Consider the following 144,179-nt stretch of genomic DNA (forward strand, 5'->3'; position numbering starts at 1 on the left):
AGATTGAAACCACACAAGATGGAGTTGTCACACACAGTAAAAATAAAATACAAGTAAAAGTAAAATAAAAGTAAAAATAAAGTGAACTTTATTTGCAGTAAATAAGGAGATCATGGGGAATAACTTCCAAAGCTGTGACTCCCTGAGCAGAGGTGGCTGGGTTCCTCTTATTTAGGGTTAAGATGGATATTTAGAGCGGGAGACTTGTCATCATAAGTAGAGGCTGGCATAAGGTCCCACATGTGCCTTAAGGAAACGTGCCTACACATACACTGTATATTATGTAAATGAGGCCTGTGCTCTTCCTTGGGCAGGGATTTAGTATTATAGTGAGGTAACTGTTGGTCACTCTGTGGGTCGTCTGTACAGGTGAGAGTCAGGAGTTAAGGTCAAGCTGGTCTGGGTGGTCTGGGCTCCCAGAGCTCTTCATCCAGGCTACTGTTACTGCTTGAGGAGTACTTTCAGTTCCCACCATGGACACTACACCCCTCATATCTTTTGCCTGAGTTAAGAGAGAAACTGGAAAGGAGTTTAAGCAAAAATGCTGGACCAAGGCTGTTGGGTACAAGCAGGTGAGCAGTAAAGTCTGGAGTCCAGCTGGGGACAAAAGTGGTGGTAAATGATAAAACCAAAATTCAAACATGCATGTTTTTCCTTCTAAACTCCGTGTGTGTGTGTGTGTTTTAAGTTTGTTTGTTTATAAAGTTTATGTATTTATACAGTTTTTTAAGTTTATTTCTTTATTTTTATTTATTTCGAGAGAGATGGAGACAGTACCGGGGCGGGGGGGGTGGGGGGGTGGAGGAGGACAGGGAGAGAGAGAGAGAATCCCAAGCAGGCTCCATGCTGCCAGGGCAGAGCCTGATGCAGGGTTTGAACCCACAAAACCAGGAGATCATGACCTGAGGTGAAACCAAGAAGTTGTATGCTTAACCAACTGAGACACCCAGGCCCCCCTAAACTCCATGTTTTTATTATCATGTCATATAAGTTACTGGTTGGAAAAAAAAACCCTAACTTAAAACAGTGAAGCCAGATTATGCCACTGTTAAAAGCACACAGGGTGGTCTTTCTGGGTTGATGGATTAGAAAAGTGTCCCCCGCTTCCTGGCTGATAATGGCTTGGTGCCAAGGCCCCGAGGCACTGTCTGCTGAGCTCCAATCAGTGGGCACCTCAACGGGGCTGTTTCTGTGGTCTGCACAAGCTGTAACACCATCAGTGGGATCAGGGACTACGAAAGACCTCAAGGTCATTCAAAGGGCACTGGATATAAGATTTACAGTCTTCAAATTACCCATTCCTTCAGAAAATAGTAGCAAAAAATAAGTCAGAATTTCACTGGCACCAAGTGAAACTCCCCTGAATTCTAGAAAGGAAAGTCATTATATAAAATACTAATTATGTACTGCCAGCCCCACTGAGAGAGAGAAGTAAATCACATGAACAGGCAGGAGAACAGATATTTATCAACCAAGGCAAAGATGATGGAGCATTACCTAATAAACAATAATAGACAGTTAATAAGACCCCAAAATCAATATTTTTCCACAACAATGCCAGAGCAATTCAGTTAAGATGAAAAAAATATATAAATACGAGCTATTTTGTCTAAAGACGTACAGCTGCATTCAAAGTGAGAAAAATTTATAAGAGAGATTCTGTGAAATAACCATAAATATAGTTTTAATAACACAATGTGATCAATACAAAATATAATTAATCTAAGGTGCTATGACTTACATAAGGCATACACTTGATATTTATTCTAGAAAATTTTCCCAATCTTAAATTGGTTTTGCAGTGTCTGTGCTCCAAATCATGACCCAATCATTTCATTTGTATGCTTCCAGGCTACTGTTTTAATAATATGGCCAGAATTATACTATGTGGTTTCATCCTCTATCCAAATACAGATATTCTAATACATTTAAGAAGCTTGGGTCGTATCAGGAAAAGGTATATCTTCTTACAGCTCCCTGGCCAGATTTCCACCAACTCTCTCAGTGACTTGCCTCCATTAATTCCTTGACAGTGTTGTTTGTGGTCTGATGTTTGGGTGTGCATGTCCCACACTCAACCTACTCTGCTCTGGGCTACAGAGTATCCAGATATTTGGTTAAACTTATTTCCGATTGTGCCTGTGAGTTACTGGATGAGATTAACATTTGAATTGACAGACTTAAGTAAAGCCAGATGTGCCCTCCCAGCCTCCTACCCTAGCTGGGCCTCATCCAATCCACTGAATAGAAAACTGAATAGAAAGGCCTGAATAGAAAACTGAGGAAGAACAAATTCTCTTTCTACCTACCTGTCTTTGAGCTCAGACATCTGTCCTTTTCTCCCTTTTCTCCCTGAGACTCATACTCAGATTGAAATTTATACCATAGTCTCTCCTGGCTCTCAGACCTCTGGACTAGGACTGGTACTATACCATCAGCTCTCCAGGGCTCAGCTTGGGATTCTCAGCCTCCATAATCATCAGGTAAGCCAATTATTTATAGTAAATCTCTCTTTCTCCTTCTCTGGATGGATGGATGGATGGATAGATGGATACACACATACATACATACATACACACATACATACATACATACATACATACATACATAAGTGGAGGTGAAAGTGGAGATACACATATTACAATACATATCTATTATTGCTTCTGTTTCTCTGGAGAACCCAGATTAACACAGATGATTACAAAGAAAATACACAGATACACACATACACACAGTGCAGATCATATGAGAAATTGTGCAACACCAAAAAGCAGGCATGATCTATATACTCAGCATGTAAAGGAAAAGCTGTTTCTGAAAAAAGGAGGTGCTATGCAGGAAAAGTTCTACATGTTGATCTAGGTGGTGTTTACATGGATGAATGGGTTTGTACAGATTCACCAAACTGTACTCTTAAGGTGCATGCACTTTACTGTATTATACTTCTGTGTAACAAGCAAAAGTACACTAGAGGAAAACATTCAGTAACAGAATGGGAAACCGTAACCAACAAAGTCTCTACATGTCAAAACTGAATTTAATGAAGAAAGACTGACCCAACAACCACCATTATCACTAATTAAGAAGATGGAAGAAAGATAAGCAATTTGAGGGCCTATCATCTAGACCCAAAGTGAAAATGCTAGTTGAGAATCAGAAGCAACTACCAAAGGAAAAAAGAACCTACTTATCGATGTGTTCATATTCTTTGCGAAGAAGACTGATCCTTTGCTTGTCATGTGCACCACAACTCTGTTGTGTCAGTTATCTGTAAGTAAATCATCCCCAACATTTAGGGACTGAAACAACATTATTTATTTCCTCCCAGCCCTATAGATTAGTAATTTGGGCATGGGTGTACCCAGGTAGGGCTGGGCTTACTCGTCCTTTGTAGTCAGTTGAGGGTCAGCTGGGAGCTGACTGGTCCCAGAAAACCTCACTCACAAAAGGGCCTCAGCAAAAATGGCAGAATGTCTGAGACAGTTGGACTTCTCTTTCTATGAGGTCTCTCAAGGAGCTGGACGGGGCTTGTGTATAAGGGAGAATGTTCCAGGTATTCCACTGCTGGAGTGGAAGTCGCACAGCCACTTGAGGGCCTGGTTCAGAAGTGACAAAACATAGTTCGCCACATTTCCTTGTTCAGATAGTCATAGAGCTGCCCAGATTCAAGGGGAGGAGAAATAGATTCCCCCTTTTGATAGGAGGTACAGCAAAGTCATGGAGGCATGAGTATAGCATGAGAGAAATTACTGTAACCATCTTTGCAAACATGTTTCTCAGTTTTTCCTTTGACTGAGACCATTGTTTATTTGTCAGATAAATTAATATTTCCAATATACACCACACTGCATTTTGTGGTGTCTTACTTAGCTGTTACACTAAGAAACTCCTATTCCAAATCAAATAAACGTTCCCCTACATTTTCTTTCAATTATTTTCATTGTTTCAGTTCAGGATTCAGCAAACCATTTTCCATAAGGGACTAGATAGTAACTATTTTAGTCTTTGTAAGCCACAGGGTGTCTGTGACAATTCTGACTGGAAAAGCAGCCATTGGCATTATATAAACAAATGGGCATGACCATGAACCAACAAAAGCTTACTTACAAAATCAGGAGATGGGCTAGATCTGGACTTTGGGTTTTCAGTTGTTTACATCTGCTTTAAGATACCTGGTTTTGTGTTTATGTATGTGGTGAGAAAAAAACATACTTTTTCAAACAATTATCATCAAATAATTACTCAATAAATAGTCCTTTTCTTAATATTTGTTATGCTATATTTGTCATCTAGTATTAGGATCAGTTTCCATGTCATACATGTAGTTCTACTAATCCTATTCATGCATTGTAAGTGTCTAGGAAACCACATCATGTTTAATTATGTTTACCCTTTATGTTTTTTGCCCCAAAGGTGAAATATGCTCTTATTCTTTCTTTTTAAAAATATCTCTGCTTATCTTTTTTTATAAGTGAACTTTATTTTTATACTTTATATTTTATATTTTTTATTATTTATATTATTTTATTTATGTATTATATATTTTATTATTTATATTGTTTTTATACTTTATATTTATTTTTATATTTCATTTTATAAGTGAACTTTAGGATAATTTATTTTTTTAATTTTCAGACAATTTTTCATTGATATTTTCAATGAAATTGAAAGTTTTATTAAAACTTTGTGTTAGTAAGGAAATGCAGTCTTTACAATATTAGGTCTTTTCCTTCAAAATAATGGCACTTCCCATTATTTAACCCTTCTTTAGTCTACGTATGTTCAGATTCTTAGTTTTCTTCTGAACTGGCCCACACATTTCTTAGATTCTTATTAGATATTTGTGGCAAAGAATACTGGTGCTCACTAATATCTATATTTTTCTTCTTCTTCCTGGTTACAGAGGAAGACTACATTTCCCAGCTTTCCTTGATGTAAGATGGGATGATGAGACTGGATTCTGATCAGCAGAATATGGATGAAAGTAATCTATAATCTTCCATTCTCTTTCTGTTGTCTCCTAGATGGATACTGAAGATCCTACAAAAAGCTCTAAGGCTCTAGAAGATGTCAAAACTATTAAAGGAAGGCATTTAGACCAATTTAAAGCTATTGAGGAAAACTGTCAGAATTCATTTGCATTATAATTGTTAGAGGTAAACTTTCAGTGGTCCAGCCAGAGGTACCATTTTTGTATAAGTTATTGTTCTCTGACTTATATTGTATTCTATGTTTTTATTCCCATTGTAAATGAGTTCTTGCTTTGTTTGGTATTTTCTAATTGATTATCTCCTACATAGGAAAACTATTGATGTTGCTAATTTTTAGATAGTTTACCCTTGTAAATTTACTAATTTCCCTGATTTGTATTGTTTTTCACTTGATTCTCTTTTGATTGCCAACTGGGTATGAACCAAATAATATTATTTATCTTTCTTTTTTGGAATAATTGTAACTCATATTTCTATTTTTTAATTTATTTAGTTCTAGAAATTCTGCAATAATTATAAAAGAATTAGGGAAATGAAGACTATTTTGACTTGACCTTGTTGAAAATGTCATAATGTTTTCCAGTATTAAAAAAATTCTTGGTGCACCTGGGTAGCTCTGTCAGGTAAGCGTCTGACTCTTGATCTCAGCTCAGGTCATGATCTCATGGGTTTGTGAGACTAAGCCCTGTGCTGACAGCATGGAGGCTGCTTGGGATTCTCTGTCTCCCTCTCTCTGCTTCTCCCCCACCCATGCTCTCTCTCTCTCTCTCTCTCTCAAAACAAATAAACTTTTAAAAAATATATTATTTCATGAGATATATAGTCTTTACTGTGATAATTTTGTACTTATTTTTTTTAAGAATGAGTACTGAATATGAAAAATTTATATACACTGTTCTCTTTTGACCTATTTAACAAACTATATTCATTGATTTTCTAACATTAAAACATTCTCCTATTCCCTAGTTGGTCATAGAAATTCAACTTTTGGAAAGCAATGTTGTCTTCAGCTTACTGGTAAAGGAATTTATGTATCCACATTTAAGGAATTTAAGCATCTATATTTCAGTTAAAAGTTGTAGCTTCAGTTTTGGGTTGCATATATTAAGTTTTACTGTTAATATTATTTTGAATTTCATTGAATTCTGGAGTTTTTAATCAATAATCTAGTTTTGAGTCAACCTTACTCCCTTCTTGTAGCGCAGGGATAGTGAATAGTTGAGTATTATGAGGTAACATAAAGTTTAATACGTACTTCCCCTTTCTGCATAAAAATCTGACCTTCAGTAAAATTTCTAGATCTGATTTCCTGGAGACATGATAAAAGTAGAATATCAACTCATTCCTAGGCAACACTGTTTATGGTAAAACTTAGTTGTAAAAATGCATCTGAACTAGGAGAATTATAAATACCTACGAAGCCATATATTTGGGCTTCCCTGAGTGTAATGACTCTTATAATTGGGTATCTCTCTAGCAAACACCATACAAGCATATCTTTGCAAACATTATGAGAGATTTTGATTCCTGTGCATCATGATGCTTTCAAGCTAGGGACTCACCCATCTCAACCATGAGTGTCTCATCCCTTTGCACCTGAAAACAAAAATATATTTGCCAGGTGATTTTTGGACTACTGCAAGGAATACCACAGAAGAAATATACCTGCTCCCACATTGCTGGCATGCTGTGTTTCTTGCTCTATATCTTCCCATGTGATTATCTTGCCAAGACTGGCCTATGGTATTCTTGTGAGTCTTGATGTTTAATTCCGTTTCAGAAGAAGACTCTTTGGTGGGTGTTGAAATGCCATCATGAGCGCTCTTCTTCACCACGATCTTCATGTAGCTCATTATTGGAATCATTATAGGCCATGTTGATGATTCCAGTTTGGTAAGTACAACACTTACGTGACTTAGTGCACACCACTTCACGCTGCCTCCTTCCACACTGTTGGTATGCAGTGGAGGCTGATCTTGGTGTTGGCTGATGGTCATTCCAACTCACATTTCTGCTTCTTGTACACGGGGTTTTCACTAACTCCTGTCTGGAGTACTTTTAGCTGTCCTGAAAAATGCCCATCACGCCACACTGACAGGAAGTTAACCATAGTTATTACAAAGTCTTTATTTGATAAGGTCAATGTCTGAATCACGTGTGGTTTTATTTTTACTGTCTCTCACTACTCTTGGTCATTGGTCATTTGATCCTGTTTGTAGACATGCCTGGTGATTTTGTTTGAATCTGAGTTTTCAATTTAAATAACTATATTTTTGCATTTTTAGAAATTCTATTTACCATTTTTCAAAATTTTTTGGTCTTTTTATTGATTATAATGTCTATTCCTTCTTTTGCATGTATGATTATTTAAAAATAATTTGTATTTATAATAAAATAATATCACAGTTAGTTGACTCAGTCAGATTCTTTTATTTGACCTTAAGTAACGTGTTTTGGATTGCTTATTAACACTCCTATACAATGGATAATTTCCTGTGTGGTTTATTATGATGTGCTAAGTTATGTCATGGAAACTAATAACTTCCAAATTTAAGTGTTTTAAAAACTCATATCTATTGTGCTGCTGGTTCAAATTACCCTCTAAAGCAGTGTCCCCTTTATGAGGGCTCATAATTGTATCTTCATTATCATGATATGCTACCACAATTAATCATCATGGCAGAAAAAGAAAATTATAAAGAATAGCACTCAAACACTTAAATGCTTCCAGTAAGAAATGACCATGTAATTTACACTCATATTCCATTGGCCAAAGCATGCCACATGACATTCTAAGGGAAAGGAAATGCATTAATACTGAATATCTAAATGTGGAAAACCCAGAAATTTTGGTGAGTAGCCTTAGGAACTACCATCTATGGCATCTAATTTTTTTTATTGTGATTTCAATTTGTTTGGAAACTGTTTCTTCTATAAGCACTCTTTGCCCTATATATTTAAGACGTTCTTACAGAGAAGATTTTGTATTAATTTCTGCCTGGTGCTCCAAGGATTTTACATATACAATCAGTTTTGTGTTAATCTTCCAGCTTTGGTTTTCTCTACTCAACAAATTATTGGCTCCATGCTCACAAGTTGCTCAGGTTCAGTTTCCATATTTCACTGGACTGTTCACCTAGAAATTTTGGACCTGTTACATGAAAGACCCATTTCTGGACCCATTACACAGTAATAAGGGTTCCCATTTTCTACATTTTCTATGTCTGTACATATCCAAACCCCAGTTGCTAGCATTTATAATGCATATCCTCTCTTGATGTCTTCATAAACACTGTACCATCACGTTTTACACTTAACATGCTTTAAATGAATGTCCTCTGTATGTCACTCGATATTTCCTAGTAATGCATTAAAAGTTATTAAAATTTATTCTGCATTTATATTTTGTCTGTGTTATTCAATCTGTCAAACTGCCAGAAACACAAGTGCTGTCCTGCGTGTTTGTTTAATTGCCAATCTTCTCTACGATACTGTAATTATCTCAAAGATAGGAATCATGTCAACTTATGGAATGTATCTCCATCTTGTTTCCCAGGATGCAATAAATGTTGGACAACTGAGAGATAATTAACTATTACTGCTAGAAGGTAAAGGATAGTGTTAATGAAAGCAGCCATCCATTCTTTCTGTTCCTGTACATGTATGCCTCTTATCCTATCAACAGATGGAAACTATTTTCCTTCCCTTGAATTTGGGCTGGTCCTTTGACTTGCCTTGTCCACTAGAAATCATTGGAAATGATGCTCCAGGACTTCCAATCCTATGCCTTCAAAGGATCACAACTTCTATTCTCTTATCTTGGAGCTCAGTCCTCTGGATGCTAGGAAGTCCGGACTAAAGTACTGAATGAGAATACATGAAGAGAAGCCCTGTAGAATGAGCTGTCACCTCGGATATTCCACCCCCCACCAAGCTTTCAGCTGAATAAATATGCATAAGAGACCTTAAATAATTCCATAGGAGAACTGTCCAAGTGAGCCCCAGCCAACCCATGAAACTGTGAAAAATAAGTTGCTGCTGTTTAGGCCACCAAATTTTGGAATGCTTTATCATATAACTGTCAAGGGCACTTATTGGGATGAGCACTGGGTGTTGTATGTAAGTGATGAATCATGGGAATCTATTCCCGAAGCCAAGAGCACATCGTATACTCTGTATGTTATAGCTAACTTGACAATAAATTATATATATTAAAAAAAAAAGTCAATAATTGAGATAGTTTGCTAATAACCAGTAATTAAACATTCTATTGAGATAATGAAAGAGAATTTGACACTTATTTTTAAATTACAGTTTTTAAGGGAAAGATTCTAGAAAGTAATACACTGCCTTTAAGGTGACATGACTAAGAGAAACCAATTTTAATTTAATCAAGCAATTTTGAAAATTTAAAAAACTGCTTCTAAAACTAAAAACATTGATATTTGGAGACAGGTCTTTTCTTGGGTTAAAAGGTAAGCAGTTAGCTATTTTGATTTTGCCAACTGGTTTCTGAAAGATTTGCAGAATTGGAGGTTAGCTTTACTATTTGTGTACCACCTCTGTTTTATACAGTGGAATTTTTAAGAAATAGAAAAATTATACTTACAGATTTCTGGCCCAGGAAACTACCCAGAGTTTTTCTCACATTCAAATGATTTCAATTCTTCAGTGAAATCTAGCATTTAAAAATAAAACAAATGATTCCACTCCAGAACTGATGCCAAACAAAGGCTTCAGCAATAATCACCATGAAGCCTGTAACTTTCATGCTTTTGACAATCCATAAATTCTGACTGTAAGTTTTAGAGAAATGAATTCTAAATTGTTAACCCATTTTATTACAAATGTGAAATGACACATTTAATATTATAGCATAATAATTTTGATATTATGGATGTCCATATCAGGGCAATAAAGTCATTCCCATGCATTTCAGCAGAACTGTCCAAAAGATGTCAGGATTTTGGGCGAGAACAACTTGGCAGAGGCTCATGCCCAATATAAAGCGTGTCTCAGCTTTATTCTTGGTGACTGATGTATTTTTGCAAAGTTTCTGAAAGAAAGAAAGAAAGAAAGAAAGAAAGAAAGAAAGAAAGCAAGCTTTCTCTAACCTGAACATTTTTTATTTGATCTTGCAGAAATAAAGTATATTTATCATCCATATCATTTATATTGATGATTGCTTAAGCATGAAATAAAAGAAAGAAGGAGAAAATAGGGTAGCTACTCATTGTTAAGCACGTTAATGACATCCCTACCTTCTGTATGAACTCTGAGTAAAACTTTTAGTCTTAATATAGATCTTCAAACACAGTTCTTCTGACATTATTTTTACTAAATCATCACCTAGGATACAATGGGATAATTGTATCCTATTGGTGAAAAAAAACTATTGACACTCGATTTCCTTTTTATCTAGGAAAAGCCACATCAAGTGAACCTGGTTGTTAAGTAAATAGCAAATAAATTGAATGCTGCAATAAATGTCTGCATCTGCAGAGTACCTTGGTGGCTCAGTCGGTTAAGCTGCCAACTCTTGATTTCAGCTCGGGCCATGATCTCACCATCACTTGTGAGATCGGGTCCCATGTTGGGCTCCAGGCTGGGTGTGGAGCCTGCTTAAGATTCTGTCTCCCCCTCTCTCTCTGCCTCTGCCCCTCTCCACGCTCTCTCTCTCTTTCAGAAATAAAAAAAAAAAAAATGTCTTCATCTACAAACATTATGGAGAGGAAGAAATGAAACTGCAAATACAGATTTAAAATGAATTTAAGATAAATATAAAAATATTGTATTGTGAGACATTAGGTGAAATTCAGACGGCTCTTAAGTGATGGGTTTCAAAGGATATACAATTTTCATTACTACGGAAAAATTTAACCATTAGTCCAATAGAACATCGACATTCTGCTGGTTTGAATAGTAGCTATATGAGCTATATCCATATTATACTAAATAACTAGAAAAAAATGAAATATTACCTAAATTTTCTTGCCTTTATCTATGTATTGTAATAGCACTGACGGATTTGACTTCGTAACACTGCAGCTCCCCAGGGCTCTATCATTGGACTTCTTTCTTCTCTGGCTACACACAACAAACTCCTTATCTTAATTATTAATCAAGAGTCTGGCAGCTATACAACGTGCTTGCACGCACACGCACACACACACACACACACACACACACGAATTCTTGAAGCTCAAACTCAATTAAATAAAATAATTCCACCTTCAACCAAATCATGAAAACATGAAATATATTTCCTTTAATAGAAAACTATATTTACTAAATGAAAGCATACAACCCACAGGAGGAGGCAAAGAGCTATGTAGCTTTTCTTCTAGAACAGTTTGTGCTGTTCCCTCCAAAGGCAATGATCTGCGGATATTGGCTAAGCTCTCCCTAGGTGGTCCCCAGATGTGAGCCAAGAAGTGGTGGCCTGTCTGATAGGGAGTCTTAGAATAAGACTTCCTCCTACCAGGTCCGATCTCCTCCTTCTCTGCTTCCAACACAACTCCTTGAGGACTCATCTCTTGCTTTCCAAACTCAAGCCCAGGTGCAGATGTATAGTAATTTCCTTCTTCCTCCACATTCTTACATTCTTTCTGGTTCTGTTTTTATGTCACAATTCTGTGCCTGCCTTTCCTCAAGATTTACCTTTGATTTTCAAAAAACCTATTCTTTGTTTATACGTATGTATATGTGTATATATATATATATATATATATATATGTATTTAAAATACGTATGTATCTCAAAAAGCCTGTTTTTAAAAATATAGAATATATATTATATATACATTTTTTTTTTAATTTTTAAATCTTGAACTTTGAGCTTGTATATCTCTGTGTATTCCCTTCCTGCTAATTGCTTCTAAGAGCAACGTATGGCCTCTGACTGACTAGGGGAAAAGTAACTGAAGTGAATAGATATAAAAAACATAGTAGTGAATGTTTCTATATATTATCCTGTTATAATACTTCCCTTGAAGCAATGTGTTAAATCCAGGAAACTTGGAGGATCAAGACATTTGTAAATCCTTTAAGAAGATACCTAGCATACCTGTAGTCTCAGCATTCCAAAATCCAATGCATCTTAAAAGGTTCACCTTCACACAACCTCAGTGAAATATTTCTCATCCTCCCCAAGATATACACAAATAACCATACATGTTTTATTATAAATACTCTGATGAATGCCTCCACTGCAGGAGTCAATGGGCTCCTGATAAGTCTGCTTCTTCTCCATCCTCTACCCTTGTTCCTCAAAGTAGCACCAGTGTCTGTGAAGGAACTTCTGAGAAATGCAAAACCCCAGTCCTCATCCCTCATTTCCTGAATCAGAATCTGCATTTTAGCAAGATCCTCAGGTGGTTCATTACACACTGAAGTTTGAGCAAATCTCTGCTCAGGCACCACTAGAAATGTAGGAAGAGGGTCTCCGAATTCCTCCCCCTTCCTATCTCCCGAGTCTAGAATTGCTTTGCTGTCGCTCTAAGAAATAAGGGCAAACAATCACTCTTCCCTTTATCCTTAGTTACTTCAGGGTAACTCCCAATCATTCCTTGAAAACTGCTGCCTAATTCCTGTAAGGTTCTGGATTTCCCGTTTTCTGATCCCATCCATCACTCAACCCTTCCTTAACTCTGAAATTCTTCCATTCTGCCATCTGGAATGCATGGCTAGTTACCAGTCAATTCCCAGTGATTTCCTGTATTAGAATCTTTCTTTTACTCCTTACGCTGTTCCAGAACTGCTTAGCCTGTAGCTCTGTCAAGGAGAATCTTTCCTTTCCCAGTCCCACTCCTAACATCAAGACTGGAGACGGGAGAGGTATCCTCCTTGCTCCTCAGTGCAGCTTTGAGATCGATCTGTCATCTTCTGTAAACTCCACTCTCCAGCTTTCAACCTCACAGCATCAATCAGTACCACCCACTCTCCTTAACTCTTGAGTCAGTCCTCCCTCCCACCCCATTCTGGGAAGACTCTCATTCCTAGCTTGCTGTCACCCTCTCCATCCCTACTTCTGTTTTAATTCTTGGTGATCTTAAAATCCACAAAGGTAATCTTCTCAATACTTTTACTTTCCAGTTTCTTGACGTCTTTACCTCCAAGGATCTGGATTTTCATTCTATCATAGTTGCTGATGATTCCCATGGTCCTTCCAAGTGTTATAAGTAGTCATTACCAGCAACTACAACTTCTCCGTCATTTGAATCTTAGAACTGTCCTTCAACCACAAAGTCCTGTCTTTCTAGCTCACTCCCTGTAGTACCTTCAGCCCATTGGAACACACAAGCCAGTATCACTCACGCAGCTCGTCTTCTAATTCTTACCCAGTTTAAATACCATGACACATCATTATATCACTCTCTGACATGTACCCTCAACCCACTTAACTATTTTTTTCCTTCATTTCTTCACTCGGAAAAATTTCTGTTCTATACCCATATACTTTTTCCTTTTATTAGCAAGAACAAGCCATTCCCACTGCTGGGGGAGTAGATCTGTCTCCTCTCACTCCTGCATTATAAATTTTTCCTTTCTCCCCTGGGCCATTCCTATCTCTATAAAAATACATTGCTATTTCTCTCATCTTAAAAAGAAACCGTCTTTTGACCCCACCACCCCTTTCAACTAGCACCCTTTACAGAAACCTCAAAAGAGTTGTCTGTAGTTCTTTGCTCATATCCCTAGCCCCTCATAGTCTTTGGAACCCACTCTAGTCGGACCTTTGCCCCAACATTCTACTACTCTCATCAAGGTCACAAATACTTTTTACGTTGCTCAGTAGTCTCTCTCTAGGTAAGCTCTCTCCATCAGTACAAATACTCTCTACATTAACTCTCAATCTTCAGCTTACATAAACTCTCAGCAGCATCTGACTCAGTGAGTCACTTACTCCTGGAAGCATTTCCTTACATAGCTTCCACAACACCACAATCCCCAGGTTTCTTCCTATCTCACTGGCTTCTCTTTTTCTGTCTTCTTAACATTGCACTTCCCAGGACTTCTATCACTGGATTTATTTTCTTTTCTTGCTACGCACACCCCTTAGATGGTCTAATCTCACCTCAAGGCTTAAAACATATCTCTACCCTGATGCTTCCCAAGTTTATATGTCTAGCCTGAGCATCTCCTGAAAACACCAGCTTGCCTTCTCAACATCTCCATTTGACTATTTAATAGGTTGCTCAAACTAACATGCCCCAAATCAAATTCCTGATTATCTAAAAATCCACTCCTATCCAAATCACCCCCATTTTATTAATTGCAACCTTATCAGGGCTGTATTTGTCTGTGATTCTTCAGTTTGTATGTAATTGTTCACAAGGGAGAAACATTTTTATGTGTATTCGCTCATCAGGTTTTTGGGGATTGAAATATAAAGTAAAATAGATTTCTTTTTTAAGTTAACAGGGCATGACTTTCACTTGGAATTAATTCCTGATACATAGAGGAAAGGTCTTGGGTAGATATTGCATTGGGGATTGCCATAAAAAAGGAGCTGGGTTTCAAAGATTTTTATTGACCTCCACTGCCCTGTGCATGGTTGCCTGGGCCGAGCATTTCATTGTCAGCATGATGACCACAGCTATAATTGCAGGAGAAATATTTATATTTAGGTGTGGCTGCCCATGTTACTGAATAGTTACATGAGAGTCATACCTACCGAGTCACACGTTTCATCCACTCCAGAGGTCATGATACAACAATCTGGTGATCTCCAAGTGGGAGCTCAGGCCTTCAGCTAGAAAGATGAGCTGTGTAGACTGAGCAGTGCTTCTCAATCTTTACCAAACTTAATACCATTTATGAGCATTGTTAAAAAGTGTAGAATCCCAGGCCCACCATCTATAGATTCTGATTTGGTAGGTAAAGTGGAGCCCCAGGACCCACATGGTTTACAAATACCTGGATGAGTCTTAGGTTCTACCAAGTTTGGAAAGCAATGGTATTTTTTTAATTTTTTTGTTTTAATCTTTCATTTTTCAGAGGGGGGAGGGGGAGGAACAGAGAGAGAGGGAGACACAGAATCAGAAGCAGGCTCCAGGCTCCAAACTGTCAGCACAGAGCCCAACGCGGGGCTCAAACTCATGGACCGCAAGATCATGACCTGAGCGGAGGCCGGACGCCTGACTGAGCCACCCAGGTGCCCCATGGAAAGCATAGGTATTTAAAGATGAGCCTGGGTAATCCTGTAAGAACCCAGCAGTATTAATAACAACAATAAACAAACACAAAAGGTACAAATGTTAAATGAATTGTTGAAGTACACGTTTTCCAACCCCCATCCAAAAGTTCACTTTATGACACTTTGCTTTTATGAAAGATGTACTTTAGTACTTTTTTTCACTAAAAAAAGAAAAAAAAAAGAAAAAGAAATCTGAATAGGATTTTAACTTTTATGAAATGATCCCTGCTATTTTGCTTTACTCTATTTCAACTTATGGAAGTAGACTATGCGTAAGAATCCAGGTAGTGGGGGAAACCTGTCCTCAGAGATGTTACTGTTATGAATGTCTTCACCCAAAGATACCATAAAATAAATGAAAATCCCCGCCACAGACAGAAGATATGCATGACAGAGCACCGGCGAACGCAGAGCAGGATGTCTCCTACCAGCACTGATGGGAGTAGGAGCGCGGACCATCACTCCACAGGTATTTGTGGAGCACAGACAGTACTTTTTACTCTAAGTATTCAACCAAAAGGAATGCTTGCACAAATACACCAGAAGACACGCATAAGCATGTTCTTAGCAGTGTGATTCATCACAGAAAAGAAAAACAAATGAGAAAACTAGAAACACTTCAAATGTCCGTCAACAGTAAAATGAGTACATACATTGTGGAATAATTTTACAATGGAATGGCACACACCAGTGAGAATAAACGGACTATGGCTATTAGAGCTTTGTATCAATATGCATGAATCTCAAAAACAGCATTCTGAGTGAAGAAGACAAGTCATAGAAGAATAAAGGCAGTATGGTTCCATTAATACGAAGCTCCCACACTGTCAAGCTGAAAATATATTGTTTATGTGCTCATACCTATAGTATACAACCCAAAAAATGAGAGAAAATTCAGGATAGTTATCTCTTCTATGTGGAATAAAAAGAGAGAAATACAATTGTGGAGGGCACAGGACACTTCTGGTTCGATTTAATTTTTTCAATTGGGTAGTGAATACACAAGTATTTGTTTTATTATTCTTTTACACTGTTTAGTCACATGGTGTATAATATTTGAATATAAAACTAACATCAATTTAAAATAGAATGGCTATTTATTGAACACTTTCTTCCAAACATGTAAAGTAGACTCAAAATAATAAACAATATTTATAACAACCTCATATGGCATTTCTTCCTTATTTTACTGATAAGGAAACAACCACAAATTTGCCTGAGTCCCTACGGTTACTAAAAACCAGAGCCTGGATTTGAACCAGTCTAACTCTGAAGTCTTCTGCTTTCCTGCATCTCATATTAATAATGTTAGTTACTGGGGCACCTGGGTGGCTCAGTTAAGCATCCAACTATTGATTTTGGCTCAGGTCATGATCTCATGGTTCATTGGGCTCTGTGCTTACAGCATGGAGCCTGCTTGGGATTCTCTCTCTTCCTCTCTCTCAGCCCCTCCCCCACTCATGCCCTCACTCTCTTAAAGTAAATAAACTTTAAAAAGAAAAAGAAAAGTAAATGTTAGTCACTATTGTGCCTGGAACTCTTCCAAGCACTTTACATGCAATATTCACAACTTCAGAGATGAGGGAATTGAGGCATGGTGAGAGGATTGATTTATCCAAAATAACACAACTGGTAAGTGGTGAGGCTGCCTCCCCTGTGCCCTACTGCCTGCCAATGCTAACCTCCTCAGCCCCTCCGTAATCCACTTCCTAGTCCTCTCCTTTCCTTCCACTAGTGTTCTTATTTCAGGATAATCTCATCACTTTTTAGAACACTAGACTGCAAACTCTTTTCCTTGCTTTCAGTTTTTCTCACGATTATTACTGCAATCAATACATCCTCTGGAGTGCTCTTACTACGGTCTTCCTAAAATAAAATTTGAACTAGTCCCAGCACCAGGTGCACTGACCTCATATGGATATTTTGTACTATAAATACAAAGAAATACTGAATAATATATAAGAAAACCAAATTTAATAAGCACACAAAATGAAGAATGGTGTTGGGAATTAAGAATCTTCGTCCCCTTTCTCACTATACGTAGAGAACATGGCAGACAAGCGTTTATTTCCCAGACAAAAGAACAATAAAATAATGTTACTCCAAATATTAATTAGCCCCAGAAAAACGTTTCCCACCTTGGTGCGTAGACGTCCCCAACCATAATAGTCAGCTACTTGCAAATCACTCTAAAGTAAATTTTGTTAGTTTACAAGCCCCAAAGATATGTGAGTAAGGGTCTAGTCAAGAAAAGAGAATATACTCCATGCAGCACAGAGAAAAAATTTAATATTGGGAGCTAGATTCACAGTCATTAAAAAAGTTAAAAAGCAAAGGTGGTGGTGGGAAAACCCCCAAATTAGCAAAATCATGAAACCATGACCATCCTTAGATCCAGAGGAATGATGGGAAAAGGTGGTGTTCCCTGAAGCTTGGTACCAAGCCCTTGGCATGAGAAGAGTTCAGGAGCCTAAAACAGAAGAGATATGCAACCACCAGAGGAAGTGTTACCCAGAAATTAGAGAAAAGGAGAAATATCTGGGTTCTTCCTCCTCTAGCCAGTGCCTCCCCAGAGCTGAAGCCAGTTTCTAAGAGTTTGGAAATCTAGTTTGAAGGGGTCAGCCACTAGAACAGAGAGGGGGAAAGATAAGGAATGAACCTAAGAGTAAACAGGTAACTGATTAGCCCATAGAACTTTCAATCCTATTTTTGTGCCTCATTCTTAACTATGAACAAAAAAAATTATCCAGAAGGAAAGATAATGTAAGAATGGGAAAAAAATGGGGCGCCTGGGTGGCGCAGTCGGTTAAGCGTCCGACTTCAGCCAGGTCACGATCTCGCGGTCCGTGAGTTCGAGCCCCGCGTCAGGCTCTGGGCTGATGGCTCAGAGCCTGGAGCCTGTTTCCGATTCTGTGTCTCCCTCTCTCTCTGCCCCTCCCCCGTTCATGCTCTGTCTCTCTCTGTCCCAAAAATAAATTAAAAACGTTGAAAAAAAAATTAAAAAAAAAAAAAAAAAAAAAACAAAAGAAAAAAAGAATGGGAAAAAAAAATGTTTTAAGCATGAAAGACAAAAAAGCCATTATCTTCTCAAAGAGATTTGAGATGTTACTGCATTCATGAATCAATAATATGAAACTATTAAAAAATCCAAACCAAAAACAGAGCTCATAGAAATTAAAAATCATTGTTAAAATAAAAAATTAAAGTTGGAAGATGAAACTCTCCCAGAAAATAGAACCCCAAGGTAAGAAATTGAAAAATACGTGGAGAATTGAGAAAGTACATTAGAGTAACTAGAGTTCTAGAAAAAGAAAGGAGAGAAAGGAAATAGAGGAAAGAATATTTGTAAAGATAATTTTCTAGAACTGAAGAATATAAGCCTCCAGATTTAAAAAGCCCAGTAAATGCTCAGCACAAGAAATAAATCACATCTAGGCAATTCTTCATGAAGTTTATCAAGGTAAAGAAAAGACCCTAAAAGCTTTAATAATAATAATAGTCATAGTAATTATAACAAAAGTCATTAACAAAGAATGAGAATCACACTGGAAATATATTTATCAGCAGCACTATGTTATCAAAGGCAATTAATTATAAAGATCTTCAAAGTTCTGAGGAAAAATGTTTAAGCTGTTTAGAACCAAGTTTTTCATATGCAATAAAACTATCAATGAAGTGTGAGATTAGACAAAAGATATCTGGATCTCGTACACATTTTACTTAGGAAGTTATTGATGATAAATTACAGCAAAACAAAAGAACAAATCAAGAAAGTGAAAGATTTAGAATCTGGGAAACATTATGCCAGGATGTTGCTGTGTATCAGGTCAAGAAAATAATTCCTCTGGACAGGAGAGGACAGAGGGCTCTAGAGGGAGGTGAAAGGCATGAGGAAAAGAGAAAATTCCATACGTTTGATACTCCTTGAGACACAGGGATTAAGGCAGGCAATGTTAAGGAAACTAGAAATAAAAACATAAACACACAAAATACATAAAGCTGATCGAAAAAGAAACGTAACCATAATACGTTACTTGGCTGGGAAGTTAGCAATATTTATTTTGTCATAACAATGTAAACATCATTTATTAATTTTTTAACTTTTAAAGTTTATTTATTGGGGGGGTGGGGAGTGAGAGCAGGGGAGGGGCAGGGAGAGAGGGAGAGAGAGAGAATCCCAAGCTGGCTCCACGTTGTCAGCACAGAGCCTGACATGGGGCTCAAACTCATGAATGCTTAACTGAAGGCACCACCCAGGTGCCTGTATTAATTTTTTAACTTTTAGAACCGACCTATTTGCCAAGCAAACAATGACAAGAGTAAAGGGTATCACGTCTGAAAACGTAAAAACTCAAATGGCAAGAGCCAAGAGGTGATGGAAAGAAGCAGCCAAATAAAGAGAAAAAACAAGCCCACAAATAACCTCATTGTCAAGGTAGGGAGTTAAAAAGAGACTGCCCGCAGTTGTCAGAACAAGAAATAGAGGTGGAAATATACTATTTAAAGACACAAAGGTAGTCAGGGCAATTAAAGATAGTAGTTTATACTCGGAAGATGGAGAAGAGAAAGCAGCAGGCATGTAATAAGCTAACACATCATCTGTCCTAACAGAAAATCAACAGTATATCTAAGTAGGTGAAGCTGGAAAGAATTCGTATGATTTTGAGATTAAGGTAATTCCCAGAAGAAACAGCTAAAATAAAAGTTAGGCTTCTAGACAGTGGGACTGGCAAGTCAAAGGGTTGAAGCCAAAGGTTGATGTTTTTACAAGCCTCTGTACCATTTGACTAAAAACCTTGCTCCCTATTAGTTTGATAAAATGTATGTGTGTGAGAGGTGCAAAGGTTTATAGCCACAGAATATAGCCGGTATGAGTTTTAGACCACAAGGCTGGGATAAGAGAAATTCACATTTTCTTCTTTGACTAATAAAAATTCAACTGTTCCGGGGCGCCTGGGTGGTTCAGTCGGTTAAGTGTCTGACTCTTGATTTCGGCTCAGATCATGATCTCATGGTTCATGGGACTGAGCCCCAAGCTGGGCTCCATGCTGACAGCATGGAGCCTGCTTGGGATTCTCTCTCTCTCTCCCTCTCTGTCCCTCCCCAACTCATGCAGACATGCTCGTGCCCATGCTCTCACTCAAAATAAACTTTAAAAAATAAAAAGTTAAACTGTTCCAAAGCCCCGTCCTGTAAGTTGTCAGAAATTTAACCTCAGCTGTTTTCAAAGATTCCCCCACCAGGCCCTGGGTCATGCAAAGGCCCTGAGGGTGTACACAGTCTTGAACATTCAAAGAACCTCAGGTCTCCAGTCCATGCTAGTTGTCAGTGATGTGTTCTTTAACCCCTCAGCCCTCTAGAGACAGGAAGCAGTAACCCTCTGTCCCCTCTGCCTCATAAGTACAAGTCGTTTTTAAAAAAATAAACAATTAATAGAAAATAAAAAATGCACAGGGTGAGTAAGGCTAAGTATTGTTACCTGAAACTTTTGTTTTACGCATACTGTACATGGACTCCAGTGTATTTTTTTTAACCCTAAACATTACCTCTGACTGACATTTTTTCTAAATATCTTCGCTATAGAACATTCAGATATTCAGTCTAGTTTGCAAGTATAGTTTTACAACTGCTGACTCTCACAATGGCTTAGTCTAGGTCAGGTCATGTCAACATTAAGACCCATAATGCTGGCAGACAGCATTTAGAATGGGTAGCAGAGCTTCATAGTCTTAATAGCCCTATTTGTGCAGCAACTAATTTGGACAATCCAGGTCAGGTAAAGGAAACAACTGAATAGAACGCTAAAAAAGAAATACTTAGCAAGTGATGAGTTTTTGGTATTAATTACTTTTGTCTTTAATATAATTTTAAAAGGACAAGTCTGACAGAAATGAATGATACACCAGTGGAAAACTGAATCAGTGGATGCATAGTGATAATAGATTGGTAAGTTAAATAAGTGAAAACTTACATATGTACACATATACGTAGAGAAAGAAAGCCTACAGTAGAATTCTGAAAGCTGATCACAAATATGATGAGAGAACTAGAGGGTCCTCATTTGTAAAAGGAGAATACATTTGAGGATCCTGCATGCTTCGTCAAATTCTAACATTGTTTTCCCAAGTTTAGGTGCTCAGGTTTGCCTCCAAACACTCTTATATTAAACACATTATTACATCATTACTGAACAATAATATAGTAGGCAAAGACTAATGTGTAATAAATACTAGGAAGAGTCAACATATATTTCTCTAAATATACAGTTTATAAATACACTTGTACATATACACACACACTCACACACTACACATTCATATACATACTCTTGAGTCTCCCCCACTTTTTTTTTCATTAAGGTCCCTGTGGTATTAAAAAAAAAAAAAAAAAAAAAAAAAAAAAAAATGTATGTTTAGTCTTTGTCCCTGGTTCCTGGCACAGAGCTCCTAACACTCTTGGAATTTCCTGTGATAGGGGTGTCGTTCTTATTCATAAGGAGGCTCTTTTGATCACACTTGAGTTTATGCGAATGCGGTGACTCTTGGCAAGCACCCAGGTGGCTTCAAGATGGAGGCTGGTGACTAAAACCCAAACAGAATTAGAGGGTTACTCTGGGACAGAAGAGAGGCTGGAAATTGAATCCAATCGCCACAGTTAATGATTTAATCAACAATACCTACATAATGAAGTCTCAGTAAAAACCCCTGCATGATGGGGTTCAGGGAGCATTCCTGTGGGTGACCACATCAATGTGTTAGAAGAGTGGCACACCCAGAGAGGACACAGAGGGTCTGCATCCGCCTCCCCACTCACACCTTGCCTTATACATCCCTTCCATACGGCTGTTTCTGCATTATATCTTTCATAATAAAGATGTTGGTAAACCACTCTCCAGAGTTGTGAGTCATTCTGGTGAATTATCACATCTGAGGGGGACACATCATGAGAACCCCCACATTTGTAGTCAGCTGGGCAGTAGTGTGGGTTTTCTGGGGACCTCACTCGCAACTTGCATCTGAAGTGAGGGCAGTCTTGTGGGACTGAGTCCTTTACTTGTGGGATCTGAGCCTAACCCCAGGTAGACAGTGTCAGAATTGAAATGCAGAGCTGGGACACTCAGTGTCATAGAATTGGAGAATTGGTGTCGAAAAATGACACATACTTGGTGATCAGAAAAAAAACCCCTGCAGACCCAATGAGTGCCCTTGAACTGAAGGCCAGCTTTGGTGGGGTATGGACATTTTTAGATACCTCAGAGTCCTCTCTGAGGAAACCAGATCACAGAAAAGCACTTTAGAAATTATCTTCCCCAGTTTCTTCAGAGACTAAACAGGTAAAGTGCACAATTTTTATTTTATTATTATTTTTAAGTAATGTCTACACCCAACAGGGAGCTCTAACTCACGACCCTGAGATCAAGGGTCTCATGCTCTGCTGAATGAGCCAGCCAGGCGCCCCAAAGTGCACCATTTTTAAATGTCTGGCGATAGCTCCTTCACAACTGACTACAGTGGCTGACCATGCCATTGTCTACTATCAGCACTGCTTGTACTTTTTCTACTCTAGGGTGCCTAGAGAAAGGGTCAGAACAAATCATTACCAATAGGACTTTTTGCACCCTATTTACACAGCCAGACTTGAGGTTAAACACTTTCTTCTTACTTAAGGAAGCACACTTTCTCACCAGTACCCAGCCAAGTTCTTAGCATACAGTAGGGAATCAGTTCAGTGAATTCAACTAAAGTTCCCCCCAAGCCTTTGTACTTTGGGTTAGGGAACAGAGGATGTGAGACATTCTTTTAACATGACTCTGAGCAAGCTGTTGGGACAAGAGACATGGCCATATGAAGAGGATCAGAACTCCAGCCTGTACCAACTGGAGGAAGGCCAGCTAAGTACAGCCCAGGGAACCCTGCCTCTGGGGAGATGGAAGGATCAGAGAAAAAACAAGATTTAACGTTAAAATACCTATGTTCTGGGCACCGTTCCCACTTCACTCACATGTAGTACTTTCTTCCTTAAAGTAACTCAACACTGAAAGCTGGGCATTAGCATCCCCATTTTTAAGATCAGGAGACTGCAGTTCAAAAGGGTTAAGGAAACTTTACCTAGGGTGACATGTTACATACAACTCTCCCTACATACTGCTGGTACAATGAACTACTCTTCTTCCCTGAGGGGACAATGATCTTGCTTTGTTACTGGTTCAGTTTATTGTGGCAAGTGTCTTGGTTCTACCCTCCTGACCTTCCCCAAACACACAGAAATGACACAATCTCTTTCACATCTATACAGTTTAACTTTCAAAGCCCTTTCACATCTATAAGGAGTTAACAGTCTTCTTACTATGGGGAGGGGAAGGGCCTTTTCTGGCCATTACACTTAGAATACCAGAAGAGCTGAAAGAACTGGCTGGTTTTTCTGGTCCTCCCATCTAGATTTTTGTTTGGTTTGGTTCACAAGGCCTCGAAAATATTCTAGAAAAGACAGTGCTACCCTGGTCAGTTTTACACCCATTTGCTTTCTTTCAAGGCTGGGTAGTCCTCTGTCAAGACTGCAGGTGGCCTCCAGTGTGTTATTGTGGCCTTTAAAGCAGCAGAAAGTGCCTTATAAATTGTACTGATGCTGACAAAATGTAATCACATCTGAAAAAAACCTAAATTGCATTGCCATATGGAGATACAAGAGAGATTCCTAAATCATTGATGGAGAAGGAAATGATTTTTTGTATAGGCCATTGGCAGAGAGGGGAAAGAAGGCATGGCAGGTTAAAAGCCCAGAATGACTACTGTTCCAAGTTGAAAAGCTAAGAAGTGCACAGATCAAGACCACGATGCAGGCATATAAAGAACACTAATGTGTGTGTGTATTCCAAAATCAAAAACCAATACACGCACATCCACATATGTGTGTATTAATTTTGATACTGGGTTACCCTGACCAGAGAAGTTGAGGATTTGCTTGTGTCCCCTACCAGGCCAGTGATGGAAATGATCCTGTTCTATGTTGCCCTTACAAACAAGAAATTATTAAACCGGCAATGTATACAACACTTCCGTTTCCTTCATGTAACGAGGAGAGTGGCTACTGTAGGCAGGTACTTGGGATTTGGTAATAAACTAGTCAGACAAAATGTCTCCTTCCTGGAACTTCTATTTTAGTGGGGCAGACAGTAAAGAAAAATAGCCAGGTGTGATGGTGTGGTGGCAGTGGAGGGGTGAGGAGTAAGCTGTGGATATGTTTTTGGAGAATACAATATCTACGTTACTTGCCACAGGGCTATTATGAAGATCAACTAAGAAGGAGTAGTTTGAAAACTGTAAAGCCTTATATAAGTATCATCAATCCTACAAAGCTATGTTCCAACCTCCACTAGTGAGTCAACATTTGTGATACTATTCCTTTAGAAATTCAACAAGGGTTTGGTAGGAGGAGAATGCAAATACATTTTTATTAATTTGTAATTAGCGAAGCGACCAATGTCCTGTGGCGATGAACTTTACTAAGTCACGGTATCAAGACATTCTCAGAACCTTCTCAAAAGCCCACAAACAATGCTATAATCAATGTTGACTAAGACAAACAAAAACAGCAAGGTCGATTAGGGGCTAGAAGATCATGTGGAAGACAAGCGAACACATGACTGTAAGCATGGCTATGGAATGCGAAAGGGTTGAGGTAGAATGAGCCTCAGAAAATGGGACAACTGCATCGGAAGCATCAGGAAATCTACCCAGAAGAGACTGTCTCTAGCACACAAAATTATGACCAGAGTGTACCATCAGAGGTAGAATTCAGCTCTAATGCTTTCTGGCATAAGGCGCTCCTTCAAACACAAAGTACAGTGATGCCTCCAGCACTCAGGCTAATTCAAATACCACTCTTTCCAAGTAGAACCTTCCTAACAAAATGAGACAAATGGCCCAAGAAGGACAGATTCTGCAGTAAAACACTCCTTTCCAGCAGTAACAAAGCAACTGGAAAAGGAACCATGCTTTATTTGCTACCCTTCCATCAAGGCTCTGCCATGCTGTCTGGACTATTTATTTCTGTCTCCTCCTTGATGTTTATTTTTCTGTTGACTTTTTGTGGTTAGTCTAGTGGACCAGGTGGCTGAGCACTTGCTTTAAGGCATAGGGGTTCATGAGAATTGCAGAACAACTACAAAAGGGACATTCTTATATTTTGCTGTAAGTATTTAAACAACACAAAACCATTAAAAATTTGGGGGGATGGCTGGCTGGCTGGCTGAGCCAGTAGAGCATGTGACTCGATCTCAGAGTCGTAAGCTCAAGCCCCACGTTGGTGTAAAGATTACTTAAAAATAAAATCTCTAGGGGCACCTGGGTGGCTCAGTTAGTCAGTTGAGCGCCCGACCTCGGCTCAGGTCATGATCTCATGGTTCGTGAGGCCGAGCCCTGCATCGTGCTGTGTGCTGACAGCTCAGAGCCTGTAACCTTCTTTGGATTCTGTGTCTCCCTCTCTCTCTGCCCCTCCCTCACACTTGCACTCGATCTCTATCTCTCTTAAAAATAAATAAATAAAAATAAAATCTTTAAAAAAAAGAAAAAATATATTAAGAATCTTATTTTTTTAAATGTTTATTTTTGAGAGAGAGAGTGCAAGTGGGGGAGGTGCAAAGGGGGGTAGACAGAGGATCTGAAGGGGGGCTTTGCACTGACAGCAGACAGCCCAATGAGGGGCTCAAACTCACAAACCATGAGATAACGACCTGAGCCAAAGTTGAATCCTCAAGTGACTGAGCCACCCAGGTGCCCCAAAACCACTAAGAACTGTAGAAAACTTGACACTCAAAGTGTGGTCCATGTACCAGTAGCCATCAGCAGGGAGACAGAAATGCAAATTCTCAGGCTGAGCCAGACGTACTGAATCAATCTCTAAGGGGAGGCCCCAAGGGAACATAATTTTTGTATTTTTTTTTTTTAATGTTTATTTAGTTTTGAAAGAGAGACAGAGTGTGAGCAGGGGAGGGGCAGAAAGAGAGGGAGCCACAGAACCCGAAACAGGCTCCAGGCTCTGAGCTGTCAGCACAGAGCCAAATGCAGGGCTAGAACTCACGAACCATGAGATCATGACCTGAGCAGAAGGTGGATGCTTAACCAACTGAGCCACCCTTCAAAACACAAATGCACCAGCTCTTAGATATACTTACATGGTGAATAAGAAAAATCTATTTATTTTTCCTATATAAGATTCATTGTTGAGTGTGGTTATTCTGTTCTTTCACATTATTGGTCAGCTTTCATTTTACATGTATAAACATATGTATGTAGTACATTACCTATCCATGTGTCAAGAACCAGCAAGTCAGCAAAAGAAAAAATAAACAGCCAAAATACACACTATAAATAGGGATTCATAATTATATCAAGAATGAAAATACTAAGGTCCAGAATTATCTTATCCTAGAAGAAAATATACACATTCGCCAGAAGCAAAGAAAGTCTACATTTTAGAATTTGTCCATACTTTATATGTATTATGCGCACATGTACATGTATGTGTACAAATATATGCAGGTTTATGTATACATGTATACACACATGCATGTGCACATATACATGTACACATGTGCATGTACACACACACACACACTTTTGGTCTTTAAGGAGTGAAGTATCTGTAAAATGTGGCTATATGGACTCCCTAAGATTATAGATGGCCAAGGCTGTATTTTTATTTCCTTGAGGACAATTCATTCAAAACTGAAATACTTATTGGCATTTCAAATACAGGCAGAAAATATGTTACCGTCACTATGAAAAACCTTACTCTCTGCACCATGGACTCCAAAAATGAGGAATATTGCCCAACCTTACCAGTTAGACCCCTGCCTACCTTATTCAAGAAGAATCAGAGGACATGGGATGCTTGGGCGGCTCAGTCGGTTAGGCGCCTGACTCTTGGTTTGGGCTCGGGTCATGATCTCATGGTTTCATGAGTTCAAGCCTTGCTTCAGGCTCTGTGCTGACAGCACTGAGCCTGCTTGGGATTCTCTCTCTCTCTCTCTCTCTCTCTGTCCTTCCCCCATTCATGCTATCTCTTGAAATAAACAAACTTAAAAAAAAAAGAAACAAAAGAAGAATCAGAGGACATTTATCAAATATGTGCTGCTAATCAATTAAAAATTTTTAGTTCAAGTATAATTAACACAGTTATGTTTCAGATATACGATATAATGATTCAACAATTCTATACATTTCTCAGTGCTACTAACCAATTTATTAAGAAAATATAGAACTTGGGAAATAAAATTCAGTAACTAAACACTGAATGAACAGATTAATAAAACTATTTTTAAAGCGGGCCCCACTTCAGGCTCCATGCTGACAGCACCGAACCGACTTGGGATTCTTCTCTCCCCTCTCTCTCAAAATAATCTTAAAAAGCAAATAAACATACAAACAAACCTTTTTGAAAAGGGGAATAAACTATCTCACTAGCTTATTACTATTGTGTTTTAAAGGGGAAAGAAAATAGGGCCACTTTTTATCTTACATTCAGTTATCAGTGAATTCTTCACAAAACTCAGAACTCCAATGTTTATGACAGTGTGACCAGTTTGTCTGAAGAGGGCCTCTCACACTGAAGTTTCCACCATTATTTTCAGGAAAACATTCCAAGTAGCACCTACACTTCTATTGCTCTACCTGCTTATATTTTGAGTGCTTAAGGACAAAACTCCGACCCTATCCTCGAATTTTCACTACCTTTACCATCCTTTATTTTGTTTCTTCTTCCATGGTAGGAAAATGTTTATCTGAGAGAGGTGCACTCAGAAATTATGGTACATCACTTTAATTTCTCCTATAAGTCAAAACATGAAGGATGGAAGGAAGGAAAGTAAGAAGGGAGGGAGGGAAAAGAATCCATTATTTCCGGGGCGCCTGGGTGGCTCAGTCAGTTGAGCGTCCGGCTCTTGATATCAGCTCAAGTCATGATCCCAGAGTTGTGGGATCAACCCTCGCCTCAGGCTCTGGGAGGACAATATGGAGCCTGATTGGGATTCTTTCTCTCCCTACCTCTCTGCCCCTCCACTGTTTGTGCTTTCTCCTAAAAATAAATAAACTTTAGGGAAAAAAAAAAAAAAAGAACCCATTATCTCCTATCAAATTTGATAAATATCTATGATGGAAAAAAGATAAGCCTGTTTTTATTTTGAAATTATTTTAATTTACAAATACAAAACATCTTGGAAGGCAAAAAAGGAAAGAAAAACACAAAACATATAGACAGATTTTTACTCCATGAGCTTCTCAAATCCTCACTTATTCACCAATCCCCAAGATGAAAAACTCTTCTAAAAAGGTATTCAGCCACCACTGTAAAAGAAAGAAAAATGGTCCATTTAAGTGTATAGAACATTTTAATAACAATAATTATTTGAAATGCAATGTGCTACAATTTTATGGAACTAAAACCAGTTATCTGAGAACCCAAAGATAGCACAAAGGAGAAGAAACTGTACTTTAAAATCTTGTAACTAAAAAAGGTCCTTAGAGATGATGTGGCGTTTGAACAGGTTTGTATTAAAAACTCAGAATCCTCTTTTGGGGACACGTGTTTAACAGTCTGGCATAAAGTCTTTCTGAACAAGATGAAAAATACGAATTACATAACAGGATGGTTAGCTGGTAAGTTTTTCAAGTTGATACACAATCAGTTGAAAATAAAGAATGCGAACTAGTTCAACAGTTTCCAACTACTGTATCTTCACACAATCACTAAAAAACAGGGGTTTAATCATAATGAAAACAAAAATCACCTTTTCTACAGAACTTCTAAGTTTCAAAAGCATAAACATTAAAACCGCATGCTAAGATGCACACTTTAGTATTGTTTACTAATTTTTTTTTTGTTTTTTTAAGTAGGCTCCACACTCTATGTGGGGCATGAATTCATGACCCTGAGATCATGAGTGGCATGCTCTACTGATAAGCCAGTCAGGCGTCCCTATTATTGTTCAGTAATGTTAAAAAAGGAAAAATAATTGCACTACTCGATGAAAGTAATATGCCTGAAAGAAATACTCTTCAATATTACTTTAATGCCAAGTATTTTTAGTGTTTGTTATTAAACTGTATTGCTGTAACTAAACTATCCATGACTACATAACTCCTTTAAATTATAATACTATGGCTATTACTTGTGACTGCTATAATTTTATAGAAGAGGACATACATTTATCATAAGGGAAAACAAGTGATAATTTAGCCTAATGAAAGAGGAGCTTGTGGTTGTATTTCACTTGCCATCACCCCAAAATAATTAAAACAGTGACTTATGTTCTTTTCGAGCAGGAAAAAAAGATCTTAGGGTTTTACAGATGTCGAAGAATGTCATGAGAAGAATAAGTTTTGATAGCATTTCTCACAGAATGCTTTATTTGGCCTTCATTTTAATGTAAAAACTCTCTAAAGGTAGATTTCTAACTCCTTTAACTTTGAAACAATTTTGTCACCAGATGACAAGTTTTCTAAGTAACCAGCTGCTGAACCATCTCTGATTGGTAAGATTGATAAAAGATACTGTGTGTTTGCCACGGAAAGAATTAAGTGAAAGCAAATTTTTAATACTTGTTTCAAAACCCTGTTAGAACAACCCGACTAAACTCAATCCAAAAAGGGTGCACTAAGGCTGCCCTGTCCTAAACAGAGTGCCCTGTCCTTAGGCTACAACTTAGACAAGGAAATAAAAGCTGTCGTAATACAAAACTAGGATAAATAGGGGCGCCTGGGTGGCTCAGTCGGTTGAGCGCCGACTTGGGCTCAGGTCACGATCTCGCGGTCCGTGAGTTCGAGCCCCGCATCGGGCCCCTGTGCTGACAGCTCAGAGCCCGGAGCCTGTTTCAGATTCTGTGTCTCCCTCTCTCTGACCCTCCCCCGTTCATGCTCTGTCTCTCTCTGTCTCAAAAATAAATAAACGTTAAAAAAAATTTAAAAAAAAAAAAAAAAACTAGGATAAATAACAATGTTGGACAGATTAAAGATTCAAAAGTCTTCCCTAAGGGCATCCAGGAAAAAGGAATTTAACAAGGAAAATGTTCCATTTTTAGGCTAAAAATAAACCACCCCAACTGTTTAAACCCAGGATAAAGGAAATTTATTGTAGCAGTTAATTGTGAGAAGCCTGTCTGAGGATTTTAGCCGTCAGCAAGAAGACATATGTAGAGGCATTTGATTCTAAACGCTGGATTTTAAGAGAATGGATGAAATGCAAACTGGAGCATAAAGTGAGGAACAGGACTCAAAATAGGGAACATTCAACAGAGCCAGCATGAGAGAGGGCTCTCAACAATTAGAAATAGAGGCTCCTGAGCCAGTCGGCCTGCGTATGGTACACTGCTCTACCGGTTACCGGCCAAGCAGCCTAAGGAAGTACCTACTCTCCGTGCCACAGTCTCTTCATCCATAAAATGAAAAGAACAGTACTAACCTCACAGAAGTGTCATGAGGATTAAAGGAGTTAACTAAAGCAGGAAGAGTCCCTGGCACACAGGAAGTGCCCAGTAAGTGTTAGAGATTGTTCATACCATCATGACCCTTAGAAAAAGATAAACCTTGAGTTGTTGACTTAATTCAACAGACACTTATTCAGTGCTTTTCATGGCAACAAGAGTACAGTGAACTAGGTTCTGCAGTGCTCACACACACCCCATAATATATGTATACGTACTTACATAGATTAACATTACGTGTGTGCATAGATAGATGTAAGTATCTATACCAGGAATGCCTCAGAACTCATAATTGAATGTGAAAGGCCCTATCAATCACTTAAGGCAGACAGTAACGCCTGGCAAGAGAGTTAAAAATATATTAAGTGAAGACTGGAGAAAAAATGTGAGAGGCACTCATATAACAATATACTGAAAGAGAGAAAGTTATATGTTGTCCCAAAGGGTAAAACTAAGAACAATGAGGGGTGTTTACAGGAAACAAATTCCCTATCAACTGAAAAAATTAACTGTATCAATTAAACCTATCTGGAATGGGAAGCAAGAGGCCCTGAGCTGTATGTATGGAAATGAAGTGACTTCCCAGAAACTCCATCCTACCCCTTCTGTTTACTGATGAGCTCAAGTGCAGCCCAGAGACACAGAGTCTCAGGTTTCCTAATTCTACTTGACCATTCTCTCCAGGATTCCACAATTCCGGAGCTGGTATTGCTTACTAGTAGTAGAATAGAGATTTCTCAAGTGATGGAGGAGATTCGAGAGACTTGATCCTTTTCAGGCCTAACTTTCTCTGATCTCACGGTATCTCTTCGTGGCACTTCTGCTTAATAACTATAATAACCTACTTAAGAACTCCATCTCACAATATATTCAGTCACTTATCATTTAGAAGACAACTTCCACCAGCATCTACATCAACAGTATCTAGTACTTAAAAGATGTATAGTTTACAAAACATGTCTAAATAATTGCTTCACACCTCCCCATCCCATAAAATAAGCCCAATAGGTATTACTACTTCTAAATGGCGCTGAAGTTCAGAGATTAAATAAATGCAAAAGCATCAAAGAGCAAATGAGTACTGCAACTCATACTAAGTCTTTACACCAAACTAAAACGCCTAAAACTGACTACTCTCATTGCTCACTGCCATTAGGTTTCTCCACAACTTATAATCAATCTGAAAAGAAAAGCATTTAGGAAAGAATAAAGTAATCCCAGTTTGTCAGTGCTTTCTTCTCCTCTCTAAGACACTAAAGGGTTAAGAAACCCTCCATTAGTACCAGTGACTCATGGCAGTCACAACTTCCATTTCATTGTCTTACCCCAACTGTTTTTTAGGGCTTTACATGACTTAAGCCATTAATCTTTACCATAACCCAGATAAAAGCTATTAGCCTTATGGAATAAAATGGGCACAGAGAAGCTGAGTAAACTGCCCAAGGTCATGACAGCTATTAAGTAACAAAAGAGAGGATTTGAACCTAAGAGATCGAGTCTAGAGTCTGAATTCTATCACTGTAGTGACTTTCACAGGGGGAGCATTTCCTCTGCACTTTAAAAACCAACAACTTAATATACAGCATAAAGAAGACTTAAATTTGAATACTGGTTCTGTCACTTGCTTGGTCAAACTGTTTTTAACTCACTTTCGTGACCCTTTAAAATTGTATTTATAAAAGAAAATTGTACCTATCTCAGAGTTGCTAATAAAGACTGTATAACATATAAAATCACTCTGAATTATCAGGTACTCAATAAATAGCAGCAGACTCTAGCAGCATTAAAAAGTCAAAGCACATATCTGTGTATTAATAACATCGCAGGCTGTCAACTCAAATGATTTCAGTTTTTATTCTATACTAGATACTGTCTATTTCAAAAAGTTTACTTACACAATGATGTTATTAATAGGGATATGGATCAATTTCACAAAAAAGCCAATGAATCCCATTATAGCAAATCCTATTGCTGTTGCCATGGCAATCTTCTGGAATTCTGGATTTAAAAACACAAAATTTAGATAATTTTTTACATTGACATTGCAAATATAGGAGAAAAAAATTAGCAGCAATATAAATAAACTTACTGGTGTACATTTCTCCTGAGAGTGAACATATCATTTTAAGTTAAACAAAACATGACATTATTAATAAATATTTGCTTGACAAATTTTTTTAATTTTCTTCTTTGATATTTAAGGACACATAGAAATAAAGTGTATGCCCATGCTAGTGATTCCATCAACAAGCAGCAAAATAGTCTAACTTCTTATCAAATGACCAGAATATCAAAAAAAAAAAAAAAAAAAGAAAGAAAGAAAGAAAAAGAAAAAAGAAACACGGATAACAGAAATATACAGCATCCATCTCAAAATTTGTTACACTGTTAAAAGGATTAATTATAGGGGTGCCTGGGTGGCTCGGTCGATTAAGCCTCCACCTTCAGCTCAGGTCACGATCTCACAGTTCATGGTTTTGAGCCCTGCATCAGGCTCTGTGCTTGACAGCTCAGAGCCTGGAGTCTGCTTCAGATTCTGTGTCTCCCCCTCTCTCTCTGCCCCTCCCCTGCGCACGCGCTCTCTCTCTAATTTAAAAAAAGTATTAATTATAAAAACATAAAACATGATTTTTAATGAACAATAGAGCTGTTGTTTTTGATTTCATAATGAAGCCAGGAATAAGGCTTGAGAAATCAAGCTGGGCTGGGCACAATCTGAAAACAGGTTTCAGACCATGGTAATGTTCCGTTTAATGTTATTTCCTCAGGGAAGCCCCCGTGCCCTCCTGACTTGGTTAGTCCTACTATTATGTGCTGTCCATACTTCTATTTGTCTTTCACGGTAATTACCGCAGAAGTAATTAGAGTTATAATTGCCATTACTGGTTCATGACTATATTCCCTGAAAAATTCTACACTACACAAAAACATGGACAGGTCTCTATTACATATGTGTATATATTTACTACACTACATATATATTATATTCTGTTATATTCCCAGGTGCTAACTCGGGAAACACTCAAATGAATAAAGGTACACCATTTCTGGTGCACCTTTTTACAGATGAATCATGAAAAACGAAGTTTAGCTTAGTAGATCGATAACAACTATACTGTTGATTTCATGTTAAGGTTTTGTTTTGGGGGGAGGAAATGGGGGCAGCAACAGAGAAGGGAGGACTCCAAAAGATCTTTCGGAGTGGAAATGTGGAAGACACTGACACCTAAAACTCTAAAGTCATTAAATACCACTAAGGCAAACCTAACATGAAACACAAGGCTGTGATAAATTATCTTTCACCATTTGAAAATACATAAAACGGAAAAATCTGTAAAGTATCTGTAAAAAAGCGTACAAAATTTAGAAAATGGCAGTATTAAAATACAATAAAGCAAAATGAATCGCTAAAAATGTTGACAAAATAATGCAACAGCTATTAAGCAGAAAGATACCAATCAAAGAAAAGATTTAGCAAATGTAAAGATTTAATCTTTTCTCCCATTTTAAAGCTATTACCTTTTCTATCAGGTTTAGTGCACCTTTTGACCAGCCGAATTGAGTCCTTCACAAACTGCCGACTCGGCTCAACGAACTGCATTACCTGATCCATGATGCCTATTTAAAAAAAACAAAAAAGTAAGAAGATGCTCACTGGTATTGATTATCATCAAATCAGCACTTCATCAGTTATATCAAAATATAAAGGAAACTAGTCATGAATTCATGTCTGATACGAGTCAATTCCATCTCATAAAACAAAACAAAACAATACAGACTCCAAGACAAAACAGACATTATATTTTCGTCAACTCCGCATCAGATCAAAGGCTATAAAACAAGCACAGGTCTCACCTCCAGGATTATCACTGACACAGGACACATGCTCCTAACATGACAAGTTAAGCACTTAACACATCCATTCCTTTCCCACTCTGCAGTCTTCTCATTGTTCCTGCTAGGGAACCAACAATTTGGGGATCCAACAAGTATTTTCCATATTTTATTTTAAACTCTCAGAAACCAGTGTCAAGTGTAGTGAAGGCCAACTGTGAGGCTGCAAGAATCTAGCCTAGGGGCAACGTGGACTTCAATCTGATTGTTGTAAACCACAGCCACATAACACTTTCGGAAAAGAGTATTTTTGTGTGGAACAGATCTATCAAATCTTCAAAACCACAAAGATTGACTAAACCAAGATCCAGACTCTCAGAAGCTATTACCTGAACTCCAGACCTTTAGGTAGGACACACCTTTTAAGAAAACAGCGCTATATACTTCATCAGCTAGATTCTTCTGAGGAATCTACTGCCCAATAGAAATGTCACCCAATCTTAGCTTTGAGAGCTTACTACTTGCATTTTACCCTACCTCCAGCCCTTTGAACAGTGGTCAGGCACATGATACTCAATAAATTTTTGTTACATCAAGGAATGAGTACCATTGGAAGAGCAGGTGGTGGTTCAAAGCCCTGTCTAGGAAATATAACCTTCCTAAGCTCCAATTTCCTCACCCGGCGCGGGCAGCTGGAATAAAATTCTATAAACATTCTAGGCCAAGTACATTGGGTCCCTCCAAAAACACAGCAATGCCTGTGTCCTTAGTACTTCACTTAACTTTGTTCTTCAAATCCAGCGGGCTTAAACTTTATAGATGTCGTGATGAAAGCTAAAAACTTTTCTCCATGAAAAAAAAAAAAAAAAAAGGCACAATGCGTAAAACACTGCGTTCACTTTCAGGGGAAGGGATCCAGCAACTTGGTATGATCTCTCGATCTAGAATCTAGACCAACCCTCTCACTTTACCCTATAGACGTGGTGGCAGGGCCAGGGCTAAACAGAACTCTTCCAAGGCAGGACACTACACACAAACTCCCAAAGCCTAAGGGAACTCCAGCGGCAGGCCATCATCTCTGACCAGAGCACAGAAGACACCGGCAGCCCCCTAACAGAGTAAAACCTGCACACCGAGGTGGCCCAGGACGAGCAGCCAGAAAGCCGAAGCCTGGGCCAGGACTTTAGGCGCTGAAGGAGCAAGGGCTGTCCAAAGCCACACTCCTTCGGGACCTCGGGAGGCCGCGGCCCCGGGCCTTTACTTCCACAGAGGCCGTGCGAGGAGGTTTGTGGGCAGCCGGGGGCGCCAGACCGCCCAGAACGGAGAGACTCCCGGAGAGGGCCGCCGGCTGGCCCACGCCCGTCGCCTCCGCTAGTCACAAAGGACTCATCCCCAAGCCCACCAAGAGACAGATGCTCACCTGCCCGGCAAACTCTCAGACGCCAGCGACACGTAGCACAAAAGCGGACTGACCTAGGACGGCCGGAACCGGAAACCGAGTCTCTGGCCTATGCCCCGCCCGCTCCCCCGTTCATTGGTCCTTTACGCAGAAACATCAGTGCGCAGGCGCAGCTCGCCGGGCAGTTTGGACACGCATCCCGGAAGAGGTGCGCTGCGGTGGTAGCTGACGTGAGCGGTTTGGGGGTTTGGCTTTCTTTTCTGCAGTTTGAGTGTGGTGTCTGCCGGGTTCTTCCCTGGCTAACTCCCCTGTTCCCCCAGCAGGCCTATCTCTCACCCTATTCGCGTTCACAGCAAGAGGCCCCTTCGGCCTTGCGCGGTACCTGTTCTATTACACACGAACTGGGTAAATCTCTGCTAAATGGATTCCATTTGAGGGGATGATTTCTGATAGAAGTTTCTGTTTTATGCAGTTCATCTTGGTCGTGTATCTCCTGACTGTCCATACTTTCTGGATGCATTTAATTTTATTGGTCAAAATGAAGCTTATAAACAAAACAATCATATGACCGACCTAGCTCGAAATGGTCTCCAACCCCCAAAGCTGGCTTTCCTCTGGTTATCAGTCTTGGGACTATATCTAGAATTGAATCCATCATTAGGTGTACTCTAGGTTTGATTTGGTTTGGAGAAGTGGTTATAATGTATGTATGGTATCTGACTAGGCTTTTCTGAAAATATTATGAACTCAGATATTTGGTGGTAACAGGTGAGCTTGTCAACTTGTGATTTTGTATTTAGAATGAATCATTATTTGGACAGTTATTTGAGCACCTATAAACAATTATTGAGTACTGTGTAATTACTGTGGTCTAGTTAAGGGAATTTACAGTGCAAGGAGAAAGACAAGGTATAAGTTAGTATAAATGCTATAGAACAAATAAAGACGGGGTGATGTTGTGAAGAGAAAAACAGAGAGAAAAGATGGTAAGATAAAGACAGAATTCCCTTAGATGGCCACTGTAAGGATACTGAGATGATACATGGGCTGAAATCTTAAGGATGAAGAATTATTCAGACACACCCAGGTCTGTTCAGAATTTAAAAATGACTGTTAGACTAAGGCAAAGTATCCATATGAACTTTGTCACATGTATGAACCACCTGTAATGCAGTGTATGGAGAAGGTTTTAAATACTTAGGCTTATGAGCTGTAACCTTTGAATCAGTATCTGGAGGTTTGGGGATTAAAAATCTGTATTTAAGGGGCATTGGGTGACTAGGTTGGTTAAGTGTCCGACTTCCACTCAGGTCATGATCTCAAGGTTCGTGAGTTCGAGCCATTCCTCAGGCTCTGTGCTGACAGCTCAGAGCCTGGAGCCTTCTTCGGATTCTGTGTCTCCCTCTTTCTCTGCCCTGCCCCCACTCATGCTCTTTCTCAAAAATAAATAAACATTAAAAAAATTTTTTAATCTATATTTAAAAGAAAAATTATTAGGAGATTTTAGGTATTGAAGTTTCTAGCACTGATAATTTTAGCACCCCTCTGAATTCAATATTCTGTCAGCTGCTCCTGAGTTATATTTATTTCTCAGGCACCAAGGTACCCTTACCCTGCTCCACTGTTAGGATAAGAGAGCTAAGAGGTGGCACAGACCTCGGGGCTCTGAAAACTGTCTTACTCTGCTTCACTTCCAACACATCCTGTAGTCAAATGTCCTATGAAACAAGTATCAACAGACTCCAGTATTTTGCTTTGACATGGGACAAAAATCATAATCATGTATCATCATATTTGGAAAACCTAGGATCTTAGCTAGAAGGAAAGTGCCGCCCATCACCCGAACAAATGTATATAACAGACCACTGAGCATTATGGACCACCACATTGAACCATTTGGTTTTTGATATCTACGTGAGTATTATATTTGTATAGCCACACATAAGCAATTAGAGTTTCTCCTTGAATCCAGAACTTATGGACATAGAGTTTGGAAGTGCCAAATGTCATACAGTGACAATAGAGCCATGGAAAGTGGTAAACAGAACTCTACTATTGCAATATTCTTAACATTTCTCATGAAGTGGTATAGTACTGTGTTAAGAATGAAACCACTAGGGGCGCCTGGGTGGCTCAGTCCATTAAAATGCCAGCTCTTGATTTTGGCTCAAGTCTTAATCTCACAGTTGTCAGATCCATCCCAGAGTCACACCCTGCCTCCACTGCGCTGGGCAGAGCCTGCCTAAGAATCTCTCCCTCTCTCTCTTCCCCTTCCCTGCCCTCTCTCTCTCTCAAAAAAAAAAAAAAAAAAAAAAAACAAAAAAACAAAAACAAAAACAAACAAAAAACTGCAACCACTTTAAATAACTGTAAAGTGAGAAAATTAGAGAAAGACAAATATCATGTGACTTGACTCGTGGAATTTAAGATACAAAACAGATGAACATAAGGGAAGGAAGCAAAAATAATATAAAAACAGGAAGGGGACAAAACGTAAGAGACTTAAGTATAGAGAATAAACAGGATTGCTGGAGGGGTTATGGGTGGGAGCATGGGCTAAATGGGTCAAGGGCATTAAGGAAGACGCTTGCTGGCATAAGCATTGGAGGTTATACATAGGGGATGAATCACTGGAATCTACTCTTGAAATCATTATTGCACTATCTGCTAACTAACTTGGATGTAAATTTAAAAAATTAAAAGAACACAATTTGCCCAAAAGGAGGCAGGAAAAGGTGAACAGGGAACAACAAAAAAGCAAAACAGTCAAAAAAAACAACAAAACAGAAGAACTAAATATAAGCACATTTATAATTGTATTACATCTAAATGTAATTTCTAGGTTTAAAAATTCCCCTTAAAAAAAAAGTCAAAGTGGGTTTAAAACCCAAAGATTTGGGGGCGCCTGGGTGGCGCAGTCGGTTAAGCGTCCGACTTCAGCCAGGTCACGATCTGGCGGTCCGTGAGTTCGAGCCCCGCGTCAGGCTCTGGGCTGATGGCTCGGAGCCTGGAGCCTGTTTCCGATTCTGTGTCTCCCTCTCTCTCTGCCCCTCCCACGTTCATGCTCTGTCTCTCTCTATCCCAAAAATAAATAAAAAACGTTGAAAAAAAAAAATTAAAAAAAAAAAAAAAAAACCCAAAGATTTGGCTATTACGCTGATTGCATGGATGCACTTTAAATATAAAGGCATAAGTTGCGAGTAAATAGATAGAAGTTGAAAACAATAAAACAATATCGGAATTTGTTACTGGGGCTTATTGAGAGCAGATAATATTAAATAATGTAGATTTTAACAACAGGAATTACTGGAGATAAAAAGTAACATTTTGTAATGATTAAAGGTCATTTCATCAGGAAGTTATATTCGTCATAAATTTGTGTGCCCTTAATAACTGAGCTTCAAATGTCATGAAACAAAAAGTAACAAAAAGACAAATCTACAAACAAGAGATTTTCACAATCTTCTTTCAGCACTTCATGGAATTAGGCAAAAAAGAACAATCAGTGAAGAAATTGAAGATCTGACATTATGAACCACCATGACCTAACTATGAATGGAGCAGTACCCCCCCCCCCAAAGCTGCAGGTACATTCTCTCCAAGTGCACACGGTACTTCCAGACAGAACATATGGAACCATAAAAGAAGTCTTAAATATAAAAAATATTCGAATCATACATGGGTTTTCTCTGACCACTGTGGAATTAAGTCTGTAACAACCAGATAGCCAGATAAGTCCAAGTACTGAGAAATAGCGTTCTTCTAAATAAATCATGGGTCAAAGAAGAAATCACAAGGGAAAGTTGAACATAGCTTGAACTGAATGTTAATGAGAATGTGGTATATGAAACCTCAAGATGCTACTACACACCCACAAGAATGGCTAAAAAGGTTGATAACATCAAATTTGGGCATAAACAGAAATCAATCAGAATTCTTATCTTTGTTGGTAGGAGCGTAAAATGATACAATCTTTTTGGAAAACTTTTGGCAGTTTGTTATATAACTAAGCATATGCCATCCTCTTATTTCATAATTCCAATTTTAGGTATTTACTGAAGATATATGAAAATATATTCACCTAAAGACTTGTATAAGAATATAGCAGGTTTATTTGTAATCAGAAGAACTAAAGTGATTCATGGGTCCATCAAAAGGAGAATAGATAGGATATATGGAAGTGTTGAATTACTATATTGTACACCTGAAACTAATATAACACTATGTTAACTAACTGGAATTAAAATAAAAACTTAAAAAGGGGGAGGAGTGGATAAACAAAATGGTGTAATTCCACAATTAAATACTACTACACAATTGAGAGAGAAAAAAATATATATGCAATAATATTGATGAATATTATGAACATTATGGTGAGTGAAAGAAATCTGTGAGAAAGTGCATATTTTGCAATTCTATTGTTAAGTTCTAGGGGGTAGAATTAGTGTATGGTGAAAACTGGGAGAAGGATGAGGAAACTCAGGTGAGAGTATGAAACTTAACCAAGCGTTAGAGTTACACGGGTGTGTTAGTTCAGACTGCATAACAAAATACCACAGACTGGATGGCTTAAACAATACACATCATTTTTCACAGTTCTAGAGGATAGAAACCCCAGATCAGGGCACCAGCACAGTCTCGCTCTTGGGCCTCTTCCTTGTTTGCAGAGGGCTGTCTTTTTCTATCCTCATTTGGCCGGAAGAATGATAGTCCTTGCCCTTATATGAATACTAATACCATCATTAGGCTCCACCCTCATTACCTTATTACCTCCCAAAGGCCCCACCTCCATCATAGTAGTATGTTTGGGGGTAACACAAACGTTCAGGCCAAGGTAACAGGTGTATGCACTTCTCACAGTTCATCAAATAGCACTCTTAAGGTCTGTGCATTCTACTTTATATAAAATTTGCCTCAAACAAATAAGGCCCTATAAACAAATATTAAACCCTAGTTAAATGATATAACCACTGACAAGAGTGAAGTATACAATTATCTGCAACTTAGGTAAATGGTGCATTTACAGTTTGATGGAATAATGGATAGGTAGGGTATAAAGCAAATACAGTAACATGTTAATTGTAGACTCTTAGTTGTAGTTGTGTGGGTATTCACTGAACAATTTTTACACAGGAAATTTTTTGTAACATGGGGGAAAGTATACACAGATCACTAAAGTTTTTGAATATTTGTTCTGACAAATAATGATAAATATAAATTGAATGTATATGTGGTAGAAATTTTAAATTGTCCTTTAATTTAAAGATACCAGTGAAATATTAATGGTGTTATTTGAGATAAGCTGAATTAATGCTCCATTTAGATTCCTGACTCTCTGCCTAAAGCAAGAAAAAGTTAAAAACCCTATAGAAAGGATTTTTTAAAACACCAAACTTAAGTAATAAAGCCTCTGGTTAGGTTAACGAATATTTTTTTACCCAGAGTTTTAGTCTTTTGTTCCTTAAAGTAGGAAAATATAACCTTTAATTGAAAATGGGATGTATGATATTTTTTTTACACGTATTTTACTCCCAAGCAAGATCTCTTTGTTTGAAGGAGAGTTTAAAAAAAAAATTTTTTTTTTATTTTTCATTTATTTTTTATTTATCATTTATTATTTTTATTTTTATTTTTCGTTTATTTATCATTGAGAGACAGAGAGAGACAGAGCATGAGCATGGGAGGGGCAGAGAGAGGGGGAGACACAGAATCTGAAACAGGCTCCAGGCTCTGAGCTGTCAGCACAGAGCCTGACTTGGTGGCTCGAACTAACAAACCCAGGAGGATCATGACCTGAACCAAAGTCAGACGCTTAACCAACTGAGCCACCCAAGCGCCCCTGTAGGAGAGTTTAAAATTACATCTCTACATCTTCCTTTTATAGACTTTCAAAATGGGTGTTGAAAACATATCACTAGAGTTCTCCTTGCAGTAATTTAAGAAGTTTTATTTTTTGTTACAAAATAATATTGTGTTATGTGATGCGATATATAAATTATCTCTATGTCTATGTTTAGGAAAAAGCTAATATAGATTTGCTAATGTTCAAATTGTACTACCGTTGACGGTTCTTACTAGTTTAAATAATCAAACTTTTAAGTTTTGTTTTTTTAAGGTACTAAGATATTTCATAAAGGGATAGTAAAATTCTACTGTATCCTGGGTTTTAGGGACCTTCCCACCTACCAGCAATTCTCTGGGAGGCTATGCTTCACTTTACAAGTAGCGGGAAGAAACCCCTGCTGGTTTGGCCCCGCCCACAGAAACAAGTGTAGTCAGAGCTCACCATCTAGTGCTGGTGTCACAGCAGCCATCCTTGACTTGTGGCGGCTCTGGCATTCTCTTCCTTGTCCCCTTGCTTCAGCTAGGGTTATGTATTTTTGTTCCCTTACCTGTAATTCCTCTGTAACATCCTGCCCCACCTTATTCTCCCAACTCTCCATTTCCTTTTACTAGACTTCCTTCAGATCCCTCTTTGTGGGAATTTATGTTTTATTTCTTCTCTAAGACAAATAGTTTTATACAGTCAGCACCACACAACTAAAATGGCTGGAAGATCGGGAGCAGGATCTGTGAAGAACTAAGGACCCCATAGCACCCATTTTTTTGTTGTGTTTTAGCTTGTCTAAGTATCAGAAACTGGGAAGAACTGCATTTTTTTAAAAGAAGCTATGGGGCGCCTTGGTGGCGCAGTCGGTTAAGCGTCGGACTTCAGCCAGGTCACGATCTCACGGTCTGTGAGTTCGAGCCCCGCGTCAGGCTCTGGGCTGATGGCTCGGAGCCTGGAGCCTGTTTCCGATTCTGTGTCTCCCTCTCTCTCTGCCCCTCCCCCGTTCATGCTCTGTCTCTCTCTGTCCCAAAAATAAATAAAAAAAAAAATAAAAGAAGCTGATGGTCAGAAAGTATAATAGATGTACCCTTGGGAGTGATACAGAATCATGAAAGTGTGAGTAGAGCTCCAGAAAAAAATTAAAGATTGGACGTAGAAACAAAGAGTCGTTGGGGCAAAAATATTTTGGAGATAAATATGATCAGGTCAAATATGGTTGGTTTTATTTTTGTTTTTTTCTTGAGAGAGAGAGAGAGAGAGCACAAGTAGGATAGAGGAAGAGGGAGAGGGAGAGAGAATCTTAAGTTCCATGCTTAGCCCAATGCAGGTTTCAGTCCCGCAACCCTGGGATCATAACCTGAGCTGAAATCATGAGTCGGACGCTCAACCAACCGAGTCACCCAGCACTCCTAGGCCAAATACACTTTTTTTAAGTACTTTAAAGAAATTATTCTGTTTTATTTCTCCATAAACACAAGAACTAGAATAGGACAATGAAAATGACTTGAGAGATTTAGATGGCACATACTTAATTTTACCAGCGACCCTACACTGTCACTTCTAATAAACAATTCTTGTTAGTTCTCTGCAGCATTTGATGCCATCAACTACTTGCTCTTGAAACTCTGCTACCTTTACTTTTAAAAACAAAAAAAAATAAAAAATAAAAAACAAAAACAACAAAAAAGCACTTTTCTGACCATTTCTGAGTCTCCTTATGAGACTTTGTTTCCTGCACTGGTCCTGTATGTTCAGGGTAGGCTAACTGTTCTAACACACAACCCAACATCTGCTCTAACACCGTGTTTATTTCTTGCCCAGAACCAGTCTAAAGTGGACTTGAGGTAGCGGTGGGGTCTGTTTTACGTAGTCATTTAGCATCTCAGGCTCCTTCCATTGTACAGTTCTGCCAATTTCTAGGGCCTTGGAGTCTTCTGGTGCCTCCTCTGCATCCAGCCAGAAGATGAAGGAAAGAAAGAATGTAGAGGATTGTGTGAGACTTTAGAGTCCTGAAAACAGCATTCATCACTTTCCCCTAACTCCCTTTGACCACAACTCACCTGTAAGGTGTCACTGAACTGTAGAAGTCATAGGAAGCGTAGTTTCATTGTGTGCCAGAGGGTGAAGGAGACATCAATACAACCGAACAATTAGCCGATCTTTACCATTTTCTTAGATATTAGTGTTCCTAAGTGTTCCATTCTCAAACTATTCTTACATTTTAGACTCTTCAGGTGATTCTTGAGGTTTTGACTACTATGAGTAGATTATTGACAAGTTTATATTTCTGACAAGGTCTTGTTAAATGAAAAAAAAATGTCTACAGTATGTTACAACTTATCTAAGAAATTTTAATAATATCGCACACACACACACACACACACACATATATATTAATGAAAGGATGAACTTTTAAGATTATATGACTACCTATAATGTGGAGAGAATACGGATAGAAGTGAAAACTATTTGTATATACCTTATTGAGTAGATTTAATTTTGGACCTGTGAATATTTTATTTGATTACTTTTAAACTCTTAATCTTTTAAGAGCAAACTTTTGCAATACAGAGTAACTGTTCTAAATGAGTTTAGAACAGCCATCTGTGTGGTATAAGGATAAAATGAAAAGCATAAGGATTTAAGGAATTTTTAGTAATATTTTTGGTAGGACTGTTGGTATTGTTTTTGAGACTGTTATATGTGATTATGGGATAAAGTAACTATGTTGGCATCATTGAAAACTAGAATTTTCAGAGTTGCTGAAAAGATAAACTGGTATTGTTAAATTACAACCCTGTCATCTTTAGTTTGAATTGGGAATGCCATGAATTTATGGAGTATTTTATCTGAAAGCAAATAAATAAAATTTTCTGGTTCTGATCTCTAGAAAGGCCTAGAAACAATGTTCAACAGAGTGTCAATGAGTTCCTAGCCCCCAGATTATGGTCTCTCTATCCTATTTTCTTTTTTTTTTTTTTCCTTTTTAAAGTTTGTTTATTTACTTTGAGAGAATAGAAGAGTGCCTGGGTGGCTCAGTTGGTTAAGCACCAGACTCTTGATCTCAGCTCAGGTCATGATCTCACAGTTCGTGAGTTCAAGCCCCACATTGGGCTCTGCACTGACACTTGGAGCCTGCTTGGGATTCTCTCTCTCACTCTTCCTCTCCCCTATCCCACTCACATTCTCTCTCTCTCAAATAAATAAATAAACTTAAAAAAAAGAAAACATTGTGAAAAACATCAAGGTTGGAGTTATCGTAAGATATATAGTCTTAAAATGTTTTAATTTTAGGCTGGAAATTGGTGCCTTGCTGTGATGAGAAAATTAACACCCTTCTTCCTTACTCCCCTCCCAATTTCTGTTAGTGTTTTGGAATATTCCCTAAATGAGGGATGATTCTTTTGGTGAGGCAAAGTGTAATTCTTTTAAAACAATAAAGTGAAAAATTCTAAGACTCCCCACACTCCTTACACCATCATATCCTAGCTAATGGCATAAAACAAGAAAAGAGTGGGAGGAAGGCATATAGATTTAGGAAAGAGAGAATTGTCTTTCTTCACAGGTGACATGATTGATTCTGGAAAACCCCAAAGAATTAAAAAAAAAAAGAGTCTGGAACTAAGAAGCAGTTACAGCAAGATTACAGGATACAAAGTTAACTTATGAAAGTCTATTACTTTGCTAAATACCAGCAATGAAAAATTGGAAATAAAAAAATACATCATTTTTATTAGCACCAAAAAGAGAGGGAGGAAAGAAGGGAGGCAAGTTGACTGAGGTATAAATTTAAAATATGTAGAAGATCTATATTAGGCAAGCTATAAAACTAATGAAAGAAATCGGAGAAGATTTAAATAAATGGAGAGAGATTCTGTGTTCATGGATAGGAAGAGTCAATATTTCAAGATGTCAGTTCTTCCCAACTTGGGATTCAACACAATTCCCATTAAAATCCCAGCAAATTATTTTGGATGTCAACAAACTGATTCTGAAGCTTATGGAAAAACAAAAGACTAGACAACACAATATTGAAGAAAGATGGAAAATTGGCAGTACTAGGCTTTAAGACTTACTGTAAATCTAAAGTAATTAAGATAGTGTGGTATTGGTGAAAGAATAAACAAATACAGCAAAACCTTGGGTTGTAACTTGTTTTGTGAGTGTTCAGCAAGACAAGCAATCATTTCTAATAAATTTTAATGTGATAAATGGGCGATGTCTTGCAACATGAGTAGTACGTGGCACCGAATGTCACAGGATCGCAACTGAGTCAATGATTTTCTCTGTCTCTTCCTCTCTCTCTGTGGGATTGTGAGTGATCATCTCCCATGCTTGGATGCTCAGTCTCAGGCTGCGGTGTTTGGCAGAAATCAGTGATATTTTTCAGAATGTTGGAAAGTGCCCACAACTGTCACTAGTGTATTTTTTGTCCTTTCAAAGCACCTATGGATACTCCTTTGCCTTTCCTTACAAGAGTGAGCTTAGGAATGCTTTACTTCATTCTAGGTCAGGCTGCCTGCAGATATAGACCCTTTCCTCTGCTGCCGTATTTCCAGTTACATTAAATACAGTATATGACAAGAGTTTATTAATACTGTAATCTAAAAAAGATTCCATTGAGCCTATAGATAGCAGTGATTCTGTTAGTGATAGTGAAAAATTATCCTACACAATAACCCTCCCTTCTTTTGTCTCCCTCACACCAGCCATGAAGGTTTTCAAAGGTAAGTGCAGGTTAATTTATTTTTCTTTATATTTTATATTTTCTTTATTATTTTGTATTATATTACAGTATTGTAATCATTTTTATGAATATATTTGGGTTGTAGAACGAACCATCTGAGTTTCCATTATTTCTTATGGGTAAATTCACTTTTATATACAAGTGCTTTGAATTGTAAACATGTTTCCGGAACAAATTACGCTTGAAAACAAAGGTTTTACTAGATCAATTGAACAGAACAGAGAACACAGAGATAGACCCACACAAATACAGTCAACTGAAATTTGCCAAAGGAGCAAAGGCAATTCAGTGGAGCACAGCTAGTCTTTTCAACAGATGTACCAGAAAAACTGGAAATCCGCATGCGAAAAATGAATCTAGACACAGACCTTACATCATTAACAAAAATTAACTCAAAATGGATCATAGACCGAAGTGTAAAATGCAAAACTATAAAAATCTAGAAGATAGAATAAGAGAAAACCCAGGTGACTTTGGGTTTGGTATTGAGTTTTTAGATACAACACCAAAAGCATGACCCATGAAAGAAAAATTTAATAAGTGTGATTTCATTAAGGTCAAAACTTCTGCTCTACAAATGACACTGTTAAGAGAATGAAAAGACAAGCCACAGACTGGGAGAACATATTTGCAAAATATATCTGATAAAGGACTGTTACTTAAAATATACAAAGAACTTTGAAAACTCAGCAATTAAAAAAAATGGGCGAATTTGCAACAACATAGATGAAGCTGGAATGTATTATACTAAGTGAAATAAGTAAGTCAGAGAAAGACAAATACCAAATGATTTCGCTCATGTGGAATTTAAGAAACAAAACAGATGAACATATGAAAGGAAACCACAAGAGACTCTGTAATGATAGAGAACACACTGAGGGTTGATGGAGGCAGGTGGGTAGGGGATGGGTTTGATGGGTGATAGGCATTAAATCGGGCACTTGTGGGGCACCTGGGTGGCTTAGTCAGTTAAAAGTCCAACTTCAGCTCAGGTCATGATCTTACAGTTCATGAGTTCAAGCCCCGCATTGGACTCTCTGCTGTCAGTGCAGAGCCTGCCTTGGATCCTCTGTCTCCCTCTCTCTGTGCCCCTCCCTGACTCATGCTCTCTCTTTTTCTCTCTCAAAAATAAATAAACATTATAAGAAGAGAGCACTTGTGATAAGCACTGGGTGTTGTATGTAAATGATGAATCATTGAATTCTCCTAAAACCAGTATTACACTGTATATTAACTAAATTTTTTAAGTTTATTTATTTTGAGAGAGAGAGAGAGTGCATGTGCATGCACATGCAGGCACAAGTGAGGGAGGGGCATAGAGAGAGGGAGAGGGAGAATCCCAAGCAGGTTCCATGCCATTAGTATGGATCCCGACTCAGGGTTCCATCTCATGAACCTTGAGATCATGACCTGAGCCAAAATCAAGACTTGGGTGCTTAACCGATTGAGCCACCCAACTAACTAAAATTGAGGTGCCCCAACTAACTAAAATTTAAATAAAAATTGTGTTTTTTTTTATTTTTATTCAAGTTGACATAACTAAAAAATAGGCAAGTGATCTGAACAGATGCCTCAGTAAAGAAGATATATAGATGGCAAATAAGCATGTGGAAAGGTGCTCAATATCACGGCATCGGGGAGTTGCAAATTAAAACAATGAGATACTACTACTACCTGTATTGATAACAGGTAGTGCAGCAACAGACTTTCATTCATTTCTAGCAGGAATGCAAAATGGTACAATCACTTTGGAAGACAGCAGGGCAGTTACTTATGAAGCTAAACATAATCTTGCAATACCATTCAGCAATCACGCTGTAGTTTTCTGTACTTTCAGTTTTTCCATAAACTTAAAACTACTCAAAATTTGTCGATTAGTAAAAATTAAAAATGAATTATAGGATTCCAGGAGATGGATGGAGAACCTGGGTGGCTCAGTTGTTTAAGCGTCTGACTCTTGGTTTCAGCTCAGGTCATGATCTCATGGCTGTGTGGGTTCAAGCCCCACATCGGGCTCTGTGCTGGTAGTGCAGAGCCTGCTTGGGATTCTCTCCCACACTATCTGCCCTTTCCCCAATTGTGCTGTCTCTGTCTTTCTCAAAGTAAATAAATAAACTTAAAAAAAATTTTAAGACTCCAAGAGATGAAAAGAAACTAGATTCATTCCATTGTTTTCTTTACGCTGTATCTAAAACCAAGTGAAGCAGCATTGAGACTCTTCCACTCTTTCCATCTATCAGTCAGTCTTTGTTTTTGTTGCTGTTGTTGTTGTTGTTGTTGTTGTTTTGTTTTCAAGGTTCTGAGAAGTTCAGCATCTCTGTAAGACAAAGCAGATAGAGATGAGTTTACCACATACCTAGTTATAGCCAACTGAGTCTTTTAAAGAAGGCAAGGAATTGGGGTGCCTGGGTGGCTCAGTCTATTGAGCGTCTGACTTCAGCTCAGGTCATAATCTTGTCGTCTCTCAGTTCGAGCCCCGCATTGGGCTCTGTGCTGACAGCTCAGAGCCTGGAGCCTGCTTCGGATTCTGTGTCTCCCCTCTCTCTGCCCCTCCCCCACTCATGCTCTGTCTCTCTCTCTCTCTCAAAAATAAATAAATATTTTAAAAAAAAATTTTTTAAGAAATAAAGAAGGCAAAGAGTTCTGACTCCTTTATTAAATAATGGAACATAATAATGGAACAGAATGACATTCAGTCACACTTCCTTTATAGAGAGACACGGAAAATGTTACTGGCTGTATTGCGTGCCCCCCAAATTCACATGTTGAAATCCTCAACCCCAATTCCTCAAAATGTGATTGTATTTGGAGATAAGATCTTTATTTTTTAATGTTTATTTATTATCTTGTGTGTGAGAGAGAGGTAAAGAGAGAGAGAGAAAGAGAATCCCAAGCAGGCCCTGCACTGTCAGCACAGAGCCCAATGCAGGGCTTGAACTCACAAATGGTGAGATCATGACCCAAGCCAAAACAAGAGTCTGAGGCTTAACTGAGCCACCCAGATGCCCCTGGAGATAAGGTCTTTAAAGAATTAATTACATTAAAAGGAGGTCATTAGGATGGGCCCTATTCCAATAAGACTGGTGTTCTTATAAGAAAAGGAAATTTAGGTGTGCCTGAGTGGCTCAGTCAGTTAAAACATCTGACTGTTGATCTCAGCTGAGGTCTTGATCTCAGGGTTGTGAGGTCAGGCACCGTATTGGAGTCTGGCTGGGCATGAAGCTTACTTAAAAAAAAAAAAAAAAAAAAAAGTAATTAAGGAAAGGAAATTTGGACACAGATGAGTGCAGAAGGAAGATGATGTGAAAGATACAGGAAGAAGACTGACATCTACAAGTTACAGAAAGAAGTCAGAAAAAACCAACTTTGCTGATATCTTGATCTCCGACTTCTAGCCTCCAGAATTGAGAAAATAAATCTCTGGTTAAGTCACCCAGTCTGTGGTACTTGTTTATGGCAGCCCTAGCAAACTAGTACAGAAGGCAAGGTTTTATTGCCTATTTTTCCTTACTGTTTCCAAAAAGAAATAAAAGTTCAAGTGAGCAAATTTTTGGATACACAGTAATCTCATAGGAATATAAAAATCATGAACTGTTGTTTTCCAGTGTTGCAATGAAGACATGTAGGGCTTTGTGAAAATGTATACCTGAGAAAAGAATCAGATATATATTTTTTTAATTGAAGTATAGTTGACCTACAATATGTTAGTTTCAGATGCACAACATAGTGATTCAACAGTTATACATTATGAAATGGTAATCCACGATTAGTGAAGTTAAAGGGGGGGTGTCACAGTTTTTAAACATTGTTTTTAAAATTGTGTCAGTTAATTTTATTGTCAAGTAGCTTTTTAAAAAAATTTCTTATGAACACTATATTTCCTGTGTTCGTGCATGTTTAAATATACCTGTCTTTATGTTTAGTGGCTTGGGGGGGGGGTGGGTATAAAATTGGGTGTCATTTAACTTTTCTTGGAAATTGGACTGAAATTAATTATTCTATTATCTGCTAGCACTAAGCGTTAGAAAGGAGAAATTTGACATTAGCTTGAAATGTGTCCTTCTTACTTTGCATCTTCTATGTGATTAAAGAATTCTTTGGGGGGGGCGCCTGGGTGGCGCAGTCGGTTAAGCGTCCGACTTCAGCCAGGTCATGATCTCGCGGTCCGTGAGTTCGAGCCCCGCGTCGGGCTCTGGGCTGATGGCTCGGAGCCTGGAGCTTGTTTCTGATTCTGTGTCTCCCTCTCTCTCTGCCCCTCCCCCGTTCATGCTCTGTCTCTCTCTGTCCCAAAAATAAATAAACGTTGAAAAAAAAAAATTTAAAAAAAAAAAAAAAAAAGAATTCTTTGGGAAACAATGGGAATCCTGAAATCAATGGAAACAAGAGCTGCCTTGATAAAAACCGTATTATATGTAGCTTTAAATTTTTTTTTTAGCATTTATTTATATTTGAGAGAGAGCAAGTGAGCCCAAGTGAGGGAGGGGCAGAGAGAGAGGAGACGCAGAATCCAAAGCAGGCTCCAGGCTCTGAGTTGTCAGCACAGAGCCTGATGCAGGACTGGAACCCACGAACCTCGATATCATGACCTGAGCCGAAGTCGGAAGCTTAACCGACTAAGCCACCCAGGTGCCCCTTTATATAGTTTTTTACGTAGACTAATTCTCAGGGAAGTTTGTGTTCTTACATCTTGTAAAAAGTGTTCTGTTTCATATGTTGGTTTATCTGTTTAAGGAGACTGCCCTTTTATTATTTTTTCTTTGTTCTTTAAATATTATATTTTCTTAATTGTTTTATCTTATTTCTCTATTCACTGTGATTGGCTCAAGCCTTTTTATACTTTATTAATTCCATTTTTAACTCTTCTATTTCTTGCTGTTTCTAATTCATTTTCTGATATTTTCATTCTCAAATTTTTTTAGCAGTACAGTTTTTTTTTTTTAAATTTCATTCAATTTTTAGGTTATTGGCTGATGAGAAATCATCTTCTGGAGTTCATGTCCTTATTAATTTTTTTTTTTTTTTTTTTTTTTTTTTTTTTTTTTTTTTTTTTTTTTTTTTTTGTCACAGAAAGTACTTGCGGAGAGTTTTCTTCTATTTCTTTTAGATTTCTACTCTTAGGTTCTTTATCTGCCTTCTGTCTGCTGTTGTCATCTCTCTGCAACTTTATTTTTTAGTAGTATGTTTGTATAATTTTGTTTTATTTATGTTTTTATTTAAATCCAAGTTAGTTAATGTATAGTGTAAATAATGGTTTCAGTGCACGTACGTGTAACATTCAGTGTTCATCCCAACAAGTGCCCCCCTTAATGCCCATCACCCATTTAACCCATCCTCCCGCTCACCTCCCCTCCAGCAACCCTCAGTTTGTTCTCTGTATTTCAGAGTCTCTTATGCTTTGTTCCCTCTCTGTTTATCTTATTTTTGCTTCCCTTCCCCTATGTTCCTCTGTTGAGTTTCTCAAATTCCACATACAAGTGACCATATGATATTTGTCCTTCTCTGACTGACTTATTTCATATAGCACAATACATTCTAGTTCTACAACGTTGTTGCAAATGGTAAGATTTCATTCTTTTTGATCACTGAGTAATATTCCATTGTATATATACCACATTTTCTTTATGCATTCATCAGTCAATGGACATTTGGGCCCTTTCCATAATTTGGCTATTGTTGATAGTGCTGCTATAAACATTGAGGTGAGTGTGCTCCTTGGAATCAGCATTTTTGTACCTTTGGATAAATAACTAGCAGTCTAGTAGCGCAATTGCTGGGTCGTAGGTTAGCTCTGTTTTTTTTGTTTGTTTGTTTTTTTGAGGAACCTCCACACTGTTCAGAGTGGCTGCACCAGCTTGAATTCCCACCAACAGGGTAAGTGGGTTCCCCTTTCTCTGTATCCTTGCCAACATCTGTTGCTTCCTGAGTTGTTAATTTTAGCCATTCTGACAGGTGTGAGGTGGTATCTGATCATGGTTTTGATATGTATGTCCTGGATAATAGTGATGTTGAGCGTCTTTTCATGTTTCTGTTAGCCATCTGGATGTCTTCTTTGAAAAAGTGTCTATTCATGTCTTCTGCCCATTACTTTCACTGGATTATTTGTTTGTTGGTTGTTGAGTTTGATAGGTTCTTTATAGATTTTAGATACTCGCCTCTTAACTGATAATGTCATTTGCAAATATCTTCTTCTGTCAGTTGCCTTTTAGTTTGGCTGATTGTTTCCTTCACTGTACAGAAAGTGTTTTTCTTGATAAGGTCCCAATAATTCATGTTTGCTTTTGCTTCCCTTGCCTCCGGAGACATGTCAAGGAAGAAGTTGCTCCAGCAGAGGTCAAAGAGGTTGCTGCCTGTTTTCTCTGTAGGATTTTTATAGTTTCCTATCTTGCAGTTAGGTCTTTCATCCATTTTGAATTTATTTTTGTGTATGGTGTAAGGAAGTGTTCCAAGCTCATTCATCTCAATGTCACTGTTCAGTTTTCCCAACACCATTTGCTGAAGAGACCAGTCTTTTTCCCATTGGGTATTCTTTCCATTTAGTCAAAGATTAGTTAGCCATACTTTGTGGGTCCATTTCTGGGTTCTCTGTAATTTCATTGATCTATGTGTCTGTTTTTATGTCAGTACCATACCTTCTTGATGGTTGCATCTTTGTAGTACAGCTTGAAGTCTGGACTTGTGGTACCTCCGCCTTTCGTTTTCTTTTCAACATGACTTTGGCTATTCAGGGTCCTTTCTGGTCCCATACAGGAGACTCATTTTAGACCTAAAGACACCTGCAGACTGAAAGTGAGGGGATGGAGAACTGTCTATCATGCTAATATACATCAAAACAAAGCCATAGTAGCCATACTCATATCAGAAAAACTAGATCTCAAAGCAAGGGCAAGAGATGAAGAAGGGCATTATATCATAATTAAGGGATCTATCCACCAAGAAGATCTAATAATTGTAAATATCTCCCAACTTGGAAGCATCCAAATATATAAATCAATTAATCACAAGCACAAGGAAACTAATTGATAATAATATAATAATAGTAGGGGACTTTAACACCCCACTTACAACAACGGACAGATCATCTAAGCAGAAAATCAACAAGGAAATGGCTTTGAATGACACACTGGACCAGACGGACTTAACAGATATACTCAGAACTTTTCATCCTAAAGCAGCAGAATACACATTCTTCTCCAGTGCACATGGAACATTCTGCAGAATAGATCACATACTGGGTCACAAATTAGCTCTCAACAAGTTCAAAAAGATTGAGACCATACCATGCATATTTTCATGCTGGAATACCTTGAAACTTGGAATCAATCACAGGGAAAAAATTGGGAAGACCACAAATACTTGTAGGTTAAAGAGCATCCTACTAACGAATGAATGGGTTAACCAAGAAATTAAAGAGGAAATAAAAAGTTACATGGAAGCCAATGAAAGTGAAAACACAGCAGTCAAAAACCTTTGGGATGCAGCAAATGTGGTCATAAGAGGGAAGTATATAGCAATCCAAGCCTTCCTAAGAAGGAAGAAATGTCTCAAATACATAACCTAACCTTACACCTTAAAGGAGCTGGATAAAGAACATTAAATAAAACTCACAACCAGCAGAAGAATGGAAATAATAAAGATTAGAACAGAAATCGATACTGAAATCAAAAAACACTAGAACCGATCAACAAAACCAGCAGCTGTTTCTTTTAAAGAATTAACAAAATTGATAAACCCTAGCCAGAGTTACCAACAAGAAAAAGGAAAGGACCCAAATAAATAAAACCACAAATGAAGGAAGAGAGATCACAACCAACACCGCAGAAATGTATAATTTTAAACAGTCCTTTTTAAAAACATCTTTTATAAAAATTTAAAACACACAATGCACAAAGATAGAGAACAAGACCAAGGTGTCACTCCTTTTTCATCTTGTGTAGAAAGAACGTGGGCTACTCTAAGTTTCACTTTGCTCTCAGTAGTGCAGTGTCCTCATACTTTGCAGAATCCTGTTTATCTCCTGAGAACCATGGCTTGAAAGCTGTGTTTTGCTTCTGTTTCCTTCTCCGTAGCCTGAGGATGTAGGAAAATGGTATAGGCCTAATTCCATCTGTGTTTCCTTCATTTAAGGATGTAGGTTCTGTTTTCTCCTCTGAAATGTGACCCAGTATCCTATCCTAACATTCACTTGATTTAGAGTGTACCCTGTTATTATGGGGGGAAATCTGTGGTCCCAGACAGGCCTGATACCTCTCCTGCTTCTGCTCACTGTCTTTCTGCAGAGGCTTCTACTCTTAAAAGATTTCTTTTTGGGGGCACCTGGGTGGCTCGGTCAGTTAAGCGTCCGACTTCGGCTCAGGTCATGATCTCACGGTCCCTGAGTTCGAGCCCCGCGTCGGGCTCTGTGCTGACAGCTCAGAGCCTGGAGCCTGTTTCAGATTCTGTGTCTCCCTCTCTCTCTGCCCCTCCCCTGTTCATGCTCTGTCTCTCTCTGTCTCAAAAATAAATAATAAAACGTTAAAAAAAAATTAAAAGATTTCTTTTTGAATTTTGCCTATCCTATTAAACCCCTCTGATGGCTTTTCTCCAAAGGAAGAAATATTTACGGAAATTCTCAACATTTCATTCACTCTCTTTCTGGAGCTTAGGGTAAAGGTTGGGGAGGTATGACAAGCCACATCAGAATTGTTTTTTTTTTTTTTTCTTTTTTCACAGCTCATTGAAGTTATGGCATGAAGTTGTGTGCTTTTCCTTATTTGGTTCTTGTTCTTGGAATTTTTGCTGATTTTAATAATTACTCTATTAGATGTTGGAGGAGGTGAATTCTGGGCTCCTGTTTTGCTTGACATTGCTATTTTAATAAGAAGATGGGAGATTAAAATAGGCCCTGTTATCTTGTGATCCTTTTAACCCAGAACTCTTTAATTGGAAATTGAGATCTCTACATTATACAAGAAGCTCTTTGATAGTCCTGTTTTTATCTTCCACTCACTTTCTTTGAACTGCTTTTAGCACCTACCCTCTGCTAATTGATGCCACAGGAGTAACTTAACCCTTAAGAAGATAATTGTTCTAGTTTACTGATATTATACCAATTAACATGGGATAATGCTAAAAATAGTAGAAAACAGAACAGTAGTACTAATGGCCAAACCAGAATTGTTGTCACAGAGCAATTAGTTCAGTTGCCTATTTTTACAGACAGAAATGGAAGCAAGTGAGGAAAATAAGTGTAAAGTCCTGGCATTCGAACCAAGCATCCCAACTCCCACAGCAGAATTGTTTTTTCCATTTTATCTCTATGTTTCCCTACCATCCCATAGTAACTCCCCAGATAGCTACTTTCCAGCTCTTTTAATAAATGGGAAATTTAATACCTAGCCCTCAGTTTAGTTCATTGTAGCCTAAGGATCAAGTACTTAGGAAAGATATAATGTATTCACTATGCAAGAGGACCATCTATCTGCAACATCCAGTGCCTGCAGTGATAGTTGATTAAGTGGATTTTAATATGCCCTCCCTTTCTATTGTTCATATTGCATCCCACCTAAGACTGATAGTGCTGTAAGCACACTTGGCAACGGGGTTGGGATATCCTAGATGAGGGAAGATCAGTGGTCTGGTCAAGAGTGTTTGAGGACTTCTGCTTCCAGCCATGATGGAAAAACTGGGAAAAGACTTGCCCTCCCAATGTGAGAAAATGACAAAACTGGACACAATAGTTGAAATAACTGTTTTCAGAGACTGGGAAACAGGAGATACAAGGCTGATCCGTAAGGAGAGGATAAAATAAAGTGAGTCTTAAAGTCACACCAACACTCTGCCTGAAGGGCACTTTCCAAAGCCAAACCACAAGACAGCAAAAAGGTTCCCATGTAGAGAATAGTAGTCTTGAGTTTAGGAGGTAATTATTAGAGATCAAGGAATCGGAGATGGCTGGAATTCTTTGGGCAGACTAGCATGGAGTGGGGACTAGGTGGAGAAAGAGGTCTAGAAATCTGCAGAGTTCCTCTGGAGTCTGTTAATGAAAGTTAAGCTGTGCTAATGAATGTAAGGTCAGCTGCCACAAGACTGGGCTAGCGATTAGATGCTCTAAGATGAGGAATTCCTGGGGGACACAAGATCTAGAACGCATACAAGTTCACTCTCAATCCCATGACATTCAAAGGATAGAACTAGTACAAATTTACGCCATTCAGTTTGATGACTTGGAAGGAATGGACAAATTCTTTGCAAGACAAAAATTATTGATGGGAAATCTGAATAGCCCTATAAATATAGTAAAGAAGTTGAGCTCATACTTAAAAACCTTCCTACAAGGAAAATTCCAAGGTCAATGTCTTCACTGATGAATTTCACCAAACATTTTAAGGAATAATAATAGTAGTAGTAATAAGCACAAACTCAAAAAATAGAGAAAAGAGAACCCTTAGCAGCTCGATTTTTGAAGCTAATATCACTGACAACCAAAACCCCGTACCAATGTCTCGTGATATTGATGCAAAAATTAACAAGCTATTACAAAAGTGAATCTAGCTATGTATAATAAGCATAATATATTATGTGTAAGTGTAATTTTTCTTAAAAATGCCAGGTTGGCTTAACGTTTGAAAAATAAATATAATTTAACATTAACAGAATAAAGGAGGAAGAAAACATATTTTCTTGCTCCGGGAAAAGAAGAAAAGATACATTTGACAAAATTTAGTTTATATTTATTACAAAAAAGAACTTATTGAAATAGGAGTAAAAGGGAACTGTTAAAGGACATTTTAAAAATTCACAACTAACATCATACTTTATGGCAAAAGACTGAATTCACTTTCCCTAAAGTCAGGAACAAGGCTCCATTCCCATCACCTTTATTCAACATTGAATAAAGTCATTGCCATTTGGGCTAGTAGAAAACAGCAAGACAGAAGTGAAAGGCACTTTATGTGTTGGGAGCAAAGATGTTAAGATAAAAAGGAGGGAGGCAAACCATAAGAGACTTTTAAATACAGAAACAAGCTGAGGGTTGCTGGAGGGGAGATGGGTGGGGGGATGGGCTAAATGGGTGATGGGCATTAAGGAGAGCACTTGTTGGGATGAGCACTGGGTGTTACATATTAAGTGATAAATTACTGCGTTCTACTTCTGAAACTAATACTACACTATATGTTACTAACTTAAACTTAAATAAATTTTTTTAAATGTTAATTTTATTTGCAGATGGCATTACTACGTTTTGTTTTTTTTTTTTTAATTTTTTAACGTTTATTTTTGAGAGGGAGAGAGACAGCGTGAGCAGGGGAGGGGCAGAGAGAGGGAGACACAGAACTGGAAGTGGGCTCCAGGCTCCATGCTGTCAGCACAGAACCTGATGCCAGGCTCAAACCCATGAACTGTGAGATCATGACCTGAGCCAAAGTCGGAGGCTTAATTGACTGAGACACCCAGGTGCCCCTGGCATTCTATGTTTATAGAAATTCCTAAGGAATCTTCAAAAATTATGTTAGAATAAATGAGTGAATTTAAAAGGCCACATGATGCAAAATCAATATGCAAAATCACTTGTATTTCTATATATTAGCAATCAAAAATTAGAAAATGAAAATTTTAAAATATATTAGCATCAAAATCATGAAATATTTAAGATAAATTTGACAAAATATATTCAAAATCTATATACTGAAAACTACAAAAAAAAAAACAACACAAAACAAAGACAAATGTGTTCGTGGATTGGGAAACTCAATATTGTTAAGATGCTAATTCTTCCCAATTTAGTAGATGCACTGTCTTCCCAAAGTCCCAGCTTTGGACTGTTTGGACAGTCCCTGTGTTTTGTACAACTTAAGCTGGTCTTAAAATTTATAAGGAAATGCAGGAGGGCCTAGAGTAGCCAAAATAATTTAAAAGCAAGGACAAATGTCAAGGACTTCAAGACTTAATATAGAGCAACAACAAGCAAGAAAATGTCATGTTGTTCTCATGTTTGATAAATACAGAAATGGAACAAAATAGGGACTCCAGAAATAGACCCACACAAATATGGTCAGTTGATTTTCAGAAAAGATACCAAAGTAATTCAATGGTAACAAATGGTGCTGGTACAGCGAAATATCTATATGGGGGGAAAAAAAAACCTCAGTAAAAATCAAAACTATAAAACTTCTAGAAAACAGGAGAAAATTTTTGTGATCTCAGTATAGGCAAAAATTTTAAACAGGTAACAGAAAGCTGTAACCGTAAAATATTGATGAATTAAGCTTTGTCAAAATTAAAAATGTTTGCTCTTCAAAGAACACTTCAGAATATAAAATGGCAAGTCAAAGACTAGGAAAATATACTAACAATACATGTATCTTGCATAAGACTGGTACAGAGCATATATAAAGAAACTTACAATTCAATAAGTAAAAGATAACCCAGGGCACCTGGGTGACTCAGTCAGTTAAGCGTTCAACTTTGGCTCAGGTCATAATCTCACAGTTCTTGGGTTTGAGCTCCGCATTGGGCTCTGTGCTGACAAGCTCAGAGCCTGCAGCCTACTTCAGATTCTGTGTCTCCCTCTTTCTCTGCCCTTCCCCCGCTCACACTCTGTCTCTCTCTCTTTCAAAAGTAATAAGTTTTTTTTAATTTAGAAAAAAAATTTTTTAAAAAGAAGATAACCCAATTTTATATAGCAAGGGAAACTAAATGTTTAACAAAATAACACATATGAATGACCAATAAGCACATGAAAATATACTCATCATTTTTTTTTATTTTTTTTAATGTTTATTTTTGAGAGAGAGAGAGAGAGAGAGAGAGAGCAGGGATGGGGCAGAGAGAGAGGGAGACACAGAATCTGAAACAGGCTCCAGGCTCTGAGATGTCAGAGCCTGACCTGGGGCTCAAACGCACAAGCCGTGAGATCATGACTGGAGCCAAAGTTGGGTGCTTAACCAACTGAGCCACCCAGGCGCTCCTATATTCATCATTATTAACTGCACACCCACCAGAATCGATTTTTTTTTTAAGTGGCAGCACCAAATATTAACAAAGATATGGCCCAGCTGGAACTCTCATTGATTGCTCTAGGATTCTAAAATTTTAGAAAATATTTAGCTGTTTTTATAAAACTAAACTCAGCTGTCTACCTCAAAGTATTTACTATGAGAGATGAGAACACCTATAAACGCTTATATACATGTATATTCATAGCAGTCTTATTCATAAGTTTAAAAACTGGGAACAACCCAAATGTCCATCAATAAGAAAATGTGTACATAAATTTGGGTGTATTTATACAAAGGAATAGTACTCAGGAGCAAAAATAAATGAGCTTCTGATAACATGAAATAACATGAATAGATGTCAAAAAGGGTATATTTGAACAAAAAAAAATACTTAAATACAGGCATGAAAGAGTACATACTGTATAATTCTGTTTATATGAAATTCTAAAAAGTCAAAACTGGCCTATACTGATAGGGAATAGAACAATGGTTGCCTGAGGTAAAGGATTATCTGTAAATAGACACAAGTGTACTTTTCAGCAGTAATGAAAATTTCTTGATGGTGTTGGTGGCTGCCTGGGTGTATACATTGTCAAAGCTCATTGAGCTGATACACTTTATTTTATTTTTTTTTTAATTTTTTTTTTTAACATTTATTTATTTTTGAGACAGAGACAGAGCATGAACGGGGCAGGGGCAGAGAGAGAGGGAGACACAGAATCGGAAGCAGGCTCCAGGCTCAGAGACTGACGCGGGGCTCTAACTCACGGACCGCAAGATCGTGACCTGAACTGAAGTCGGACGCTCAACCGACTGAGCCACCCAGGCGCCCCTGATACACTTTAAAAGGGTGCATTTTATTAAGTAAGTGTAAGCCTCCCTCAGTATGGTTGTTTTTTAAAAACTTCCTGTTCTCCTATATTTAAAAATGGCATGTCCAATAAAGGCTTAATATCCAAAATATCACCAACAGACACATGAAAAGATGTTCAACATCACTCACCATCAGGGGAAATGCAAATCAAGACCATAATGACCTGTCACCTCACAAGTTTTAGAATGGCTAAAATCAAAAAAGCAAGAAGCAACAAATGTTGGCAAGGATGTAGAGAAAAGGGAACCCTCTTGCACTGTTGGGAATGCAAACTGGTGCAGCCAGTGTGAAAAACACTACAGAGATTCCTCAAAAAATTAAAAATAGATCATATGACCCAATAATTGCACTACTGGGTGTTTACCGAAAAAATATGAAAACACTAATTTGAAGGGTATATACACCTCTGTGTTTATTATAGCATTATCTACAATAGTCAAGACATGGAGGCAGCCCAAATGTCCATCAATAGATGAGTGGATAAAGGAGATGTAGTGTGTGTGTGTACACACACACACACACACACACACCATAATATTATTCATCCACAAAAAGAATGAAATCTCAAGCAAATAAGCCAATCAGAGAGACAAATACTATATGACTTCATTCATGTTATAATTTAAGAAACAAAACAATCAAAAGGGAAAAAAAAGAGACAAACCAAACAAACAAACAAAAAACCACTCTTACCTATATAGAACAGAAGGTTGCCAGAAGGGAGGTTGCTGGGAGGATAGGTGAAATAGGTGATGGGGATTAAGAGTATACTTACCTTTTTTGTTTGTTTGTTTTTGATTCAAGTTAGTTAACATACAATGTAGTCTTGGCTTCAGTAGTAGAACCCGGTGATTCATCCCAAAAAGTGCCCTTCTTAATGCCCGTTGCCCATTTAGTCCATCCCCACAGGCACCCTGCCTCCAGCAACCCTCAGTTTGTTCTCTGTACTTGAGTCTGTTATGGTTTGCTTCCCTCTCTGTTTTTATCTAATTTTTCCTTCCCTTCCCCTATGTTCATCTGTTGAGTTTCTCAAATTCCACATGAGTGAAATTGTATGTCTTTCTCTGACTGACTTATTTCTCTTAGCATAATATGTTCTAGTTCCATCCACATTTCTGCAAATGGCAAGATTTAATTATTTTTGATCGCCAAGTAATATTCCAGTGTGTGTGTGTGTGTGTGTGTGTGTGTGTGTGTGTGTGTATGTGTGTATTTATATGTACACACCACATCTTCTGAATCCATTCATCAGTCAATGGACATTTGCGCTCTTTCCATAATTTGGCTATTATTGACAGTGCTACTATAAACATTGGGGTGCATGTGCCCCTTCGAATCAGCATTTTTGTATCCTTTGGATAAATAGCTAGTAGTGCAATTGCTGGGTCATACGGTAGCTCTATTTTTATTTTTTTGAGGAACCTCCCTACTGTTCTCCAGAGTGGCTGCACAAATTTGCATTCCCACCAAACAGTGCAAAAGGGTTCCCCTTTCTCTGCATCCTCACCACCATCTGTTATTTCCTGAGTTGTTAATTTTAGCCATTCTGACAGGTGTGAGGTGATATCTCATTATGGTTTTGATTTGTATTTCCCTGATGCTGAGTGATGTTGAGCATCTGTCATACACCTGTTAGCCATCTGCATGTTTTCTTTGGAAAAGTGTCTATCCATGTCTTCTGCCCATTTTTCCACTTGATTATTTGTTTTTTGGGTGTTGAGTTTGATAAGTTCTTTATAGGTTTTGGATACCAACCCTTTAGCAGATATGTCATTTGCAAATATCTTCTCCCATTCCATCAGTTTCCTTTTAGTTTTGTTGATTGTTTCCTTGGCTGTGCAGGTTTTTATCTTGATGAGGTCCTAACAGTTCAAGTTTGCTTTTATTTCCCTTGCCTCCAGAGACGTGTCAAGTAAGAAGTTGCTGCGGCCAAGGTCAAAGAGGTTGCTACCTGTGTTCTCCTGTAAGGATTTTGATGGTTTCCTGTCTCACATTTAGGTCTTTCAGCCACTTTGAATTTATTTTTGTGAAGAGTACACTTATCTTGATAAGCAATGACTAATACATGGAATTCTTAAATCACTATACTGTACACCTGAAAGGAATATAAAATTGTATGTTAGCTATACTGGAATTGAGATAAAATGAAATAAATTCCTGTTCTCCTATTTGCACCTTGAAGCAGATTTTCAAGTTTCTTTTATTAGAGGACATTTTTGAAACAAAGGTTTGCATATTTTTATCACAAGTATCTCAGAAAGACACAAGGTGGCGGTGTTACTTCAAGAAAGTCTGTGTGTGCAGTCTCCAAATCAAGCCCGGTTCACCTGACAGGTCTTTCTTTAGTCCTCAGAACGAGTTATTGTCCTCAGTACTTTCTTATCCAGTACTTATCTAATATACTTATTATTAATTAATTATATACTTAATTATTGTCTTCATTCAATAACCATGCCACAGATCTTTTTTAAACATCTGAAGAGCTTTTTAAGAATCTTCTTTTGTTGTTGTTTTTCTACTGCAGTTAATAATAGTCAAGGTGGTACATAGTTCACAGCGAGTAAGGTATTTTGTTACTGGGGAGACCTATGTCCACTACAATTTGTTACTCACCTAGTGAACTGAGAAATTTATTTGCCTTACCTCTACAGAGTACATTTCCTAACAGTACTTCCCATTTGTAGTTCAGACATTCAGCCATTAGAGGGCAATCCAGAAGCATAATTAAGATCATTCATGAATGACGCGGGGGGGGGGGGGGGGGGGGGAAGCTGAGGGAAGTCTTTGGTGGTTGGTCTGGGAGAATTGTTTTGAGTGTAGCAACCAAGTAGATCTACAAAAGGAGACTATAACCAGATAATTAATAAGCACCAGTAAACATTCACTCTATGAAAAGTAAAGAGTGTAAAGAAAGTGAATACATTTCTAGAAACCATCTATTTGATTCAGAATTCTTTTGTTTAAAACATTATTTCTCGGTAGTAAAGTCGTTCCTATTAATGAACCCTCCTGAGGAGAACTATAATCTCTGGACTCAGAACTACAGGAAGCCACACAAAGGAAAAGAAATCAGGCAGCTTCTGGAGGGGAAAAGACACTCAGGAGAAAAGAAGGCACCTAGCAAATTTCAACTTTTTTGACTTTTATACCAACGACAGACCCCCAGTTCGTGCCGTGTTTTTGGTGGACGCTCAGATAGTAGATCTCATTTTACTGGCTAGAGGAAGCACAAGACAGAAGTACCAGAGTAACTGGAACATGAAAAGGAGGTGGCAAGAAAAAGAGACCCAGAGAAAGTCCACCTGCTAGCCCACCCCTCAACCATGCTCACATGAGGCAACTTCGGGTGGCTAAGGCTGAACACTAGTGCATCCCCGTGTTTCCCTACTACTTGACGGTGGCTCTCTGTGCCGTGGGGAGACGAGTGGCCTGGGCCACCGTGATCCGAATCCTGACCACTGTCTGTAATGCCTTGAGCTTATGCATAAACCTCTCGCAGCTTCAGTTCCTCCAGGTAATGAAGGAAACTCTGCCTTTCTCACAAGGTTATTTTTGAGGACGAACAGAGGAAACCTGTGTGAAGTTCCTAGCACGTAGGAGTTGAAGAAGTGATTAATTTTCTTCCCACCTCTTTTTCTGGTTTACGTGAGTTCTTGTGACCGATTCTCAATTTCTGAGGTAAACTCTACTGGCAGACCTCCAAATCAGCTTGAGACTCTGGTCCTGAACTTTCATAAAAGACCGTGAGCTCACTTCTCACAAGCCTTTGGCATCTGTCCCCCTTTTGAAATCCAGGTTTGAAGAATAAGCTGTCACATTTTTGCAGTGAGCACTGGCTTGCTAGGCTCCCCAAGAGAAGCCCCAGGTGGCCGCTGCCCCCTGACAAACTGAGCGGTCAACTTCCCGAGCATATTTCAGCACCACTGGCTCAATCTCAAACATTGGCCTTTCTGACCTGCTATTTACACTAGATCTCTAGTCTTTATTAATCCTCATTTCCCACCGCCTCCTATTTTTTTTCTCAGCGGTTACACGTACATGATTTTGAGTGACCATGTGCACCAGTTATGGAAAGGCCTACCGTCTCTCACTGTCATGGCGTCAGTCCTCTATGGTTCTTCTTTCCTACGTCCACCATCCAGTCAGTGCTCATGTGTGGGTCCTGCAGACTAACTGGAATGTGCTCATTTGCCCTTACCTCTCACCTGGATCATGCGCTAGCCTTCTACCTGGTTTCCTGGCTTCCATTCATGTGCCCTCTACGCCATTCTCCTTCAAACCCAGGAGTTAAACCTTTAAATACATTTATCAATTTATATTATAATCTTTCTCTTTAAATTCTCCTATGGCTTCTTATTGTAGTTAGAGGGAAAAAAAATCTAATCTCCTTACAGGTCCTCTGATTACTTGTCTGATGTCACTTTAAAATTTCTTTTAGGGGCGCCTGGGTGGCTCAGTCGGTTAAGCGTCCGACTTCGGCTCAGGTCATGATCTCACGGTTCGTGAGTTCAAGCCCCGTGTCGGGCTCTGTGCTGACAGCTCAGAACCCTCAGCCTGTTTCAGATTCTGTGTCTCCCTCTCTCTCTCTGACCCTCCCCCATTCATGCTGTCTCTCTCTGTCTCAAAAATACATAAACGTTAAAAATTTTTTTAAATGTTTTACTTATTTTTGAGAGAGAGACAGAGTACGAATGGGGAAGGGGCAGAGAGAGACACACACAGAATCCGAAGCAGGCTCCAGGCTCCGAGCTGTCAGCACAGGGCCCGACACGGGGCTCAAACTTGTGAACCATGAGATCATGACCTGAGCCAAACTCGGACACTTAACCAACTGAACCACCCAGGCACCCCTTTCTGATATCACTTTTAATACTCATCACTTCAGTCACTGTGGTCCTGGCTTTCTGTCCCACAAACGTTTCAAACTGATGCTCATCCAATCTGCTGTGATTGTTGTTTCCTGTGCTTGAACTTTCTTTCTTTGCTTGGCTACCTGCCTTTTATTATTACTGCTTTGCTTCTATTACTGTCTCCTTAAAAAGGCCTTCCTGGCCGTCCTAACTATAGTAGGCCTTACCTAGAATCAGACCCCCCTGTCCCATTGCACGGTTTTGTTTCCTTCATAGCACTTATCACTGTCAAAACTCGTCTTAAAAATGGGCACCTGGGTGGCTCAGTCTGTTAAGCCTCCGACTTCGACTCAGGTCATGATCTCACAGTTCTTGAATGTGAGCCCCATATCTGGCTTAACACTGACAGTGCAGAGCCTGCTTGGGATCCTCTCTCTCTGTCTCTCTCCCTGCCCCTTCCCCACTTATGCTCTAAATAAATAAATAAATAAATAAATAAATAAACAAACTTAAAAAAATTGGTCTTAAAAAGAAATGGATTTTATCTGTTTATCTATTGCAACACCATCCAATTCAGATACAGAGTTTATTGGAGAAAAACATTCAGAGAAGTAATAGAACATATGCATTGTCTCTAACTCTTGTTACTTGTTAGGTCTTATACCGGGTGCAGGTGGTCTGCATGTCCCATGGCCAAGGTTCCAATAAAGGAGGACATTCCCTGGGGATGTTCTGTGTATTTGTGGTGTGCCTTTTGAGAAGAGGGGCAAGGTCGGAAAGCATCCATGAGACGACACAAGTTCCCTGGTCGGGGAGGTGTCCTTGGAAGGGATACTCCAGAACATGGCGACTTGTCATTAGCCTGATAAACTAGTAATTAGCCTGTTCAACTAACTCAGATCTCCTTTCCAAGCTCTCTGCTGTGCTGCCAAAAGTGGGGAGGACATGAGCATCCAGGGCCGTTGGCTCCCATCTCCTCATTAAAATACAACCATCATGGAGGTGGTTGTCTGTCTTGTTTGCCACTAAAATAGTACCAGAAACATAGAAAGGTGGTCACCATATTTGTGGAGCAAATGAAAGAAAAATGGCATGAATAGCAATGGAGTAAATGATGAAAGGGAACTGAAATATAGCAGGAAAGGCCATACTTGAAGTTGTGTCTTGGTGGTGGACGGGGTACTGCTGGGTAGACAGGTGTCTAAATTTATTGCAGCATAAGGGACAGTAGAAGCCGCTGGTCAAATGAGTCCAGATAGGGGTTTTTCCATTGTTTTACATACATACCCGTGACAACTTCATTTAAGGAGTTCTATCAACGTGACACGTGCTGTCTCTTAAATCGGTGGTGTACCCTGGCATCAGAACCAAAATTTCATGATTTTTTTTTAAGAGTATCAGATTAGGATTCTGTGGGAGACTGGTTCCAAGTGTCTTTCTTTTTTTCATTCTCATATTGTTTTGTTCATCTCAGACCAAGATCACAATCTGTCCTGGATTCTGTTTGGCATCAAGAGTGATAATGAGGTCATTTCCACTATAATAAGGTCAACATTAGTAATGCTAACTGCATCCCAATCGATTTTTGGAATGCTTACCAAAGTAAGAAAAAAAAATTTAATAAAGGAAAAGTATATGATGAGCTAAATCCTGAGAAGTCTGACTAATACTACAATGTAAAATTCTCAGCAGGCACTCAATCAAATTCATCTCTTGAGGATTTCTCATTATAAGAACCACCCCCCCCCTCCCACCCTGGGATTTAAGTCAGTATTTGAGTTTTACTTATTTCATAAATATAAATCCTTGGGGTGGATATTATTGACTTGTAAAATTAATAAGATTTATTTCTGTAATCTCAATCAAAACTATAAAGTAGGCAAAACAAAATTTTTTTAGCACTCTCTTCCATGACCCATCCTGGAATCATTTTTCTCTACCAGTGTAATATCTGTTTTTCAAGGCTCTTAGGGACTGAAGAATGACACATAATGGAGAAATTACACAAATTAGTTCACTCTGAATTTCTACAAGTCAAGTCATCTGTTGCAATAATTTTAAGGCAATTTCTTTCATGATTAGTTTAAGACAATCTTAAGCTCTCTGAAATTTTATACCTGTGGTTACTTTTTCCTAAAAATGTCCTTCAACATTTTCCCCCTTTTTCGTTCTACTTTCTCCCTGTTTCTTCTTGGGCCATTTAGTGATGTTTTTTCCTCCCTTTGATCACCTCCTAACCATCAGTGCAACTCCTGTCAATCCCTCCACTTCTCATGCTTCACGGTTTGTTTCCACCTTGTCTAGTCACATAGCTTCAGCTTTCACTTAACTGTAGGCTTCAATCCAAACTTTGAATAAATATTGCGGCCACATGTAAAGTTGGACGTGTCCATTTAATTGCCCTACACATTCCTCACAATCCATTCTGTCCCCACCACCAAGCACTTTGTGTTTTCCTGATCCCAGTGTTAGGATGAACATCATCCACCTTCCAATCTGTGAGCAGAGGAGTCCATTCATTTCCACTGCTTTCCATATTCAGTCACTGAGTCTAGTACTACGTCTTTCCCTAAAGTCTTCCCTATCTTTTCATTTCTCTGCATCTTCATTCAGAGCAGAATAACTATAACTTCATGGGTGGCCTCTCTGAAGCTTATCAGTCACCCCACATTCACAGCAGCCTGGGAAGAAGCAGTCCTGAACCATCAGGCCTCTTTAGGATTTACCTCAAGGCCACCCTGAGCGTCTTGTGCGAAATGTGACCTCTTCACTATTAATAAGGCTCTAAATTGATTATACTGAAATTATAGGGAGTATGTGGGATGCACTCAAATGATGCTAGTAAATTATTTCTTATATATAAAGAATGTGTGAGTCTTTGGAAATAAAAACTACAGAAGTGAAAGATATGCACCTGACCTTCAGAAGGACAGGGGAATGAGTAGAAAAGCAAAGTTGAAGTGCCCTGGGTTCAGATTTCAACTCCACCCTTGGTTTAACTGTGGGCAAGATACTTATATGATTTTAGCTTCGGTTTCCTTACCTGTAAAGTGGAGATATCTCATTTCTCATTCAAAGGGGCTTTTTGACAGTTAAATAATGTTTTATGTGAAGTTTCCATTTGGAAATTTACACACGGTACATTCTTACCAAATCAAATACTGTTAATACTTAGGAGTGTAGGACTTACATACTTTAACAGTTTAAGGAGATAACAATAGAAATATTATTGGGGCACCGGCTCAGTCGGTTAAGCATCCGGCTCTTGATTTCTGCTCAGGTCAGATTCTCCCCACATTAGGCTATGTGCTGACCATGTAGAGCCTGCTTGGGCTTCTCTGTCTCCCTCTCTCTGTGTGGCCTCCCCTGTTCATGATCTCTCTCTTTCTCTCTCCTCTCTTTCTCTCTCTCTCTCAAAAATAAATAAACAAACATTATAAAAAAACACTGGCTTCATAAAGAAACACACAGTAGCTGCCAAAGAATAGTGCTGACAGCCATTCTTTTTTAAAAAAGTTTATTTATTCACATTGAGAGAGGATATATGCGCGCATAAGTGGAGGAGGGGCAGAGAGACAGGGAGAGAGAGAATCCCAAGCAGGCTCCATGCTTTCAGTACAGCACCCAAACGAGGGCTCAAACCCACTAACCATGAGATCATGACCTGAGCCCAAATCAAAAGTCAGAGGTTCAACTGACCGAGTTTCAACTGACTGAGCCACCCAGGCACCCCTCTGGCAGCCATTCTTGAAGGCCCCAGGATATCTAGAATGGACAGAGATAATAGGCAGGTAACCCTTACCTTAGACAGAGCAGGATCGCACACAAAATGTTGTTTGACTCCTTAGCTTCTGAAAAAAGATTTTGCTGCACAGAGCAAGAAAATGCTTATAGATTTTTATGGTCTTTAAATAAAATCAGGCTAGACTCACTTCTCACCTCTGCCTAGCAACGTCCAAATTTGAAAGCATTTTCCAGCTGCTATCAATTATTTAACAGAGGCATTGGGGGAACTATAGAAGAATAAACCTTCTCTCCAGATGCCTTTCTTGGACCAACAGACTTACCCAGCTGTGGGCTAGGTGACCAGAGGGTGAAGATGATTGGAAACGGCCATTAGTGTCTGCTACACACAACGACAAGAGAGGTTTTCACTTGGTTTGCGGTTGTTGGGATCATTTAGCGCAGTGTTCCATTTACTGGAGAAAAAAACCCAAGCTGAGACCGGCTGAGTTGGACAGTCACGCAGCTATGGAGTGGCAGAGCCAGGCCTGGAGCCCAGATCCTAGTCCAAAACTCTTTTTCCACCGCCCCACAGCTGCTGCTTTACAGTATTGAGGTTTTGGAATCTCACTCATTCAAATGCAAATGTTCTGTGTGCTTCTTTAATGGGACATTTTTTTTGTCTTACTTTGCTAACTAAGGTTTGCTGTATTGAGCAAATGAGTGTAGATCTAGAGGTGTTAAAATCATCAACCTCTTTTAAAGCCTCATTATTTTTCCTTTGCTTCTCTTTATGATGTGGAACACTGGCTTCTTTTTTTTCTTTCCAGCCCGAATTGGAGGCAGCAGTACATATAACTTGACTTACTTGTTCTACTGGCTGAGTAGTGAGAACGAGATTAATGAAATCAATGTAGCCCACAGGAAAGTCCTGCCCATCTCCACCCCAACCCCTCCTGTGGGAATTCTTCCAGGGGACTTGTTTGGGGAATGAGTTGCTATGAAACAGTGCTGCAGCTGGGCTCTGTGGGGGGTCTGGATGGTCTCATAAAAGCTAACCGTATCTGGACTTTGAGAAGGTTAGAGATGTTCTGTGCCATCCAATATTACACACCGGCATAAGTCATGACCAACATAAACCTTTAAAAAAGTCTCCCATTCATCCATCCATTATTTATTGAAGCCATACTATATGCCAGATATTCTGTTTGGTTCTGGAGATGTGCTTTGATGGAATCACACCTTTTGAGAGAGGGCAAAGAAAGAACACAAAAGGCTGCAGCTACCTAGTGGAAGGGAAAAGACAGGAGAAAGGACGAAGGGTGATAATCAGTATCATTATGTCTATAGAGACAAGTGAACAAGTAATTATAATGCAATGTGATAGGGGTAAGATGAAGTTCAGCTGTTGACACACCAGAGTGGCCTACCCCCATCTTCCACGGTCATGAAGGGTTTTTGGACGATGTGATATTTAAGCACAAATCTAAAGAATAAAAGAGGTTGTACAGGTGAAAAGTAGAACAGAGGATGCTCTTGGAAGAGGAAATTGTATGTGGAAAGATTCTGAGGCATCACAGAACACAGGGAAGCACAGGTGAACACTGGGTCTGGAGCACAAATGAACAAGGGTAGGACCAGTGAAGGGGGAGGTGTGAGAATATAGAGGAGTCGTTTGAAGGACCTTGAAAGCCATGCGGTGGCTCTTCCCGTCTTTGCCCCAGGACTTTGCCTGTGACAACTGCACCTCTGGAAGAGCAGTGTGACACCACTTATCCCCATAAGCCTGGCCTAATCTTTGGGATTTGTGGAAACAATATAAAAGGAATAGTGCAGGTGAGGTCAGAGGACGAGGTATGTACCTGGCCACTCAGAAGTCATTGAGTGGAGGGACATAGCTTGCGACTGAGTCATGTCCTGTATCTTAGAGCTAGAGCAAGTTGGAAACCCAGGTAGGACTAGCTTCAGCTAATGGAAATAGATTGCAAGTAACAATAGGTGAAGCACTACTGTGGCAGTAGTCTGCTTAGGGGTGGTCTAGGGCTGGTGTGGCAGCTCTGCGATGTCATCTACCTCCTTTGCTTCTGAAGCGCCCCTTCCAACATGTGGTTTCCATACTGTGGCTACCGAAGCTAGAGCCGTCACGTCCGCTTTCTTGTGTAACTGTGAGCGGAGCAACTGACAGTCCCTTCCACAAGGGCCAATGCTTCTTCCTGTTTCTCCCCAGGTCAGTCAAGTTCTTGGATTTTGGAGCAGTTTCTGTGTGCTTCTTATTGGACTTCTCAGCCTTGCTCTATGGCACTATGGAAATTTCTATCACTACCACCTTCATTAAGTAACTATTGTGGGCTTAGCAGTTGCCTACTATTTTTCCGAATGCTATTATAGGTTTTGATCTTTTAAAAAATTATTTTTTAGCTTTTAATGTTTAAGTAATTTTAGACTTCAAAAAAGTTGGTAAAAATATTACAAAGAGTTCGCATATTCTTTTCTCCCAGCTTCCTAAAATGTCGATGTCCCGCATAACCATAGTATAATGATTCAAATCAAGAACTCAAATTGGCAGAATACTATTAATATCTCTATACACCATATTCAAATGTCAGATTCCCACTGAGGTTCCTCTTGGTTCAGGATCCAGCCCAGACTGCACAATGCATTTGGTTGTCACGTTCCCTCAGTCTCCTCCAACGTCACTTTTGTGCTTTCTAAATGCACGGCCTCAGAAGACATATGATAATCTATATTTAACTTTGATCTTTTGGCTAAGGTAGTCTCCCAAATGTCTCCATATAAAGTCACTATTTTCCCTCTGCAATTATTAAGTATCTTCTGGGGAGATAAACTGACCCCTGCAAATATCCTCTTTCTCATCACATTCACCTCCCCCCCCCTCCCCGATTTTAGCCCTTACTGATGACTTTGGCCTAAAGCAATTACCACTGTGTATTTGTCAAAGGGTCATTTTTGTTTTTAACTTTACAAGTGCCATATGGGTATGCAATCTGCAGTGGGACTTGAGCAAGTCAAGGAGTTAATTCTCCTCAAGCCATTAAACCCTTAGGTGGTGTTGGATGCTTTGCCCACTATAGATCACTCCCTGGCTGTCGTATGAAAGCCAGTCACTGGACACAGTACCTAGTAGTCCAGGTAGTCACTCCCTGCTTATCTCTGATCTTCTGTTTGTTGGTTTGCTTGTTTGTTTTTCCTTCTCTTCCTCTTTTGATTCTAGAATCCAACCTTTATTACTAGAGTAAATCTGTATCTGAAGTCCCAGGCTTCCCATCGTTTTGGCTCAGTACTCCATTGTCTCTCTTTGGTTTGTTAAACTTGACCTCCTTCTTAACTTTCAACTCTGTTCAGTCCTCTGAATTTGGAGTCCAAATTCACCATCATAGCCTTCACCACGCATTCCTTCTTCTCAGTCCAGCTCTGTGAATCCCCACACATTTGCTGAGGCGTTTCCTAATGCTTTGCCTCCGGGGGAGTAACAGCCTACATTGGACAGATTGTTTAACTGCTTGGGAATTTACTGGACATAGTCAAATTGGATAAGTAACAATTGTGTCGTTAAAAAACTATGCTATAGTTCACTGATTATCATCAAGAGGAATAATAGGCAGTTAGGGTAGTAGAGGCAAGTCCCACTAAAAATCTCCTTGGAGAGTTGGGCATAATATTTTTATGTTTATCAAAAGTTCATGAATTAAAAAAAAAGAGTTGAGAAGCAGTGTCTTAGCACAAACTAAGCTATTTTCAAAATTTGGATATGAGTATAAATGAGAAATAGGATTGGTGTTAGGGAGTCAAGCTAGTCTCAGCAGCTGCATAGAGGAAAGGAAGGAAAATGACAATAACAGTACTTTTAAAAACTGAGCACTTACTATGCACCAGGCACCATGCTGGCTTCTTCGTAAACACTAACTCCTTTAATTTCCACAACAGCCCTGTGAATTAACAACAGTTAATGTCCCCATTTTAGATTGATGGTTTAGAGTGGTGACGTAAGCAAGAAGCACTCAGGCAGTCAGTGGAAGAGGCAATGCACTGTCCCAGACCTTGTGCTCAGAGCCCACGTCTGGATCATTACCAACCATGCCAGGCCGGGTGTGAAATCAGAGATAGGTTTGGGCTGACACTTGGGCTGCCTGCCTGGCATGTACCATGTTGAGAAATGTAAGCAATGGGCTTCCTTTGTCAGCGCTGCTGGGCTGGAATTGATGAAGACCGAGTGCTGACGATCCAAGTTCATGGTGGTTACAAGGGTGTTCCTACTGATCACCTGAACTCATGCATCTGTCGTAGAATCGCTTCTCCACATGAACACTGTTCTTCCACCATGGGCACTCTCTGTCTTCCTGCCAATAACCCACCTTGGCTCCCATGGCGATGGAGGTATCACAGGGATGCCACGTAGCTTCCTTCTCATCCCATGAGTAAGTCTACCTTTACGATCCTGGTCACTCACACACAGATTCACTCAGGACATGAAGCACAAGGAGTACCTTACAGAGTGAGGGGGGATCACCCCATGTTAGCGAAGGCAAGGAAAGGACAAAAAAGGCTACAGCTACCAAGGGGAAGAGAGTAGAGGAAGGACCAAGGCTGATAATCAGTACCAACATGGTCATACTTTTTCTTAAAATGTTGAAATATTTCCAACTGGTTGGCAAACGGTCACTGCTTGAAGCCCAGCCCCTTCACAACGCCCCCGTCAATCCCACCACCTCCTCTTTCCAGCAAAAGAAAGTTAATGTCTGTTTAGGGTTTTCTTTGTTTTGTGTGTGTGTGTGTGTGGTTTTTTTTGTTTTGTATTTTTAGAGAGAGAGAGTGTGTGTGTGAGTAGGGGAAAAAGAAGGGGGCAGAGGGAGAGAGGGAGAGAGAATCTTAAGCAGGCTCCAAACTCAGCACAGAGCCCACCGTGGGGCTCAATCTCAAGACTCAAGGATCATGACGAGCCAAAATCAAGAATCAGACACTCAACTCACTGAGCCACCCAGGCACCCGAATGTCTATTTGGTTTTAATGATTTGTATCTATACCCTAGGCAGTGGATGAATTTTTTAAATATTAGCCCTTAAAAGAACTAATAGTGAAAATGTGGCATAAGTACAGATCTATGTTTCACTGTTTTACTCCAGAGAAGAATTTCCATGAGGCACTATCTCTCTCTCTATGGAAATACTGTTTTGGTATCTTTTATCATTTAGCTCTGATACTGAATATTCTGCTTTCTCTTTCCCTCCTTGGCCGAAACACCCAACAGAGAGAACTGTCAATGCAAATTCCCCTTAGCCATTCAACAGGGCTTTCTCTTTAGGAACTTCATCCTCTCAGGATGAGAAGCACTGAAGAGCCCAAGGCCTCTTCTCCAGAGTGGCATTACAATGTCCCAGGAGTGGGTGGCTGGGTGGCTCAGTTGGTTAAGCATCAGACTTCGGCTCAGGTCATGATCTCATGGCTCTGGGTTCAAGCCTCTAGTCGGGTTCTGTGCTGACAGTTTGGAGCCTGCTTCGGGTTCTGTCTTGGTCTCTCTCTCTCTCTCTCTCTGTCCCTCCCTTGCCTGTGTGTTCTCTCTCTCTCTCTCTCTCTCTCTCTCTCTCTCTCTCTAATATAAAAACAAACATAAAAAATAATTTTAAAAAAAGATCTAGAATGTCTTGGTATTTATCCAATGGAAGAGGAGGAAGAGGCTTATAAATTCTTAGTTCCTGTGTGGCTCCTTTTCTGATATTAACAGCTTGTGTATAAAAAGCACGGTTTGCCACCAAACTGATTGAAAAGGCATTCCAATGCATCTTGCAAAGGAGATTAAATGATAGGCTCAAAACTCAGACCACTACTTCTCTAAAGTCCCTTCATCCAATCCCCAATGTCTTTGTGCCCTAGAGCTGCTCTCCTGTGACAAACTCCACCAGCCCCTGAAGCCCCTCAAACCCCCTACTTTCTCTTCTCATTCCATGGCCTTATTTTGTAGTGCCCCTCCCCCCTCTTAGTTCCCCCTTTGTCTCAGGTCTACTTTCTCCTCATTTCTCCCTTTTTTTGGCCATTAATCATCAAAAAAGATTCACAAATTGTGTGATAGAGGCACTGTATTACAATGAAGAACACACACATGCACAGAAATCATGCTCTGTCTGGTTTCACAGAAAGGGACATACCAACAGAGTCGGTCCTTATGGGTCCCTGTTGCTTTGAGAAGATTCAGGAAGCTTTCTTAAAAGTCAAAACTTCTAAAATGTCTGTTTTTATGCATTGAAGAAGCTTCAAGTTGAGTGTCCTGAATTATTATTGCCTAGAAAATGTCGGTGGTGTGTAGTTACTAGGAGGGGCAATGGATAAGGGAGGAGGCACAGCTGGTGTCATTAAGTAAGTCATCCAAGCAAACGTACTTCCTGTGAGTAACACAAATTAACTAGTGTTGGGTAGGGAATTAAGGTGATAAGGAAATGGTCTTAGAGCCTCAGACCCAACCTACAACTTTTGCAGTCTGTGCCCTTCGCTTGGGTGACTTACCATTCTAGTTTCAGCAACACCTGGATCCTTGCTCATGGTCTCTTTCTTGTACCTGTCTTCTGTTTGAATTTTCCATACAATATTTTAACTCTTAAATGAAATTTAAAAAAGAAAAGAAAAGAAAAGAAAAGAAAAGAAAAGAAAAGAAAAGAAAAGAAAAGTCACCTGTAATCTTAGCTCACTAAAAGAACTGTGTTAACTTTTCAGGGTCCTTAACTTTTTATGGACAGACACTAAGATTTTTTAGTATTTGTCCGCAATCATATAAACAATTGTAGCCATAGGCTTCCAATATTATCTCAAATATTTTTCATGGTATTACATTGTCTTGCAAATTATCATTTTAATAACTAAGTATGACATTGTGCTACTATGCCCCAATTTCCTTAACCATCTCCCTATTGTTGGATATTTGGTTTGTTTTCATTATTTTACAGTAGCGGATAGTCTTGCAATTAATACTTACATGGACCTAGATTTTTCTCCTTTCTACGATTTCCTAAGGATAAATTTCTAGACACTAGAATACTGGTCTAAATTATATGAACGTGCTCACAGCCACTTAACTTTCCACTAGGTGCCAATTTATACCATTTGCTTTATTATACGTATGCATTCTACTTGTATATGTTACCAAATCTTCTATTGCATGTCTATTTTAATCTTACTTTTGCTTTAAAAAATTTTACATTTTTATTTAATTGAATCTGTTACTTTTTTCTCTCAATGCTTCATATATATCATCACTTCAAGCTCTAACAAGTTCTGCCTCTTTGGTAACTCATCTATGTGTTCCCTAATATTTTGTTCTTTGATGTATCCAGAGATTATTTAAACATGGTTATATTTTAGGGTTTTTCTTCCAAAACACTGTCTAATTTTAACCTAATATTACTGAGTTTTTTGCTATTTCCCACTCATTATCCAACATGGTTTTAATCCCACACTAACCCAGCTAAATTTCTAGGCTTTCTATACTTTTCCACTCCTAAGTTTTCCTTTTCTCATCCATATTTCCTTGCGTTAAACATGAAATGTTATAGTATGTTTTGATATCTGGCATAGGTGCTTATTTCTCGTTATATTTTTTCGTGAAATATTCACTCCCATGCCACTTAGGCAATTTCTTTTCATCACACCCTAAGCAAGACCAGCACTGTGATTATCCCACCACTGAAATAAACGCAAATCCCATTCTTTCTCTTTACCCTCTTTTTTTATTCCAAGTAGCACTGATCTTTGTATCATTGGGAGTACTTATCCTAGTTTCTCAGTCATCTTGGCTGCGCAAAATGATTGGTCATTTTATAATAGTACCATCAACTTTTCGTTTTTCTTACTCGCTTGTCTTTCCACTAACGCCCGTGCTGCCAACTCAACTCTAGTGGAACCAGTCTGTCCTCAGTTTCTCCTCCTCTGCTGCCTGCTGCAGCTAGGTTGAAATCAAGTGACTGCTGATTGACATGACAAATTGGTGTTGAGTGTTTGGGATTTGTGTAGGGGTGATAGCAGATTGGAGTTGGCAGATGTAGGTGAAGCTTTGACAAAGAAAATATGATGCATTCTCACATCTACAACTTTCTTTTAGTCAGTGTTAAAAATTCTAGATCCAATTATCAGAGGCATGTCAGTCACCAACTAGGAAATTGCAGGCCTTGGGAACAGGGCATGTAAGAACAAATTTGCTTTTTGAAAGTAAAATTAGTTAACATAGGAAACAGGAAACTACAGAAGGAAAAAGAGAGAGGGGGAGGGAGAAAGACTGGGGCAGAGACAGAAAGAGAGAGAGAGAGACTTGAGGATTCTTATCCCCCCCCCCCCCCCCCCAAAAGAAACCAATCTGCTAGAGTTCTTACATTTTCTTTTTCAAGCTTGGCAGAAATCCTTCACAGAAGTAATGACCTGAACTTGCAGAAGAGGGAGCTACAGCTCAGAGAAGTTAAACAAACTCAAGAGACTGTTGCCAGTGGTGGAAGCGGGATCCCAGCCCAGATCTGTGCAGCCTGTAGCTGTGGAAATTTAGATCTTGTTGAATGAATGTCTGCTGGTTCCAGTTCCTCGTGCCTGATGTCCAAACCCATGAATCTACCTACCTACCACCCCCACCAGCCTGTGAGTGTCATATAGGCACCTCAAACTTTATAGACGTGCCCCGGACTTCTCCTTCTGGTCCAGGGTCTGCTCTCTCAGTGAATGTTCCACCATCCACCCAAATGTTAGGATCCTGGACCTCAGTTCTTCCTCCCAGGGGCCCTGCTGCTGCCATCATGGCCATCTGGACTCTCCATCTCTCCTCTTACCTTCCTCCTGTCCGTTCTCTTCAAAAAGCTCATTTTATCTGCTGTTTAAAATAACGGAATGGCTTTCTATTTGAGAGGGAAAAGATGGCATAAAGTTAAAAATTCTTCCACGGCCTACACATCCCAGCATGATCTGGCCCCTCACCGTCCCTGCAGCCCCATCTCTCATGTTCCTGGCTCTGCACACATGTCCATCACAGACGGCCTTTTCACACTACCTCAAATCTGCCCTATTCCTTCCAGCCTCAGATTCAGGGCATTTGAATAATTAAAGACCAACCCCCCACCCCCACCCCCACCCCGTTTTGGTTTTCCCCAGGTACTTAGCGTCTTCTCACCTATTTTAGAACTCATTTATGACATCATTGCTAATTGTCTCTCTCCCTAATCTAGAATATAATAGCTCCACTGAGCAGAGGCTAACACCCATTTCATTGGCTGGTACCCAAAGCAATGTCTGGTACATACCACTTAACACATTGCTGTTGAATAAATTGTTTCATCCACTTTTATGTGTGGCATTTACATGAATAAAGTACCTAGCCACTAGATTTCTGGACACCACGTATCCACGTACCTACAAGAGAACGGGCATATGTTGGGTGATAGAATCAAGGTCAGCAGCTATCAGACTAATAAGCAGTGCAGTTTAATAAGGACTGAATAAAAAGCCTGCCTTTGGGTGCAAAAAGTAGCGGAAAATCAAGATTATAGGGTGAAATGACATGATAGAAGGGATTATGAAAAATAGGATTTGTTTGAAGGTTGCTGTTGTCGCTGTTCCTATTTTGTGTTTGTTAACATCCAGCTTTGGTGTGGTACATTTGTTAAAAATCAATGAACACAGTGTTGATACATTATTATTTTTTTATTTTTAATCTTTGTTTATTTTGAAAGAGAGAAAGAGAGATAGTACTAGTGGAGGAGGGGAAGAGAGAGGGGGAGACAGGTGATCCCAAGCAGGTTCCATGCTGTGAGCACAGAGCCCGATGGGTGGTTCGAACCCATGAACTGTGAGATCATGACCTAAGTTGAGATCAAAAGTCAGCTGCTTAACCAACTAAGCCACCCAGGTGCCCCAATACATTATTATTAATTGACATCTGTACTTTACATTAGGGTTCACTCTGTGTTGCACAGTTTTTTTCGGTTTTGACAACGCACAATGCATGTGCCCACCATCATAGTATCATACAGAATAGTTTCACTGCCCTGAAAACTCCCTGTGCTTCACCTATTCTACCCTCCTCCCTCCCCCCAGCTCCTGGCAATCACTGATCTTTTTACTGTTTCTATAGTTTTTTTCCAAAATGGCATGTAGTTAGAATCATATAGTATGGAGTCTTTTCAAATCGGTGGCTTTTCCTCTTAATTGAGACATAAGTGACATATAACCTTGTATTTGTTTTATATGTACAATATAGTTATTTGATATATGTGAAATGATCACCAAAATAAGTTTAGTTAACATCCATCATCACTTATAGTTACACTTTTTTTTTTCTTGTGATGAGAACTTTAATATCTCTCAGCAACTTTCAAGTATACAACACAGTGTTGTTAACTATATAGTCAGCATGCTGTACATGACATCCCCAGGACTACTGTTCTTTTTGGCTACATTCACCCATTTTTGCCTATTCCCCAGCCCCTGCTTCTGGTAACCACCCAAATTGGCTTCTTTTATATAATAATGTGCACTTAAGATTTCTCCATATTTTTTTGTAGCTTGATAGCTCTTTTATTATTATTATTATTATTATTATTATTACTGAATAAATTTCCATTGTATTGAAAGTACTACCATTTGTTTATCCATTTACCTACTGAAGGGCATCTTGGTTCCTTCCAATTTGGGACCGTTAAGAATTAGGTTTATTTTTGGTTAATAAAAAACGCGTGAGGATCAATCACACGGCTGTTAATACAGCTCTGTAAGTGCTAGCCCATCATAGACTACCAGTAGACATGCCTGCACACAGAGGTTCTGCTCTTCTCTACAGAATTCAGCCCTGCTATTTGATGCTTTCCATCATTGTTTATCAAGGAATGAATGTGTTAAATCCTGAGCCCAATATTTCTTGATAAACTAGCACATTCAGGGAAAAAGCAGTGAAGACAATTGAAGGATTCAAAGTCCTTTGAGGAAACACTGAGGGTACTGAGGATATTTTCACTGAACAAGAGAGAACTCAGAGACGCTGACAAGCATCCTCAGTAATGCCAAAGGCAGTCATAGGGAAGAGTGGGTAATCTTGTTGTGTAGGACCAAGAGAAATAGACCTAGGAGCAAAGGGTAAAGTTAGCATTGGGATGGGTTCCAGGGTTTGAGAGAATGCTGAGTATTCCCACCCATTTTATTGTAGACCTCCCCTAGCTCTTACCATCAAGGAGCAAGGAGAGTGGCCACCTGACAATCTAGTCTCAAAGTATCCCATCCCTGATAAATCCTTAACTATACCTCACATGAAATTTATTCCAAAACTAGTTAATCAAGAAATCGTCTGACCAGACACTTTCTGAAACAATCTTGAAATGGAGTCCAATAACCTGTATATTCTATATCCCGAATGTTACAAGATAGCCTTGAAAGTGATTGAAGTTAATTTTTTTTTTAAATTGATGTTTTAAAACCCTTAAACAAGAACATCCACTATCCCATGGGTTACTATCTTACCTGTGAGAAGGCAGACATTGCTTTTCTCTGGTGCTTACCTGTTTTGCTCTTCAGTGCATTGTCTGTGCCCTTTCAACCTTGGTTCAAACCTCTTCCTATGGCTTTCATCTGAAGCAGCACCCTTGGGTGGCCTTCAGTGCTTTTTATTAAGTGATAAGAGAACCCAGGTACTTTCACTTAGGAGGCCAAAGGTCTCACACAGCAGTGCTCTCATGGCCAAGTGAGTCACTTCTTCAAGTTGACTTTGGTGCCAAGTTGACTCTTGGCCTGGGGCCCAGTGGTTATAACTCCTGACAAAGATTCCCAGTTCTTTTTAGAGACTAAGTTGCTCAGGGCCTTAATTTTATGCCTGAATCTTTCTTCATTTTCAGAGACCCAAGTTATGTGGTATTTTTCCTAATTGATATTCTTTTTTTTAATGCATATATTTAAATTTTTTTATTTTAGAGAGTGCATGAGCAGTGGGGATGGAGGTATAGAGAGAAAGAGAGAGAGGGAGAGAGAGAAACTTGAGCAGGCTGCATGCCCAGCCCAGAGCCCGATAAAGGATTCGATCTCACCACCCTGAGATCATGACCTGAGCTGAAATCACGAGTCAGATGCTCAACCAACTGAGCCACCCAGGAGCCCCTCCCTAACTAACATTCTTAAACTTGTCTTAGTTTATTGCCTCCCTCTCTCTTTCTCTATTATGTTTATAGAAATAAACATCCAAGCACTAAAAAAAAAAAAAAAAAAAAAAAAAAAAAAAAAAAGACCCGAAAGTCCTGGGGATGAATGTTCTCATTTGAAGATGCCGGTGCCCAGTCTTCATTTTCTGATGCCCAGTATAATCTCATTGTGGCCGACATTGGGCTCTGGATAAGGAAATGGTTTTCCATTTCCATATTTAAGAGCAGCGCCCTCGGGACATGCCTCAACTCTATGAACCCTGCCTGGGCTCCTTGTATGAGAGTCGTAAAAGCAATTTTGACTCAAACTTATATTTCTTTTGGCTTTATGGGAGAACTATATAAACTTTAATTTGGCTGTGCAGGTCGGGAAAGTAAATGTCATTGCAAGCCCCCAGTTTAGATCAGACTTCACATTTGACACCGTCTGGCAGAGTGAAGTCCATAGAAATAAGAGGCCATGCTTATAGTACGATCAGTTTAATTAGGTTCTACATACTAATAAAGTATCAAACGCTGGCAGTCGCTATCTTCTGACTTACATCCCGTTAACATGAATGCATTACAGTGTTACTCTCCGGTTTTATGTTAAAACATTATTACATCATCCCACACTCCAAAATCCTTTATTTGTGCAGTCTGTTGCCAAAATAATCAAGAGAGAGGAGCAGACTGTAAACACAATGCTGGCCTTTGTGTTAAAATGGGATCATTGGCCATTTTAATCCAGCACCATTCCTGTATTTTCTTGAATCACCCTAAATGGTAGATTAGGGAGCCTGAGAAAAGGTTCCTGTGGTAAGGAACTGGAAGAGACAGGAAATTCTAGAATTTGTCCTGAATGTGACAAGTCAAATCACACATTGTGTAGGGAAGAAGTGAGGGCAGAGGAGAGGTGCTGGATTAATTCAGTTTTATAAGTATTATCTGGCCACAATTACAGAAATGATGCGGAATTCCGGGACACAGTTGAGAAGTTAAGAGGCTAGGCCTGCCGGGGAGCTTAGGGACTCCTTCTGGAGCCCAGCACACAGACATCCCACCACAAGGCATTTAAATGCCATGACACCTGCAGGGGCACAGAAGTGCTCTGTGAGCAGAGAGGAAGGAGCTCTTCATGTGTCTGGTGGCCCTGGGGTGCGTTTCCTGGGAAAAGTCACACTCACGGTTGTGGGAGATCCTTCCAACCTCAGCAAAGAAGATATAGATTTAAGAGGTAATGATGTTGGCAGGAGGGAATCCAACACTTAGAGCACTGTCAACAAAATTCCCAGAGGCAGTGGCTTCAGAGTCATCTTTGAAACTGATCCTCCCCCCGCCCCCGCACGTACGAAGACGCTACATTTTGTAAACTACGTCTGGATTTCAAGACCTTTGAAAAGACCCCGTCTTAAGCACCTATGTTTGTATTCACAGGCCACCTGTTGGGCACCTAGTGATGCCTCGCCTCTGCATTCAAGGAACCAGAGTTGGTGCTTTGCTGATGAAGATGCTTTACTCTGTGAGTAGCTTCTTCACAACTTGGGAAGGTGTTTGTTACCACTGAAAGCTACATTAATAAAAACCCAATTAAAAAAGGATTAAGGGCACTTTAATACCAGAGGAACCCAAGAGATTAACTCCTCTGGCTTCTTTTCCTCCTCAGGCCGACTCTCCCCTTCTCCAAACCATGGCAGGAACATGTGCATTTTCGTCTTGAAGATATTCTAAGCCAAGAAGGCAAGGCTCCTATATTTCTTCAGATGCTTTTATTAAATGAAACATTTTCTGTTGTATTTGAAGCCACTTGTTCTGCTTCAGTTTTCTCTAAACGCTGAGGAATATTGATTAGGATTTCTCTGAGAAACGTATTTGTCCATTTGTCAATGGACTCTTGTGTGTGTTTTGTGGATAAAGACTAGAGTAGCAACAATAATCATCTTGTCAACACTCTGTCATAGGGGTAAATCATGTTTCCCAACAGCAGTGCACACAAGAGGTCAGGGTGTGACTGACTCTGGCCTCTATGCCTATTCTTCAGACTCATTTAGCCAACCCAACTCCACCTTGCATTCATATTTCTGAGATTTTTACTGTGAAGGACATGTCCCCTGCACATGCCCTTCACAAATGTTATAGTGTACTTTCTAATACTGTAATTATCATTTTCCACATTCGTGGAAACATTGATTTATATCTTTAAAGCAGTAGCACACCTAATTCTTGGATGTTTCTTTTGAAAATGTAAGTTGGTTTTATTAATCGATCTGCAAATGTGTTTGGAGATTCTGCTATATACAAGGCTTCATGTTTTTGAAATAACAAAATATTGAAAAATGTTTGGGAATAGTGAAAAAGTTGCGATGTAAAAATCCACTGTTTAAGGTCAATGCTTGGATGATCTTGGGAAAGACATGGTTAAAAATAATGCCCAGGGCTACTTCTGTGGAGCTCTTTACCAGAGATGGGAGGTTACATACTGGTGTAACTCAAAGCTCCCCAGGGCACTGAGAAAGCAGAGGGTGTATTTTCAGCTCTGTCTCCAAGCAGAAAATTACTTTTCATACCAGTATTGGATTAAGTAGCTTATGGTGCCATCCCTTTGGGACACTAAACCATTAGTGAGAAATAACACATCATTGGAAAGCAGGCAAAATGTTTGTTTAGTGTGATTATCAGAAACCTTTTAGGATAGTTCTCATGTGTTTGGAAGGACTCGGAATCTTAATGAGGGACATGCTCGAGTACCAGGAGGTCACTAATCTGCCTCTGGAGAGGCAGGTTTGGTCCCCCGGGGGAGGCAGGGAGGGGATGGGGTTCAACCCGTGCCCATTCTTCCCCAAGCAGCACTTAGCCTCCTCCCCTAGAAGAGCACTGGACAAAGACAATACTCATTTCAAGGAACTCCAGATTCTCAGTGTGCCCCATGTTAGACATGTGCTGAGCACAGTGTCTGTTTCATTGTCAGTGGTGTGTGGGTGAGGTGCTCCCCAGTGTCCAGAGAGGGCAGAACTGAGGAAGCTGTGTCCTCTGCAGGGTTCCGTCTCTACGAGGCTACACTGAGCCTGAGTGTGACACCTTACATTTATGTCTCTGGAAAAGTCCTGCGTTTGAAGTAAATTTTCCTACCAAAGAAGTGCTGTAATATTAAGGTATTTATTTGGCCAATGGCATCATACCAAATAATTTTAGTAGACTTGCAAATAAATTACATTCATTTGCTCAAGGGTGTAAAGCCATACCTCAAATAGTCTTCATAAACAAGTTTGTGTTATTAAGGAAACATGCCAGAACACTGTTTAAGAAAGTTTTTTTTTTTTTTCCAGAATTATGCAAGCCAGAGTCAGGGGCATTCCAAAACCTTTATTTTCCCATTTTTCATCACTGTATTATATTAAAAAAAAAAAAAAAAAAAAAAAAAAGCTGCTATTGAACTCCCTATACCCCAACAGAGCAGATGCCTGCCTCTTACCATTTCTACTCAGTATCTTGAGCGCCGAGGAAGTAGAGTTTACAACAGCGTTGGACTATGTTAGACTTCCCCCTTTTCTACTTACTGACTTCCTTGCCTCAGTCACTGCACTTACACCCCTCGCCCCCACCCACCAAGGATCTGTGCTGGAGCATTAGTAAAGATATCAGCTCCCTCCTCCCTCCTCCGGAATTACCAGACTGCATTCTCAAATGCAGATAGGGATCAATTGTCACTACTATCTTTGCTTCCTAAAAGACTGATGGCTTCCAAAGCAGGACCATTGCCTGTGTATCTTCTCATCCCTCAGGCCTTGCATGGTGCTTGGCACAAGGCTGGCATTCAGTTAATGTTTTCAAAATGAATGAATGAATGAATGAATGAATGAGATATTTTCCAGGACAGGATCTAGATAATTCACCTCATCTAGGTTTGTGTGTCTCTGCCAAGGTGGCCAGGGCGAGCACCATACTTTGGGGAAAGCCAATCTAAAGGCTGCTAACAGAAAAAACAGCCAGCCCTGGCTGCACATCATGGCAGCAAGGCACGACCTGCTCCAGGGTGATACTAACCACTGAAATCTGAGTCAAGACACAAGTACTAAGCCAAAAGCTCGGTAAGGTTGCCCAAGTGGGAAGGGAAGAAAGTATTAGGAATATAGAAGCATTAAGGGCAGTGACACAGTATTTTACATTTTTGCCCAGTCTTGTTGCCAGTAGGATGAAGCCTGATGTGCAGAGTTCTTTGTCCCGTGTGAAGTTAGGGACTCATGGCAGAGAGTTTGGGAACACTTCACAAGCTGGGCAGGCCACTGAGGCCATTGGGCACTAACAAGCTCAATGCCATTTTAGCTTCTGACAATTCAGTTTTGTTCTCTCCTAGGTCCAAGATCACTTTTAAAAACCAACAGATCGTGGGCCTATGCTGACAGAAAAATGATACAGTCCCACATTAAGTTACACATGCTTTATGACGTGTGCCAACCGGGCCCTGAAGGCAGCGTTGCAAATTATAGAATTTACCCCCACCTGCTCTCTGCACCCTTCTCCCACTTCTCCGTCACCTCCCTGCCCCCACGGAAGGGATGGTTCCTTTCCAGGACCTCAGCCCCACCTCAGCCAAGTCCGGCCCCTTGGTGTGTCACCGAGAAAAGGCTACTTTTCTACCCGGTATCACATCCTCTCTGAGCTCATGGATCAACCACTTGCTAGGAAGAAAGAAAGCTGACATTTCTAACTGATTCATTCACACTGAAGTAGAAATAACCGGCAGGTTTAAACTCACTGACAAGATACTCACATTGAGAAAGCGGCCACCCTTTCGTGGATTCCTGAATTAGTGTGAGGAGTCGAGGGGGTATATTCGGGGGAGAACATTTGCCAGGCCCGTGCCTCTTCTCACATGCCAGGGCAGAGACCCGCACCATAGAACGGAGTCTGAAAAGCTATTCATTTTGTGTGTCCATTTGATGGTGAAAACTTCAACTTTATCTTTTAAGTTTTATTTAAATTCCAGTTACACAGTGTAATGTTAGTTTCAGGTGTACCATATAGTAATTCAACAGTCCCGCACAACAGCCAGTGCTCATCATAACAAGTGTTCTCCTTAATCCCCATCATCTGTTTCCCCCACTCCCCCACCCCCCCCCACCCCCCCCACCCCCACCCCGGCCCCGGGACCTCCCCTCTGGTGACCATGAGTTCATTCTCTAGACTTAAGAGTCTGTTTCTCGGTTTGCCCCCCTTGCTCTCTCTTTTCTCCCTCCCTTTTGAAAAACTGTTCATTTATGTCTGGAATCTGAAGTCTCTAGAAACCAGAATGTTTTCTCAGTCACTCTTTGAGCTTTGAACTTGCTTTGCCCCCTTCCCTCGTGACTGCTCTTCTGAACTTTCCTCAGACTTTGATTTAGGAATGAGACGCAAGAGGAATTGCTGACCTCAAGGACAGTGTCTTCAATTTCTTTCATAGGAGGAGTTAAGCCAAGTAGACTGTTACGTTTTGTGTAATCATAGCCGGTACAACATGAAATGGCTTGAATTAGATTACAATAATATAGGATAAATTATGTTCTGTCAGGTAGAACACTTCATCACTTCTTCAGAACATTTTTGGTGGGTAAGATAGAATGGAATTGTTTTTATGTATCAGGCAACTTGATGTTTGGGAGATAACCCAGATAAAAGAAAAATAATCATAGATAAAAGTAATGAAATAACTATTAGCAACTTTTTCAGCTATGAATCAACTGTGGGAAAAGTGCATAGGTTGAGTCTTGAAGTCAAATATGAATGAAGGAAACATTTCCAGTAAACTCAGCCCATTAAAAAGAATACCATTGAAAGGAATAAGGCAAGAGCCTCTTGATTCTAATCCTTCCACACCCTATCACGTGTCTGCCTCCTTCCGCCTAATACATAAACACTGCCAACCAAATACTCTGAAGTAACTGAAGATATAAGGCAGATCTTAACCTCCAAACCATTTTCGGTGTTTGCACTGCTTTTTAAAATAATTTTGTTTCCATACATTCTTTTCCATTATCCAAAGGGAAAGTTTCTATTTAGAACCCCATTAGCCCATTTCAAAGTACTGGTTTGTGCCCTGGATTTTGCTGTTTTCTGTACTTTCCTGTGAAATAACTACTCTAACCTTCAGTCTGCTCACCTTGTACGACCATGACCCTTTTCTGATAGTAGTGGAGGAATTCTTTACCAAGGTGAGCGCTTGGCTGAACCATTTTACCTACTTCTTATCTACTTCTTCAGTCTTTTCTGAACTGGTTACTGGTAAGAACTTCTTCCCCTGGACACCTGTTTCCTAATCAGTACCCTCATTTTTTTTCTTGGGCGACGGTCACTTATTGTCTCTCTGCCCTAATTCCAGTGGAGTTTATCACTTGGGCCCCTAAAGAGTACCTGTGTTGCCATTTCTCCATCTGTCTTGCCACATCCTAGTTTAAATGCAACGCTCTGACTCCCCTACCCAGAACACTTCATTCCTTGCCAGCTCTGGCCACAGCTCTCCTATTCAAACAGAAGCCCTAAGTTCTAGGGCTTCCTAGCATGGCTTCCCGTGTAGGTTCCTCTTGGGAAAGGAGCAAAACAGGCATCGTGCTGACTGGTCTCAGGTTCTCAGATATGCCATCTGGCTCTTCTTGAGCAATTGATGTAATGCCTGCTCATGTTCAAAGCTGGACGTTAATTTCCAGGGATTCTTCAAGGCAATGAGAATCACAAGTTTCAGGGGCTTGTCTAATTCTAGTAGGCTTCCTCTTTTCTTGCAATACATTTTTACTGTAGTGGCATTGAATGGAGAGTAGAGTATTGTATTCTGGAGATTGTGGGCTCTGATGAGGTCACACCAGATCTAGAACCCAATCTACTGGAAAAGAATGGTCTGATACGAACAGCCCCAGTTCCTCTTGACCTGTGTCTGAACTTGCCCAGTAACTCCCTCCTTATCTGTGGGCATGGCCATAGGCCTCTCTAAAAGGGGTACTGGTCAAGAGAAACTCTCCTGGACCCCCAAATCACTGATTCCAATTTTGCTTTTCTTTGCTTAAAATTCCTTTTTCAGGAATTTTTGTTTGGACTTGATGCTCTACATTGTGTTTATAGATCCTCAGCCTTCCGTTGTCTGGCTATTTACTGGCTAGCCCTTTTCCACCCCAAGTGTTGAATAGTTGAATCTGGAGCCCTGGGATTCTTGCTTTCAAGGAAGCGTAAGGACCTTCAGCCTCGAAGAGTTCCTGCTTGTGCCTCATCACTTGTAGAGAAAGTCTCCTTCCATGGGCCTCCCCACTTTTCACACCAAAGCGGTTCTAAATCAATTCTGTTTAAAATATTGGGTCCACACTTCACATTTCTGGTCCTTGTTAATGTAAGCCTGTGTTCACCTCTTCTATCCTGTACTCTCCTTAGTGCTTTTTGTTCATAGATTCATTCATTCATCCTGCAGATACTCATTCAGTGCCTACTATGTGTCTGGTATTTTTTCAGCACTAGGATAAAATAAAAATTCAGGCCCTCTACTCTTAAGAGTATAAAGATGGAGAGAAAGTTTGTTAAACAGGCAATTAGAAATTTTCAGTGTGCCTTCTGGAACCACAATTGTGGTCAACAAACTCCTCTGCATCAAGAAACTCTTTGTGGAACTGACACCCTCTGGCTTTAATTCAAACCTGCCTCTGTCGTGAAGGTGACGAGTCCCTGGCAGCCAATTTCAGTAGAGGCTACTCATTCTCCCACACTCAGAGCCAAAAGGTGAGGTCAGCATTCTCTGTTATACCCAATGTCACCATAAGGTCACTTATTGCCCATTCTCATGGACACTTCTGCTCCTTTGAGGATGTTGACCATCATAAGCAAATCATTTGCTTCTCATTTTTTATCACTTATCAAATTCCTCGTAATTCGGTTGCATTTATAGAAAATTTGGTATCTGGCTCAAAGTCTTTTTTTTTTTTTCCTTCCATCATTCTGGGTGTCAAGATCCATCACTCCTCAGATGGATCACCATCTGAATCCTAGCCTCAGAGTGCCTTGAACTCCCTATTGACACTCCAAGAAGACAAAGCATTCATCCCTTCTCTGCATGGTTTCTAAACAATAAGGATCTAAACTATCTTGACTCCATTACTTTAGTAGACTAAAGTTATACTTTGGTTTCTGATTTCCAACACAAGTGAAGATCTTGGAATAGCATGATCCTGACATAGTCACCCAAACACAGACGCTGTCATGTATGATGCCAGAGAGCAGGTACCATGAGAGAGCAGAGAATATGGACCAGTGTTGCCCACCTTTCAAGGCAGCAAGGCTACTACTGGAAACGACCAATGAACTTGGCTTCCATTGATCTCAGAGATCAAATAAGACCCTCCTCCTCCCAAAGAGAAGAGCAAGTAAGGAAAAAGAGGAAAGTGACCATAATGTTCCTCTTAATTGTGTTCCCTACTGGGGAGTAAAGCAAAAGTCCTCTCGTTTTAAGTGAGCAAAAGGATGAAGAAAATAAGCATTTTCTTCTAAACAGTTCTCAACTCCAGTAACCATTATCTCCTTTTTTCTTTACTTTCGTGGCCATATACTTGAATTTATCACCCAGAACTACTCAACCTCTAAAATACTAGTTGTTATCTTTTCACTTTCCAGGGATCCAACATCATAGAGATGTCTTGTGCCTTAAATCTCTATTTTCCAAGAGCCTATTAGGCCTGGCCTGGTCTCTTTTTCTTCTTTTTCACACTGGACCCAACAGCATTCTTGGTTTCCTGTCACTCCTTGGACACACATGTCCAATAGAATTCAACCACATATCCATGCTCAAATCTGCCAACTCTATTCCAAATCTGAGTAGGTGAGTACTGATGTGGGAAACAATAATTACATAGCATTGTAGAACAATGCCACTAAAAATCCATAATCTCAAAATCCAGCTGGCCTCACATTTCATTTAATTCTTCTTGTCTTTGGTTAGGTTTTTAAAAAATTCTCCTTAAGCATTCTGCTCAACACCCCTCATCATTTTTAGCAGGTTACCTTGCATCCCACTTATTTTTTGAAGCTTATTAATTTTATTTTGAGAGAGATAATGTGTGTGCACACACGTGCAAGCATGGGGAGGGGCAGAGAAAGAGGGAGAGATAGAATGCCAGGCATGCTCTAAATGGGGCGGGGGCGTGCTCAAACTCATGAACTGTGAGATCATGACCTGAGCCCAGATCAAGAGTCAGATGCTTAACTGACTGAGCCACCCAGGTGCCCCCCTTGCATCCTACTTCTTAAAGGAAATTGACAACATCTGGCATACCTGGCCCTAACTTTAACTGGATCTACACCTCTGCATATTTTCACATTGTCTTTGAGATCAGTAAAGCCTGCCCTTAGCTATTTCCCTCCCCACATTATCTGTAGGACCTTCTTTCCCAGTCAACTTCTCATCCTGTGGTTTACTCTCTCTTCCGGATATTCTTTACTCTTGCTTCTCTCATTTAAAGATGGGTTCTTGTTGTGTCTCAGACCCTAAGTTCTTGGCCCTCTGCTCACCTCTGCACACCTAACTGATGTCATGAACACTTCTTGGATCCAATACCACCTATTTATGAAGACTGTCACATCTTCTTCATCTCTAGTTCGACCTGTCCCCAGGCTTCAGTGATAAATACCTAATTGTGTGTGTGTGTTCTGAACATCATCACTGCTTGTTTATTTGGTGTCAAAAATGAAATCATCTTCTACCTCTTTAACCCATGTCACCTGTGTATCCTATGCAGCCCAGGGAGGGGGTGGACAGTGCTACCTAACACCAATTATCAGAGCTCAAAACCAAGAAGCTCTATCTTTCCCATCTTTTTTTATAGCCACATCAGTTCACTATAATAAGTCTTACAATTTTACTTTATAAGTATTTCTCCAACCTGCTCCTCTTTTCCGTATCTACTCCCACTATGCTGATCCAGACCTTTATTAAATGTTACCTAGACAATTCAACAGCCTCCCAAATAATTCTGGATCTCAAGTCTGCCTTTTGAAGTCTGCCCTTCACATTGGTGTCTGAGCATTCACCTTAAAATGAAAATGTCACAGACTTAAAACCTCTAATGCCTTGCTGCAGAAGAAAATCCAAACATCACCAGACCATCCAGGGCTCACAAGGCTGCTCCTCTCCAGCCTGTCATGAGCCCCTCTGCCCTGCATTTTATGATCCAGCAAAACAGAACTGTTTGTGGTCCCCAACTTGCCAGGCCACTTCTAACCACTTTTCACTTTTTTTTTTTTTTTTTTTTTTTAATCTTGCCACTCTGACTATCCCTTCTCACTTCTCTGGCCAACTCCTACTTTAAGATTCAACAAAAATATCCCTCCCCACAGAACATTCTCCCCAGTCCTACAGACTGTGGGAGGTCCCCCTTTATATTCCAGTGATGCTTTTTGTATATAAATTTCTTTTTTTTTTTTTTTTTTTTTTTTTTTGTCAAGTTACTTAACATACAGTGAAGTCTTGGCTTCAGGAGTAGATTCCCATGATTCATCACTTACATACAATAACCTGTGCTCATCCCAACAAGTGCCCTCCTCAATGCCCATCACCCAGTTTCCCCACCTCCAGACCCCCCACCCCCATCAACCCTCAGTTTGTTCTCTGTATTTAAGATTCTCTTATGGTTTGCCTCCCTCCCTGTTTGTATCCTTTTTTCCTTTCCTCCCCCTATGGTCTTCTGTTAAGTTTTTCGAATTCCACATATATCTTGCCATTTGCAACAGTGTGGATGGAACTGGAGGGTATTATGCTAAGTGAAATAAGTCAGTCAGAGAAAGACAGATTGCATATGATTTCACTTATAGGCATATAAATTTCTTAAAGCCCCTCCTCTTATTATTTTCCTTCTAAATCTATACATCTATAGTAGCTAAATAATTAATTTTCTCCATGTCTAATTACCTGGCTACTAGACTACTTTACAGTTGCCTAAGATACCCTTCCTGTATGTGAAAACAATGCATATTATGTAAATGTGCCTTGTACTCTGTCATTGTGTGCACACCTTATCATTGCACTCACTAAGCTGTACTGTAATAATACAGATCATATTGTAATAATCCTTTTAAGTGTCTCCCGATGCAGTGTCTAAATCCTTTGTGAAGAATAAATGTGTTTCTTTGATTTACGTAACTCTAGCATCTGGTAGAGTGTCACAAAAACAGGTGCTCCACAATAATTTGTTGAATTATTCTCCAACACAGGAGGATGTGCCGAGGCAAAGGCTTTTGTGACCATCTCTTTTACACCTGGGTTGGTTCTTTTCTGCTTCAGTCCCTTACCACATCTTTCCTTGCTACCTAAACAAAACTCCTTCCCCTCCCCCACCCCCACCCCCAGAATAAACTTGAACCATCGTATCAGACATTACTCAGTATGTAAAGATTTCTACCGGAAATAAAATGACCTAAATAATTAACCTAATTTTTCTTGCAATTGGCTCTGGATTATAACTCGGTGCTTCTATGCCCTTCACTCAGTCTAACCTGTGCACCTCTCTTGTTCAGATAATTATTCTACACCTTCTGGGTCTTCAGGCCCTGGGTCCTTCTTGATATCATAAAGTCTGTAAATCCATTTTATTCACTCACTTGTATTGGCTGCAACTTTCCTCTGAGTGTTGGCTTTGCAATTGAGGTCTGTCTGACCAGAAAAATGTGTGAGCTAAGTGGGGCAACTCTTGTGTGCTCTTGTGTCCAAATTTTCTCTCCGTGTCAAGCCCATCCCTGCACAGAGCGGTGTGGGATGTTAGGGCCTTAACACCCTGCAGGTGAGTCAGAAGAAGCATATTTCTGTCCTTCACTGACTCACATCTCAGCTGGGAAGCTACTGACTGGCTGTTCTTTCCGTAAATACCTAAGCTGGCCTTCCGGTATGTTCAGTCAGTGCCCTCCTGCTCCTTGCTGAGTCTGAGCTGGGAGGAAGTGACTAGGACTTGCTTCAGGGTTGCTGACAGACTTTCTCTAAACCAGCAGCTTTCTTGCCTGCTGCTTTTCTCTTCCTCTGTTAGGTGCAGTACTTTGTAAGCACATTAAGGATGCAGAGAAAGTTTTTCTGAAATAATGGGAAACCAAACGTTGGTGACTTAAACCTCACGCTGAAATTATTCCTATAATTTGGAAATAATATCCTATAAAATATGCAGAATGTGAAATTTTCATAATCCAGTTTATAATCCAATCTAATAATCCAGTTTTAACTGTTAAATTTCTTTCTTTCTTTGTTTCTTTCTTTCTTTGTTTCTTTCTTTCTTTTTTTTTTTTTTTTTTAGAGGGAGAGACAGAGAGACAGAGGAACAGAGGATCTGAAGCAGGCTCTGTGCTGACAGCAGACAGCCAGCCTGATGTGGGGATCGAACTCAAGAACCGTGAGATCAGGACCTGAGCCGAAGTTGGACGCTTAACTGACTGAACCACCCAGGTGCCCCTTAACTGTTAGATCTGAATCCTCACATCCATAGACTTGAAAACGTTACTAAGCACCTTTCCAAAATTCTCATGGTATTTTGTTGTGAGTTGGATAAGCTGAGGGTGACAAGTCGGATGTGTTCCCTTTCTCCTACTCCCCTGAGAAGTGCGATCATCCTGTAATAATTCTCTAACTTTTGCATTTCTTTTCCTAAAGACTGGTGCTGTAGTGTAAGTGGGCTTTTTATTTTTAATTTTTTTCCTTATAAGTGATTTATAATCATTAAATGAAAATATGCTATTTTAAAGAAGGTGGTTGTTAGACCGGTTATCATAAAGTATTGTGGAAATAAAGACTAGTAGAATAAATCTAGTCTTACATATTGAGTAAAAAAACAAAAAAACCAAAAAAACAAAAAACCAAACTGTGTACTTTTAGGTCTTGAAGCAACCAGATGAAAAGCAAGCTACCTCTTCCATACCCAAATTGTTTCCAATTTGGAAACAATGTTCCAATGTTCGATTCATTACAATCCATTTCTTTGTAAGGGAGAAAGATGACGGAGTCACTGCTAAGATACTAGTTCACATGAAAACTTGAGCTTTTTGAATTAAAACAACAACAACTCTGATTTGTAGCATTTACTCATTTCCGTGGTGTGAATATTCCAGCCACAGCTGTTATTAAGCTATAGGCAGTTTAACTACTGGCTCACAAAATTCCTGTGTGTCTAACAATTGGTGCTTGCCTGAGCCTGTGTGAATGTATAAGCTGACTCCAGTAAACCCTGGGTGTGGCATTGACCCCAGATGTCCATGATTCTCTGTTAAGTGTACCCAGATAAGGGTTCCCCAGTGTACACGGTCATTCCAGAGCCAAACAAGTCTCAGCAGTGAGCATTTCTTTTTTTTTTTTTTCATTTTTTTTAATGTTTATTTATTTCTGAGACAGAGAGAGAGAGAGACAGAGTGCAAGCAGGGGAGGTGCAGAGAGAGAGGGAGACACAGAATCTGAAGCGGGCTCCAGGCTCTGAGCTGCCAGCAGAGCTCTCAGAAGTGAGCATTTCTAATAAACTCCTTTCTATGATGTGACTACCATAGCATGTCACACATAAATAGGCTTTCTCCTTTATGCAACGGGCTTTGTTTCTTGTATCATTTTCCACCTTCTTAAAGTTGATGCAAAGTACACACCTTCCACAAACTTCCATAATAAAGACCTGTTTTGCTTATCTCAACACCTTTCATTTTGATGCTGCACGGAGCATTCCGCTTTAATTAAAATGTGTGTTGCTTAACACTGTGCTACGATGTACAGCACATCCAGGCTACATAATTTTGCAAAGACAGTATCCTTTAAGGTGTGCTGGTCATCTGGCATTGCCTGATCCGATCTCCCAAGCTAGAGTTCCAAGAGTTGGGAGAATCCTGCCAGTCCAGACAGATATAGAACCTGGGAGGTCAGTTTGTTTCAATTCTAGACTTACTGGAGAAAACTTAAAAATTTTGTAACTATTTCTAGAAAGTCCTTAGTGTTTGCATATGCGCTTCCTCAAATATCCATTTAGAGTAGCATTTGTCAGCGATATTAGCAGGAAGGCTCTGTGTTCCTACAAAATTCATCTCTCTGTTTTTCCCACTAGCTGGGTGGGTCTGTGTTTTGCTGTAGTGAAGTCTGTATCTGTAATCTAGGGCATATATTTCATGATCTTGATCTTTTCCATCACACTGTCGGGATGTGTGTGTGTCTGGAGGGGTGGGGATTTTGATCTCCTTTGAGTAAACCTGATTTTGAAATAAATTTCTCAAAACAAGATTTCGATAATACTTCCTGGACAGTGAAATTAAATTCTCCCCAACTGATAGCAGTAATTTGGAGGTAATACTGTTTAATAGTTTCACTCCCAATTCCCTTTGCACCACATACTTTCAATATATAAAATGCTTGTGTGGGAGAGATATAAAAGTAAAAAAGCCACGTCTTTCTCCTCAACCCAACTCTGGGTTCCAGGAGAGAGATACAGCAGTTCATAAATTCAGAGCAATGCACCTTCCTAAAGTAAGCCAATTAAATAAGGTGGGAGAGAGGAGGTTGGATCCCAACCAACCATGGGCATGGGAAGAGAATGTGTGCCTGAGTAGAAGAGGGTCCTGAGTAGAAGAGACTGGAGATCCTAGAGGGAGTGGACTTGAGTCTTGTGCACCTGCTACCTTCCTGTTTGCCTACAGGGATCCTCTTCTAGGAGAGACTCCTTGGAAATGGAAGGTTGAGGCCCAGTCAAAGCTGGACAGCACTCAATCCTGTGTACTGACAAATTTGCCAGGGTTTTTGGCTGACGTGGAACTTGAGGTGTTCACGTCCTACAGGATAGGGGTCTTGGTACGCACACATACACACACTCCAAAAATTAGGAGCACAAATCTATCATCCCAAACCCAAATCCCTGGACTCTTACCCTTTATATAAGAGAATGCTAAGGTTCTTCAGTTATTCTGAGAAAAGACATAAATAGCGACAATCTTGAAAGAGTGGGAGGGGAAATAAAACCATAAGTCTGAAAAAGTCAGATGTAAATATAAGAAGAATAAGAATGTATAACTTTTATGGGTAGCAAAGAAAGTTTCATCAATTCAAAGATTAGAAAGGAGGCAAAAAGAAATAGAAGAGCTGGGGGGGGGAGGGTTGTTAAGATGGCAGAGGAGTTGGGAGACCCCAAGCTTGTCTCATCCCTCAAACACAGCTAGATAGTTATCAGATCATTCTGAACACCTAGGAAATCAGTAGGAGGTCTGAGAGAACAAAACTGCAAGTCTGTAAGTAGGAAAGTGGCCACCTTCTGGAAGGTAAGAGGTGCAGAGAGTTGACTTGGGGGAGATACAGCTGAGGGCACAGCAGTGAGGAGGGAGCCTGATTACGGAGGCTACCTCAAAGTATTAGAAGCAGCAAAAGGGGTGCCTGGGTGGCTCAGTCAGTTAGGCTTCCCACTTTGGCTCAAGTCGTGATGTCACGGTTTGTGGTTCAAGCCCTGCGTTGGGCTCTGTGCTGACAGCTCAGAGCCTGGAGCCTTTTTTGGATTCTCAGTCTCCCCCTCTCTCTCTCTGCCCTTCCCCCACTCATGCTCTGTTTCTCTGTCTCTCAAGAATGAATAAACATTAATTTTTTTTTCCTAAATAAAAAGTATTAGAAGCAGCAGAGAGGAAGATCTGAACTTTTAGAAGTCCACTACAGTGGGGGGTGTGCCTGACCTAAAGGTGCACAGGTGGTGAAGTGAGGTGGAATCCCAGGAGTGACAGCGGGGTCGGAGGATCCCCTGCGTCACAAGAAGGATGTGTGGCACCAACACGTTGCACTGTTTCCAGGCATATGAGCAGGATCTTGGGCTGAGGGCAGCAAGCAGGGATGCTGGCTTTCTGTTCCGTTTTGACATAAGCTCTGAACTCTGCATGGTCATGTGACCACTCTCCCTGCACAGGCAGGCAAAAACTGACAAGACCCTCCCCCAGAGGAAGAGAGTGGGTCCACAATGCAGGAGTCCCTAAAATTTGGAGTTCTGAAACTCAGTCGGGCACCTGAGATAAAAGAGTTGGGACATAGGCAGGGTGAATGCAGGGTTCTGACAGAAACCAGGAACATAAGAGGGGTGACTGGTTGCTCCTCTGTGAGGGTTCCCTGAAGAGTGTGGAGGGGGGCAATCTTTCAGCTCTGGGGCTAGAGAAGTTCTCGCCACATATTCATCCACCCATCAGCACTGAAAGCCTTCAGGGAGCAAATCAGTGTCACCTAGTGGAGGCTGGAGCCATTTATACCAAGCCCTACCCCACCAGGCGCCCTGGAGGCGCATTTCCACTGAAGGAAGTTGGCCTGAGAATCAACCAACCAAGCCCCACCCCCCAAAAGGCCAGCAAAAAGAACTTTCTTCCGCCAAGTCTACTGGCCATAGTGCTACAAAGCTTCAATTCTAGAGGAAATAGGATCTACCTTCCTGTTTACACTTATTCTTTATTTTTTATTTTTTCCATTTATTTCCTTGTTTTTTTCAATTTCCTTTTTATTTTTAATGTTGGTTTTTATTTTTAATTTATATATATTTATCTCTATATTTTTTCATTTTTTGTTTATTTTTATTTTATTTTATTTGTCTTTATTTGTTTTTTTGGATCTAGATTCTTTTAACAAGCAGACCAAAACACACCTAGGATCTAGCTTTTGTTTTTTTGTGGGTCTTTTGGGGTTTTGTTTTGTTTTGTTGCTTTTGGGGTTTTTTTTTTGTTTGTTTTTTTTTGGGCTTTTATTCTTTCTTCCTGTCTTTTCTGGACAAAATGATGAGATGGAGAAATTCATCTCAAAAGAAAAAATAGGAATTAGAACTCACAGCCAGGGAGTTAATCAATATAGATATAGTATGTCTGAACTAGAATTGGAAACGATTAGAAGGATACTAGCTGGGCCTGAAAAAGCATAGATGATACCAGAGATAAAAGAACTAAAATCTAGTCAGACCGAAATTAAAAATGTTATAACCAAAATGCAAATTCGAATGAATGCCATGACAGCGAGGATAGACAAAGTAGAGGAGTGAGTTAGTGATATAGTAGATAAAATTATGGAAAATAATGAGGATAAAAAGAAGAGAGAAACAAAGGTCATGGATCACAAAGTCCAGACTGAGGGAACTCAGTGACTTATTAAACATAATAACATTCGCATCTAAGAGTTCCACAAGATGAAGAGAGAGGAAAAGGGGCAGAAGGTTTATTCTAACAAATTATAGCTGAAAACTTCCCTAATTTGGGGAAGAATACAGTCATCAAGATCCAAAAAGCACAGAGAACTCCCATTTAATTCAACATAAGCTGACCATTGCCAAGGTATATCATAGTCAAATTCACAAAATACACATGCAAGGAAAGAATTCTGAAAACAGCAAGGGGAAAAAAAGTCCTTAACCTACCAGGGAAGACAGATCAGGTTCACAGAAAATCTGTCCACAGAAACTTGGCAGACCAGAAAAGAGTGGCAGGATATATTCAGCATGCTGAATAAAAATATGCATCCAAGAGTTCTTTATCCAGCAAGGCTGTCATTCAGAATAGAAGGAGAGATAAAGAGTTTCCCAGACAAACAAAAACTAAAAGAGATTGTGACCACTAAACCAGCCCTGTAAGAAATATTAAGAATGACTCTTTAAGTGGAGAAAAAGAAAATAAAAAAACCAAAAACAACAAAAACTGGAAAGGACCAGAGGACATCACCAGAAACACCAACTCTACAGGTAACACAATGGCACTAAATTCGTATCTTCCAATAATCATTCAGAATGTAAATGGACTAAATGCTCCAATCAAAAGACATAAGGTAGCAGAATGGATTTTAAAAAAAAAGATACATCTCTATGCTGTCTACAAGATACTCATTTTAGACCCAAAGACATGTACAGATTGCAAGTGAGGGGATGGAGAACCAACTATCATGCTAATGAATGTCAAAAGAAAGCTGGCGTAGCCATACTTATATCAGACAAATTAGACTTTAAAACAATGACTGTAATAAAAGATGAAGGACATTATATCATAATTAAGCAGTCTATCCATCAAGCAGCGGTAACAATTGTAGATATTTATGCCCCCAACTTGAAGTGCCCAAATATATAAATCAATTAATAACAAACATAAGGAAACCCATTGATAATAATACAATGTCGTAGGAGACTTAACACTCCACTTACAGCAATAGAAAGATCATATAAGCAGAAGATCAACAAGGAAAGAATGGCTTTGAATGACACACTGGACAAGATGCACTTAACAGATATATTCACAGCATGTCATCCTGAAGCAGCAGTATTCACATTCTTTTCAAGTGCACATGGAACATTCTCCAGAATAGATGACAAACTGGGTCACAAATCAGACCTCAACAAGTACAAAGAGATCGAGATCAGACCATGCATACTTACATACCACAACACTATAAAACTTGAAGAAGTCAATCACAAGATAAAAATTTGTAAAGCTCTCAAGTACGTGGAGGTTAAAGAACATCCTACTAAAGAATGAAGGCTTAACCGGGAAATTAAAAAAGAAATAAGAAAAAAAAATACATGAGAGCAAATGAAAATGAAAACATGATAGTTCAAACCCTTTGGGATGCAGCAAAGGCAGTCCCAAAAGGAAAATACATTGCAATTCAGGCCTATCTCAAGAAGCAAGAAAGATCTCAAATACACAACTTAACCTTACAACCAAAGGAAATAGAAAAATCACAGCAAGTAAAGCCTAAAACCTGAAGAAAAAGGGAAATAATAAAGATTAGAGAAGAAATAAATGATATAGAAACAAACAACAACAACAATAGAACAGCTCAACAAAACTAAGAGCTGTTTCTTTGAAAGAATTAATAAAATTGATAACCTCCTAGCCAGACTTATCAAAAAGAAAAAAGACCCAAATAGATAAAATCACAAGTGAAAGAGGAGAGATCACAACCAATGCCACATAAATAAAGTCAATTATAGGAGAATACTATGAAAATTATATGCCAAGAGCCTGGGCAATCTGGAAGAAATGGACAAATTCCCTAGAAATTCACAAACTACCAAAACTGAAACAGGAAGAAACAGAAATTTGAACAGACCCACAACAGCAAAGAAATTGAATCAGTAATCAAATACTTCCCAACAAATGTATCCTGGGCCAGATAGCTTTACAGGGGAATTCTACCAGACATTTAAAGAAGAGTTAATACTTATTCTTCTCAAGCTGTTCCAAAAAATAGAAATGTAAGGAAAGCTTCCAGACTCATTCTATGAAGCAGCATTACCTTGATTCCAAAACCAAAGACCCCACTTTTAAGGAGAATTACAGGCCAATATCCCTGGGGAAACTGGATGCAAAAATTCTCAACAAGATCCTAGCAAATCAAATTCAACAGTACATTGAAAGAATTATTCACCATGATCAAGTGGGATTTATTCCTGGGCTGTAGGCCTAGTTCAATATTCACAAATCAATCAACTTGATACACCACATTAATAAAAGAAAGGGTAAGAACCATATGATCCTGTCAATAGATGCAGCAAAAGCATTTTGACAAAATACATCATCCATTCTTGATAAAAAACCCTCAACAAAGTAGGGATAGATGGAACATACCTCATAAAGGCCATATATGAAAGACCCACAGCTAATATTATCCTCAATGGGGAAAAACTGGGAATGTTTCCCCTATAGTCAGGAAGAAGACAAGGATGTCTTCTGTCACCATTACTATATAACATAGTACTGGAAATCTTAACTTCAAGCAATCAGACAACTAAAAGAAATGAAGGGTGTCCAAATCAGCAATGAAGAAGTAAAACTACCACTATTTGCAGAGGATGTGATACTCTATGTATAAAACCTGAAAGACTTGACCAAAAATTGCTGGAACTAATACATGAATTCATCAAAGTCGAAGGATATAAACTCAATGAGCAGATATCTGTTGCATTTCTATACACCAATAATGAAGCATGAGAAAAAGAAAACAAGGTATTGATCTCACTTGCAATTGCACCAAAAACAATAAGACACCTAGGAATAAACCTAATCAAAGAGGTAAAAGATCTGTACTCTGAAAAACTATAGAACACTAATGAAAGAAGCTGAAGAGGACCCAAAGAAATGGAAAAACGTTCCGTTCACATGGATTGGAAGAGCAAACATTGTTAAAATGTCTCTACTACCCAAAGCAATCTACACATTCAATGCAGTCCATGTCAAAATCCCCCCAGCATTTTTTCAGAGCTGGGATAAACAATCATAAAATTTGTATGGAACTACAGAAGACCCTGAGTAACCAAAGCAATCCTGAAAAATAAAAACAAAACCAGAGGCATTATGATCCCAGAGTTCAAGCTATCTTACAAAGCTGTAGTCATCAAGACAGTATGGTACTGGCACAAAAACAGACACACAGATCAATGGAACAGAATAGAAATCCTGAAATGGACCCACAACCATATGGTCAACTAATCTTTGACAAAGCAGGAAAGAATATCCACTGGATATCCACTGGAAAAAAGACAGTCTCTTCAACAAATGATGCTAGGAAAGCTGGACGGTGACATACAGAAAAATGAACCTGGACCACTTTCTTATACCATACACAAAAATAAACACAAAATGGTTGAAAGCCCTAAATGTGAGACAGGAAACCAAAATCCTAGAGGAGAACACAGGCTGCAGCAACTTCTTACTAGACACATCCCCAAAGGCAAGGGAAACCAAAGAACACATGAACTATTGGGATTTCATCAAGATATAAACTTTTGCACAGCAAAGGAAACAATCAACAAAACTAAAAGGCAGCCTATGGAATGGGAGAAGATATTTACAGACATATCTAATAAAGGGTTAGTATCCAAAATATATAAAGAACTTATTAAACTCAACACCCCAAAAAAACAAGTAGCCAGTTAAGTAATGGACAGAAGACATGAATAGACACTTTTCAAAGATGGCTAACAGACACATGAAAAGATGCTCAACACCACTCATCATCAAGGCAATTCAAAGCAAAACCACAAGAATATACCATCTCACACCTGTCAGAATGGCTAAAATTAACAACACAAGAAACAATAGGTGTTGGTGAGGATGCAGAGAAAGGGGAACCCTCTTGCACTGTTGGTGGGAATGAAAGCTGGTACAGCCACTCTAGAGAACAATATGGAGGTTCCTCAAGAAACTAGAAATAGAACTACCCTATGATCCAGCCATTACACTATTAGGTATTTACCCAAAGGATACCAAAATACAGATTCAAAGGGGTACAGGCACCCCAATGTTTATAGCAGCATTATCAACAATAGCCAAACTATGGAGAGAGCCCAAATGTCTATTGATTAATGAATGGATAAAGAAGATGTGACATCCAACTTCGGCTCAGGTCATGATCTTGTGGCTGGTGGGTTCAAGCCCTGCATTGGGCTTTCTCTACTGACAGCAGAGAGCCTGCTTCGGATCCTCTGTCTCCCCCTCTGTCTCTCTGCACTTCCCCCACTCACGTGCACTCTCTCTCCCTCTCTCAAAAATAAATAAACATTTTTTTAAAGATTTGGTACATATAAACATGGAATGTCACTCAGCCATCAAAAAAATAAAATAAAATCTGGCCATTTGCAAGGACATGGATGGAGTTAGAATATTATGCTAAGCAAAATAAGTGAGTCAGAGAAAGATAAATACCATAAGATTTCACTCATATGTGGAATTTTAGAAACAAAACAGTTGAACATATGGGAAGTGGGTAAGGACAGAACAGAGAGGGAAATAAACCACAAGAGGCTCTAAAGGATAGAAAACAAACTATGTGTTTGTTGATGGAGGTAGGTGGGTAGTAGATGGGCTAGATGGATGATGGGCATTAAGCAGGGTACTTGTGATGAGCACTGGGTGTTGTTATGTAAGTGATGAATCACTGAATTCTACTCCTAAAACCAGTATTGCTCTGCATGTTAACTAACTGAAGTTTAAATTAAGAAAAGGAAATAGAAATAAAGTATAGTAAACAGAATGTATGAAATAAGGTGAGAAAACCAACCTTTACATAATGAATATAATGTAGGGAAGACCATGTAGTCAGTGTGCATTCCCGGGACACAGCTGTTTGGAGGAAGTGTGGGTGGAGCTTGCATATGTCACTATGTGTGCATAGGGAACCAGGGTGGGAAGGGTTGCTGGTCGTGGGTCAGGGCGGTCCCTCCTGATGACACATTCTATCACGGATATTCCTTGGGTCCCAGAATTCTATAGATACTGGTCTCCCACCTCATTCGGAAGGTATATTTGTTAAAAAGGGGGAGAGAATTTTTTTACTTAATGGTTTGTTAATTTCACTTGCAACATTTAAATGTTTAGACTTGTGTGTGTGAGCCTCTCCTGCACATTGTGGGTGGCCTGGTGGTTCGTAAAGAGCTGAGCAGTGGGCAAACTCTGGACATACCTCAGAAGCAGAGCCAGCAGCCCCTGCTGGTGAGTTGACATGGATGTGAAAGAGCGAGCACAGTCCACAGACCGGGCAATGGAGAGGACTGCTGTCACCTGAAACAAGAAGGGTGTGGTGGAGTGGGTTTTGGGAGGGGTGTTCAGGATTTCAGTTTTGGAAATATTGATCGGTAGACATCCAAATGGAACTATCAAATAGGCAGTTGATATGTGATATCAAAGTCAGAAAAGATGTGGGCAGACTCACTAGGTAGATAGTAGCAGACAGAGGAAAGGTATTTAAGTCCAACACAGGAGAGCCATCACCAAATTTGTGACTATAGACAAAAACAAGAAGGGGGTGAGGTCTGAGCTCCAGAGTCTCCCAACATAAAACAGCAACTAACTTATTCAACACATGAGCACATTCTGGTAATTTGTTTGTTTGTTTAAGTTTATTTATTTTTGGAAGAGAGAGAGAGCATGAGCAGGGGAGGGGCAGAGAGAGAGGGAAAGAGAGAATCCCAAGCCGGCTCCACACTGTCAGTGCAAAACCGGATGCGGGGCTCTATCCCATGAACCATGAGATCATGACCTGAGCCGAAATCAAGATTGGACACTTAACTTACTGAGCCACCCAGGCACCCTTTATTCTCATATCTGAGGTGTATTTTTAATGAGGTTTTTACTAAGATGCTGGAGAATATCTAGTTCTATTCAAAGCTAACAAAAATCTGCAATTTTTTGAAAACTTTTTAAGTGAAATTCTTCTATGTCCTGTGACATGGAATCACAACTTCAAAAAAGTATTCTTGATATTTAAACAAATTTCAAAGGTTTTTGCACAAATAAAATGACCTGTCTGTGTGTGCCCTTCTGACTCCCTTTTATGCATGTGCAGGGGACCGATTGTTCAGGCCCCTGGATTCTTCTAATATACTGTCAACTCTGGGGTCACATTGTCTGTGTTGTTGTTGTTGCTTGTTCGTTAAAAATTGCACTGGCCAGGGGCACCTGGGTGGCTCAGCCAGCTGAGCATCTGACTTCGGCTCAGGTCATGATCTCGTGATTCTTAAATTCGAGCCCCACGTCAGGCTCCGTGCTGACAGCTCAGACCTGGAGGCTGCTTCAGATTCTGTGTCTCCCTCTCTCTCTCTGCCCCTCCCTGGCTCATACTCTGTCTCTCTCTGTCTCTCAAAAGTGAATACACATTAAACACATTTTTTTAATTAAAAAAACATTGGACTGGCCAGAAAGTTCCTAATAAGTCTTCTTTTCTGAGGCAGACACTGCACCACATCCCATCAGGCATGGCCCCACCTCACATTTACCCCAGTGTCTCTCTGCCAAGCTTCTGTGGGGCTTTCTCTGAGGAGGCTACTCACAGAACGCCAGAGATGGACACAGTGCCTGCCCAGGACAGTCCAACCCCTGGGGACAGGAGTCAGTGGCTTCATCTGGTAAGACATGATCTGCGTGAATGGGCTGACAGGACTGAGCTCCACTTGTGCACGTTGTATAACCAATGTGTTAATGCACACGGTACTAACTTTTCTCTCTTCTCTGTCTTGCTTTTCTAGCCACATCACACTTGCCTCCTTGGTACCACCCCTTAGGAAATTATCCGCTCAGAAAGCCGAGGACAACCAATACCGCTCACCCTATACCACTTCTCTTGTAACTTTTGTCCATTACACGAATCACCATCTGACATCCAATATATTTTACTTTTTGTTGGTTAGTCATCTCCGTCTCTCTACAAAAATCCAAGAGCACCAGAGTTTTACCTGTTTTTACACTGATGTGGCCTCCTTTGCCTACAGTAGCACTCAGTACAAATAGACACTCAAATATTTGTTGAGTGCAACGTGTATGTGGCAATATTCTTCTAAAGGATGTGGCCAAGAATAATGCTTTTTGTCTGCAAGATTTTTTTAAACCATGCGATGAGCATTATAAATTTATTGTCCTATTTTTTGTCTTGGATAAATTCAACACTCAATTCAAGTAATTTTGTTATTCTTTGGTTAAGCATTCAATAAATGCTAGTTAACATTTCTATTGACAAAGATTTTCAAGAAAGTAGGTAATACCTAAGCAGAGAAGAAATCAACCCAAATGAAACAGGTAACATTGTAATCACTATTCTATTACCTTTTAGAGAGGCTAAAAAAAGAGTCAAATTAGCCCAAAGCCTGGTGCCCAGATAAGCACCTTCAGCATGCCCTGGGAGTTGGTTAGAGATGCAGATTCTCAGGTTCCGCCTGACAACTACTGAATCCGAAAGTCTAAGGGGCCCAGTGATCTGTGTTTTCTCAAATCTTCCAAGCAATTCTGATGCACAGTGAAGTTTGAGAACCATCAAATTACATAAAACAATAAAATTTTAATGAAAGAGACTATATCAAAATTATTTTTCCCCTACATGTTAAATAGATTTTTGTCTCAGTTTCAATGGTCTTTGGTGGAACACCAGGGATAGATGTGAAAACTTCATGAAGTAAAATCACTGCTCGATATACTTTCTCCGAACTTATGGGTAAACTCTAAAGTCCCAGCAATTGTAAGGAGTATGTCCATTCACATTACTACTATAATATCTGTATTTTAGGGGCGCCTGGGTGGCTCAGTCGGTTAAGCGTCCGACTTCGGCTCAGGTCATGATCTCATGGGCTGTGAGTTCGAGCCCCGTGTCGGGCTCTGTGCTGACAGCTCAGAGCCTGGCACCTGCTTCAGATTCTGTGTCTCCCTCTCTCTCTGACCCTCCCCCGTTCATGCTCTGTCTCTCTGTCTCAAAAATAAATAAACATTAAAAAAAAATCTGTATTTTAAAATAAAGATATTCTTAGGGACACAAAAAAAATTCCACCATTCTCTGAAGTTAGATTATCATGCAAATGCTACCAATCATCGCTGCTACTGTTGAATGTTCTACCGAGGGGGACAGACAGTTTGGAGCATGAGGTATTTCCTCAGAGGTGATGTAGGAATCCTGCCTGCCACCGCTTACCAAGAACAGACTGCCATTTTGACTCAGATTGGGATACATGTCTCAGAAGACTGTTTCACTTCCTTACGCATGCCTAATGGGTTTTTCCAAACTTGGGGAAATGTTTCATTCTTCCTAAGAAAATGAATTCTTATCCATCTTAAATATTTTCTTACCAATTCAAAGCAAGCCTACCAAAACAACGGAATGAATCATTGGAGAAATGTTCCTAGCAGACAGGAAAGCGCCTATAATTCTTGTTGATCAGAGTTCTTTTTCAGAGGAAGTCCCAGAATACATGTTAGTCTAAAGAGTATTCTTAAGGTCTTCTAAAAAGCTATTAATAAAATACATAAACAAAATAAAGTTACTGTAGTTTGTTTCATGGTTCATTTGTTTATCAGTATCCTTTCACTGATATACTTATGTAAGTATGTTTTACTATTTATCATTGCTATTATGATTAGCATCAGTTTACTTATAATATCTCATTAGTTTTTTCCTCTTTACACATACACACACACAAAGATTTTGCTGCACTGTTAATTTTTTGTGTTGACAAAAGCATTTCACAGAAAAGAAACATACACACACACAGAGATACACACACAGATATTGTGCCTTCATCGTAAATATGCAGAATAACTAGAAATCACATTTTCTATACGTACAGAGACTGATGGAACCATAATGAAAGTTAAAAACAGCGAGCATTTCTTTTTGCTGCAAAAAAGTGATTCCCATCCTATGAGGTCTTCACACAGTCATTTGATTTTCTTTCAAATAAGATAATGTGTGTGCTTAATGCCATTCTACTGTTTTCCTATTTCTCTTTGTAGAGTTCTCTTCTATCATCAGATACGGTTGTTCACAGATTTCAACTGTGTGGTTTTGTGGAAATAAAATTCTTAACCACGTAAGCAAAGACAATTCTCAGTAGTATTTGCTGACTCCACGCTGTTACATACGTGCATATCGATCAGTAATTCTGCTCTGAGAAACTGAAGTGCCTCTCATCTCTTTGTCACCCTAAACTCATTTCCTGCTAGGCAAAACTCTTGAAATAGTTCAAGCAAAAATAATTCTAAGAATATAACAAATTATGTGCTGATCTCATAAGGGGAGCATTAAGTTCATGGTTTGCCAAGAGTTCATTTCCAAGTAATGCTGATACGCTAGTTGCCAAAAAAAATGCCATTTAATGTTTCAGTGAAGAAGTGATTTATTGTCAAAAATGTTTCCAGATGTTCAAATTCACCTTCCCTTTAAAAAGCCACATTTTTGAAAGTGAACGACCTTGACTTGCAGCCACCCCGTCACATGATTCATTGTTGTTTAATATGTTGAAAGGAATGAAAGGAAGATGCCTATTTATTTTGCCTCCCTGTGTTCTTAGCCCAGGAAATCCCCACTGCAAATGCACCACGAGTCAGCGGTGAAAGAGGCTCTCAGGAGCTGCGTGGGGAAGCTTGTGCCCCATCTGGTTCGAGTCTTTTGAACTCCGGGGAGGATTGCCATACGTCTGCTGCGCGTGAGAACTTCGGCTCTTGCTGCCTCCCATTACCAAAGAAAGGAGGAGGCCGGACTTCTGGGCGACCTCTGTCATTCCATACAACGCTCTATGTAAACATGTTTCTGGGGATGTCATTATCAGAGTGGTATACCTTTACTGCAGTGTACTGACTGAGTGAGAATGTGTATATATTCCGTGGGCTGGAGTTTTAAATTTTGGCTCTTACTAATCCATGAAGTGGCTATACGTGGTGTGCTTACCAGTTGTCTACTTGTTCAGTGTAAGTAGGGAAAAGCCATTTACACGGGACTGGAAAACCATATTTAGTTTATTTACACTGAATACAAAGAAAGTTCTACCATCCTTCTGAATTACAGATTAATTGAACCTACTGCTTGGTAGCTGCTTAATATATTTTAACATTAGATGTAGATTCCTAGGGGGAAAAAGTGTATTTTAGAAAAAAATAAAACCTAGGGGCACCTGGGTGGCTCGGTGGGTTAAACATCTCACTTTGGCTCAGGTCATGATCTAATGGTTGGTGAGTTCCGGCCCCGTCTGGCTCTGTGCTGACAGCGTGGAGCCTGGAGCCTGCTTCAGGTTCTCTCTCTCTCTCTCTCTCTCTCTCTCTCCCCCTCCCACACTCACGCTCTGTCTCTCTCTCTCTCCAAGATAAATAAAAAAAATAAAAATAAAAAAAAACCTTATGAAATGATCTCTGCAGAAAGCCAGCTAGCAATGGGTATGCACTGGGTTAATTATTGTAAATAATATTCTAATTTATTGCCATAAAGTATCCATTGCTTTTGGAGTTATGTCCCAACAGGAACAATCTCCCAGGGAGCAATCCTCTTCACAGTGCCCTATAATGCCTGCCTCGCAGATCACCTGAGTTATCCTGCAGGCCAATGTATTTATTGGGTGCCCCGGGAATCCTTCAGATTGCAGACTCTAAGAAGCTTCCGTTTGGATGCTTGTCGGAGCTAAGAACTCCTCTAGGAAGTTTGCCATGATAATTAATACCATGGCCTTCAGATTGGCCAGACACGGACTCCAACCAGTTCTACCGTTCCCTGGTTGGGCAAACTCAAGTTACTCATTTGTAAAATGGAGATACTGTCCTGTCACCATCACTGTGAAAGATGGGATAATGAAATAGGGTGCTTAAGGTATTTGACACAGAATAAACGCTCAATATTATTATTTTTATCAAAAGTGTAACTATTACAAAATTGATTTTATTATTACGTATCTTACTTACATATCTTACTTATATGTCTTACTTATCTGCTATGGGATTCTAAAGCAGGGTTCCTTGAATGGGAATGACTTACAGAAAAAAAAACAAACAAAACAAAGCCAGTATTCTTGTCTCAAACCATACCTTTCATTCAGCTAGTCATTTTTGTAATGTCCTCTTCACCTGAATTATCCTAACAGCATACTTTTTCTGTTTTATTTATGGATCATTTTCATCAGAGAACTTCCTCCCGAGAGACTTTTCCATCTTTCATGGAGCAGCAGGAAGTTGGAGAGTTTGGGGCTCCTGCTGAGCTCAGAGCCTTCTGGAAGCAGCTGAACAGTGTGCCTCACAGCCTTGCTCTGTGTTTTGTCCCTGTGTCCGTGGATCTAAGTTTCACCTATTCCAGTGCGTGTCTAAACCACAGATTCTTGGATCTGAAATTGGAAAGCTCACACCCCGGACCTCTGTGGCCAGGGGATGTGTAGCTTCATTTAAAGGAAGTGAAATGGCCTTGAACAATGGAGTGTCCACTTTCAGCTCTGATGCCAAGCAGGAAGCAGCCCTTCCTGCCAAAGAGGCTTAAAACATCCAACTCCCTTTTCATATCTGCCTTCAGTTTGGCCCTTATGCTCCTGTTTTGTATTCATTTCATGGATGTTACATTTTCCTGCATCTTTCTGAAAACTCCAAACAGGTACGTTCCAGAATTCTCTTCTTCCTCTTCAAAGATGAGTTTTCCTAGATCGGATCATCATTTGTAAGCCTTCCCTTTCCCTTGGTTTTCTATCTTTCTGATGGGTCCAGATTGGCTTATTTCTGTTACAGATTTTGAACTGAGGGAGATCCATCAGGCACAGTCTCTGTAGGGTGACTGTTTGTCCTGCTGTGCAGACAACACCACCTGTTCCCACATAATTAATAAGAGTATCCCCTTTCACTTGCAAAGTATCCAAGTTTAGAAAATAAGCTGTATGGTCTCCCTGAGTCTCAGCCCTGAGTCTCCGATAGAGTGGGCACAACGTCTCCAATTGTACTACTCTTCAGAGGCTCTTTCCCTCCTACCAACGCCAGGAAGAATAGGCTGGTTTGCATCTCCCTGGTTCCATTTGTGTTGGTCGGTTTGTTTCTTTCCCCAGCTGGAGTGTGCTGCAATGCAGTGGGATCTTGGCCAGCCCCCCACTCTTTTCCAAGTCCCTAACTGTGCTACCAATTTCAAGGCAGTCGGCAGTTCTTTGACAGGGGTGGGAAGTGAAAGCCTGCATTGCCCACCCAGCACATAGTGTTTCCTGGCCTTGTCCACAATTGCAGTTCCCAGCTATGCATTCTTGGGCAGGAATACACCCTTCCCCCCTCCCACCCCTGCTCTCTGCCAACCCATCTACTTGAATACTGACGGTAGTATTCCCAGTGGGGTGGCATGAATAGAAAAAGTCACCACTATGGCCAACTCTGAGGACTGCTCTGAGGAGTAGGGGATGCCGAATGCTTACTTTTCTGTTCAGTGGATATTTCAGCCTGCAGGGAAATACTAACATTTTTCCCTATCAACCTTGCCGGCCTCCACATTGCGCTGGTTCAGAGAGTCCAGTGCATAACTCCCAAAATGTATTTTTTCTATATATCCCCATTGATGATTCAGTTACTAATTTTTTCTCCTGATTTTGACATATGATAGTCTCCAATTTCTAGTTGCGGATTCTAAGAATGTTGCTAATTCTTCTCTTGTGAATGTTCACGGCATACATCTTTCTGTGGGACTTTAATAGAAGATAAATTAGGCAATAAGAAATTGACACCAAGTTAACCCCAGATTCATAATTCAATTAATACTTGGTTGAGTTACATTCTTTGCTGTTTCATTGGAAATTTTTTTATCCTGCATTTGGATGTGAGGTTGTGCTATGATTTTTTTTTTAATCAATGCTGTTTACACGGTAAGTAATGAAAACTGACAATGGTTTAAGCAAAAGGGGAATTTATAGAAAAGATACTGGAATATCTCACAGAACCCATGGAAGAGCTTGATAACCAAAGCTTGAAGAAAGGGAAGCCCTAAGGTCTTTGGCATCAGTAGTTTAAGACTTTCTCTCTAGAGTGCTTCCATTAAGTAAGCATTGGGCCAACAAACTCCCCTGTGTACCTTGATAAGTCTCTAGATTCTCTGCCCCAAACTACATATTCCTGCATTAGCTGTGATTTGGGCCAGTTTGAGTCAAGTATCCACTGACTGTGGCATGGTGGTAGGGTCATTTAACACAGACATGACTGTTGACAGTAGCCACTGTGCAGTAGGATAGTTTTCAGAGAAGGGAGAATTGCAATGGGGCAACCACCCTAAGGGGTGTCAATTCCAGTTTTCTATGTATGCTACTAATTACATTTTTGGTGACACAACTATTTTTGAGATAAATATTCCGTACTTCCCTTGGCTGTCTACCATATACATGCATGCAGGCCATCTGCACTCTTTGCCTAAGGAAAGCCATATGATATCAAAAAAGATGAAAAAAAATTATTTTAGGAGGAGAGTTCCTATGAGATGGTAAGGAAATTATTAACAGCAAGGCTTTTCCACAAAGATTATAAAAATGACTCCCTGCATTAGGGAAAAGCATAGTGTTGAAAGGGAAACTATGAGAAAGAAAATACCAGTAGATATCAGAAAGAGTGTTTCCCAGCCCATGAGCCCAGAAGGGCTGGTGGGAACACCTGAAACAGTGTGGCCCAGTGGAACTCCAGTCAAGGGGAAGGCAAAGAGAGTGATTGCCCCCAGAGCAAAGCCAGTACTGAGTGTGGAGAGTTTCCCTCCTGTACACAGTCAAAAGGATTCATTCATAGCCAAGACAGAGGGTAGCTTCCAGCCACTCCCAACTGGAGGAGGCTGTTTGCGACATTAAGAGCAGCCTGAAGTGACCCCTACCCTTCCTCACTGGGCAAGGAAACCACTGTGGCTGCTGGCTCCATCTGACCAGAAGAGGTGGCCAGAACACCTAGAATCTGTTCTGCCCAGCAGTGCCCCAGACAAGAGAAAGGCGGGTAGAGCCACTAGTTGCAAAGCAAAACCAGTGGACCTATTTGTCCAGGGAATTTGGGGTGCAAGTTGGCTTAAGTTAAGATAACAAGGAGTTTTACCAGCTTTAGAGCTGCTTCTTCCTCTGTCCCTGGGCAAGAAAACTATTTCATAGGCCCACTCATGCCAAATATAGCTTTCCAACTGCTTGACCAGGAAACCTACCCAAGAGCACATGGCAAGCTACGCAGCCCATCCAATAGCCCTGCTTACAGTGGCAAAGAGCACAATCCATAGCTTCTCCATCTGCAAAGCAAAACTGATGGCCTCACCTGACCAGGAAGTTCAGTGTACATTCTTACCTGATACAGATTCCCAGACAATGAACCATACAGACCCTGGGTCTCATCTCATCCTACTGCCCTGCCAGTGCAGGGAAGCTAATTCACAGTCCTGTCTACTACTAAATATTGTATCCAGTCCCAACCATCTAGTGAGCCTGACCAGAGAATCCAGGCAACCATAGAGCCCATCCTACAGTTTCATGTGGGCAGGGAACCCAAGCTGGCAGTCCTATCCAGATACTCTCAGCAAGTGGCACCCCTCCCCCACCCCATACCCAACGTGAGAGCTTAAACATTTGGCTTGACCAAAAATAGATATAGGCTTCTCTGCCCAAAGGCATTTTCAGCAGACATGCCCAGAAGCACAGTAATAAAAAATTAAGTAATAAAAACTTATGCCTTATGGAACTAGAAAGAAAAGACCAAATTGAGTCCAAAGTTAGAAGAAGAAAGGAAATAGTAAATATTAATGTAATAATAACAGAGAACAGAAAACAATAGAAAAGATGAACCAAACTAAGAGTTTCTTCTTTGAAAATATAAACAAAATTAAAAAACCTTTAGCTAGACTAACCAAGGAAGAAAGAGAGAGGATCCAAATCACCAAAATTATAAATAAAATAGGAGACATTTCAACTGACACCACAAAAATTCAAAAGATAATAAGAGGCTACTGTGAACAACAATATGACAACAAAATGAAGAGCCTAAAAGAAACAGAAAAATTCTTAGAAACTTACAACCTACCAGGACTGAATCTAGAAATAATAGAAAATCTGAATAGATCAATTACTAGTAAGAAGATTAAATCAGTGATTAAAAATCTCCCAACAATACACCAGTACTAGATGCCTTCACTGGCGAATTTTACCAAACATTTAAAAATTAACACCAATCCTTCTCAAACCATTCCAAAAGTCAAAGTGGAGGGAATACTCCCAAACTCATTTTATGAGACCACCATTATCTGTATGTCAAAACTCAGAAAAGGACACTATTGGAAAAGAAAACTATAAGCTGATATATCTGATAAGTATAGATGTAAAATTCTCAATAAACCAAATTCAGCTGCACATTAAAAGGATCATTCAACATAATTAAGTGAGGTTTATCCACGGGATGGCTCAACATATGCAAATTAATTAATGTGATATATCACATGAAGAGAATGAAAGAAGAATCATATGATCATCTTAGTAGGTGCGAGAAATGTTTTTGACAATATTCAAGTCCATTCATGATAAAAACTGTTTACAAATTAAACATAGAAGAAACATATCTCAACAAAATAAAGACTATAGATGACAAACCCACAGCTAGCATTATATTCAATGGCGAAATGTTGAAAGTGATTCCTTTAAGATCAGAACAAGACAAGGGTGCCCATTCTTATTACTCCTATTCAACACAATACGGGAAATCTTAGCTACAACAATCAGGCAAGAAAAAGAAATAAACGGTATTAGAATCGGAAAGGAAAAAGTAAGACTGTCTCTTTCTGCAGATGACAGGATTTTATATAGAGAGAAAATCCTAAAGACTCAATCAAAAAGCTGTTTGATCTAATCAATGAATTCCATAAAATTGCAAGATACAAAATTGATATGCAAAAATTAGTAGCATTTTTATACACTAAGGATGAATTTTCTAAAAAAGAAATAAATTGATCTCATTTATAATAACATTATAAACAATAAAATACTTAGGGATAAATTTAGCCAAGGAGGTGCAATATCTCTCTACTCTGAAAACTACAAGACATTGATGAAAGGAAGAACACACAAATAAATGGAAAGGTATCTTGTGTTCATGGACTAGAAGAATTAATATCGTTAAAATGTCAAGCCATCAATAGAGTCAATGTAATTCCTTTCAAGATTCCAGTGGCATCTTATACAGAAGTAGAACACTCCTAAAATCTATATGGAACCACAAAAGACCCCAAATAGCCAATGAAATACTAAGAAGAAGAAAACAGGAGGCATCACACCTCCTGATTTCAGGCTATAGTAATCAAAATAGTATGGCACTATTTTTAAGAGTATGGCATAAAAGCATACAAATAGACTAATGAAACAGAATTGAAAGCCTTGAAATAAACCCACACATATAGTCAATTAATATTTGATAAGGGAATACTTATCAAGAATACTCAGTGGAGAAAGGATAGTCTCTTCAATAAAAGGTGCTGAGATAATTGTATATTTACATGTAAAAACATGAAACTGGACTCCTTTCATACAACACTCATAAACATTAAGTTGAAATGGATTAAAGACTTAAATGTAAGACTTGAAACCATGGAGCTCCTAGGAGAAAATATAGCAATAAAGCTCCTTGGCAAGGGTCTTGGGAATGATTGCTTGGATATGACACCTAAAGTATAAACAACAAAATCATAAATAAACAAGTGAATTTACATCAAACTGTAAGGCTTCTGTACAGCAAAAGAAACCATCAGCAAAGTGAAAAGACAACCTATGGAATGGGAAAAAATATTTGCAAAGCATATATCTGATAAGGGATTAATTTCTAACACATAAAGAACTCATACAACTAAATCACAGAAAAAATTAATAATCAAATTAAAAATGGGCAAAAGATTTGAATAGACATTTTTCCAAAGAATATATATGAAAAGCCAACAGGTACATTAAAAGATGCTCAACATCATTCATCATCAGGGAAATGCAAAATAAAACCACAATGAGATATCACCTCACATCTGTTAGAATGGCCATCATCAAAAAGACCAGAAATAACAAATACTGGTGAGGCGGTAGAGAAAAGAGAGGAACCCTTGTGCATTCTTGGTGGGATTGTGAATTGGTATAGCCACTATGGAAAATGGTATGGAGAATCCTCAAAAACTTTAAAAGAGAAATACCATATGATCCAGCTAATTCACCCCGGGGGATATATCCACAGGAAATGAAAACACTAACTCAAAAAGATATATGCACCCTCATGTTTATAGTAGTATTATTTACAGTAGCCAAGACATGGAAACAGCCTAAGTGTCCATTGATTTATAAATGGATAAAGAAGTTGTGGTAATAATATATAATGAAATATCATTCATCCACATAAAGTGAGAAAATCCTATCATTTGCAACAACATGGATGGACCTTGAAGGCGTTATGCAGAGTGAAGTAAGTCAGACAGAGACAATGTATCATCTCACTTATAAGTGAAATCTAAAAAAAAATAAATTAAAAAAAAAAGAACTCATAGAAAAACAGATCAGACTTGTGGTTACCAGAGGTAGAGGGGAGAGGAAGGGGATATTGGAGGAAGGTGGTCAATAGACACAAATTTCCAGTTATAAGGTAAATAAGAGGGGGGAGGTAATGGAGAATGATGATGTAATTACAACGTAATGTGCAACAACAATGGCTATAATGAACACCACTGTACAATATACAGGAAAGTTGTTAAGAGAATTAATTCTAAGACTGCTAGTGATAAGGAGAAAATTATTTTCTATTTTTTTGTTCTTTTTTTTTTGTCATTTTATCTATATGAGATGATGGATGTTACCCAAACTTACTCTGTTGATCATTTCACAATATATGTATATCAAACCATCATGATGCACACTTTAAATTTATACAGTGATGTACGCCAGCTATTTCTCAGCAAAAGTAGGAGGGAGGGTAAAAAAGATAAGTAATGTATATAATTGATACCTTTTATTGAATGTTTGGAGTATTTACTCCCTTTTTTTGTGTGACAGATACCATTATACCCATAAAATCATTATGGGTATCTAATTACTTCGGTGAGAAAACTCTAGAAGTAGAATTACTGGGTAATTTTTTAAGGGCATTTGAAAGCCTTTGATTCATCTTAGCAACTAGTCCTGCAGAAAATTCACACAAAATTACAACACCTTTTCCCCCCACTCTTGTCCACAATCAAAATTATTAAAAAGTTATCTGTGTATTTTATATTTCATTTTTATTTTAACTTTTTTCTTTGGCTGCCAGTGTTTTTTTTTTGTTTTTTTTTTTTTGTTTGTTTGTTTTTTTGATATTTTGATTCTTACTTTCCCTCCCTTTTTTTAAATGTTTATTTATTTTTGAGAGACACAGACAGTGTGTGAACAGGGGAGAGGCAGAGAGACACAGAATCAGAAGCAGGCTCCAGGCTCCGAGCTATCAGCACAGAGCCCGATGCGGGGCTCAAACTCACAAACCGGGAGATCATGACCTGAGACAAAGTCGGACACCTACCCGACTGAGCCACCCAGGCACCCCTCCTCCCTTTTTTTAAACACATGATTTCACGTTTTTACCCATTAAAATTGTTCCATTTCTTCGTATTTATTATAGCTTTTATAAGTTTATTATCCCTTTGTGGATTACAGTTTTCTCTAGTTTGTCATTTGTCTTTTAAATTTGCTTTTGCTTGTTTTTTTATTTTAAATATTTAATTATTAATTTCTAATTTTGTTGCATTTTGATCTTTGCATAAAATATTACACCAGTAATGATTGCTAATATTGGTATACTCGTGTGTGTGTCCTAGTTTTTTTAAGTATTTTTTTTTTAAAAAACATTTGTTTAATGCTTATTTATTTTTGAGAGAGAAAGAGCGCCAGTGGGGGAGGGGCAGAGAGAGAAGGAGACACAGAATCTGAAGCAGGCTCCAGGCTGTGAGTTGTCAGCACAGAGCCCTACGCCAAGCTCCAAGCTCCAACCCACAGACCACAAGATCATGACCTGAGCTGAAGTGGGACACTTAGCGGAGTGAGCCACTTAACCGAGTGAGCCGCCCAGGCACCCCAAGTGTTTATTTATTTTTGAGAGAGTGCAAGTGGGGGAGGGGCAGAAAGAGGGGGACAGAGGGTCCCAAACCAGTTGTGCACCAATAACCGCGAGCTTGATGGGGGGCTCAAACTCAGGAACCTTGAGATCATGACTTGAGTCGAAGTCCGATGCTCACCCGACTAAGCCACCCAGGTGCCCCTGTGTCCCCTGGTTTTAATTCAACTTATATCTTTTTGTGTTCCTCTCCTTTTTGTCTTGAGAAAGGCATGCTTGGCTTAGTTCTCTGGTGGTGTTCTTTCCCGTTCTTATTAATTCCACAAAAGCCCTAGCATTTTATTCATTTTCTGACTCTTTTGCTCTCCTACTTATTCTCAAGTAAACAGTTTGGTAGCAGTTTGATGTGTCTTAATACAATATTCAAAGTCTCTTATAGACTAACAAAGTATAACTAAACCTAGAATGTCATGGTCCTTAGAGTTGAGGATATTTTAGTTTCAGTTTTGTATGAATCTTTAACCTGGTGTCAGATATTTATATAATATATGTGTCATATTTACATACATGCACACACACATACATACATATCTCAGAATGAGTATGTCAGACTATAAATTATGAATGTCCGAGGAAGTAAAATCAAATTGTTGTTTATAGAATAAATGCAAGAGTACCTGAGATCCAGTTCCCTGGCAGATGAGTGATGAAGGGAATCTTGATATAATACTGTAACAAGTAAATAGTTAGCAATCAATAAATTAAAGGGAAAATATGTATTTTTAAATAACTTCAAATTTTTGCAATTTCATTTTCTTCTGCAATTAGCCTCTCTTCTGACTCATCTACTTCCCTCTCTGTCTCTCTCCTAGATTACTCCCTGTCTACAAACATGGACTGGTATCTCCAATCCTAAAATGAACAACACCCACAAAACAGATTAAAAGTAAATTAACCTTCCCTTGATTCCACATGAGCTTTTGCTTTATTGTACGCAGGCCATCCATGCAGACACCTGGCTAGTATTGTTGAGAACTGATATTTTTACTCTGCCTTTCATATTTCCTCTGTAAGCGTCTTCAGTTGGGCTACTGTCCCACGTCACACTGCGGTAACTCTCCTCAAGGCCCCCGGTGTGCCCCAGTTTGTTATGTCCCATGGTCACTTTGGTTTTCTTGTTCACTTGTTCTTGCAGCAATAATAGACCAAGAAGACCACTGCTTCCCCCTCAAAACACTCTCTTCTCTTGGCTTCAATGACATTATTCTCTCCTGGATTTCCCCCTACCTCACAGGCTGCTCCCATCTAGACTCATTTCTTAGACCTTTTTCTCCTTGACATGACAATAGTGGAGGACTCTAGACTTCATATTGGGCTCGTTTTCTTCTTTATCTTGCTAATCTCCCTTTAAGAATCTGTCTTATCCTGTGGACTAAAATTCCATCTAAAGCTTTTTTATATCTGGCTTCTTTCACTCAGGAAATATTTTTGAAATTCATCCATGGGCTTGCATATACTAAAAGGTTTTTTTTTTTTTTTTCCATCTTTATTGGTGGTTAGTATTGTATGAATGTACTACAATTTATTTATTCACCTGTTGGTGGACATTCAGGTTGTGTTCAGTTTGGGGCTATTATACATAAAACTACTATGAACATTTAACTTAAGTCTTTATGGGGACAGAGGATTCATTATGGGGATGTGGCTGGTAAGTATTTTGTCAAGGAATGGGTGAGACTTTTGTTCAGTGTATGTTACACTTAACAGAATTGACCAACTGCCTTCCAAAGTGGTTGTGCCATTTTACATTCCCACCGGCCATGGGTGAAGTTCTCCTTGCTTCAATCCTATCAGTTGTTATTACCAGATTTTAAAAATTAGCCATTACAGTTGGTAAATAGTGATTTTAAGTTGCATTTTTCTGACGAGTAATGATGTTGAGCATCTTTTCATGTACTTATTAGTTAAACATTTGCCCATTTTTATTGGGTTATTTGTCTTCGCATTACAGAATTATAGAAAGTCTTTGTAGATTCTAGATACATATCCTTTGTCAGATATATGTGCTGAGAATATTTTCCCCAGTTTATATCTGGCTGTGTCCCTCTAACTAAGGTCATTGCTTCTTTGAAAATGGTCACCTTTACAGGACCTGCTTCTTTCTAGATTCAAGTAATCCATGCTTACCCCTACAGACCTACATATGGTAAGAACTGGACTGTCTCCAGCCCTGGGTTACTGCATTAACAACTACAGTTTCTCTCACACATACTTTTGCAAACATTTCCTTTGAAAATAAGTCCTCCTTGAGTCATGTATCTCCTTTAGGCTCATTTCTCCTCTTTATCTGTCTCTCTGTTTAGAAACTATCATTGTCTTCTCCAACTAGAATATAGACTTCATGAAGGTGACTAATGTGTCTTAGTTACCATTGTATCTTTAAAAAATACCTTGCTAATAAATATTTGTTTAATAAATAGATGAAAAAAATAGCAACACTTTGCCTGGGCAGAAATCCTGACTTGGTCTAGACCAAAAAATGGTTTTAGCAAATCTTAAGAAATTTAGAAAACTAGAGTTTCTTGGTCTACAAAACAAACAAGCAAACAAACAACAGCAACAACAAAAACAGTCTCCAAGGACAGCTTCAGCAGGATATTGTCAACATGATACTCTGGGTAGCTGAACATACCTCCTTTGGAAAAATGTAAGCATCTAGAATTGTCTACCACGCTTTTAAAAATATAAGTTCCCAGGATCCATCCAAGACCCATCGAGACAGGATCTCTGTGAATAGTTACTTTAAAAATCTCTCTGGGTGATTTTAACACAGCTCGTCGCCCCAAGCTGACATTTTGAAGCTTCTTCTCTGGGTTATATCTCTCAAAACGGTCTCTGCCTCCCTCCCCTCACATCATACCACCATAAACTACACATTTCTCTTCAAGTCAAAATTAAAGATCTGTATGAGCATAATGAGGCACAGTTTTAAAATAAAAGAAAAAACACACTGTATGTTTATGAAAGAATACTAATGGTGTTTAGATAAGTGCTCTTTCAGTCTTGGTCCTTGAAAAACAAATAGGAATCTATCATTGTATCCAAAGGCAGAATTTGGTCTTAAGTTTTGGCAAGAAGTTCAAAACTTAACAACACTGAGTTATAATCTAAATAATGAACTAAATAATGAATCCTAGTGTTTCTGAAGCAAAATGAATGTGTGTGTGTGTGTGTGTGTGTGTGTGTGTGTGTGTTATCATAATTCTGCTTAAGAAATGTTATAAAGGATTCTATTATGGTGCAAAATGCTCCTTTAAACTCCAAAATAAAATCCTTATAAACCAGCCTGCTTTGAAGGAGCAAGTTCCAGGCTCCATACATGCTTGTGCCGCCATAAAGCATGAATCAACATAGCAGCACAGCTTTTTTTTTTTTTTTTTTTGTCTAAGAAAAACTGAATGTCAAGTAGTAACATGGTTAATTGGCAGGCCTTCTCAATTCATCTCTGCATGACCATAACAGGCTCTCCAATTTGTTCTTTCTTTCCCTATCCTTGCTTATATCCTAACTAACCTGGATTATTCCAGGAAACTTCTTATCCCCGTGAGTGATTCCATTGTCTCTTACACCTCAAACTGTCCCTGCTATAAACTGAATCTTCCCAAAGTACAGCTCCATTCACGACCCCCTCTAAGGTTCTCAGCCTACTTTACCAATGCCACCATCCTCCAATGGCATGTTCCAAATTCCAACCTCAGTACCTTTTTTTTTTTAAGTACTCCTACTTGTCCACTAGAAGTTGCAGAATTTCTGTAAAGGAGGGACAGCCATCTGATTCGAAGAGCTGAGGGCTTTTTCAAGCTACAGTTGCAAAGAGAACACAATGGTTTTATGAGATTGTAGCTCCATTTCTTGGGACTTGGGTGTGGAGGTGATTTACAGATACGATGATTGTGGAGTATAGGGTTGCAGATGCTAAATTTTATTATAGATTGTCCTATGGTGTGGCTACCGAGTTTTATCTTCCCAAATGCACTCAATGCTATTACCTGTCTGATGCCTACTCATTTTATAAAGCCTACCTCGAGTCTTAACTCCTTACAAATAACTCTTGAAAATCTTTAGTAATTTCCTTAATGCTCCTTGTTAATCATGTTTGGAATGCCTTAATGCCTCACATTATTAACCATGTTTGGAAATACATACGGTGTCTCAGCTAGACAACAAATAGGTTAAGCAGGTGGAGTCTATCTTATACCAAACTCTCTACACGTATTTAAGACGGTTCTCTTAAGATAGCAGACATTTGACCTATGCTTTGCCCATTCACTTAAATAACTAAAATTCTAATGGAAAGAACAAAACCTTAAGTGTGTGCAAGAAAGTAACTATAAACCTGAGAACATCCAGATGCCTAGAACTTTGATCAGAAGACCTGAGCTGCGACTTTTGCTGAGTCGGTGAACCACATTCACGCAGCTTCCTGCGAATGGGAAGGGCTGACTTTTTCACAGCCTGGAGTGAGGATCAAGGGAAAAAATGAATGGGAAGGACTTTGTAAACTGTGAAAGTTTACACAAATCATTCTCCACAAAACAGACTGGACCATCTTTTTAAATTTTTTTAAGTTTATTTATTTTATTTCTTTTTGAGAGAGAGAGAGAGAGAATGAGCAGGGGAGGGGCAGAGAGAGAGGGAATCTCAATCCGTACTGGTGGCGCAGAGCCTGATGCGGGACTGCATCCCACATCCCTGAGATCATGACCTGAGCCAAAATCAAGAGTTGGTGGGAGGCTTAACTGACTGAGCCACCCAAGCGCCCCTGGACTATCTTTAAATATAATAATCATGTTGTATCATTCTCTTTTTAAAAATACTGTATCACTCTTAAGCTTAAAACTCTTAAAACATTTTACCTGGAATAATAGGCGTTCTTTGCCCCTGTTTCTACAGTGACTCACTATTTATTTCCTCAATTGAATCAAGCCCCTCCCCCACCTTCTATATATAGCTCTTCCCGCCCCCCACCCCCACCCCCACCCCGCCCGCCCCTCCAGCCCCACCCTCCCCCATCCCAGCCAGGGTCCTGCTCCTTCTCCTTTTAGGTCCTCTTGCTTTGGGTCTGTTATAAATGTGTTTTCTTGGCTACAATGATGGGGGCGCTGCCCAGTACCTTGAAGGCTTTGGCTCAGGGGCTGCGCAGAAGGAGGTGTTGCGCTGACCCCATCTCCCCAGGCTAGTGCGGCCTCCGGCAGAAGCCTCACCCATCTAGGGAGCCACTGCCTCTGCCATGAGCCTCTGGGCTTGTCTGTTCCCAATAAACTGTTCACAGGTTGCAGGAATCAGGATTATTCACCTTGCCCTGTGAGGTACAAGAAGGCTAAAGGGGAACCAATGAGCAAGCAGCCTTTGGGGGTTGGATGCTGGCAGGCTTGGGAGTGGAAACAAAGGTTATTATACAAAAGGAAAAGCTACATATGAATAATCTGCAAGTGGCCTGTGGAATAAATGTGGATCCACACACAAAACAAACAAACAAACAAACAAAAACCTCATTCGCACCAGCCCACTCTGGTCTCCCTTTAATTCTTGTGACATTTCAAGTCTCTTCTGTGGCTGAGTCTTTCCTAGCCTTCAGTTCTTGGTTCAAATGCCACCTCTGCAGAGATCTTTCCAGACCATCCTATCTAAACAACCTTCACTCATCCCTTGCCAGGTTGTTCTCTGTCCCATCATCTTGTTCCTTTACCTCCTGATACTGACCAGTGTTTGAAGTCACCTTGTCCATTTTTTTGGTTATTTATTCATGATCTTCCCCCACCTCAGGATTGAGGACTTCTCTCCTCTGTCTCCAGACTGAACGGACACTCAGTAAGTTTCATGAAAGTCGAGTGAATGAGTGATTAGAATAATGATCAAAGCTCAGAATAACAGGGCCAGGAGAATAATAAGAAGAAAGTTCAGGAGGTATTAGCCATAATAGACATGAAGCTGACAGATATAAGCCAGTAAGTGGGCAAAGAATAAAGTATAGAAATGGGAAATATATGGAAAATTATAAAATAAAAAGATTAAGAAAGAAAGGACATTCTTCTGGGGAAGTCATTAAGTTATTAATTTTAGTAAGTAATATTTTAGGTAGAAAAGTAACGTTCAATATGTCATTTGAGAGAATATTATATTATTGATAAGCTTGAACTTCCTGTGTTTATGGGCAGCACATTTCCAATCTGGTTGCAACCTACCGAGTGTGGGAAAGATCAGAATTTATTTTTGATCTGAGACTTCTGGGAAAGCAGATTGACTCTTTGAGCACACAAATCCAGTAGGACATATTTGGACCCTGCTTCTAAGGACAATTTTACTCTCTTATTGTAAATTTTGTCCCCCAAAACGCCAAATTTCTTTCCAAGTTATCATTTTTCAGCAGAGTCCCATTGCTCATGTAGTGATTTGCCTGAGGCCTTTGGCAAAGTCTTTCTTATTTTGTCATAAAAAAAGGCTAACTTTCAGAATTAACTTAGATCTGTATCTGATGCCAACCTTTAGCCATAGGATGAACAGCTAAATAGCGACCCGAAACACTTTGAATATTGCAACCATTGAATTTCTGTCTCCTCTTTTATTTTATTTTAGGTATTCTTGTCTTCTGATTTACTATTTTCTCTCCCATAACCTCTTGTTCATGGAATAGATCTAGCCCATGGTAAAATTATCAAATAATGAAATAAATGAGGTTTCTTTCTCACTCATTCCCAGGCTCACTATATTCAACTTCTCCTAAAAGAAAGTCAAACCTTTGCTTTACACGCTCTGGTCCCCCACCTACATTCCCCATGCCCCTAGAATCATGCTTTTCTCTTCCAGCTTACTCAGCACAGCCCACATTCAAGGCAAGATTCAGGCATTAATCATTTCTACTTCTGTGTGAATTAAATCCGTGGTGTCAAGGTTTTAAAAATATTTAACTCAAAGAAGTAGGTTTCAACTCTGGCTGCTCATTGGAATCATGCTAGAATCATTTAAAATGTACCTATATCTGAGCCTTCCACCCTTAAATATTCTGATTTAGTTTGTCTAAGATGGGGCTCAGCATCAATATTTTTAAAAATATTCTAGGTGATTTTTATGTACAGGATTGAAAGTCATTGACCTACAGCCTAATCTCTCATCTTGCAAGGACAGAATTCTGTCTCCTGTCAAGGTAATTTCTAACCAAACTAAGAAGAAGCTATTCCATCAGCCAAGGTTCTACAAAGGGAGGTTGATCCACTATGTGTATTAAGGACAAGAGATTTATTATAAGATATTAGACTTCACATATTGTGAGAGGAGCTGGCTAAGTCAAGTTCAGAAATGGAAACTGTAGCGTCAGAGAGAAGTAACTACCAGCCCTCCTGAAGACCTGTCATGGGTGGCCAAGCTGGAGTTTGCAGGGAAATCCGGGGATCGAGGCCCTCTTGGCTGCAGACTGAGGCTGTGGAGGTGAGAAGGCAGAGAAATCTGTACCTGGGGCAGGTCTGGTCGCTGTTGCTCAGGAGGGGCCCCAGTGGGGAAGATGGGGTGCAGGGAGAGGGCTGCCAAGCTGGAACAACCACGCCATTCTCTCTCTCTCTCTCTCTCTCTCTCTCTCAGGTAGCTAACTAACCACATTCCTTTTGCCCTCCAGATCTCACCCAAATTTCTCTTTTGACCAATTCTAACCTGGAGCAAAACAGAGAAGGGGAGGCTACAAAGACACTTATTATGGAGTCCAGTTGATACTTGCAGGTGTCAAGAGGAAAACACTGTAGGTTTGGGGATTTAGACACCAGCCCCCAGATAGCTATCTACGTTCTGCTTACTTCATCAACACATAAGGCTAGTCTTGCCCAAAAAACATCTCCTAATCACCTCACACCCATGAAGACGGCAATTACTAAAAAAAGAAATAAACAAACAGAAAATAATAATTTTTGGCAAGGATGTGGAGAAATGAAAGCCCTTGAGCTGGTGGGAAAGTAAAATGGCACTGATACTATGGAAAATAGTATGGCATTTCCTCCAAAACTTAAATATAGGATTATCACGTGGCCCAGTAATTTCACTTCTGGGGATATACCCAATAGAAGTGAAAGCAGGTGTTCAGACAGATATTTATACACCAATGTTCATAACAGCATTATTCACAATGGCCAAGAAATGCAAGCAACCTAGTGTCCATTGCTGGATGGATAAATGGATAAATAAATGTGCCTTATTAAAAACAATGGAATATTATTCAGTCTTAAAAAGGAAGGGAAGTGGGGCATCTGGGTGGTTCAGTCGGTTAGGCGTCCAGCTTCAGCTCAGGTCATGATCTCACAGCTTGTGAGTTAGAGCCCCGCGTCGGGCTCTGTGCTGACAGCTCAGAGCCTGGAGCCTGCTTGGGATTCTGTGTGTCCCGCTCTCTCTGCCCCTCCCCCTCTCACACCCTGTCTTTCTCAAAAATAAATAAACATTAAAAAAATTTTTTTAAAGAAAGAGAAGTCTGACATATACTAGAACATGGATAATCCTTGGAGACATCATGATAAATGAAATAAGTCAGTCACAAAAGGACAGATACTGTCTGATTCCACTTATATAAAGCATTTAAAGTACTCATTCACAAAGACATAAAGCAGAGTGGTGGGTGCAGGGGCTGGGAGAAAGGAGAATGGGCAGTTACTGTTTCATGGAGACAGAGTTTCACCTTTGCAAGACAAAAAAAAAAAAAAAGTCCTGGAGGTGGATAGTGATGTTGGTGGCAAACAAAGTGAATGCAGTTAATGCCACTAAATTGTACACTTAATGGTTAAGAAGGCAAATTTTATGTTATGTATATTTTACCACAATTTAAAAAAAAAGGAGAAAGAAAAAAATCATGGAAGAGGGGAGCCTGAATAAGTCTGTTCAAAAGGCTGAAGCATCTTATGCCCATATTAACTCCCTGTGCTCTTTGTTCTTTTGATTGAAGGCAATAAAAGTCACAGATAACTCAGAAAACTAGAAAAGGTGGCAAGAATGAGCTGTCAGGAAGAAGGGGAAGAGGAAGCAGAAACAGAGGAGACCACTCAGAATACAAATTTGGAGAAAAGCCTACATCAATGGCCACAACTCAATTGATTTATGGGAAGGTGGAATATACTAAAGAAAAAAGGAAACCACTTAACCAGCAAACAATCCAAGAGGGAAAACAAGCAAACTGTGGAAGCTATTTGATTAATAAATACATATCTGTAAAAAAAAAAAAAATCCACTCTACATCCATCAAAATACATAACACAACTCTCAAAGAGTCAAAAAATAACAAAAGGTATAAAGGAGAAAAGATGTTAGAAGTCACCGGTGGGTATTTTTGCAAAACTGTATTTAAAAGATTACAGCAGATGGAATCATGTACAGCAATTAAACACTATGAATAAAAGTTTAAACCATTATTGCTTTTATTTATTTTTTTTAATGCTTATTTACTTTTGAGAGAGAGAGAAAGAGAGAGACAGAATCCGAGGCAGGCCCCAGGCCTCGGAGCTGTCAGCACAGAGCCCACGCCGGACTCAAGCTCACGAATTGCAAGATCATGACCTGAGCCAAAGTCCCACGCCCAACCGACTGAGCCACCCAGGCGCCCCCATCATTGCTTTTAAAGCACATCTGTGTGTGTCCGCCTGAAAGGAAACACGCGTGTGGTCAGAAATTATCTTCAGAAGTTGAGAGTTACAGAAATTATTGTCTTTGTATATGCATTTGAGTTTCTAAGCAAGCAAAATATTAACTTCTATAATCGGGAAAGCGGTAGTGCTATTCCGAAAGAAACAGAAAAAACTCCCCACTTCGAGCGTGAGCGCCGAGCGCCGTGTCTTTCCTAGGAATGCGGTGGAGCGAGGTGATCCTTACACCCGCCCGCTTGGCGGGGTTGCAACTCTGCCTGGTGGGGCAGGGGAATCATTGCAGCGCCGGGAGGGAATTCCGAGAACATCCGGGGCCTTTCCTGCGGCGGCGCTTGGACCTTGACAGCTCAGTGGCGGCTGCAGGTTTAGAAACAGGGGCGTCCAGGCGCGCGGAGACTCTGACTTGTCCCTAGTACAGGAGTGAGTCAGCGGCTGCCGACCGGGGTCAGAGTGCTCTCATGCGGATCAGTTGCCATGACCCGACCGCTGGGGGTGGAGGAGGGAGGACAGTGCAGCGGAGGAGGAGGATCTTGGGCCAGTGGGAGGAGGGAGGACTCTGCGGCAGCGGCAGGGGGACCCTGGGGCGGGGGAGGCAGCCAGACGGCGCGGGGTGACTGCTGGAGGCTGCTTCCTCAGCCTGGATGAGTGAGGGGAGCGATTTTCTTCCAGAAAAACGACATAAATCTCACCTGAAGTGGGCACCACGCAGCCTTGACAGCGTGGGTCGGTGGCCGGAGACCTGGCTCTGGTCACAGCTAAATGTCCATCAGTTTAAGCCTCTGGTTTCAGCCATTTGCAGCTCTGCGAGGAGACTGAGGCTACCAGCCACCCAGAGCAGACGTAATGCTTGTTTTCTGGCAGCTCCTGGCTGGGTGGTGCAGGCCGAAAATCCCTTTGCTCCGCCAGGTGGATTCTTCATCTCTCCTCTGGGTTTGAGCCCGTGTCGACTTCTGGGCATCCAGGCCGGGACGAGGGAGCATCAGGCAGTTATTTCTAAGCAGTTGGTTCAAAACACGCCCAGGGAATCTCTCCCTAGAGTACCATTTATTGTGGCTAAAGCAGCCTGCTGACCTGGTTCCTGAATGACCACCTCCTGGGTGGTTCTCAGCCCGGGCGACAGACTGAGTTCCAGCCTGGGAGTCTGGTTCTAGGCTGGAGGTGGTCGGGCACTGGGGTTTTCCAAAGCTCCCCAGGATTCTAATATGCAGCTAAGGCCGAGAAGCGCGGTCTGATGAATGGCCTGTCAGCCTCAGGGATCTGGGCCCTTGGGGTTGAATTCTCCTGGGTAGCATGGGTGAGCGTCCTGAGTCCGCCCTCGGGGAGCTGGGGTCAGGCCTCCCAGGTTAGTGGGCTGAGATTTCTGAGAGACCGCAGTTCGGTCCCTTCCAGGAAGACTGACCCCAACCGCTGCTTCTTGGGCACAGCGTCATTGCAAGGGTGTCACAAGGGAACCACTGCACCCAGTCCCTTCTGCCCACCTCCTGCCTCCCAGGTTTCTGTCTCTAGTGCCCCCTAGTGGCACAACCTAGAAGAACCAACCCGCAAAGTAGAAAGTGAGTTTGCACATAGCCCACAAAGATGACAAAAGCAGTGTAGACGGGTGGGTTTGGGGCCCAAAGACAATGGTTTACCAGACAGAACTTGATTTATCTGTTGTCGGTTCAGAACCGAGATCTATGCACCGCACCCATCCCTGCTCCCCTCCCAAACGTTTGGATTAAATTTGAAACTTCCAGGGAGCCCCATCCTCGCGCTCCCTGCTGGCCCTGCGTGCAAGACACACCGGCTTGCATTCTGTCCTCAGGCTCACTGCTGCCAAAGGGAGATGCCGAAGTCCAGAGTCCAAAACTTAACCGACTGAGCCACCCAGTCGCCCCTAAAAATATATATTTTTTAAAAGGGGTCACAGAGTTTCTAGTTACCTGTAACCCATTCCTCCATGAGGGCAAGGGATCTTCTCTTCTTTTTTTCACTGATGAAACCCGCTTGCCTACAGCCGTGGCTCCCATAGAGTCGTTGAGCACAGACACGCCTCTTCCCTGGGGGTAACTGACTCATCAAACCTGCCTGGGAAGGCTGATTTGACAAGGGAAACTGTATTAGTGCTAACACAGAGTATGTCTGCCAAATTAGGTAAACGTATGGCTTCAGAGGATATTTTCAGGACTTTGGTTTTTACTCCAACCAAGATGGGAAGCTCCTAGAGGATTCTAAATGGAGGAATAGCACACAGTGCAACTTTGTTGCTTTTGGTCTGCTGTTCTGAGCCCTTTCTTGGCCTAAGTTGTCTCTTCCTTAAAAAAGAGAATGTTAGGGCGCCAGGGTGGCTCAGTAGGTTAAGTGTGGGACTTTTGATTTCCGCTCAGGTCATGATCTCATAGTTTGTGAGTTTGGCCGGGCCTCCGGCTCTGCACTGGCAGTGTTGACCCTGCTTAGGATTCTCTCCCCTTCTCTCTGCCCCTCTGCTGCTTGCTCTCTGTATCTTTCTCAAAAATAAATAAAAATAAATTAAACAAAAAAGAACGTTAGTTAATATGGTTGTGTGCCTTTCCTTTGCTGAGGCGATTATGTCCATTGTCACACTTAATCTTGGTGATGGATTTTATGATCGCAATTTTACTCTAGAGGCTAACAAGAATAAGCAACCAGCCCAGAGTCTTGTAGATAGTAATTAACTGGCCTAGAGTTGAACCAACCTATTATATTCCAAAGGCCAGGACCAGCCTAATAACCACCCTGCCTTTCACAAAATAAACGAACCTTTCAAAAGAGCCTGTGGTCCAGTCATGGGGTCATAGGTACCCAAAATCTAACCACAGAAGCCCCAGTAAAAATAATAGTGTATATAATTTACAAGAATGTTTACATCCATTATATCACTTGATAAACATCCCAGTAAGAAAAACAGTACCTTAACTTAGAGAAGTGACTTATTAAAATAGAGAATGCATAAGTCAGATTATCAGTATTCTTTATTGTCCACGACCTTTACCATGTTTAGTGCTAAAAAACTAAGGGCCAAGTAAAGGACTCAGTAACAGAGAACAGGGACAGAACATTATGACAAAACCCTGCTCTGATATTATCTGCAAATTTAAGAATTAGAAATACAAATTCTGCAGCTGGGTTTATGAGCCTTATAAAGTGATCCCTCAGGGGGAAAATCTGGCAGGTCTGACTTGGGTCCAATGCATCCTTCCATCATTGCTGTGCTTTGCTTGATTAGTTGACATCTACATCACATTTGATTTCCTCTAAACTCCTCATCCTTCATTCAGACCTCTGCTTCTCCTGGTCCACCCACACCCTGTGTCCCCAATCTGACCCAGTGTCCATGTGCAATTCAGGCTCTACCCTGGGGATCACCTCCCTCTCTAAGCTACATCTGCACTTGGCCTGGAACATCCTTGGCCAGAGACTGCTGGGTGTTTCCTTTCCTGCTCTGTGGCCCTTTGCTTCCCTCTGGTGGCACAGTGGTCTGGGCTTGTCCAGGGCCCCAAGCCGACCTGCTGGATCGTCCCTGCAGGGCCTAAGGTGGGTCAGAATCACCCGCGGGGCTTGTTAAAATGCAGATTACCAGGCTTCACCCTCAGGTTTTGATTCACTCTGGGGTGCGGTGTGAGCATAGGCAACTCTAACAAGTTCCAAGGTGATGATCATACTTCTGGGTGGGGGCCATCCTGTGAAAATCTCTCCTCCAGACTCACCAGTTGACAGAATGGGGCTGCACTGTGTTGACTATTCAAAATCTACTAAGGCAGAGACCAAAGCCTGATAAATCGATTAAGTAGCCTGGGATTCTCTACATGTGAAGTTAAAGGCATCCGTTTTTTTAACAGGCATTTATTATGTATGCGATGTTAGGTGCAAGCCAGTGGGAACCAAGAATCATGACCAGCCTTACAGCCAACCGCATCGGTTACATTAAGTCATTAAGTAGACAATTACAGTGAATTGAGTTATGCTTCTGTTAGGAAGCTATAAGGCCACAGCAAGGCCACAGGATCCAAACTTCAGGAGTCAGTGATGCTTTTCTGCAGGAAGTATTTCTAAGTTAAGATCTGAAGGAATGAATTGTCCAAGTGCCCCCATAAGGTTGGGATTGTGGTGACTCTAAATTTCGATTTTAGAATACATAGAGTTCCAGACAGTATGCAATGCGACACAATATAGAGTTGTTAACTAAAGAAATAATGTTGCCTACAAAAGCAGTTAAAAAAAGAACTTGTCTTCCAAAAATAAAAGACAAAAGAACAAGTGTAAGCAGAATCAGAACTCCAAGGCCCAGGACACTATTTCTGAGAGATTGGTTCCCTCCAGGATTAAATTGTGTTTCGTTGGAACAATATACTCTTCCCAGTCCTCCACAAAAATGCTTTAGGAATTTAAAAAGAATAATCCTTGTCCTGGCTGACATTTTCAGGCTACTAGCCATGTTCCAGTTACTTTCAACATACTGATTCATTTATCCCATACACCAACCTATGATGAGAGTGGATCTATTATTTTCACTCATTTTACAGATGTTAAAACTGAGATACTGAAGGGTTAAGTAACTTGCCCAAGATCACACAGGGAGGAAGTAGGGAAGACAGGGTTCAAACCTTAGAAATCTGGGCTTCACAGCCCATCCACACAAGGATTATGATATATTTAAACACTCAGATATGGCTTTCTGTTATAAAAATAATATAAACAATATGAAAAAAACAGTTCCTAACAGTTCAACCATATCCCTACCACAGAGAGAGCTGCTATTTATCTTTTGGAATATGGTGTGGTACCCAACTGAGATACATAAAATTTTTATAATACATGTCTTATACACTGATGCCTAGAAATGCAATCTATATGTGATTATACAAGATGCATGCTCATTGAAAAAAAAACTGAAAGAAAACTAGAAAGAAAAAATAAAAATTATTCAGGGCTTTGAGATTATCACTTCATACTCCAAGAGATTATGGGAATTGCATTTAGGAATATCTGTATTGATGCAAGATAAAGGGAAGAATATGTATCCATATTGACAATCTCTGAATTCTTTATTATACTTTTTTACACACACATATATATATATACACACATGTATATATATACATATACATACACATGTATATACACATACATATGTGTATACATATATATGTATATATACACATGTATGTATATATGTATACATATATATATACATGTATGTGTGTGTATATATATATGTATATATATATTGGCTTTGGTTATCATGTGGAGGTAACATCCGATATTTTACTTAGTATTTTATTGGATTTAGTGTCATGGAAACACCTCGGGTAGCTCAATCTCCCATCAGCCAATAATATTGTACTTTTCATCTTACTTCAGAGCAAAAAGATACAAAGAGTTTGTGATATTAGAGGAAGGATTTAATATAAAACTGGTAGACATATGGATTACATTTTCTAGAGGTCATGGAGGAAAGAGATATTTTAAGCGAGTTCTTTACTCAATGCTTTGTTATACATCTTGCTTTGGCTATTTCACTTGGAGATTTTGTCTAATTTCTTGAAAGATTAACTTAGAGACACACGTTTGCATCGGTATTCATTTGCGTTAAGGTCACATCTTCTGATAACGGTGTTTTCCAAAGAATATTTCTTGGAATTAATCTTTCATGAGGCTCCACAAAAGAAGGACTCTGTGGTTTTGGAGAAACACCAAAAATTCTCCTCTGGATATTTGCAATATCTAAGAATGTCTACAGAGGATAAAATGGAGTCACTAGTATAATAATTTATGACCATTTTGAATATCTCAATTAGTTGTCACTCCATTTAAAGATAGTTTTTATATCCAGTATATGCATGCTATGCATTTTGGGGATTTTAAATTATAGTCGTTGCAAATCAGTCATAACACTGAAATGTGTACATCATACGTGCCGAAGGGCTGCAGGACCAAGTCTAATGAGTCATTGGTCTTTGTTTGCCATGGACTTAACAGAAACGCTTTAATCTCTCTTCGGTCCACTTCTTAAGTGTACCGGGGAGCAAATCGGGATGTCTGCCAAAACTTAAGGAAGCCAGAAGGATCTCCAAAACTACAGGCTTCCCTGCATCCAGAGAAAATGGTTATTCTTGGAAAGGAGACTTACTTTTTCAAAGAATGAGCACCTAGGCAAAAGTAAATATTACTTGAGTTTCCCTGCATCAGACTGCTAGTCATTCCCAAGGAGAAGAGCTTGGCTGGGACAAATGAACTAAGCTGACCGCGAGGCTCAGACACAAAAGTCTGGCTGCAGCACCCAAGTTGACTTAGATTTTACTGCATTTTAAAACGCAAATCCATTCGGTAAGGGGGCCTAATCATCTGAGAGACAAAGTGATGTGAAGATACGGCGTGTTGTATCTGACTGATTCGCGAAAGCATCGGGTTACTGAAGTCAGCCGGCACTCAGGAAAAATACTTTCCCTCTGCTCCCCATTTCCTGCAAGTCAGTATAAAATCATTCCCACACTACAAAATATGCCTTCAAAATCCCATACCCTGCATGAGACCAAATTCTTTGGCTTTTGAAGGGCTTTCTCCAGAGCCTGAAATTGATTCCCAACAGCAGTTCCTCTGTGGCTTTGTTCAAACAAACTTGGAATCTTTTGGCTCATGGCACCAACAGTAATTGAAAGAAGATATCCACCCGTGATGTTCTGTATTAGTAGGTCTCCCCAAGATGGATGTGTTTTCTTTCCCCATCACGATTTCCCTATGCTGCAATTTTTCTTGGCCCCATGTGGGAGCATGTTAATCACTCATAATCATCATTTTTAGTTTTGTTTAGCTATTTTACTTTTTTAGTTTTCAAAGGTAATTTCAAAAATATTGCCACATACTTAATGACATATAAAAACATGTCAACATAATGTATATATTATTTCATATCTGGGTATTTATAGTGGAAACATATATAAAGTCATGAATACATCATAAATATATCACATACATAGTCATAAATATATTAGGAAGTTCTAAGGAATTTTAAATTTTCAAACACATGTGTGGCCTCATTAAGAGTTTTCTCTATTGTTTTGCATGAACAATATTTATGCAACCAGGGGGAAAAAACTTTTAAAAATTGCGATTCTAATATGAAGAAGAATCTGTTTTTGCTTTATGAAGATACATTTTCTCTGGAAACATTGCTCTGAGCCAACAAAGTTTGCGGGAAAAATATTTCCAGAGAGAAGGCAAATGTGTAACTAGGTAGAAAAGAATGATAGGAAATTATGTGGCATCTGCAAGTTTTCCTGTATGTTTTTCTATTAACCAGTCTCTATAAAGGGTTTTGTCTTCTTCAATGGAAGGAATACTTGACTTGACATTCACTATAGTTATTACTGGAATAGTACTTTTTCTCCAATATAGGTATGAAATAGTCTCAGTGACAGGCAATTTTTTCAGAAATCAATAGATTCATTGTATGAGTCAAAATATTCTTTTCCTTGCCTTGCATAAGGTGCTGCTGGGCTGCCTCGCCAGAAGTCTGTTGGCTTTGGAACTAATAATAATTGAGAGAAGAAGTAATTTGCACTAATAATACATTGTGCATTAAGGAAGATGCTTTTCTGGAAATACTCAGTGTGGCCTTGTTATACCAACAGCACTTTCTGGGGGGTTACTCTGTGCCATGCTCTGTGCCAAACATTATACAAAAATAAGTTCGCTTAACCTCAGGGAAGGCAGAGTTAGTATTAGTAGTAGAAGTAGCATCTCCCTTTCTCAGAGGAAGAAATCAGGACAGAGGTTAAATAACTTGCTGGAAGTCACAGCTAGTTCGAATGGTGTAAGGATTCAAATCCTGGTGGTTGAACTCCTGGGATTCTAAACATGGTCTTTAACACTATGGGTCCTCTCTTCAAGTGAAAATGCTCATTAAATTAATCCAAAGATATATGGGGCTTTCCTTTGAAAACATTCAGAGAAAAGACAAACAATTAAATTATGTATTGACTTGCCTTTGACTTTGAGCTATGGACCTTTCTCCAGATGGCACTAAAAGTTGTACTTAGATTTGAGTAGATGCAAGAATTGCTGATAAATCAATTTAAAGTCCTAGGAAAAGTCCTTTGAGATTAAAGTGTTTCCCAAATCAGTCTCCAATCACTGAATCATTTACCATCTAGCTCGGTTGCCCTAAGCTACATATTCATCTTAATCCACGAATACTGTAGAGGTTACTTGTTGGCCACTATTTACCATTTCCTATCATTTGTCACAAGCAATTAATTACTCTGTGATACCTGAGTTGTCATTTGGTGAAACTTGGTGCCGTGGCTCCTACCTTTCTTTAATATGTATCCCATTTTCAGGCATTTCTCACCACTACTTGAAGTCAAACCCTGGCTTTGAATTTGAATCCTGATCCAAACCACTATCGTGCCTCATCTGGATTTCAGCAATGGCCTCCCACAACGTCTCTTGGACTGCTACTTTGTCTGTTAGTTTCAGCATGGCAGCAGAATGATCTTTAGAAAATGTAATCTTTAGAAAATGTAATTAATATCATTCCCTTTCTCAAAATTCTATTCTTACTTCACTCAAAGGACTTACTATGGGCTGTAGGGCAGTGGGATTTCTGGTTCCCAGTGACATCTCTGACTTGATCTCCTGCCGTGTTCCACCTTGCACCATTCCAAACCTACCTCCTTCTCATTGTTCCTAAAATATGGCATGGCTACCTCACCGATCTACTGCCCCCACACATAAAAATTTCCTTTAGCTTGCTGTGTTATTTCCATAGAATTTTTAGCCTTCAACATCCTGTAATACATCTATTTTATTGTTTCTTGTTTATTGTATATTATCTGTTGCACCTAATTATTGTCTGAGATTACTGTCTGCTTTTTTTAAACAAAACAGAATTGCGCCGGACAAAGTGTAGGCACTCAATAAATGCTTACTGAATGAACAAAAGGCTGAATAAATTACGTAATGCTAATCGCCAGACCATACATCTATGGTTGAAGATGAGCATTCAATTCAATCAATATTTGCGCAAGGCATCAGTCTAAAGGCAAGTGATGACCGTGAATAATAAGCTGGCCTTAAGAATCAGCATTTTTGCTTTAAAGAAGGGAAGATACCAAAGTAGAAATGGGCCCTGGCTATGAGGTTAACCAAACCTTAGCTACAATCCCTGTCCCACCACTTACCAGCCAGGTGACTTTGGTCAAGGCACTAGAGGTTTCCAAACACATGGGAAGTAGTAAAAGCTGTGATGCCCACTTCATAGGGTGATCATGGAGTTATAATGAGTTCATATATGTAAAATGCTTAATATAAAGCATAAATGCTCAATGAATATTAGTGGCAGTAAGAACAAATTGAATCTTGTAGGATATAGGAGTATATATATATATATATATATATATATATATATAGGATATAGGAATATATATATATAGGATATAGGAAGATACATATATATCGATAGATAGATAGATAGATAGATAGATATAGATAGATATATATCCTGTATTTTATAGGATGTATTTTATTTGCAGTATAGTTGCCACACAATGTTACATTAGTTTCAGGTATACAACACAGTGATTCAATAGGTCCGTATGCTCTGCTCTGCTCACAGGTATAGCTATCGTCTGACACTGGACAACACTATTGTATCACTGATTCTACTCCCTGTATTTTACCCTTCATCCCTGTGACTTCTTTACTCCATAACTGGAAGCCTGTACCTCCCACTCCTCTTCACCCATTTTGCCTCTGACCCCAGCTTCCTCTTTGGCAGCCAGTGGTTTCAACACAGACAGCTTTGAGGCTCTGAAGGGAAAACATGCCCCTCTTAGTTATTAAACAGTTTGAATCAATGATGCCTGATGGAATGTTAAATTTTCCAAACATGGGCAATGATTGACCTTTGCTCTTTTAGAATATCATGGATGGAATTTGCATTACTATTATTATTTATTTAGGTAATTAGTTACTATTATTTAGTTAATACTATTATTATTATTGTTGTTTAGTTAATTACTTATTATTTAGTTAATACTAAGCCTAAGAGCTTTTGGTCAGTGGTTCTCAAACCTTCTGGTCTTAGGACTCCTTTACAATCTTAAAAATTATTGAGGACTCCACAGAGCCTATATTTACATGGGTTATATCTATTGGTATTTTCTATATTCAAAATAAAAATAGAACTTTATAAAATTAATTCATTACAAATACCAATAATAAACCCATTACACGTTAAAATAAAAAACACTTTATTTTAAAAATTATAAACTTTTCCTTTTTTTCTTTTTAACTGAAGTATAGTTAGCATAAAATATTATATTAGTTTCAGGTGTACAATTATGCATGTTATGAAATGCTCACCACGATGTGTAGTTATCATCTGTTGCCATACAAACTCATTAAAATATTATTGACTATATCCTCTCTACTGTACTTTTAATTCTTAAGACTTCTTTATTTTATAACTGAAACTTTGTACCTCTTAATCCCCTTCCCCTACTTAGCCCACTACCCCACCATCCTCCCATCTGGCAACCACCAGTTTCTTCTCCGTATTTATGAGTCTGTTTTTGTGCCTGCGTGGCTCACTCGGTTAAGCATCTAACTCTTGACTTCGGCTCAGGTCATGATCTCACCGTTGGAGCCCGATGTCGGGCTCTGCGTGCAGAGCCTACTTAGGATTCTCTGTCTCCTTGTTCTCTGCCCCTCCCCCACTGGTGCTGTCTCAAAAATAAATAAATAAATAAATAATAAATAAACAAACCTTTTTTTTTTTATTTTTTTTATTTTTGAGACAGAGAGAGAGCATGAATGGGGGGAGGGTCAGAGACAGAGGGAGATACAGAATCTGAAGCAGGCTCCAGGCTCTGAGCTGTCAGCACAGAGCCCGACGTGGGGCTCGAACTCACGAACCATGAGATCATGACCTGAGCCAGAGTCAGACACTTAACTGACTGAGCCACCCAGGTGCCCCTAAACAAACCTTTAAAAAGAGGAATATATGAGTCTGTTTCTGTTTCTTTTTGTTTGTAAAAAAAACTATTTCTTGACACAAAAAATTTGGGAAGAGTAGTACTGTTTCACAATTTTGCAAGTCTCTTTAATGTCTTGCTTAACAGAGGGCAGCTGGATTCTTTTATCTGCTTTTGTATTAATTTGTTGTGATATCACACATGATGCAGGCTTTGAAGAGCTCCATCACATACTCATGAGAAAAATGAGAATGAAAAAGACAAACAACATCTTCACGTCATTATGAAAAATACTTTTGCTTTGTGGACTCTCTGAACGGGTTTTCAGAGGCTATTCCCCACCACCCCCCAATTTCCCTGCAACTAGACTGCAGTCGGGCCTTTTTCTTCTTGAGGATTAATAAAAAAATAATATTACGAAACATTTTTCAAGTATCTTTTCTAATTTTTTGCTGCTTTGGCTGACAGTCTGATAAAAACACTTAAAAACTTGAATTCATTCCCTTCATCCCATTCCTTTTGCTCTTTACTTGAGGAAACTGAGTCTGACAACAGAAGTGAAGTCTGGATCTCCTGATGTAGTGGGAAGTCTGTCCAAGCACACCTCAGCTGCCCAGGATTCAATCCTTGCTTTCAAATAATTTGTAATATAATTTTTATGAAACACTGACAGTGCACATTTGGAGGAAAAAAACAAATTCAAAGCAGTAGATTTGTTTCTTAGTTGTTGCAAAAATAAATAAATAAATCCTAGAAAACAAAACTAAAATTTGTCACTCAATGTCCTTCAAATACCCATGACAACAAATAGGAAAAAGTTTGCAGCAATATTGGAAACTGAGGAAAATAGTAGTCAACATATACTGAAAACTGAAGGCCATTTTATCAAATAAATCACCAGTTGGGCCAAATTTACAAACACAATTAATGGACAACATGTGCTTTCCTTCTTGGGCCAACAGAAATAAGAGAAGCCCTGACTGACCCCACTGCTCCCCATCCCCAGTTCCTGTCTGGGAAGCAGGCAACCTGGGCTTACAAAGGGCCTATTCCAGGGCCCTTGGGGCTTCTTTTTGTCTCTGCAAGCTAGTGATATGAAAAGCTTGCTGTCAGTATAGATGTAGAAGTTTTTAAATTTATGGAGCTCCCTTAAACACAAGAGCTGAAGAAATCTGAGGACTAGGCGGTGGGGCTAAGGAAAGACCCAAGATTCGATTATTGGAGCTGAACTAACTCGGAAAGTGGACAGAGGGCGTGGGAGGTAGGTGAGGGTGAGGAGGGGGGAAGATCCAGGGAAATCCTGTAAAGCTCACTGTTGCCTTTGTGAATCTGGGTGCTGGTGTGGGGGTGGCGGAGGTTAGGCTCTTGTTATCTAACCAGGATGTAGCCTGGATAACATGTTTCCCGGCCTTTTGTATCTCTGAACCATAGCCCAACTGCAGCGAACTCCCTCGTTTCTCTGCTTAGACCTGAGTGGACTTGTCTGCAAGCCTTAAGGAATCCTTTGACATTTGATTAACACTTGCCAGGGCTTGCCACACCCAAGTGGTCTGTGAGGGAGCGAAGGAAACTCAGTGTACGGTTGACTCTTAAAACAAACAAAATTGTTCAGGAAGAGTTTCTCTTCATTCTAGGATAAATAAACCTCAACAATCCACATGCATGTCTAGACCAGACTGGTATTCCTAATTGCTCCCTTCCTGCCCATGCCAAAGCTGCCAGCCCTGTATGAAAAGTCACTGTTGACAAACTCCTTGGCTCAGGAGAACTCTCCAGACTGCCTCCCACTGTGTTGCTCTTTCCTCTGGTTTCTCTGGTTTCTGCCCCATAGGCTCATAATCAGATAGTCTTCCCTCCTCACCCGTGGTATAAGGGACTGCTTCATTATTTGACTTCTCACATATTTCCTCCCAGATGGCTTCCTTTGGCTTCATGAACTACAGTCTAGAACAAGAGGGGCTTCATCTTAGAGATGCCCCCAGACTGCCTGCCTTCAGCCTCCGTCCAAAGTGGGGCTCAATTTCTGGGAAGGCAGGGGGAGGACAATACAGAGCAAGTCAACGAAGAAAAGTCTGAGACACAAGAGAAGGGGGAAGGTGCTTAAGGACTTGAAGGGAAATTTTTCCTAAAATAGATTTGCTGTAGGAAATGGAAGAATATTTTAAAATATATTTGTTCCCTCCTCTTAAAAAAAGACAAATTTGAGCTGAGGCAGGGAGAGACTGCATGGAAACCAAAATCACAAGAGCCACGTTGAAATGTTTGTTGCAGAGAAAGACTGATAAACTAGATACTGCAGATTGTCAGACTGTTGATACAGGGAAGACATTTGAGAAGTAATCCGGAATATGGAACAAAGGAATAGAAATGACAGAGAACAATATTAGGGAGGGAGTGAGTTCATACAAACCCGCATTGTGATAATCAGCCTTCCTAAACTTCCTGAGCAAAAGGAACAAAATAAATAATCCAAAGGAATATAAAGGAAAGTAACTGTGTACAAGAAAAATCTTTCCCCAATATTAAAAAACGATCTGACTCTGGAGATTTAAGAAGTAGAACTCTCTTGTTATGCCTGAATGGAAGAAGACATCAATCTGGGATTCCCTATCCGATGCCTCTTCCTCCTCCCACCACCACTCCTGGCAAAACCATGTCACAAAGCCCGATTCAACTCCAACCTCTGCCGAGAAGCGATTTCCTGATTTGCTTAACTGTTACATCTCTCTCTTAAATTCCCAAAGAAGTTTTATTCTCTTGGCCTGTATAAACTATAATAATGAAAGCCCCATATGTTACTTTGGGTCCTCTAAGAAGCAGATGCTAAGAAGGAACTAAATGTGCAAGAGTTTTATTGTGGGGCAACACCTGTGACAGAAATGAAGGAGGGGGCCGGGCAGGTGGGGAGTGTGGGCAGATCACGATGCAAGTCTTACGCGGAGGGTACGAAGGGGTTGGAATCACCCTAAAATGCTGTGCAGTCTTTGCAAGTTTGTGTAAGGTCTTTGGGGAGTCCTAGAATCAACAGCGGTTGGCCTACACCTCCCAGGAGCCGGCCTGCCTTCGTATCCTTTCTGTACTAAGTCATTGGCTGGGGACAGCGTATGGCAGGTATGCCTCTGTGTAAACTCAGCAATGAATTTCACATCACAACCACTAAAGTCCTTGGGTCAATTATGCGTTCTGCAGTGGGTCTGTCAGACACATTCTCATGGCCATCACGGGGTCCAGTAAATACGAATTCAATGATCAATTACTGAGCAACGAGATACCACATACAGGGTCAGTGTGCAAGAAAGTCCTCATGCTTAGAATGCAAAAATGGTAAGGGCTGCCCTCATACATTTGCCAAGCTCAAAATCTAATGGGGAAGGGAAACATGGAAATATGCACGCAACATACATGGGTTAGTGCGGCATGTCCCAAATGCTCCAGGAACACGGAGGAATGAATCTACTGGCAGAGTCCGTAGAAGTGAAGTGAAGGTGAAGATATCCCGTAAGGAGTGCCTCGGGATGCACCAGGCAGGGATTCCAGTCAGAATGAAATCACCAATGAGTGACAGGCTATTATGACTTATCTCAAATACTTTCTGCCCCTCCCTAGCTCATCAACATTAGACTTGACCACATGGAATGTGAACAGAAATGGCACGCAGCACTTCTGGAGCACTTTTGCAGCCAGCCTGTGGTTTGCGATGATTTCTATTTTCTCGGACCAGAAAGGCAATTCCATTAGCCTGCCTTCCAGAGTGAGGCTGACATAAATCAGAGCAGCAGCTGACCCATGAGGAACACGTAGCATGAGTGAGAGAGAAATAAGCCTTTGTTTTTATAACCCATTGAGATTTGTGACCACAGCAGAACCTAGCACTCCAGCCTACTCTGACTAACACGCCAGGCCGACAGAAGGCATAGACATGACAGAGTGTCAGGTTTTCAGGGAATTCCCTACCCCACACCTACGGCTGGAGGGTAGGCTCTTGGATGGGAACTGATGGAGACAGAGTAGAATCATATAGTAACAGAGGGGTTTTTTTTACATGTTAAACATATGGTAAATAGTCCACAGACAATGGAGTCCCATTGAGGGCTTTTAACTATGAAAGAGACATGAGTAAATCTGGTTTATAAAGGGTGGTTAAGAAGCCTATATAAATACTTTCCAGTCATCCAGAAAAGAGTCTCTTCGGGCTAGTTCCATGAGGCACAGTGGATAGAGGAGGGGGATGGCCTCCTGTGACCTCTCTCAGGTAAAGTGCAGGCAGGAAAGGAGGAGCTGCAAGTGAGGGAAGGGGCATCCCAATGCATGAAAGGGAGAGCATCTCTCAAGACAGGAAATGATGTGTTTGACTTTGGGAACATTGAATTTGAAATTCCTTCAGGACATCCATGTGACGACATCCAGTAGGTTCTTGGGAATACACGTTTGGAATCAGACAGCACTGAATTGAATCTTAAACACTTTTAATCTCCTCCTCCCACTTTCCCAAATCTGGCCTCATTTATGAACTTTTTGTTAGCTTTTTCTTGAATTAATACAGATGTGAAGAGATGATTTAACATCACCATGAGGATCAATCCTTGAAAGTCCTCTTCTGTGTTTCTGAAAATTTCTTTTGTGTACATTCTCCCCTGCTAGCTGCTAGTTGCCCACAATCATTCCAACTTGTTTAATGTATACATTTTTATTTGTATGTATTCTCACAGAATGTGCATGGAGGGCCAGGGGCCCATGATTTTTTGTTTTGGAAAGCAGTATTGTGTTATATTTCACTGTGATTCACGTTTGACTCTCCCTGGCCGCAGTTCTCTTGTCTACATTTGGTGGTGTCATCCAGGTTGACTGCTATTTCTTGCCATCACAGTGATGCTGCGGTGAACATCGCCACAATTTACCTTATTCTCTTCTGCAGCAATTTTTTGGAATGTATACGTAGAAGCATATAGTAGCCATCTTAACAGTTGGCTTCAGAATGGCTGCACCAGTCCAGCTGCCAATCACTGATGCAGGACCATTTGTAATCCCCACATCTCTGAACATTGGTATTATGAAGGTTCTAATTTCTGACACTCTAGAAAGCTTATACTAATGTCTCAATTTTTTTAAAAAAAATTTAATTCCAGTGTAGTTAACACACAGTGTTATATTTGTTTCAGGTGTACAATATAGTGATTCGACAATTCCACACATTACTCAGTGCTCATCAGGATAAGTTTATTCTCAATCCCCATCATCTATTTCAACCACCCAACACCCAGCTCCCCTCTGGTAAACATCTGTTTGTTCTATATTTCCATAGGGATTGCACTGAATCTGTAGACGACTTTAGATAGTACTGACATTCTGACAAAGTTCTTCCAATCCCATGAGCACAGAATGTCTTTCCACTTGTTTTTTGTTGTCTTCAATTTCTTTCATCAGTATTTTATGGTTTTCAGGGTACAGGTCTTTCACTTCCTTGCTTAAGTTTAGTCCTAAATATTTTATTATTTTTGGTGCAATTGTAAATGGCATTGTTTTCTTAATTTCTCTGCTACTGTTCATATCAGCGTATAAAAATGCAAGATTTCTGTAGGTTGATTTTGTATCCTACAACTGTACTGAATTCGTTCTAGTAGCTTTGTGGTGGAGTCTTATATAGTATCGTGTCATTTGCAAATAGTAAAAGTTTTACTTCTTCCTTGCCAGTTTAGATGCCTTTATTCCTTTTTTGTGTCTAATTTCTGTGACTAGAACTTCTAGTACTATGTTGAGTAAGAGTGATGAGAGTGGACATCCTTGCCTTGTTCCTGACCTTAGGGGAAAAGTTCTCAGTTTTTTCCACTGTGTATGATGTTTGCTGGGGGTTTTTCACATAAAGCCTTTTTATGTTAAGGAATGTTCCCCCTAAACCTATTTTTTGAGAGGTTTTATCATAAATAGACATTGTACTTTGTCAAATGCTTTTTCTACATCTATTGAAATGATTATATGGTTTTTATCTTTTCTTTTATTGGTGTGATGCATCATGATGATTGCTTTGTGAATATTGAACCGTCCTTACATGCTGGGAATAAATCCCACTTGATCACAGAGAATGACTTTTTTAATATATTGTGGATTCAGTTTGTTAATATCTTGTTGAGGATTTTTGCATATATGTTCATCAGAGATACTGACGTGTAGTTCTCTTTTTTGTTGTGTCTTTATATGCTTTTGGAATCAAGGTAATGCTGCCTTCGTAGAATGAATGTGGAA

General features: G+C 39.6%; 1 protein-coding gene and 3 long non-coding RNA genes across 7 annotated transcripts; 2 read left to right on the top strand and 2 right to left on the bottom strand.

Annotated features, from left to right (window-relative positions):
• Positions 1-28,359: 28,359 nt before the first annotated feature.
• Positions 28,360-36,032, bottom strand: SEC61G (SEC61 translocon subunit gamma). Its single transcript, XM_060632157.2, has 4 exons — positions 35,921-36,032; positions 34,186-34,284; positions 32,562-32,664; positions 28,360-28,531 (listed from the first exon to the last, which is right to left on the bottom strand). The coding sequence occupies exons 2-4, from the start codon at positions 34,277-34,279 to the stop codon at positions 28,522-28,524; spliced, it is 207 nt and encodes a 68-aa protein (XP_060488140.1). The 5' UTR covers positions 34,280-34,284; positions 35,921-36,032; the 3' UTR covers positions 28,360-28,521.
• Positions 36,019-82,899, top strand: LOC132679022 (uncharacterized). 2 transcript variants are annotated; one of them, XR_009609932.2, is made up of 4 exons: positions 36,019-36,107; positions 77,288-77,528; positions 82,481-82,565; positions 82,710-82,899. It is a non-coding gene; the product is annotated as an uncharacterized LOC132679022 (long non-coding RNA). The 2 variants fall into 2 exon arrangements; XR_009609931.3 differs by lacking the exon at positions 36,019-36,107 and adding an exon at positions 52,119-52,347.
• LOC132679024 (uncharacterized) lies at positions 48,619-77,995 on the bottom strand. 3 transcript variants are annotated; one of them, XR_009609933.2, is made up of 7 exons: positions 77,935-77,995; positions 77,717-77,782; positions 77,273-77,425; positions 75,417-75,506; positions 72,785-72,847; positions 69,245-69,376; positions 48,619-48,793 (listed from the first exon to the last, which is right to left on the bottom strand). It is a non-coding gene; the product is annotated as an uncharacterized LOC132679024 (long non-coding RNA). The 3 variants fall into 3 exon arrangements; XR_009609934.1 differs by lacking the exon at positions 77,273-77,425; XR_009609935.1 differs by lacking the exons at positions 48,619-48,793; positions 77,273-77,425 and adding an exon at positions 65,747-66,677.
• On the top strand, positions 60,057-62,508 carry LOC144614101 (uncharacterized). Its single transcript, XR_013551625.1, has 2 exons — positions 60,057-60,317; positions 62,229-62,508. It is a non-coding gene; the product is annotated as an uncharacterized LOC144614101 (long non-coding RNA).
• Positions 82,900-144,179: the final 61,280 nt, after the last annotated feature.

This window comes from Panthera onca, chromosome A2 (genome assembly GCF_046562875.1).
Source record: "Panthera onca isolate mPanOnc1 chromosome A2, mPanOnc1 haplotype 2, whole genome shotgun sequence".
NCBI lineage: Eukaryota > Metazoa > Chordata > Mammalia > Carnivora > Felidae > Panthera > Panthera onca.

Coding starts and splice junctions, on each gene's coding strand:
- SEC61G (XM_060632157.2), bottom strand. CDS start 34,279: ATGGATCAGGTAATGCAGTTCGTTGAGCCGAGTCGGCAGTTTGTGAAG. Junction 32,665..34,185: donor CACTAAACCTGATAGAAAAG/GTAATAGCTTTA, acceptor TTTTAAATCCAG/AATTCCAGAAGATTGCCATG.